Below are 112,503 nucleotides of genomic sequence, written 5' to 3'. Positions count from 1 at the left end.
TAGGAAGCCTCCTTTACTCCTTGGCCACCCTGTAGCTGTGGGTGACATGTTTCATCAGAATGTTTTGTTTGAATTTCTGTTTTTCTGTTATGGTGTGTAGCGCTCACCCCCGAAGGAGACGCTGATTAGTTTGGGATCGGCTTACTGAGTTACCTTCTTGACTTGGTCTAGGGGTGATTTCTGTGAGTGTGAATAAAGAGCAAGTCTCCAGACATCAATTCAGTTTTCAATGCTTTATTCCAAGGCCCAACACGGCCAACATCAACATGGCACACGACAGAAAAAGGTTGATGAGCGTAAAGAAACTTTAGTATCAGGCCTTGGATATGGAGAGAGAGCAAGCCTTTCTCTCAGCAATGATATAGCTCAATTCGTCGCCACCCCAATCAGGGTGGGTAAAGTGCCCCCGGACAGGCGGTTATCTCAGGCCTGGCAGCCGGAGCGTCACTTGCAGATCACTGGGAGGAAACAGACCTCTGCCACAGGCCTGACTCAGTGCCTCTCCCACAGGCCGGACAACTTGGAATTTGTGAGATTAATTTGAGCAAATCCTCCCAGTTAGTTCAATCAGTGTCACCCACTGACAGCTTGAGCATACCTGTCATATGGTGTGGTGACTGGATCCCCGATGGTTCGTCTAGGCCTCCTGGACAACCTCTAGTTCTAGGTTCCCCCGAGCCAATCCCCCATCGCACAGCCTCCAGCTTAGGATCCTCTCAACAGAAGGTTGGGACCCAGTTCAATGTCAGGATAAGGCTCTGCATGGTGCACAACCTCAGCAAAGCAGGCCACGGTGGCGGGGGCCCATGGATGCGCGCATCCTGAAGGTGGGTACCGCACCTGAAACTCGGGCCCCGCATAGCACAACCCGCCAAATACGGCTGCCCCAGATATACCCCCCTCCCAGCATGCCTAACGAGGGAAGAACTCCTCTGATTGGCTGCTGGGAGAAGGTGGGTCTGTCAGAACCCCTTTAGCACCAACTGCCGCCCAGGGGTGACAACATACCCCTGGAGCGCAGACTGACCTACAGGACTGATTCTGAAGTGGGCAGCAGCCTGAGTTTCCATAAATCACGAATGGAAGTAAAACTAACCCTTCCATTCCCCACTAACTTTAGTGTAGTGCCCGCACTGAAAGCAAGGTTTCGTTAGCAAAAACCCAGTTGCTATAAGCAGATTGGTTCATGTGTTGATGCATCTCCTCAATGAATCGTTCCTGTACGTAGGTAATCATAGGACATTTTTCTTTCTTGCTCATTGAGAGACATAGGATTGAGAGACAATTGGATTATTCTGCAAACTACAGGAGGATTTGGGCACCATTGTCTCTGAATTCTGTGTCCATTGTTAAACTCCAGGAAACGTATTTTACGGTCAGTATAAAAGTAAAATTTTTGTGTATGTGTGCATTTTTCATACGACCTAATGGATATTGCAAACACTGTTTACATAATTTTCCATTACTACCTTGTATAAAGGACCAAAGTTCTGTCATGTTCGTGTGTGCTTTAAAAATGTCAACATTTCAGCAGAGAAGAATTACTTGATTTTGTTTGCTCTGAAATACTGTATCCTGCCAATAACCACATGGAGAGAACTTCCTTCTTGAAAAGGAAATGTTACACTTTATAATTGTTCACTCTAACCTTTCCCTCTTATTCCTATAGCTGCTACAATAACTCCACAAGCCTTAGAAGTAATTTAGCCTTATAACAATTTTTGTTTTCATTGTAAATATGGAATTTCGTTTTGTTCACCAGCAAAACTGTTTCAAATCAAACCAAACTATGGGTTGATTTTTCTAATTTGAAAGCATAGTTTCTTCCAAAGCTGCTACGTTGTCATCGTGGAAAGCAGTTTACCTAAAATCGCAAATGCTTCTGTGTTGAAAACCTTTTATTGTGTACACACTGTGTACGAAAACTGTGCAACTCAAAGACTGTTTTTTTATTTGAAATGATTTGGCATCTTGAGTTCTGTTTCCAAAAATTACCAACTGTACCCACAAATAAAATATATTTGTGATGATAACATGTCTCTGTTTATCTAGTTCTGTTATTTTCTGCAATTTTGGATTTTTTTCCCTTGGCCAGAACATGGGAAACCCTTTCAGTGAGACAATACTCTTTAGGCTTGGTTCACACTCTTGATGTAGAGCAACTTTGGATGTGGTTAGTATATTCTATGGAGGCAAATCGCACCAAAGTAGCACAGGAACCTTTTTCAAAACCACTCAGCACTCCGTCACATTGAGGTGAATTGGCAATGTTGAAAATAATAAATGGTTCCCTTGTCATGTGATTCTGTGTGACTCACTTAGCATCAGAAAACACACCAGTGTCAACCAGCACTAAATCCATCCAGCCCATAAATGTTAGTAATTTATAAAAAATTTAAGGAAAAACATGGGCAAAAGTAGAGGAGTTATCCATTATGGCAGGCCTCGACAAAATCCGGGCGCCAGGTCACAATTGCGACAAGAAATTGTGACCTGGCGCCTGGGTAAGCTTAGGGCTGCAGATGGCCGCAAAGCCACGGCCTCAATTACCGGCCAGCGCAGGGTGCGATCGTGGCGGGCCTGCGCCCTGTCGGTAATTGAGGCCTCCGGCTTTGCGGCCTTCACAGAAGGAAGCAGAAGACTGCAAAGCCGCAGCCTCAATTACCGGCCGGCGCGGGCAGGCCGGTAATTGAGGCCACGGCTTTGCAAGGCTTCACAGAAGGAAGCTGAGGCCTGCAGAAGGAATCTAGGAGTGGCCATCTTGTGGTGGCCATTGGCATTACAGGTTACATTACATTACAAGTCCAAAAAACTGCAGTTCTAATGTGTTTTTTTCACTGCCATCTCCTTCCCTCTAATTAGAACCCCCAAACATTATATATATTTTTTATTTTAACACCCTAGAGAATAAAATGACGGTCGTTGCAATACTTTCTGTCACACCGTATTTGCGCAGCGGTCTTACAAGTGCACTTTTTTTGGGAAAAAATACACTTTTTTAAATAAAAAAATAAGACAACAGTAAAGTTGGCCCAATTCTTTTTTTATATTGTGAAAGATAATGTTACACTGAGTAAATTGATACTCAACATGTTACGCTTCAAAATTGCGTCCGCTCGTGGAATGGCGACAAACTTTTACCCTTTAAAATCTCCATAGACGACGTTTAAAAAATTCTACAGGTTGCATGTTTTGAGTTACAGAGGAGGTCTAGGGCTAGAATTATTGCTCACGCTCTACCAATCACGGCGATACCTCACATGTGTGGTTTGAATACCGTTTACATATGCGGGCGCTACTCACGTATGCGTTCGCTTCTGCGCGCAAGCTTGGCGGGACGGGGTGTGTTTTTTGGCTCCTAACTTTTTAAGCTGGCTCCTAGATTCCAAGCAAATTTGTCAAACCCTGCATGATGGTATGTGATAATCTTTGGTTTACCCTCTTACAGAATAAAATATGAAACCTATTCTACAATTCTCATAAATAGGCCTCATCGGCTTGGAAATCATACAAGAGGTGCCTTATCAAAATTAAAGCCCGACTTCTTTGTTCCCTTTCCCTATCACTTAAAAACCAGGCCTTTTCTGGCACTTCAGTATTTTTTGCTAGGAAATTTCTCAGAGCCCCCAAACCATAATATATATTTTTTTTTAAGTAGAGGCCCTAGAGAATACATTGGTGTTTTTCTTAATTTATTATGTTACACTGTATTTGCACAGGGGATTTTCAAACACTTTTTTGTAAAATATAAAAGATGATGTTACACTGAGTAAATAGTTCCCAAACATGTCACGCGCGGCTGTGCATTGGTGTCAAACAGTGTAGTCTTTACTATCCATAGGCAATGTTTTAAAAAGCCTTTACAAGTAGCCAGATTTAAACGAGATCTGGTGCTAGAATTACTGCCCAGGATCTGACGTTTGCTTTGATACCTCACATGCGTGAGACGATCACTGTTTGCGTATGCACGGGACCAACGAGTGTCTTTTCCTTTGCATGGGGGATGGGAACACATTTTTTTTTATGATTTATTATGTTTTTACCCTGTGACTAATCACTTTTCTTGCTCTCACAAGGAATGTAAACATCTTTTGTGACAGCAATAGGCATGTTACATGTACTCTTCCTGTAATTAATTAAAAACTGTTTGGCTTGCGTTACACCTCAATTAGTGTGTCTGTTACCTAAAATCTATTTAAAGCTTTATGTCCATCTAAGACTACCCTGTCTACAGGGTGATGATGCTGCAGTGCAATTTTAATGCAGAATAGACAGCACTGTCACCCTTTTACATACAGTGCCTTGAAAAAGTGTTCACACCCCTTGAGATTTTCCACATTTTGTCATGTTGCAACCAAAAACTTAAATGTATTTTACTGGGATTTTATGTGATAGACCAACACAATTTGGCACATAATTGTGAAGTGGAAGGAAAATGATAAATGGTTTTCCATTTTTTTTTTACAAATAAATATCTGAAAAGTGTGACGTGCATTTGTATTCAGCCCCCTTTACTCTGATACCCCTAACTACAATCTAGTGGAACCAATTGCCTTCAGATGTCACCTGATTAGTAAATAGAGTCCACCTGTGTGTTATTTTAATCAATATAAATAACAGCTGTTCTGTGAATCCCTCAGACTTTGTTAGAGAACCTTAGTGAACAAACAGCATCATGAAGGCCAAGGAACACACCTGATAGGTCAGGGGTACAGTTGTGGAGAAGTTTAAAGCAGGGTAAGGTTATAAAAAAAATTCCCAAGCTTTGAACATCTCACAGAGTTCTGTTGAATCCATCATCTGAAAATGGAAAGAGTATGGCACAACTGCAACTGCAAACCTACCAAGACATGACCGTCCACCTAAACTGACAGGTCAGGCAAGGAGAGCATTAATCGGAGAAGCAGCCAAGAGACCCATGGTAACTTCGGAGGAGCTGCAGAGATCCACAACTCAGGTGGGAGAATCTGTCCACAGGACAACTATTAGGCATGCACTCCACAAATCTGGCCTTTATGGAAGAGTGGTAAGAAAAAAGCCATAAGAAGTCCTGTTTGCAGTTTGTGTGAATCCATGTGGGGGACACAGCAAACGTGTAAGAAGGATCTCGGGTTAGATGAGACCAAAATTTTTTTTTGCCTAAAAGAAAAGCACTATGTGGCAGAAAACACAACACTGCACATCACCCTGAACACACCATTTCCAGCCTGAAACATGGTGGTGGCAACATCATGTTGTGGGGATGCTTTATTCAGCAGGGACAGGGAAGCTGGTCAGATTTGATGGGAAGATGGATGGAGCCAAATACAGGGCAATTTTAAATGAAAACCTGTTAGAGTCTGCAAAATACTTGAGACTGGGGCGGAGGTTCACCTTCAAGACCCTAAACATACAGCCAGAGCTACAATGGAATGGTTTAGATCAGGGGTTTCCAAACATTTCAAACAAAGGGCCACTTTATTGTCCTTAAGCCTTTAGAAAGGGCCGGATTGTGGCCAGTGGGTGCAGAAAATGTCCTGGGCCCAGCACCAGTAAGAATAAATGTGGCCTCAGGGTTGGTGGTCAGTAGGAGGAGGAGTAGGGCCCCTATCAGTAGGAGGAATAGTATCCCATCATTGATATCAGCAGAATAAATAGTGCCCCCTTGTTGGTGTCAGTGGTAGGAATAGTGTCTCATATCAGTTGGAGAAATAGTGCCCCAAGGGCCGCATAAAGGCTAACAAAGGGCCACATCTGGCCCTTGGGCCGCAGTTTGGAGACCCCTGGTTTAGATCAAAGCATGTTCATGTGTTAGAATGGCCCAGTCAAAGTCCAGACCTAAATCCAATTGAGAATCTGTGACAAGACTTGAAAATTGCTGTTCAGATGCTCTCCATCCAATCTGACAGATCTTGAAATGTTTTGAAAAGAAGAATTGGCAAAAAGTTCACTCTCTAGATGTGCAAAGCTGGTAGCAACATACCCAAAAAGTATTGACTCAGTGGGGCTAAATACAAATGCACGCCACACTTTTTTTACATATTTATTTGTAAAAAATCTTGAAAACCATTTATCATTTTCCTTTCACTTCACAAATATGGGATGGGGTATGCAGAAACAAAAGCTGTTATGTTCATGCTAATGACAGACTGCGTTATACAGTATAACTTTTTTTTATTTTATCCATAATTCCACTTTATTTTCTTGAAGAGATAAACTTTTCAGAAAAGTTGGTGTGAAGAGGCCTGCCCATGCACTGCTTACTAAAGATTAGGATATCTGAAATGTATAATAAAACATAAACTAATACAGTTTAATCAAATCGTATATCATTTAACAGCAAAGCCTTGAGTATAAGCTTACATCTTAACAGCCATGTGATGGAACGCTGGATTTTAAACTTTTCTACAACTAATTCACATTATATGAAACAAACAACATCATAAATATAATATTAAAACTGAATTGTACCCCTTTGTGGAAGACACAAATAATATTGTACAAAAGTATTGGATATGTGACATTCATGTGTTTCTGAACTGATAAATAATAGAATTTTTAGGTTTAGGAATACGTTTTAGTGATGATTGCAGTACCACTAAATTCAAAAGCATGTGAGGAACAAATGGTATGGGTCAATGAACAGTTATGAAATGCTTGCAATTTGTTCTTATTAATGCTTTCCTCTCTATAGATTTGTACTAAAGTGTAACTAAAGGCAAAAAAAGATTTGCTTTTAGTTACACTTTAATATCATACTGGCATTTGTAAACGTTCAATAGTAAAATTCAGAACAGTGTTAAATCCATCTCTGATACCCACTAAAAAAGCATTTTTAGGAGGAGGCCAGTAATGGCACACCATATATTTCTCTGTAGACAAGCTTAACCACTTCAGCCCCGGAAGATTTGGCTGCTCAATGACCAGGCCATTTTTTGCGATATGGCTCTGTGTCGTTTTAACAGACAATTGCACGGTCGTGCGACACTTTACCCAAACAAAATTGACGTCCTTTTTTTCCCACAAATAGAGCTTTCTTTTGGTGGTATTTGATCATCTCTGTGGTTTTTATTTTTTGCCCTATAAACAAAAAAAGCCACCATTTTGAAAAAAACACAATATTTTGTACTTTTTGCTATAATAAATATCCCCAATTTTTTAAAAAAAAAACATTTTTTTTCCTTAGTTTAGGCCAATATGTATTCTTCTACATATTTTTGGTAATAAAAATCGCAATATAGCGACCGCCCGTCACGAGCATCGGCACTCCCGCAGTGTCAGGGAACCTGTAGCTCCAGCGGCCGATTTGCGCTATGGCGCGTGCCCGTGCGTGGCGTGCACATGTGTGCCTCTGCGTTCCAGCGTGGTTCCGTTCTACGGCGCGTGCGCGCATCCACGCGCGCGCCCACCAATCAAGGCTCAGCCCGGCCTATTTAAACCAGCCCCAAGCCTATGGTGGATTGCTGGTTTGTTGTCAGCTTATCCTGTTGAAGTATCTTGAAAACCTGAAAACTTGACCTATTTTTGACCCGGATTGGACCTGACTTCTCTACGCCTTCTCCTGTACTTGACCCTCGGCTTGTTTCATCGGATCTGCTGCTGTCTATACCCCTTTGACCTCTGGCTTGTATCTTGGACTTCCTACCTTCTCTAATCCCTGACCATTTGGCTTGTATCCCGGATCTGCTTATAGTCCTGATTTGAACTGGCTCTCAGTTTCCTGAACTGTGTTTGCACCTGAATCACTGCCAACACCTGCCACAGCCTTGCTTTGTGTCTACGAACCAAGTCTTCAGTGATCTACCATCAAACCATCATCCATTGCTGGTAGCCGGTGCCTCTTTGTGCCCTTCCTCGCTGTCTCCACCTCCAGGGGGTGAAGTGCACAGAGTCGCAAAGGTAGCCGGCCTCGGTGAGTACTTATCCTGACAGTCCTGACACGCAGTGTGGCGGCGCGCGCCTGTTATCCCGCTTGAAGGAGCCAACGTACAGCTATGTCGGCTCGCGGTATCGTGCCGACCTGCTGCGATTAACCTTTTGTAGACCATGCCTTTTCTGACACTTTTTGTTTACAAAAAAATTGCTAGAAAATTACTTAGAGCCCCAAACATTATTATTTTTTAAAATAATAATAGGGAATCAAATGGCCAGTGTAGCACATTTTTATATCACACAGTGTTTGCATGGCGTTTTTTTTAAATGCAATTTTTTGGGAATATATATATATATATATATATATATTTTTTTTTTATATATCTATATATATATATATATATATATATTGTTTTATTGCACAAAAACACAATATAATACCTAATTGTTTGGTAAAATATAAAAGATGAGGTTACACTGAGTAAATAGATACCAAACATGTCACGCTTGTTGCCCACACCTATGGAATGGTGACAAGCTACATACATTTTATTATTCATAGGTGACACTTTAAAAGCCTTTTACAGGTTACTTATCCTGGAGGTTTGGTGCTAGAATTACGGTCCTCAATCTTAGGTTCACAGTGATATCTCACATGTGTGTTGCTGTTTGCGCATGTGCAGGACTGACACATGCATTCACCTTTGTGCACCAGGGCGGGGACACTTTAAAATGTTGTTTTTATATTTATACTGTTGCTTTTAAATGTTTTGATCATGGGGTAATATACAGTGCCTTGGAAAAGTATTCAAACCCCTTGAAATTGTTAAAACCAATAACGTAAATGTATTTTATTGGGATTTTATGTGATAGACCAACACAAAGTTGCACATAATTGTGAAGTAGAAGGAAAATGATAAATCTTCCTCCAAAGCCCTAAGTCCCGTGGTTTTCTGCTGCTCCATTATGTTATCAGCATGATAACTTCTGACAAGTTCTTTGACACGTGATTTGTGTCAGGGCGGGTGCTATAAATAGATTATCAGACAGCTGGTCAATTCACAGCACAGCTTTGCAAGTCTCTGCTTATGAGGAGAGGGGGTGTGTGCCTTTCCTCCAATCCGCTGTCTCACAGTGTATGGCAAGACTCCCCTCCCCCTGCTGGAACAGGAAGAGAAAATTCTAACAGGATGTGTACTTTCTAAACAGTATATAAATCGGAAGACAGCAGATATACATGTAAATGTTATGTAGGGAGATTTGTTTCATCTCTGTGTATCATCTGAGGCTGTTCGCTTCACTGGGTATATGTGAGGGTTTACATCCACTTTAATCTAGTTTTATTGTGTAGCAGAATATCTGCGCTAAACCCAAGAAAAAGTGAATGAAAGCCTGAATATTCAGCTAATAGATATGTGTAACAGATAAAGTGCACAACCAAAAATTTATAAAAACTCTCTGCATATGTAAAAATGCAAACATGTGCTATAATCATACAAGTGCAATATTACACATTATAGTCCATAAAGTGTTTCAATCGGTGCAAATAACAAATAGCAGACTTTTCATGAGAGCAATCAATTGTTCTGTTCATCAAACAACAAAGCAAACAGCGCCGCGTACCAGAATTGATGGATTTCAATTATAGAGATCAAACGGACACCTTCAGAAGGGATCACTCGGCAGAAAAAAGCATATCCACAAGCTCATCCGATAGCGGGATCCTTCCTCATATAGCGAACTCTCCATTGATGCGATATTCCTCACTGATGAGTCAGAAAACCTTCCTCCAGGTAGACTCCAAAAGTGGGATATTTTATAAATGAAAAGAAGAGGCTTCATGGTGCAGTAATCCACTTAAAAGGTTTTATTCAAAACTCGTAGGGACTGACATCCAACAAGCGGCATTCAATTTATTCAAAACGGCCGTGGCTCAAGCCAGCCAGCTGATGCGTGGTGACGTCAAGACTTCTAGCTCCACCCAGCGCGTTTCCCCATACAAGGCATCGACTGGGAACACGTTGGGTGGAGCTATAGGTCTTAACGTCACCATGCAAAACTACCCCCTATATTAAAAAAAATAAATGAGAGATGTTCTGTAATGCTAACAATGTGTCTCCCTGGGATAGCAAGTGTATTACCCGTAGGGTCAAAAGGTAAAAATGCCAAAAAAATGTAATACAGACACAACATCTACAGACTAGTACTCTGTAATATAATATATTTTTGTTCTTAGGTTTGGACTTTATAATGCATACTAACAAAAACATTTAATTTAATTAATTTTAACAATTAATTTAACTAAATTCAGAGAGGATAAGCAATTTAATGAAGACATTTTAAATAATATACAGTGGAGCTTCTACAAGCATTTATATCTATGTATGCAAAAGTTATTTTAAGCCCTTGGTGCCGGCCGCATGCAAATATACAGCCTCTCAGCAGGTGGGCCTTAGTGCCGACCGGTCGTATATTTGCACAAATTAGTGTAAATAGAGCTGTGCTGAGAGCGCGCACCCTGTGCGCTCCCGATACAGTTACCGGTGGCTAACGGAAAGGATCTTTCCGATCATGGCAACCGCCAATCATGGTGGTCACATGATTATAAACCCCGGCCTGCTTCCTGGCATCGGAGACCTCTTAAAAGGGCCAGGAGGCACTGGTTAAAGTATAACTAAAGGTAAAACTTTTGACACTGTACCATGCAGAATACTATCTGTTCTGTCTATGGAATTACAAGAAAGAAAGTCTGGATAAGTTAAACTATGTTTGGCAGCTTTGACTAAATTATGGCATTACTATAGGTGTAGGCCATTTACATACCTTCAGAAACTGGATAGAATACGCCCAAGAAGATGTTATGACCTTGCTTAGTGAGGCCTAGTCATTACTGCTCGCCTCCTCCATCACAGAAGTGATTTTTTTCTCCAATTTAAACCCCCTCACATGCTTTTTCTCTCCCCTGATGCAGTAGCACTGAGCTCAGCATCTGAGAGCTTACTCCTGTGATAGAGGAGGTGAGCAGTAATGACTAGGCCTCTCCTTACAACATCCTAAAAGTATTCCAGTCTGGCTTCAGGAATTATGTAAATGGCCTACACCTATGGCAAGGGTGATATTAAACATTATTCAGAGCTGCACAGTTAGTTTTTATCTATAGACGTCCCTTATCTGTATAGGGAGTTTTTTGGTAAAGGTGAACTAACCCTTTATGAAAACTGAAGCATATTTCAGTGAGCACGTTTTGTTACCGTTAACATTTTTAATGTAATTTTAGGTGTAACTTGCAAATTTTTCTATGATTGCTGTACATTTTACCATTTCATTACAAATTTAATTTTGTAAATTCTCACTCTAGAAGCTTCCTGTATGAGAACAATCACTTGGTCTTCCTAATCAATAACTGTGGACATATGCAGCGCACTGTCTAAAATAAATACACACCTGAGAGGAATATAAAGCACAACCATTGTACAGCACTCAGCAGTACGCACAGCTGATGCACAGTATAAGGAAATGTGGCTACCCATGTACATATATATATATATATATATATATATATATATATATATATATATATATATATATACACAAACTATAAACAGAAACAATGTTTTAAAAAAAAAAAACATACATGAACATATTTACATTAAGCTAATCGTATTTCTAGTTGAATTCTGTGTTATAGAAACCAGTCTATGAAAAGTATGCCATTTAGATGTGGTGACTTTTTAATAAGCCATTAAAACAATGGTTCTCAACCTCTCTAGTGCCGTGACCCCTTGATAAATGTCTCAAGGTGTGGGGACCCCTAACGGTAAAATTATTTTCTTATCGTGAGTTGTCGGCACCCAAGACAAGACCTAACCTACGGACATTTAGCGCTCCCTGAGTCCCTTCCACTCAGTATTAAAACCCCTTATAGTACATTTTAGGATGTACCACTCTCTCTCTCTGTGTTCCTCTTTTCTTTCCCTTTTATCTGTCTCTATCCTAATTTCTTGTTTGTTATCCCCATCCCACTCTAGACGTCTTTCTTGTTCTTTCTCATAGGCCCCGTACACACGACCAGTTTCCTCGGCAGAATTCAGCTTCCGACCGAGTTTCTGGCTGAATTCTGCCGAGAAACCCGGCCGTGTGTACACTTTCGGCCGAGGAAGCCGACGAGGACCTCGGCGAGGAAATAGAGAACATGTTCTCTATTTCCTCGTTGTTCTATGGGAGAACTCGGCCCGCCGAGGTCCTCGGCGGCTCCAGGACTGAACTGGCCGAGGAACTCGATGTGTTTGGCACGTCGAGTTCCTCGGCCGTGTGTACGAGGCCTTATTCTTTCTCTACCTTTTTCTTTGTTCCTACCCCTCTTTTCCTCTCCCTTCCATGTAGTCTCTATTTTTATTCCTTCTCCTACTCCCTGGTGGGGAGTTGGGATCAGTGGCAGTGCTGGTGGGGAGTTGGGATCAGCCAACTTAGGTGCTCTTGATCAAGGTCATCTGCTGATCTGAGAACTGTAGTGGGGACTTTTAAGGGCAACTATAATCACAGGCAGTTTTACTCACTGTGTCTCCGACTTTGTGGTTTCTCGTAGCAGTGATACCTATGCTGAAATCAGCAGATAGGGTCTCCTCCAGCCCCTCCCACTTCACATTCCTCACCAGTCAGCTGACCTCTAGTCCCTGTCCCCCAGCTATGCCGTGAACTGAAGGGGCGGCTGTGAGGAGGCTGAGTGGGTGGCTGCAGGCTTCAGGAACAGCCCAGGTTTTGGGGACCCCTGGCAAATCCTGATTTGACCCCCAAGGGGGTCCCGACCCCCAGGTTGAGAACCACTGCATTAAAATGATTTGTTACCCATGCCTCGGTTGTGTGGATTTGTGTAACTCATGCACATATTTTATCCATTAGAACTTTAAAGGCCTGGTTTTTACATTTTGTACTATAGATAAGACTGTCCACAGCAGACCATGTAATCTGAGGCAGGAGTAGGCCTAGCCAGATACAGAAATCTGGTGCTAAAACATGGGGTTTACCACTTCAGCCTTGGAAGGATTTACCCTCTTAATGATCAGGCCATTTTTTGTGATACAGCACTGCATCGCTTTAACTGACAATTGTGAGATCATGCGATGCTGTGCACAAACAAAATTTGATGTTATTTTTTCCCCACAAATAGAGCTGTTTTTATTTTTTGCGCTATAAACAAAAAAAAAAAAACAATTTTGAAAAAAAATATATATTTTTAACTTTTTGCTATAATAAATATCCCCAATTTTGTTTTATAATTAATAGTGGTGATTTACGGTTTATAGCAGGACTGCGACATTGCGGCGGACAGTTCGGACACTTTTGACACTTTTTTGAGACCAGTGACATTATTACAGTGATCAGAGCTAAAAATAGCCACTGATTACTGTATAAATGGCTCTGACAGGGAAGGGCCTAGGGTGCGATCAAGTAGTTAAGTGTTCCCTAGGGAGGTGTTTCTAACTGTAGGGGGAGTGTACTGACAGGGAGCACAGAGAGACTGCTGTTCCTGATCACTAGGAACAGGCAATCTATCTCTACTCCCCTGTCTGTTTACACTGACAGATCCCTGTTTTGACTCTCTGTGGAGAGATCGCGGGAGGCCGGCGGACAACGTAGCCGCTGGCCACGGGTAACCAATGAACTAGCTTTTTTCCAGCAGAAGAGGTTAGCAATGGACACCTTTGTTTCTATTGTAAGGGTATTCCTTTAATTAACATTGATTAATTTGAATTCTTACGCTGCTGGCAGTACAAAGGTAAGAAATGTATTGTTTTATTGTTATTTTTTGTTAATTTCTTCAGTTACTTCCTGGTTTCCAGGACTGGGCAAATGATGTCATAATCCCAGGAGTATTCAGGAGGGGAGGAGAGGATTTTCCACCTAAGTCCACCCTTCTGCCTACATACTTTGCTAAGGGCAGATGGATTCCAGGAACTAAATGCTTTATGAATCTTCTGCCTTTACTCAAGATGGCCACAGACAGAAATGCTAAGAGGCTGTTTTTAAAAGGGATTTCTAAGCAAAAAAAAGCATGGAGACATGAATGAATGGTTGAGTTTGCTTTGAATATCAACCACTTCCCACCCGGCCTATAGCAGATTGATGGCCGGGACGGTTCTGTTATCCTGACTGGGCATCATATGACGTCCAGCAGAATAACATGCCGGCGCGTGCCCAGAGAGGCATGCAGCACAGTGATTGCTAGTGCTAGTCACTCTGACACTCCAATCCTGGTAAGGAGCCTCTGACAGAGGCTTCTTACCAAGTGATCAGCTGTGACCAATCGGTAAACGAAATTCCTTGGTTTGCGCTGACAGGGAGAGCCGATTGGCAGCTCTCCCTGTCAGAGGGGGGGTCTGTGCTGATGATCAGCACATTTATTATCAGCACAGCCCCCATCAGATGTGCCCATCAGCTGCCAAACAGCTGCCAGCAGTGCCGCATCAATAAAGTCTGTCAGTGCCCACCACAGTGCCAATCGGAGCCCACCACAGTGCCCAGCAGTAACACCGGTCAGTACCTCATCATCAGTGATTCCATCTATTAGTGTCCATCAGTGCCATCTGTCAGTGCCAATCAGTGCTGCATATCAGTGCCGCCTATCGTTGCACCTATCAGTGCCCATCAGTTCCGCCTGTCAGTGCCCATCAATGCCACCTATCAGTGCCGCCTATCAGTGCCCATCAATTCTACATATCAGTGCCACCTTATTAGTGCCAACTTATCAGTGCCCATCAGTGAAGGAGAAAACAACATTTTATAACCAAAACTAAGAAAAACTTTTTTTTTTTCAAAAATGTCGGTCTTTTTTAGTTTGTTTAGCAAAAAATAAACACCCCAGAGGTGATCAAATACCACCAAAAAAAGCTTTATTTGTGGGAAGAAAATAATAAAAATTTAGTTTGGGTACAGTGTTGCATGACCGCGCAATTGTCATTCAAAGTGCGACAGCACTGAAAGCTCAAAATTGTCCTGGACAGGAAGGGGTGAATGTGCCTGGTATTGAAGTGGTTAAAAATCAATTAAATAGCTTTTGGTTTGTGATGCTCAGATGCATTGTAGTTCTGCTTAAAGACAAATTACTCTTTACGGTTGATGTTATCCTGAATGGAGTCTCCCTTTAGAGAATAATACATCTTAATCAGGCATATTTTAAATACTTAAAAATAATCAGGAGTACTATGGTATAAGGGTTGTTAAATAAACCTTTTCTGTTATATAGTAATACATCATATAAAAAGCAAACAGTAGTATTAACATCAATATATGGTAGATCACAGACTTGAGAAGGGTGCCATGATCAATTGTTCAGATTTCTTGTGATCAAAAAAAAAGCATCAAAGACTCTTTAAAGTAAAACTTCCTCAAAGTCATCCATGTCAAATTTGATCAGATCATTCTGTGATAAGTCTTTGGAAACTGTAGAGTATTGTACAGGGAATCTTGATGCCATTGGCTTTTCATGAAAGCTGAGGGATGATTGTTCCTGAAACTTTTTTATAGACTTTCTTGGTGGGACAGGTGGAGGATGTTTAACTAGTTCAGCCATTGTTAGTTCTTGATCAACAAATTTAACTGGTTTTAATAATGACATCACATGTTTAAGATTAACCACAGGAGCATCATCTTCATTACTTGCCCGTGCAGCCAAGTTTGATGTAAGGGGATCAGAATTTGTTGTATCACTTTTGTTCAATTCTTTATGACTCCATTCATCAATATTATCTGATGTATTGTTTGATTTTTTATATGAGGTTAAAATTACATTTTTATTTTTGCTGGGATTCTTGAAAGCATATGAAAAATTGCGTTTATAACGTTTATTATGTAACTTACTTTTAGGTTGGCTGAAAGAATGGCTGATCGGTTGATATTTATCAAAATTATCTGTTTGTTTTTCATTATATCTAGTGCTTTCTGAGAAAAATGGCTTCCACGTTGGCTCTTCAGGCACTACAGAGTCTGGGGCCATTATATTTATTGGTTTAAGCAAAGATGTTACATTTTTCAGATTTACTGTAGGATAGGCTATCTCAGTGCTTGCCCATTCTGTTAATGTTGGTTTAGCCAATATAGAACTCATTATATTTTCATTTGAATTCTCATGTTCTGAATCAGTAGAATCTTTTGAATTTTCATCAGATGAACTGTTGTCAAAGTGTTTTTCAGCAGTAACCTTGTTTTTCTTCTTTGAACTCTTAAGCGTCTCTGAATAGTGAGCTACATCTGGAACTTTGATCCGAATAGGTTTTACCAATGATGTCAAATGTTTTAAATTCACTGTGGGATAAACATAACTCTGTCTTTCCTGTTCTGTTCTCCTTTCCATATTTTCCACAGAGCCTTCATGATCAGAATCTGCAAAATAAATTGAATGTTCATTGGGTAGGCTGATATTATTAACTGTTTTTGAAGTAACCTCTGTATTCTTATTTGAAGCCATGGGTGTGTCTTCATACAGGTTTGATTCTGGGACTTTTTCTGTTGGTGTCAGTTTGGGCAAAGAAGAACTCTTTATCACAGATTTGTCTGGATATTCATGTTCTGAATCAGCAGAACTATTATCATGTGAGCTATTATACTTTTCCTGGGTAATCTGCATGGTTTTCTTTGGAGGATCTAAATGATAGGCTGAGTCCTGAATTTGGATTTTAATGGGTTTTAATAAAGATATTATATGTCTGAAATTCACCGTAGGACTGAGGTTCTCATTTCTTGCCCATTCTGTTGGTGTTGGCTTAGGTAAAGTAGAATGCTGAACTAATAGAATGCCTTTATGTGAATCTTTAAGCATTGACTCTTCATCATCAGTTGAATCGTCATTAGTTGAACTGTTATTGCGCATCCTGTGGTTAGTTACCCCATATGAGCCTTCATGTCCTGATTCAGCAGAACTTTCGTCAGATGAACTGTTTTTATATAGCTCCTTGGATACGTCTACAGCCTTCATGGGTATTATTAATGACTCTGAATAATTTGTTGAATGTGGAAGTTTAATAGAAATGGGTTTAAATGAGGAGATTACATTCTTGAGATTCACCGTAGTATAGACCTTCTCATTGCTTGGTAATTTTGTTGGCACTGTTTCAGGTAAGGTTGAAATGATCACATCTTCTATACCTTTACTGTCTGAATTATCAGAATCATTTGGAATTGCATCTGGTAAAATGTCCACATACAGCTTTTGTATAACTTCTGTATCTGTATTTGGGTTCATAGAAGTACCTAAATATTTGGTTGAATTTGCAACTGTGATATCAAGTGGTTTAAAAGTAGACATTAAATGCCTCAGGTTCACTGTAAAATTAAGATTTTCATTACTTGCCCATGTTGGAATACTTTTGGGTATATTAGTGGTTCTATTAATATCCTCATCTGAACTTTCATGCTCAGAATCAACAGAACCATTTGAACTTTCATCAGACGGACTGTAGTCAGGTAGCTTCTGTGTAGTAGTCTCTATATTCTCCTTAGGACTTGTGACAATATCTAGATAGCATGTTGCTTCTGGAACATTGATTTGTATGGGGTTTAATAAAGATATTACATGCTTTAAGTTCACTGTAGGACAGACATTCTCATTGCTTTCTTGTCCTGTCTGTATTGGTTTAGGCAATGGAAAAATCATCAAATGTTCACTTGAACATTCATGTTCCAAATCAGCAGAATCATTTGAACTTTCATCAGATGAACTATTGTCATATAGCTTTGGGGTAACCACTGTAGTCTTCTTGTAGGAATCTGCAACTACAATGCAAATTGGTTTAAATGAAGCTATTACATGTTCAAGGTTTACTGTAGGCATATGGTTCTTGTCGTTTACCCAGTCTGTTGGTGGTTCAAGCAAAGCTGGACTCATTATTACCTCTTCATCTGAACCCTTATACCTTGAATGTGAAGAATCATTTGACAGTTTATCAAATGAAATATTGTTGTATGAACTTTGGGTAACCTCCTCTATATTTTTCTTTGAATGCACAAGAGTATCTGAATAATGGGTTGAATCTGAAACAGCAAAACACATGGGCTTTAATGAAGATATTACATGCTTGAGGTTTATTGTAGCATACACATTCTCATCGTTCACTGCTTCTTTCAAGGTTGGAATATGCAAAATGACACTCCTCATTTCTCCATCTGAACCTTCACATTCTAAGTCAGATGATTCATTTGAATCTTCATCAGATGAACTGCTGCCATAGAGATTTGGAGTCATTTCTGCTGCGTCTGCTACATAAGATCCATTCAAGATATCTTCACTTGAACTCATGATACCTTCACTTGAACTAACAGAATTGTTTGAGCCTTCATCAGATAAAGTACTGTCACACAGTGGGTGGTTATCCTTTGTATTTATATTTGTTTGGAAAGGAAAAATTGGATAATGGTCGGTGTCTGGAACTTTGATACAAATTGGTTTTAATGAAGACATTATCTGTTTGAGGTTTACTGTAGGAGGAAGATCTTCACTGCTCACCCATTCTGTTCCTGTTGTTACAAGCAAAGCAGGAGTCTTTGTCACCTCTTCATCTGAACTTTCATACTTTGAATCAAAAGGATCATTTGAGCTTTCATCGGATGAAGTGCTGTCAAACTGTTTTTGGGTAGCATCTATATTTTTCTTTGGAAACACTTGAGGATCTGAATAATTGCTTGAGTCTGGAACATTGACATGAAAGGGCTTTAATGAAGATATAACATGTTTGAGGTCCACTATAGCCGTAGGATAGTCATGGTTTTTCCACTCTGTTGTTGCTTCAGGAAAAATAATACTATGTTTAACTTCTTCTTCTGAACCTTCATGTTCTGATTCAGTAGAATCATCAGAACTATCAGATGCTGTAGTATCAGATATACTAACGTCATACAGCTTTTGGGCAACATCTGTATCCTTCTTAACAAGAATATCTAAACTACATGTTGTATCAGGAATGTAAATATGAATTGGTTTTAATGAAGACATTATCTGTTTAAGGTTTACTGTAGGAGAAAGATCCTCACTGCTAGCCCATCCTGTTCCTGTTGTTACAAGCAAAGCAGGAGCCTTAACCACCTCTTCATCTGAACTTTCATATTTTGAATCAAAAGGATCATTTGAGCTCTCATCTGAGGAAGTGCTGTCAAACAATTTCTGGGTAGCCTCTATAATTTTCTTTGGACACACTTGAGGATCTGAATAATTGGTTGAGTCTGGAATGTTGATACGAAAGGGCTTTAATGAAGATATTGCATGTTTGAGGTTCACTGTGGCAGTAGGATAGTAATTTGTTTTCCATTCTGTTGTTCCTTCAGGCAAAATAATACTCTGTTTATCTTCTTCATCTGAACCTTCATGTTCTGATTCAGTAGAATCATCAGAACTATCAGATTCTGTAGTATCAGAGATACTAACGTCATACAGCTTTTGGGCAACATCTGTATCCTTCTTAACAAGAATATCTGAATTACATGTTGTATCAGGAATGTAAATATGAATTGGTTTTAATGAAGACATTATCTGTTTAAGATTTACTGTAGTAGGAAGATCCTCACTACTAGCCCATCCTGTTCCTGTTGTTACAAGCAAAGCAGGAGTCTTAACCACCTCTTCATCTGAAGTTTCATATTTTGAATCAAAAGGATCATTGGAGCTCTCATCGGAGGAAGTGCTGTCAAACAATTTCTGGGTAGCCTCTATATTTTTCTTTGGACACACTTGAGGATCTGAATAATTGATTGAGTCTGGAATGTTGATATGAAAGGGTTTTAATGAAGATATTGCATGTTTGAGGTTCACTGTGGCAGTAGGATAGTCATGTTTTTTCCATTCTGTTGTTGCTTCAGGCAAAATAATACTCTGTTTAACTTCTTCATCTGAATCTTCAGCAGAATCATCAGAACTTTCAGACGCTGTAGTATCAGAGATACTAAAGTCATACAGCTTTTGGGAAACATCTGTATCTTTCTTAACAAGAATATCTGAATTACATGTTGTTTCAGGAATGTTAATATGAATTGGTTTTAATGAAGACATTATCTGCTTCAGGTTTATTGTAAGAGGAAGATCCTCAATGCTTGCCCATTCTGTTCCTGTTGGAAGCAAAGCAGGAGTCCTTACCACCTCTTCATCTGAACTTTCATACCTTGAATCAAAAGGATCATTTGAGCTCTCATCAGAAGAAGTGCTGTCAAACAGTTTCTGGGTAACTTCTATATTTTTCTTTGGAAACACTGGAGGATCTGAATAATTGGTTGAGTCTGGTACGTTAATATGAAAGGGCTTTATTGATGATATTAGATGTTTTAGGTTTACTGTAGGATAAACATTCATACTCTTTTCCCAGTCTGCTGGCATTTCTGTAGTCAAGTTAAGTTGAAATATGACATCTTCTGTTGAACCATCTTTTTCTGAATCCACTGAATCATTTGAACTTTCATTTGATATTGGTTTTGGTAAACTATGGCCCCATATCACATTTTTGTAGGAATCTTCATTTTCGAAATCATCCAAATCACTAAATTCTTCATCAGATGAACTTCTGTCATACAACTTAACTTCGTTATTCTTATCTGAGCTCACAAGAAGATCGGTTGTGTCTGGATATTTGATATTCATAGGTTTTAATGATGAAATTATATATTTGAGGTTTACCACTGGAGTAAGATCCTCATGATTTTTCAGTTCTGTTGCCATTGGTTCAGAAACTTTAGGACTTATTATGACCTCTTCATCAAAACTTTCATGTTCTGAGTCAGCAGAATCGTTACAACGTTCAGATAAACTTTCATCATACGGGTTCTGGGTAACCTCTGTATTCATCTTAAGAGTTACTAAATTATCTGAATAATAGGTTAAATCTGGAATGTTGATATGAATAGGTTTTAATGAAGATAATATATTTTTGAGGTTCACACTATAATAAACCATTTCACTGTCTGCCTTTTTTCTTGGTGCTGGTACAGGGAAAGTCTTAGTCACAAATTCAAATGTACTGTCGTGGTCAGAATCAACAGAGTCATTTGAAAGTTCATCAGATGAACTGTAATAATACAGCTTCTCTGAAGTAACCTCAAAATCCTCCTTAGGACTCACGAGTGTTTCTGGATAATGACAAGCATCTGGAACTTTGATTTTAATGGGTTTTAAAGTAGATATTATTTGTCTGAGGTTCACTGTAGGATATATATTCTCATTGCTTACCCATTTTCTTGGTAATGGTTTAGTCAGAACAGAACTTATAGCTTGATCTGAATCATCGGTATCGTTTGAACTATCCTCAGATAAACTACTGTCATATGCTGGCCTGGTAACCTCTATGGAGTTCTTTGAATCTGAATATTGATTTCTAGGATCTGTGCTTTGTAAATAACATTCACTTCGCTCCACTGGTATACTGTTGTCCTTATCATGATTATCAGAAGAAATGTCAGCATTTTCCATTTCTGGATATCTAGAAATACTAATTGGAAACAACTTCTGTTGTGTAGAAGTCCCAATGACTGTAGGTATAGTAGAATCTGGAATTGTGATCTTAATGGGCCTTAATAAGGATATCAAATGTTTAAGGTTTACTGTAGCACTAAGAGTCTCATTGGCCAACTGTGTTTGGCTTTTTAGGAAATTATAGCCAATAAATGCATCTTCAGCTGAAAAATAGTTTTCTGAATTGACAGAAATGTTTGACTCTTCATCAGAGGAACTGCTATCATTTAGTGCAGTTGTATCATTTATTCTAGATATATTAGACAACTGAGATTCACACTGATCATTTGTTATTTGTTTGTCTTGATCATGAATATAAGGAAAATGTTCCAAATTCTCCATTCTGTTTTCTGGATATTCAGGCACAGTTAATGGGAAAAACTGCGTTTGTTTAGGACTCTTTACTATTTGGGTTGTGGTTGACTCTGGAACTATGATATTAATTGGCTTTAACAAAGACATAACATATTTAAGGTTCACTGTAGGACTGACATTGCTTTTCTTTGTTTCCAGTACATTAACATTTAGTATTTCGTCTTCGTCTGAAAGTTCATTATCCGAATCAAATGCGTAAATATAACTTTCATCAGATGAATTTGTATCATATAATGTCCTGAAAGTATCTTTATTTTGTTTGGGACTTTTTGATATTACAGGAACGGTAGAGTCAGGAACTATGATGTGAATAGGTTTTAATAAAGATATTAAACGTTTGAGGTTAATTGTTGGACTTGCATTGTCAGTACAATCCTGTCCACCTTGTTTTGTCTCCTGCAAAACTTCATTTACTATGCTATCATTATCTGAAACGTCATAATCTGAACCCAAAGAAAAACTTGAACCTTCATCAGAAGAACAGCTGTCATCTGACATCTTGGTAGTGTCTTCGTTGTTTGTGTGGCCACTAATGTGATTAAAGTCCTCAGCAATTGTGTTATTTGATTGATGATCATATGCCATATCTGGCATCGAAGAGTCTAAAACTATGAAATTAATAGGTTTAATTAAAGACATGAAATATTTAAGGTTCACGTTTGTACTAAAGTCTTCATTGCTGGCCCACTTTACTTGTTTTGTTCTAGGCAGTCTATTAGCAGGCTCATTTATGTCTTCACCTATTTCCTGAACAGCATTATGTGTGGGGAATTCTACATCTATAGCACGCTCCTGTCTTTGTGTAATATTTTCTGTTTCCAGTTCGTAATTATCATTCATTTCATAAGATTGTCTTGTCTTGTGTGGTGGTAAACTACTCACATTACTCTTCGCACCATGTTTTCTTGTTATAAAGTCTGGCGTAAATCCTTCATTTTCATAAACTTCATCTGAATGTTGTGCTTCTGCATTTTTTGACTCGCACCACTTTCTCCATAAACTCTCCAGGTATGGTCTTATGAATACACCCAGAAAAAAGGCAATCAGGAATGTTACTACAACTGAAAGGGAAACCGCTAAATCAAAGTTTTGTTGAGTTTGCATTCGAACATTCCTCAACTGTAGATCTCTTGGACTCCTCCTTATACTTTTTAGGTTATTTACCTGTATGCCCACCTGATATGCAATCCTTGCAGCATTTGTAAGGCAAAGATACAGACCTTCATCAGAATCATCAGGCTGTTTTATTATTAGACTATTTGTGTTGCTGAGGTAATAATTGCTATTTTGTCTTTCACTTGAAATAATACCATGTGGAGTCCACCAGAGTATATCCTTATTTCCTGCAAAATTGACAAATAATAAACACATGAAAATTAATATTAACTTTTAGATCATAACATTTGTATTTATGTTTCTGTATTAGGGGTCTATTCATAAGGATATGCTCTGCAATTCACACAGTGAATGTCTGCAGAGGCGTTGCTAGGCGGGTGCAGGGGGTGCGGGCCACACCCGGGTGACACCCTCCAGAGGGGTGACACCCGTGTGTAGCAGCACGCACCTCTAACAGCACCCCTGCCCTGATTAGCTGTGCCTCTGCTCGTGCCGCTGTGTACTTCAGCGGCGTGGACTGAAGCTGCCTCCTCCTCTGTTTACATCTACAAAGGAGGAGGAGCCTGCGCTTAAGGGACAGACACACAGTGTGTGTAGCTCAGCGCTGTTCTGAGGTATGTAAGGAGGGGCGTCTATACTGCTGGGGGGGGTCTGTACTACTAAGGGGGGAGGGGTCTGTACTGAGGGGGGTCTGTAATGCTGGGGGGTCTGCACTAGGGGGGTGTCTGTACTGAGAGGGGTCTGTAATGCTGGGGGGTATGCACTAGGGAGAATTTCTGTACTGACGGGGGTCTGCACTGCTGGGGGCTGTCTGTACTGATGGGGGTCTGCACTGAGGGGAGGTGTCTGTACTGAGGGTGGTCTGTACTAAGGGGGGTGTCTGTAATGCTGGGGGGGTCTGCACTGAGGTGGGGTGTCTGTACTGATGGGGGGGTCTGCACTTGGATGGGGTGTCTGCACTTAGTTGGGGGTGTCTGTACTGATGGGGGTCTGCACTTAGGTGGGGGTGTCTGTACTGATGGGGGTCTGCACTTAGGTGGGGGTGTCTGTACTGATGGGGGTCTGCACTTGGGTGGGGGTGTCTGTACTGATAGGGGTCTGCACTTGGCTGGGGGTGTCTGTACTGATGGGGGGTCTTTAGTTAGTGGAGGGGGGTCTGTACTATGGGAGGGGGTATTTAGTTAGTGGAGGGGGGCCTGTACTGCGGTAGGGGGGTCTGTAGTTAGTGGAGGGGGTCTGTAGTTAGTGGAGGGGTTCTGTAGTTAGTGGAGGGGGGTTTGTACTGCGAGAGGGGGGTCTGTAGTTAGTGGAGGGGGGGCTGTACTGAGGGGGGACTATAGTTGGTGGGGGGGTGACACCAATTTTTTTTCACACCGGGTGACACCAACCCTAGTGACGCCACTGAATGTCTGATGGACATTCGTGTATCTGCATTTTTATGCATTTGGCTACCCTTTTCAACAATTTTGAAAGAGGATTAATACATCAACTTACAAACATAATAGAGGGATTCCATATTTAAGGTTCGCCACTTGCATTTAAAATCAAACAAAAATTCACCCACTAACCTTAGCATGCAAGATAATAGAGAGTTTTCAATTACAAACAAGATACAGCTATCACATGAAGCACTTCAGCACTTCAAACACACAAGCACTTTAGAAGCATTGTATAGGTGTATTAAAGTTTCAGGCATTTTTGTTTTAGCCAATGGAAAGCACTAGGGAGACCAGTTCTTATAGGCTTAAAACCATTTGATCTAAAGTGGAACTTCACTCTGTCAATCAGTAGTGACTATGTTTAATCCTTGTGCTGCTAGCATTCGTAAATAGATAGTAAAGTATAACATTTCTTGATCATACATCATGGGACACAGAGCCTTAATTATTTAATGGGTTATGTAGTCACCACAGGTGATTGGACACTGGCAAACCCAATTCAAATTGAGTTCCTCCCCTATATAACAGTTAGGGGGTGTCTGTACTGATGGGGGTTTGCACTTAGGTGGGGGTGTCTGTACTGATAAGGGGTCTGCACTTGGGTGGGGGCATCTGTAATGATGGGGGGTCTGCACTTGGGTGGGGGTGTCTGTACTGATGGGGGGTCTGCACTTGGGTGGGGGTGTCTGTACTGATGGGGGGTCTGCACTTGGGTGGGGGTGTCTGTACTGATGGGGGGGTCTGCACTGATGGAGGGGTCTATACTGAGGAGGGAGGGGGTCTATATTGATGGAGGGGTCTGTAATTAGTGGGGGGGGTCTGTACTGAGGGAGGGGGTCTGTACTTGGTGGGGGGGGGGTCTGTACTGAGGGAGGGGGTCTGTACTGTGGGAGGGGGTTTGTAGTTAGTGGAGGGGGTCTGTAGTTAGTGGAGGGGGGTCTCTACTGCGGGAAGAGGGTCTTTAGTTAGTGGAGGGGGTCTGTACTGCGGGAGAGGGGGTATGTAGTTAATGGAGGGGGGTTTCTCCACTAACTACAGACCCCTTTCATTTAAAATCAAACAAAAATTCACCCATTATACTTAGCATGCAAGATAATAGAGAGTTTTCAATTACAAACAAGATACAGCTATCACATGAAGCATTCAGCACTTCAAACACACAAGCACTTTAGAAGCATTGTATAGGTGTATTAAAGCTTCAGGCATTTTTGTTTTAGCCAATGGAAAGCACTAGGGAGACCAGTTCTTACAGGCTTAAAACCATTTGATATAAAGTGGAACTTCACTCTGTCAATCAGTAGTGACTATTTTTAATCCTCGTGCTGCTAGCATTTGTAAATAGACAGGAAAGTATAACATTTCTTGATCATACATCATGGGACACAGAGCCTTAATTACTTAATGGGTTATGTAGTCACCACAGGTGATTGGTGTTCCTCCCCTATATAACCCCTCCCAAATGGAGAGTACCTCAGTTTTTTCACAAGTGTTAATGTGGTTGGTCACGTTCAACATGTGCTAAGAAGAAAAATGCTCTTTTGATGGTCTGGCTGCAGAGACCAAGAAGCTATAACTGGATCCATTCCTCGGGCTGATATCAAAGGCCTAAGATGGTTGGTACCCTGGCCTTGTGTAAGAAGAAACGAGGTTTGCCTGTAATGTCTCTCTGTGGAGGTCTGGGCTCTGGGATCCAGACTTTGGTGTACTAATACATCTGTGGCATGAAAAGTTTCTGGCAGAGTCTTCTACAGGTCCAGGTATGAGGTTTTCTCGAATTAAACCCTTGGTAAACCTGAAGGTTGGCACAACTTGCCCGCCGTGATGGGTGAAAGCTGGAACTACTTTAAGCAGCCTTTCCTGCGACATGGATCAGGTAAGAAGAGGATCATTTTATTTATGTATTATCTTCTTTGGAGTAGGATGTCGTTCCTGGTTCTCACCACTGGAGGGAGTAAGTGCAAACCTGGTATTTTCTTACATAGCCTCCAGGATACATGCTCAGTGAAGTTGGTCAAATATAACACCACTCACCTCCTTCCGCTGCAGGCTCTGCCACAATACGCATATGCCCAGCATACAGGGGTCCACAAGATGCCCCCCAGTAAACTCTCCCCACTATCCCGTGCTGGGAGCGCGCTTAACTGTCTGAATAGAGACATGGATAGGGGGAGGGCCAAAGCGGTTGCTTGTAATCCGTGCGCAATGAAGGACACCTGTGAGCAGGCGCCAAGAGGTTGGATCAAAAGCCCAGCACGCCAGAGCCTTCTGTAAGGGGCATGGACACAGAGCTGTGGGCTGTAAGCATCCCTGTGAATTTAACCAGGCAAACCTAAGACTCCTACTCGGCATCAGGTTGTGCAGTGAGCTGATATTTTTGTGTATTGTAAGACTATAGCACAACAGTGATTGCATTTATATTTGTGGATAGTACCTTTGCGTTGCAGTAAGGACTATGTCCCAGAGAAGAGGGTCTAGGGCAAGTAAAAGAGGCACCAGATCTCTGCCGACTTCTCCTATCCTCTGTTCTACTTCCCCTTTTTCTTTTTTTCTGGACTCTTTTCCTTTTTTCTCTCTCCAAATTCCTGGAGGAGAGAGAGATAGTTTTGTTTGTGTATTATTGAAGGTATTCGACAATGTTTAAGTTAGTAGATGTAGTAAATATGATCCCCTTTGAAGGTTTGGGATTCCAGGGGATGCTACAATTTTTGGCTCTCGTATTTGCTTGATTCTAGGCATTTGATTAGGGACAGGGTTTAGTGATGGTTCTCCGGGCTAAGTGATGTAAATGTCTTTTTTTTTTTCTTCCCTTTTTGGAATACTTGTGCTGCATTGTCATACCTTTTGACTGTTATAATTATTTTGTATTATTTTTGGAAAAATGTCTTAATAAAAATGATTGTTAAAAAAAAAGAGAGGCACCAGAAAATCCCCACGTACGGCTAAGGATTCTGAGCTAGCCTGCAGTTTACCATCCCCCTCTGTCAGCCTGATATCAGCCTCACAGGATAAGCCCCTGTCTGGTTTTGCAGCTTCCCCTATGGTAGCTCCTGTATACGTCACGGAGGATGCTTTAAAAGTTACTTTGGATGGCTTGGAAGTAGGGTTGTCACGATACCGATACTAGTATCGGTATCGGGACCGATACTGAGCATTTGCGCGAGTACTTGTACTCGCGCAAATGCTCCCGATGCTTCCCCCGATACTTTTTTTTTCCTCCTGAGTGGGGGCGGAGAGGGGGCGGGGAGCGGTCGGAGAGGAGACCGAGTGGAGACTGAGGAGGCGGGATCAGAAGGCGGAGAGGAGGCGTGATCGGAAGGCGGAGAGGAGGCGGGATCGGAAGGCGGAGAGGAGGCGGGATCAGAAGGTGGAGAGCAGAGCAGTCCTCGGGTATGTATAACATACCACTGGAGGAGAGCTGCTGCCGCTGCCGCCGTCTAGTTGTTCGGCGCTCAGTAAACATAACAGCTTTCATTTGAATAGCTGTGTGTTCCCCGCCGCGCGTCGTCATAGCCCCTCCCCAGGATTGGACGGGTGATCTGTCTATTAAAGTGCCTGGACAAGGGGGAGGGGCTATATATGACGCTATTCAAATGAAAGCTGTTATGTTCCCTGAGTGCCGAACTAGACGGCGGGGGGGATGAGACCTACACAAGGCTGCATTTGGGGGGGAGACACAGACAAAGCTGAATTTGGGAGACACAAAGCTGCATTTGGGAGACGCAAAGCTGCATTTGGGGGAGACACAAGGCTGCATTTGGGGGAGACACAAGGCTGCATTTAAAAAAAAGTATCAATAATTGGTAACGACGAGTACATGAAAAAAGTATCGGTAATTTTACTCAGTCCTAAAAAAGTGGTATCAGGACAACCCTAGGAAGTATTGCTAATACTGTCGCAACCTCCTTGAGAGATAGCAGAAAACGGGGTAGATCCCCATCATCTGCTCTGACTCTCTTTTCAGATGAGCCTTCTGAGGGTGAAAAATCCCTCACTGGAGATGAGGATCATGTGAAGTCTGAGGACTCAGAGGATGAGAGGTTTCCTGCGACTTCCCAGTCGCTAAAGATGCAGGTGCAATATTATGCAGAGATGATGCATGCCACTTAAGAATTGCCTCCTGTTGAAGCTTCTAGGCCCTCTGTTTCCTCTTTGGGATCCCGGAAATCCCCACAGGCTGCATGCGCCTTTCCAGTTCATCCCTTGCTGGATAAACTGATGTATGATGACTGGGTTCACCCAGACAAACTGTTTTCTCCTCCTAAGCAATTTTCCCTCCTTTATCCTATGGAGGAAGGTTTCGCCAAGAAATGGGGGTTACCTGCTATTGATGCAGCTATTTCTTGTGCAAACAAAAACCTGACCTGTCCTTTAGTCAACGTGCAGGGTTTTAAGGATCCAACTGATAAAAAGCTGGAGTCCCTATTAAAAGCCTCCTCTGCCGTGGCTAGGGCTGTAGTACAACCTGCAGTTACAGCCATTGGTTTATGTCAGTTCCTCGAGGAACAAATGAAGCAGATGATTAACCTCTTCCCTACAGAGGAGATTGCGGTTAATGAGGACCTTCCTTAGGCCTTGTGCTTTGCGATTGATGTGATTATGGACTCTGTTCAACAAGCATCTCGCTTGAATCTCCTGCAGGTACACATGCGCAGGTCCCTTTGGTTAAAACATTGGGAGGCCGAGGCTTCCTGCAAGAAATACTTGGCAGCGTTCCCCTTTGGGGGAGAACACCTGTTTGGGGATGACCTGGATAAATACATCCAAAAGATTACCGGAGGCAAGTCTACTCTATTGCTGGTTAAGAAAAAGAGTAAGCGTCCCTCATTTAAACATACTCTTTCTCCAGCCCCTGGAAACTCAGGCACAGATTCTCGTAGGGAGCGCATATTTGTTTGCAGGCGTAGTGTATCGTATTTACGCTACGCCTCCGCAACTTTGACAGGCAAGTGCAGTATTCACAAAGCACTTGTTCCGTAAGTTGCGGCGGCGTAGCGTAAATTGGCCGGCGTAAGCCCGCCTAATTCAAATGTGGAAGATGTGGGCGTGTTTTATGTAAATTTATTGTGACCCCACGTAAATGGCGCTTTTATCGAACGGCGCATGCTCAGTATCACGTCGAATTTTCAAATTAAATTGCGCCCGCTCAATGCCTAGTCGACATGAACGTAACTTACGTCCAGCCCCATTCACTGACGACTTACGCAAACGACGTAAAACATGAAAAATTTTACGCTGTTCCGACGTCCATACCTAACATTGGTACGCCTCATAGAGCAGGGGTAACTATACGCCGAAAAAAGCCTTACCCAAACGACGTAAAAAAATGCGCCGGCCGCACGTACGTTTGAGAATCGGCGTATCTAGCTCATTGCCATATTCGACGCGTAAACCGACGAAAGCGCCACCTAGCGGCCAGCGTAAATATGCAACTTAGATACGACGGCGTAAGAGACTTACGCCAGTCGGAGCTAATACAAATCTATGCGTAACTGATTCTAAGAATCATGTGCATAGATACGACACCTCAAACTCAAACTCAGAGTTACGACGGCGTAACTGGTACAAGAATCTGGGCCTCAGTCTCCAGGCAGTGGCCACCCCAGTCTAACACTAGGGAAAAAGCCCAGAGCCAAGCCCAAGAGCAGAAAAGAACTTGGGGTTCAAGGTCTAAACAGTCCCCCAAAACTTTCCAATGAAGGGATGCCCCCGCTCGGCCGAGTGGGGGGAAGGCTGCTGCATTTTGAAAATGCCTGGCGGAATGAGGTTCAGGATAAGTGGGTCATCGCCACAGTGTCCTCAGGCTACAAGCTAGAGTTCAGAGAACTTCCGCCACCCCGTTTTCTGAGATCAAGAGTTGCCAAAGATCCAGAAAAAAGAAGGCCTTTACTGTTGGCCTTGGAACACCTGTTGTCTTAAGGGGTAATCGTGGAGTTAGCCCCATAGGATAAGGGGTCAGGATTCTATTCAAACCTGTTTACGGTTCCAAAACCAAACGGGGATGTCAGACCTATCCTAGATCTGAAAAGTCTGAATCAGTTTCTGAACATTCGCTCCTTCCACATGGAGTCTGCCCGTTCAGTTGTTTCCACCCTTCAGGGAGGAGAATTCCTGGCATCAATAGACATCGGAGATGCATATCTACATGTGCTAATATTTCCTGCTCACCAAAGATTTCTAAGGTTTGCGGTGGATCAGCGCCACTTTGTGGCCCTTCCTTTCGGGCTGGCTACAGCACCTCGAGTGTTCACAAAAATACTGGCCCCCGGCCCTAGCAAGGCTAAGGGCACGATGCATAGCAGTAACAGCCTACCTGGACGATCTGTTGATCATAGATCAGTGTGCCGCACGCTTAGGCCACAATGTGCACAGCACAGTGGAATATTTAGAGTACCTAGGCTGGGTCCTCAATCTGAAGAAATCTTCCTTGCAGCCTCAAAAAAGGCTAGAGTACTTGAGCATGATTATAGACATGTCCCTAAGCAAGGTATTACTTCCCAAGCCGAAAGCAAAAGCCATTGGAGACATGGTCCGAGTGGTAAAGGCGAAAAGAAGGCCTTCCATCCGTCTATTCATGAGATTATTGGGAAAGATGGTAGCTTCATTCTAGCCTGTCCCTTACGCCCAGTTTCACTCAAGACCATTACAGGGTGGAATTCTGTCAGCTTGGAACAAAGATGTTCAGGCCCTGGATCTTCCTATGATCTTATCACCAGGGGTTCGCCAGAGCCTCAATTGGTTGCTCCCCCAAAATTAGGAAGGAAAATCCTTCATTCTAGTTACCCGGAAAGTGGTGACCACAGATGCCAGCCTTCTGGGCTGGGGGGCAGTGCTAGAAGAAGCATCTGCTCAGGGGAAGTGGTCCGGGCCAAAAAGCTCCTACCCATCAATATTCTGGAGATTCGGGCAATTCGTTTGGCCCTCAAAGTTTGGTCTTACAGACTGCAAGGCTGGCCTGTTCGGGTTCAGTCCGACAATGCTACGGCCGTGGCCTATATCAATCACCAAGGAGGCACCAGAAGTGTGGATGCCCAAAAAGAGGTGAATCACATCTTGGCCTGGGCAGAATGGCATATTCCTTCGCCTATCTGCGGTCTTCATTCAAGGGGTAGAAAATTGGCAGGCGGATTTTTTAAGCTGCCAGCAACTGAGTCCAGGAGAATGGTCTCTACACCCTGACATGTTTCAAATCATATGTCAGAAATGAGGAACCCCAGATGTGGACCTGTTGGCTTCCAGGTTCCACGCAAAACTAGACAGCTTTGTGTCAAGAACAAGAGATCCCTATGCTCAAGGATGAGATGCCCTGACAATCTCATGGGATCAGTATTCCCTGATTTATGCGTTCCCTCCAGTTCCGCTTCTCCCACGATTCCTTCAGAGAGTCAAGAAGGAAGGAAAGTCTGTGATTTTGGTCACCCTGGCTTTGCCTAGGAGACCCTGGTACGCAGAAGTTGTAAGGCTGGCAGTAGGAAGACCTTGGGTTTTTCCATTACGCCCATACCTACTGTCGCAGGGTCAAATATTCCACCCTGCCTTACAAAGTCTAAATTTGACGGTTTGGCTGTTGAGACCCACATTCTGAGAAAACGTGGGCTCTCAGGGCCAGTCCTATCCACTCTGGTTAATGCTAGGAATCCGGCCTCCAGACTCATCTACTACAGAATCTGGAAGCCATATGTTTCCTGGTGTGAACCCAGAAAGTGGCATCCTAGAAAGTTTGCCATTAACAGGATTCTTGCCTTTCTTCAGTTGGGCTTAAATATGAAGTTGGCCTCGAGCACTATCAAGGGCCAAATCTCGGTGTTGTCTGTATTTTTTCAAAGACCGCTTGCCTCTCCTTCCCTAGTCAGGGCCTTTGTTCAGGGTGCACTGTATTTGAATCCACCGATTAAGTCTTTTGTGTGCCCATGGGATTTGAATTTGGTGTTATCTGTTTTACAGAAGCTATCTTTTGAACCTTTACACCAGGTTTCTCTAAGTCTGTTGACACAGAAACAGTTTTTTCTTGTAGCCATATCCTCAGCTAGGAGGGTATCGAAATTGGCGGCTCTTTCGTGTAAAGAATCGTATATGATTATTCATGAAGACAGGTTGGTGCTGCGGCCTCACCCAAATTTATTACCTAAGGTGGTTTCAGGTTTTCATCTGAACCAATTAGTCCTACCGTCTTTTTTTCCAGATCCGCAGTCTGCGGAGGAAGAGAGTCTACACTCTCTAGATGTAAGAGCGGTAAAGGTTTATCTGCAAGCTACGGCTCAGATAAGGAAGACGGATTTTCTATTCATTCTGCCACAAGGCCCAAAGAAGGGCCAGGCAGCGTCAAAATCCACAATTGCAAAGTGAATCGACAAGTCATTATTCAGGCCTATGGTTTAGAAAAGAAGATCCCTCCTTTTCAGATGAAAGCGCACTTGACTAGAGCAGTTGGTGCTTCATGGGCAGTGCATCACCAAGCCTCCATGGCTCAGATCTGTAAGGCTGCTACTTGGTCTTCGGTCCATATATTTACAAAATTCTACCAGGTAGATGTGAAAGGTTACGAGGATGCAGCCTTTGGGTGTAGTGTGCGGCAGGCTGCAGTATAGATCCTCTGGCTCGATGGCCTTCTTATTCTGATCTGTGTCTCCCTCCCCTTAAATTTTAGCATTGCTATGGGATATCCCATGAAGTAATTAAGGCTCTGTGTCCCGTGATGTATGATCAAGAAAATAGGAATTTTTAATACAGCTTACCTGTAAAATCCTTTTCTTGGGAATCACAGGACACAGAGCTCTCACCCCTCTTCGGAGTTAACGTGGAATGCTTATTGCTTTGCTACAAAACTGAGGTACTCTCAATTTGGGAGGGGTTATATAGGGGAGGAACTCAATTTTAATTGAGTTTGTCAGTGTCCAATCACCTGTGGTGACTACATAACCCATTAAGTAATTAAGGCTCTGTGTCCCGTGATGTATTCCCAAGAAAAGGATTTTACAGGTAAGCTGTATTAAAAAATCCTATAATTTACTTGTTTTGACCTTTTTTGTTTTTTTACATTTCTACTGTTCCTAGTTTTTGGCGTAGGCAAATGATGTCATACATATTAGGAGTCTTCAGGAAGGGAAGAGGGGTTTACTCAGATGGCAGATGGATTCCAGGAAGTAAATGCTACATGAATCATCTGCCCTTACTCAAGATGGCTGCAGTCACAAATGCTATGGGAGTGTTTTTCTAAAGTGATTTCTTAGCGAAATAAAGTACCATATCATCCCTTTAAAACCAAACACATATTAATTACACAGGTTCTGAGGCTAATTGTATACAGGTAAGGCACTAAGTTAATTTAATTACCACCTTGATCAGCCACAGAACCAGTGTAATTCATATGTGTTTGGTTTTAAAGGGATGAGGTGGCAATGCTAGCATAGAGACTTGGATGGATGGGTGAGTTTGCTTTGGATATACCGTATTTATCGGCGTATACCGCGCACTTTTTTGCCCTGAAAATCAGGGCAAAATCGTGGGTGCGCGGTATATGCCGATACCCGCTTTCCAGCGCCGAGTTTGAAAACTGCGCCGACATATACCGAGCGCAGTACACTCGGGTATAGTCGGCAAGTCTCGGCTCCTTCCGCGCTCACGCCCTGGACGTGCAGGACGTCAGCGCGAGAGTTGCCGAGCCTGCCCGACAATACACGAGTGTACTGCGCTCTGTATATGTCGGCGCAGTGTTCAAACTCGGCGCGGGAAACGAGCGGCGAGGACGCCGCAGAAGGATGCAGGACCCGACGAAGAGGACACCCGAAGCCGCAGACGGACCCCGGACCCGACGAAGAGGACACCCGAAGCCGCAGAAGGACGCCGGACCCGACGGAGAGGACACCCGAAGCCGCAGACGGACACCGGACCTGACGAGGCCGCCGATGGACGCCGCGCAAGACACCAAAACTGTTAGTACAAAAAAACGTATTTTTCACAGGATTCGGGGCTACTTTAGGGGTGCGCGGTATACGCGGGAGCGCGTTATACCGCGATAAATACGGTACTCATCAGCATACAACATAATAGGTCCCAATTACAAAAATATTTTCCACTGACCCAAGAAAGATGTAGCCGTCAGTGCCTGGTATAAGCCTGCTCTGCAGCCACCAGAAAGGATTGGGGGATCTCCTGCCTGCAGGCGTTGGGTCCTCCTGGAAGAGGACCTCCCTCCCCCCACCCAGCACGCGCGCGGGAATTAATCTACCTATAAAGTGGAGGAGGGGGAGACGATCCTAGGACGTCGGGGGGGAATGGCTTAGCGGCCGAAGTGCACGAGGGACACTGTGCACGGCACAAGTGCAGGGCCCACTCCCTTATAAACTGTTCACTCTGCAATCTGGTGGCTGGTGGAAAAGAGGACACAGAGCACATGTGGCGCACGTAAACTGTATGAGCAGTTCTTTTTTTTTTTTTACTTGGAAAAAAACAGCTTTATTGATATAAAGCACATGTAACAAGTCATTCAGGTACATTTAACAATAAAAGAACCTTTACAAACGCTGGTCAGTGTAAGGAAATATGCAAGTATGTTATGTACAGTCACATTAACACAAGTGCCCTGAGTCTGTTGGCTGCTTAATCAAACATACATTTACAAGCGTGCCACAGGTACATATGCATTCCTCACTGGGTATGGGCCAATTACACACAGGTTTCCCCATCCTCCAACCATCTATCCCAAATCTTGGAATATTTTTGCGTAGACCCTCTATGCGTATAAATCAGCTTCTTGAAGGGGAATGTATCATTAACTGCTTTTTTCCATAACTGTAATGTGGGGGGCACATTTTGCATCCATCTCTGGGCTATCACTTTCCAGGCTAGAAATAGTGGGGTAGATTCAGGTAGCAATTACGCCTGCGTATCCATAGATACGCAGCGTAATTGCTAAGTAGCGCCGGCGTATCAACTTTCTGTATTCAGAAAGCTCGATACGCCGACTGTAGCCTAAGATACGACTGGCATAAGGCTCTTATGCCGTCGTATCTTAGGCTGCATTCTGACGCTGGCCGCTAGGTGGCGTTCCTGTAGTTGTCAGCGTAGAGTATGCAAATTGCATACTCACGCCGATTCACAAACGTACGCGCGCCCGGCGGTCGTGTTTTACGTCGTTTGCGTTCGTCGCTTTCGTCGTAAGGCTGCTCCTGCTATTAGGAGGGGCAGCCAATGGTAAGTATAGACGTCGTTCCCGCGTCGCGATTTTCGAAATTTACGTTGTTTGCGTAAGTGGATCGTGAATGGCGCTGGACGCCATTTACGTTCACGTTGAAGCAAATGACGTCCTTGCGACGTCATTTACCGCAATGCACGTCGGGAAATTTTCCCGACGGAGCATGCGCAGTACGTTCGGCGCGGGAACGTGCCTACGGGATCATTTAAATTACGCGCGCTTACGCCGGCCCCTTTTACGAAACGCCGCAGCAAATTACGGAGCAAATGCTTTGTGAATGAAGCGTAGCTCCAGTAATTTATGGAGGCGTAGCGTAAAAACGGTACGCTGCGCCGCCGTAGCAGTGCGCGCCCCTACCTGAATTTACCCCACTGTCTCAAAAATGAAGATTTTGTGATATTTGTCCACCTCTACGTCTGGCAGTAGCCCCAAAACACACAGCCTGGGGTCCAGTACCACCGGGGATCCCATGTTATCGTGGAGGAAGCGGACAACCTGTGTCCAATATGCCTGGACACACGGGCAGCTCCACATGAGATGGTAAAACGAGCCTGGGTCAGCTCTACATAATCGACACAACGGGTCTGGTGCGTGTTGAAATTTTGCCAATCTGATCGGCGTCAGATATGCTTTGTGTATAATATACAGTTGAGTCAGTCTGACAACTTGGGGGACACTGTCTTGGCTCCCTCTAGAATCTCATCCCAGTCAGCATTATCTATGGGACCTAAGTCCGTCTCCCACGCAGTTTTGGCCCTGTGAGTGATAGCAACTGCCTCCCGTTGTCTGATCGTGCAATATAGGTGTGATATAAGCCTAGAGGGGTCATCTCCCAGAACTATATCCAACACAGGGGGGGTCCATCCCTATATCCAGGCTTGGCAGCTGGGTTCTGAGTGCGTGCCGGAGCTGCAGGTATTTGAAGGCTAATTGGTGTGGCAGAGAGAATTCCTCTTTAAGGGCCTGAAACTGCTTAAGCCCGGAACCAGACAGAACCTGGTGCAGATACAGTATTCCATACCTAGCCCAGACTACCGAATCAGGAATTGTTCCCAGTTCCGGCATATGCTTGTTAAGCCAAAGTGGGGTGTGGGAGTGAAAAATACCCACATTCTGTTTTTTGAGAGATATTTCCCATACCGTTTGGTGGTGTGCCAGCATGCCCGAGTTATACCATGCGGCGTGACCGGGTGTGCTTTTCCCGTGAAAGATGGCCTGGGCTGGTGTGTAAGCCGGATGTCCCGGTTTGTCACAAACCAACGCTCTGTATAGCTGCATTTCCGACATGTGGAAGTGGTATATGTGGGACAGCTGCGAGGCTAGGTAGTAGTCCTGAAGGTTCGGGAGGGCAGCGCCCCCCATATCCGTGTTTTTTTTTTAGGATTTGCCATGCTAGTTTGTGTCTACCATTACCCCAGCCAAATAAACTTAAGATGGCTTCCATCTGCTTAAAGAGTTTTAAGAGAATGTATAAAGGGGCATGCCACACCATGTATAGAATCTTGGGTAGTATGATCATTTTTAATAAATTTATGCGCCCCATCACCCCTAAGGGTAACCTGGACCATATCTGTGTTTTGCCTTTAAGTAATTCAAACAGAGGGGTTACATTCAAGAGTGTATAGTCAACCAGATCCCTAGTTACTTCCACTCCCAGGTACTGTAAGGGCTTACCTTGTGTGGAGTCCATTTTGCAGGTTTGTATGCTCACCCTTACAAATACATACAGCCCACAGTAATAAGGTAAGACACTACCTGAACTGTGAATCTGTGCACGGGGGCTTGATAGGGATTTGCCAAGGATAGTCGAAGTATAGCTGTGGTCCAGGATTCCAGAGAGAGTCAGGTAATAACTGACGGAAAGTTCAGGGTTGCAGACAGGAAGCAAAGACAAGTCCGGGGCACAAGCCGTGGGTCAAGGGCTGGAGAAGGCAGGGAAAATCCAAAAGTACAGGCCGGGGTCAAAGGGCAGGAAACAGCAGCATTTCAGGGTACATAAGCCAAAAGGGTCAGAAGCCGGGGTCAGTCTTGTAGGCTGCAGAACACCACAGGAACACAGGATCCGTTGGCACAGACAGGACCATCAGAGAACAATGAACTGACCCCTCCCTCATAGTGAGGCAGGGCTTTATACCCTGGTTGATTAGGAAACCTGCCTCAGCTGGACCAGGATAACCAAGTGCAGATTGTAGGTAGATCCAGAGACAGGCAATCAGCACATAGTTCAGAACCAGGCTCCGACGGACAGCAAGCAGCATATCAACTTGAGAAGTGGCTCAGAGGCAAAGACCTGGAGCAGCAATGGAGAAGTCCTGGGTTCAATCCCACCCAGAGCCACTTGGGGCGTGACCACGCCTCGCTGTCTGTTTGGCACGGTAGCGATCGTGACAGGTACTTAATCTTGGATACTTTAGCTAATGGCAATGGGGGGTTGTGAAAGGGGGGGGGAATACATTGATTGGAAGAATTTAGGACTTATCCCAGTTTATACGCAGACCCGAGTATCCCCCAATTTGTTCTATGAGTTGTAAAGCAGCTTGTAGTGAAGGACCCTGGTCCGCCAGATATAATATGGTGTCATCGGCATACATTCCTATTTTGTCAACCGTGGGGCCTTGGCGCAAACCCTGAATATCTGGGTGTGCTCTGATGGCAATGGCTAACGGCTCTGCAGCCAGCGCATACAGTAAGGGGGAGAGGGGACACCCTTGTCGGGTACCCCTCTCCAATGGAAACTGCTCCGAGAGCCATCCATTCACAAAGATTCTCGCCTTTGGCATCTGATATAGGAGCTGTACCCATTTTATGAAACGCGGCCCGAATCCATAGTTATCTAGACATTCCCATAAAAATAGCCATTCTACTGAATCAAAGGCTTTAGCTGTATGGGAACACTTAGCCCCCTGATCAATCCCTAGGGTGGCCAGGGGGGAAGGGGTTAAATGTGTAGCCTAGTGAGTTTTCTAACTGTAAGGGGAGGGGGGTGACTGGGGGAGGTGACCGATCTGTGTCCCTATGTACAAGGGACACAGCATCGGTCTCCTCTCCCTGACAGGACGCGGATCTCTGTGTTTACACACAGAGATCCACGGTCCTGCTCAGTTACTGGGCAATCGCGGGTGCCCAGCGGCCATCGCGGCCACGCGCATTGTGTTCCCAGTAACGCAGCGGGTGCGCGCGCCCCCTATCGGCTTTAAAAGATGAGGACATAATATGACGTCCTGTCAGAACAATTGAGCTACCTTGCCGCCGTCAATTGACGGCGGTTGGTAGCTGAGTGGTTAAAGGGGACGTACAGGTACGTGTCTATGCCTGTCTGTGACATTCTGCCGACGTATATGTGCGGTTGGCGCTCCTTAAGCGGTTAAAAAACAAACAAGACTTTACAATCACTTTAACATTCCCTAAGCTGAAGGGTGCTTTGTAAAACCGTGGCCCAGATTCAAGAAGCACTTGCGCCCGCGCAACCATAGGTTGCGTGGCGCAAGGGCTTACTTGCTCCGGTGTAACGAGTGCTCCTGATTCAGGAACCTCGTTACACCGACTGCAGCCTAGGATGTGACAGACATAAGCCTCCTTATGCCTTCACATCCCAGGCTGCATTCTTGCGTTGGCCGCTAGGGGGCGCGGCCTTTGTGATCGGCGTATAGTATGCAAATTGCATACTACCACCGATTCACAAAAGTTGCGCGGGCCCTGCGCACGCAAGGTACGGAGTTTCCGTACGGCCACTTTAGCATAAGGCTGCTCCTGTTAATAGCAGGCGCAACCAATGCTAAAGTATAGCTGCGCTTCCCGCTCGCGACGTTCAAATTTTACGTCGTTTACGTAAGTGAACCGTGAATGGCGCTGGACGCCATTCACGTTCACTTAGAAGCAAATGACGTCCTTGCGACGTCATTTGCCGCAATGCACGTCGGGAAAGTTTCCCGACGGAGCATGCGCTGTTCGCTCGGCGCGGGAGCGCGCCTAATTTAAATGATTCCCGCCCCCGGCGGGATCATTTACATTAGGCAGCCTTACGCACGGCTGATTAACATATCGCCCGCGCAATTTACGGAGCAATTGCTCCGTGAATCGCGGTCAAAGCGCAATATTTGCGTGGGCGCAGAGAAAAATTTTTGCTCTTTGCCCACGCAAATATTGCGCGATTCTACCTGAATCTGGGCCCTTGTATATACTGCCCTTCAACTAAAGCCTGTGTGTACAAGGCCTTAAAGTGAATTGTAAATCTGATTTTAAATTGTAAAGATTGTGATTACATCTGAATTATAAAGCTAATTAAAATAAGAATAACTAACTGTAGATATGAGATCTAGGTTTGTTTGTGGCATTCAAGTAGAACTAAAAACAAAACTATTTTTCATTTTGGAGTAAGGAAGGGTTAAAAATTTGTCAGATTTTTGTTGTGCCATCTGTGTCCCATTGGGGAAATTTTCTTTTACTTCCTGTCCCATAGCCAAAACAGGAAGTAAGAGGAAATCCTGGGGTGTCACTAGAACTAGTGCCCTTATTATTGGTAGATTTCCCCTCAGTTCCTGTTCTGGTGTCAACCCAAAATGTGAGATTTTCTTTTACTTTAATTTTCAATGATAACTGTAAACAGGACACACATAGAGAGAATGAATCTCCTTAACAGGGGCACAGATAACAATACAAATGGACAGGTGTTATAATCCCTCTCCACTCTATAAAAATAAAATAAATTCAGGCATCACTTTAATTACGGTAGTTAAAATGCACTTACTCTATATAAACAAGCTTCAGTACATGTAAACCACTTCCTGAAACGACCTACGCTGGTCAGACCGGAAGTATGAAAGCGGAAGTGATGTAGTAAGCCCCATCCAACATGTTTCGTCACATTGATATCATCAGGAAAAAATAAATATGTTATATTACTTACTCAACTGGTTGAAAGATTCACAGTCCAAAGTCGCCTCCTCTCCAGCAGTGATTAATAGTGTCTTGTCATAGACATGGCTGTAATCAGACGTCTGGCAGGATTTGCTGATTTCTACAGAAAGGATGAGCTGTCCTGCTTTAGAGAAGGGTGTACGACATGTAGCATTCCATGGTTTCCTCACTCCAGGAGATAGAGATGAAATTAAATATTTTAAAGGCTGAAGACTGCAATCACAAACCCATGGATTGTCTGATAAATCAATATCTGCTTTCAGGATGTGTTTGAATAAAAATACCAGGGGTGAGAGGCTCAAAAGAGTATTGCTATTTAGCTTCAGAACCTGTAAAAAAAATTACGATAATTACATATTTAAACAATATTTTTGATTCTGCTTTTTAACTTGGGTTATTTATTTTGTCTACCAAAACCCCTTCTTTATCCAGCCTAAAAGATTCACCTTTTTGTGATCTTATTACAGCAAGCTAAAATCTATTTGTATAAATTTATTTTACTGTGCAAAAAAAAAAAAAAAAAACTATTCTAAAAACCCTTTCACACTGAACTCGCAGGGCGTCGGCAGTAAAGCGCTGCTAGTTTTAGCGACGCTTTACTGTTGTTTTTTAGAGGTGATTTTCGCCCGCTAGCTGGGGCTCTTTTAACCCCCGCTTGTGGCAGAATAAAGGGTTAAAATCGCCGCTGCCGAGGTGCTTTGCAGGAGCTTCAGCCCATTGATTTCAATGGGAAGGGGCGCTTTAGAAGCGATGTATACACCGCTCCTAAAGCACCTCAAAGAAGCTGCTTGCAGGACTTTTTTTGATGTTCTGCCAGCGCAGCGCCCCAGTGTGAAAGCACTCGGGCTTTCACACTGGGATTGCAGATGAGGCATTTTACAGGCGCTGTTTTTAGCACTAAAGCGCCTAAAAAACGCCTTCAGTGTAAAAGGGGTGTTAATGATATCTGCTACAGTATATAACTTGCATACATAAGAAAACTGTTCTCATGGATAATAAATGAACAAGCAGGAGCCAGTGTTCAAGCCATGATTTCCCTAATAACCTGTTTTTGCTTTTCTAATTCGTTAGATTTGATTTTAAATAACCCAAATAAAGCAAGTCACCTGTAGATTTCTGAGATCCCGAAATGAATCTGGATGTATGTTGCTGATCCTGTTCTCCCCCAGATCTATGTGCTGGAGATTTGTGCAGTTTGCAAAGTCATCTCTATGAACATACAGAATTCTGTTGGCTGATAAGCTAAGAGTCTGTAAAGATTTCAGTTTGCACAGTCCTGTATGGGAAAAGTATAGTGTAAGTAAACACAATGTTATCCGATATAGGTGGTACTATTTTTTTACACACTGACTGCTTTGAAAATGTAGTTTAATTTGGTGGATGCATCTTATTGATTGGTGGGCAAAACCCATATAACCCATATAACTCAAACACTGCCAGACTCTCTATTAGAGCCTGGCAGCGCACACTGTACCTTTCTTATAGAAAAACAAGCGTTGTAAAAACTGATTTAGAGCTGTCTTCGGGCCGGTCACATGACTCGCGGCCGCTGTACAGCTCCGATGGATGGATACTGGAGGAAGGGCCATAATCTACCTCTGACGTCAGCCGGGGAGATCCCATAGCTACTCAGCCTCTGCTGCAGTAGCCACGGAAATCGGCCAAGACTCTGTATTTACAGCGCTCGTTTTCTAAAAGAATAATGAAATGTGCCCTGCCAGGATATGCAAGAGTTGCTGGCAGTGAGCAAAAAACATTTTACATTTTACTAGAAGTAGAGACGGAGGCACAGACACGAGCCGACAAGCAATTAGACTACGGTGATCAGGGCAGAGCTTCCCTGATTTTTGTGGTCTGTTTAGAGAGGGGATACAGGAAGTGCCACGTTCAGGTTTTTTGATAGTTTAGAGGGGGGCAGATTACACAGCACAAGCACTGTGCTGTTTAATATGCTTTAAGGTACCAGGAAATCTATTATTATTTGGGGTTAACAAATGCTTTAAGTCCTCTGACCACTGGAAGCACCTTTTTTCATCACATACAGGGGGCTTTCACATTAGCATGTTGCAGTAACGTGCAGTAATATGCACCTTGTAACGGGAGGGCCCGTGGGACCCAGAGGCTCTTGCAGGGTGTGGGGTACTTCTGTTTCAGCTTCACTGATGACTCTTGTGTCTAAAGTCATCCTATGTCCACTAGGGGCATAGGATGACTGAGAAATGATATCTTGGACTACATGAGATGGGGCAGTAATATAATCCACAATATATTCAAGAATGTCTGGAAGAACTAATTACAGGTTGTTGATTCTGAACCCAACAGGTCAACAGAAGAGTGACTCATTCATGTGGGAACACAGACTGTTAAGGGGGTAATTAAGTCTGCTACTGTCATGTAAACTAACCTTAGTCTGGCTTCTAAAGACCTTTTCATTGTGTGATGATAATTGACACTGTATTGTGTGAATTTCTATTGATGATAAATGTGTATTGTATAGCAGGTGAGAAGAGCCGGAGTCATGATGTCTGACTTGTCAGCTGTAGCTAATTAGCTCATGTGGAATGTGTCAAACCTGGTGCCAGAAAGTCTACCCAAGATGTGTATTGGAGGCTCGTTAGGAAGCATTGTATAATGTTGTGGGTGGAGTTGAGTCATTGTTCATATTTGGTTGCTGACTGTATATAAAGAGCCTGAGTTTACCAATAAAGGATCTATTCGTTTTGAACCAGAGAACAGAGCTGTGTGTGTTTCGTTTCTGGGGGAAATCTGTATGGGCCATGTTCGTCTGTTGGATTGTGGAGTGGCGATAAGCTGTCGTGGGTGGGTGGAATGGAATATCGTAAACGGCGTTAACCCCTGACCGTTACAATTGTTGGCTAGTAGTGGGATGATTCCATCGCCAGAAGAACAGCTACAAGAGGACACAGGACAATGGAGACACAGTCTGAACGGCTGAAGCTCTCTTCCCTCAATCCCTCAAGGACTTACTGGAGAGCCGGGGCAGACCGGCCAACAACTGTAAGAAAAAGGACATTATCGCATAAACTAAGACTGGCACAGTATGGTCCTAACTAAGGTTGTCCCGATACCGATACTAGTATCGGTATCGGGACCGATACCAAGCATTTCCCCGAGTACTTGTACTCGGGGAAAATGCTCCGATACTTTACCAATAGCTGACTTTCCCTGTATCCTCCTCCAGTTCCCCCATCCGTTCTGCTCTCTCTTTCCATGCTCCTGTGTCCCCCCTCAGTGCCGCTGCCGTTCTGCTCTCCCCCTCAGTGCCGCTACCGTTATGCTCTCCCCCTCAGTGCCGCTGCCGTTCTGCTCTCCCCCTCCGTGCCGCTGCCGTTCTGCTCTCCCCCTCCGTGCCACTGCCGTTCTGCTCTCCCCCTCTGTGCCACTGCCGTCCTGCTCTCCCCCTCCGTGCCGCTGCCATCCTTCTTTCGGCTCTCCCCCCTCCGTGCCGCTGCCGTCCTCTGTTCTGCTCTCCCACCTCCGTGCTGCTGCCGTCCTCCAATCTGCTCTCCCCCTCCGTGCCGCTGCCATCCTCCGTTCTGCTCTCCCCCCTCAATGCTCTGTGTCCCCCCTTCATGTCCTCCCCTGCCCCCTCTGTCAGGATGGAGAGCGGCGGTAGGAGCCGCTAAACCCAGCTCCTACCTTTTCTGAATGAACAGTGATCACTAACTCTGTCCATTCATATGACTGAGCATCGTAAACTGTGTTTACGATGCTTCAGTTTGTGAATGGATAGGAGCCTCTGTCTCCTGTCCATTCATTTCCAGTGCAGCTGAGAAAGGGACTGAGAAAGGGACTGGGGAATCTGTGTCCTTAGTCCCTTTCTCTGTCTCAAAAGTGAGATGTCAGAGGTCTGTTATGACCCCTGATATCTCACCAAAGCCCCCCAACAGGGCTAAGAAAAAAAATGGCAATAAATAATAAAAAATAATTAATTGTAAAAAATAATACGTATTAAAATAAAAAAACACACAGACACATCCACCCCTCCCCCCCAAGAAAGCATCGTAAAAAAAAAAAAAGTGAAAAATTAAAACTGTAAAATAAAAAAAAATACTGACACATGACAAAAAAAAAGAATCGGTATCGGCGAGTACTTGAAAAAAAGTATCGGTACTTGTACTCGGTCTTAAAAAAGTGGTATCGGGACAACCCTGGTCCTAACCCTCCACTGGAAATCATAGACCTGGTTATAGCGGCTGTGGATGCAACTTGGCTACATCAAAGAGGTGCTGCAGCAGCAGAAGTCACAGCAGCACCAACTGAAGAGAGAGGAGAGGTACAGATACCAGTCGCCATGGAAGAGGAATTCAGAAGGAGGTTACAAGAGATGCGGATACAGCATAGAGGACCAGTATCAGAGGAGGTGTGGCTGGGATGGTCTGATTTGATCCGTTGCCAACTCTGGAAGGAAGCGCTAGCTCTTGAGCAGCAACACCAGGGAAAGGTTCTCCTCTCCATCCATGTAAGGTACTGGCCGCTGTATGACGTACGAATGCTGTTGTTGGGGGAACAACCGAAGCAGGAGTGGACAGCCGAGTTAAGCAGGCTGATCCGGGCAGAGATGCGGTTGGACGAGAGCTACAGAGCCCTCCGGTGGTATGTAGCCCAAGAGTGCCCATGGTCAGCGGATGAGAGCCCCACGGAAGGCTATGACTATGATGGCCTGGGATTGTTGTATTGGAGGATATCCAGTGATCCTGACTTTGGGAGTGACTGGGAGTGGCGCACAAAGACGTCCTTTTTTTCCCACAAATAGAGCTTTCTTTTGGTGGTATTTGATCACCTCTTTTATTTTTTACGCTATAAACAAAAGAAGAGCGACAATTTTGAAAAAAACACAATGGGCCAGATTCAGAAAGAAGCGCCTATCTTTAGGCGGGCGTAGCGTATCTCAGATACACTACGCCGCCGTAACTTAGAGCGGCAGGTCCAGTATTCAGAAAGAACTTGCGCTCTAAGTTACGGCGGCGTAGTGTAAATGGGACGGCCTAAGCCCGCCTAATTCAAACTAGGCTGGTAGTGGGCGTGTTGTATGTAAATTATTTGTGACCCCACGTAAATGACGCGCTTTACGAACGGCGCATGCGCGCGCATGTTCAGTATCACGTCAAATTTTCTCCCTAAGATATGTCGGCTCAATGTTTAGGCGACGTGAACGTAACCTACGCCCATCCCCATTCACGGACGACTTACGCAAACGACGTAAAATACGACGCTGTTCCGACGTTTCCAACATCCATACCTAACATGACTTACCCCTGCTTTATGAGGGGTAAAGTTACGCCGGACCGACGCCTTACGTAAACGGCGTATATGGATGCGCCGGACGGAACTATGTTTGTTAATTGGCGTATCTAGGTCATTTGCATATTCGACGCGGAAATCAACGGAAGCGCCACCTAGCGGCCAGCGTAAATATGCACCCCAAGATACGGCGGCGTAGGAGACTTACGCCGCTCATATCTTGGCAACCGTGAGGCGTATCTGATCCTTAAATCAGGCGCCAAGATACGACGGCACACACTCAGACTTACGACGGCGTATCTGGAGATACGCCGTCGTAAGTTGTTTCTGAATCTGGCCCAATATTTTTAACTTTTTGCTATAATAAATATCCCAATTTTTTTTTTAAAAACTATTTTTTCCTCAGTTTAGGCCGATACATATTCTTCTACATATTTTTGGTAAAAAAAAATCGCAATAAGTGTATGGTGATTGGTTTGCGCAAAAGTTATGGCGTCTACAAAATAGGGGACAGAATTATGACATTTTTTTTATTATTTTTTTTTTAATTATTAATGGCGGCGATCTGTGACTTTTATTGGGACTGCGACATTATGGCAGACACACACAGATCCACATCCTTGTCTGTGTAACCACCGATCGCGGGTACCTGGCGGACATTGCGGCCGCCAGGCACGGGCATCGGCACCTCAGTGATGCGGCGGGCACGCGCGCGCCCCCCAGTGGCCGGAGGAGCCGATGATGTCAATAGACATCCTCCTGGAATTGTAGAGCCACCTTGTGGCCGTCAAAGTACAATGGCCTGGATACCAAGTGGTTAAGGAGCGGGCTGGAAAGTTGTCTGCCACATCCTTGACAACCGATGAGTCATTAGCTGCCATTCTGGTATGGATTCTAATTTTTTTTTTTTAAATGACAAACCAGACCCTTATCCAAGCATGCAGCCTGTGAGGTCAGGAACGAGAGGGGATGAGCGAGCTCCCCCCTCTCCTAAATCATACCAGGCCACATGTTGCATGTCTGTGGGGATTTGTGTTGATTCAGCCCAAAAAACACTTGTGAGGATTTGTTTGGAGATGTTAGAAATGTTCTGTTTATACAATTTGCATGTGCGCCAAAAATGACAGGTTTTGACAAATTAAGTACTCATCTGTCCAAATTGATCGGCTCAGCTTTTCTGATCTACCTCATACAAAAATTTGTATAAATCCAAAACTGGTTTGTAGGCGCTCACGTGTCTTGAAAAAGATGGAGTGAGCTTCATCGAAACGTTGACAATAAAAACACTGCTGTTTTTGATCTTCCTCCTCTGAAAGACCTGTGAGTGTGGGTGAGCACCTGGGCATTTACTTCAAACATATAGTGCCATGGCTACCCTTGGCACTGTCACACAAAGTTTCTGATAGGCCATTAATATAATTTTCATCTTGGGCATGCTTGGATCTTACAGTGGACCTGAACAGGGTTATATCATTTGCTGCAGTTATTTCTTACCTTTGGGAATAGCAATCAGCCTGTTTCCATTTAGAACAAGTCTCTGTAATGAAGTCAGGAATGCACCTTTCTCATTCATTGACATCTTGTAGATCTGGTTATTTGTGAGGTTTAAGGTTTCCAGAGATGTAAACTTGTAGAAGACATTTAGATGTAATGCTGACATCATATTATAACTAAGATCAATGTGTGTGGTGGTCCGTATGCATCTTTGGAAATGGTTTGTCTGATTCAGGAAGAAGTGATCTCCAAGAGTGGTAATTCCTGTGGATCTGCAGTTCAGAAAATGGACATTGTTCCACTGACATCCAGAATAACGAGAGGCGACTTCATGGCATCTGACAGAGCCAGCAAGAAGGCAAGCAATCACCATGAATAAGCAGTGACCTTCCATAATTGTTACTGTGTAAAGGAAAAACAAACCTCTGACATTAAAACAAACTTGGCATCAACCAAAATACAGAATTTATGTTACTTTTCCCAAAAACCCACTCACATATTAAATTTTTTTTTGTGTTTAATATCACTTTAAAGCGGGGGTTCACGCTTCCCGAAAATAGCCGAAATAGGACTTGGCTCTTCATGGCGCCTGCGCAGTCAGCTCCTAGTCTGTGCGCAAGCGCCGTATAGCGCCGCAAAGAGCCAAGTCCTACTCCAGGTATTTTCGGGAAGCGTGACGCGCCATAGCCGGCCGTCAATCATGTTCCCTCTGCATAGGAACGCCCATTCCCCGCGGGGAGTCTGAAACTTAACTACGGGATTAAACTGTGAGTACGGCGCAAAAAAATAAAATAAAGGCATACTGTAGCTCATGCTAGTATGCTCGATTTCATGGTAGAAACTTGTTTTTTAGGGTGAACCACCGCTTTAAGCAAAACTGATGGAGTGACATCATTGCGGCTTGGCCAGTCAAGCGGTCGCAACTTGCAAACTTGTAAGGAACACCGGGTGAAGATGGAAGCCTCTGCAACGGTGACAGCGCAATGCTGGAGGACTTTGTTCCAAGGTAAAGCCACGTACACACGACCATTTTTCATGTCATGGAAAAAAACGTAGTTTTTCTCGATGTGATTCGTATCAAGCCTGCCTTGCATACACACGATCATGAAAACAAAAAAATGCTCGAGCAAAGCGCGGTGACGTACAACACGTACGACGGCACTATAAAGGGGAAGTTCCATTCGATTGGCACCACCCTTTGGGCTGATTATGCAAATTTCCCTTCTCATAACTTGCTTCTGAGTATGCGCGTTTTATTCCCCGTCGTTAAAGCGTACACACGATCTTTTTTCACGACGTGAAAAATGTAGAGAAAAATTCTCTGGAGCCTACACATCATCGTTTTTAATGACCAATTTAAAAAATTGCATTTTCACGTTATGAAAAACGGTCGTGTGTACGCGGCATAAGTCTTTCATAATGTCCTAGTATGGCTTCACCTTGCACGATGCAATTTTTTTTTTTCTGTTCATGTTTACTAAATTACTACCACTTTAAGTAGGTTTGAAAATGTACAGCCCCCATTCCAAAAGAGTTGGGAGGCTGTTTAGAATCTACATACAAACAGAATGCAATGATTTGTGAATTTTATAACCCCATATTTTTTAACCATAGAAAATAGAAAACATATCAAATGTTTAAACTGGGAAAATGTAAGAAACATTTTTTTTTTAAATCGATGACAGCAACATGTCTCAAAAAAAGTTGGGACAGAGCAACAAAAAGCTGGCAAAGTATGTTGGATTAACAAGGAATAGCTAGAATAACATTTTGAAACTAATTAGGTTAATTGGCAACAGGTCAATAAGATGATTGGGTAAAAAGAGCATCTTAGAGAGTGCCTCAGAAGTAAAGATGGGCAGAGGTTCAACAATCTGTGAAAAGATTGTCAAGCAGTTGCAGACTAATATTCCTCAACTTTAATTGCAAAGACTTTAGATACAGTATACCATCATCTACAGTATATAATATCATCAAATGAGTCTGAGAATCTGGAGAAATCTCTGTACACAAGGGACAGGGCTGAAACGCAATATTGGATACCCGTGATCTCCGGGCCCTCAGGTGGCACTAGCATGATTATGTGATGGACATCACTGAATGGGCTCAGGAATACTTCCAAAAATCAATGTCCGTGAACACAGTTCGCTGTGCATTTTTTTCCTTTCGATTTGTTATTAATACATTAGGTTTTAACCACTTCAGCCTCCGGACCGTATTGTTGGTCAATGACCGGGCCACTTTTTGCGATTCGGCACTGCATCGCTTTAACTGACAATTGCGTGGTCGTGCGACGTGACTCCCAAACAAAATTGGCGTCGTTTTTTCCCCACAAATATAGCTTTCTTTTGGTGGTATTTGGTGGTATTTGATCACCTCTGCGGTTTTTATTTTTTGCGCTATGAACAAAAATAGAGCGACAATTTTTTTTGTAATAAATATCCCCAAAAATATATAAAAAACAATTTTTTTTCCTCAGTTTAGGCCGATACGTATTCTTCTACATATTTTCCGTAAAAAAAAACGCAATGAGCATTTATTGATTGGTTTGCGCAAAAGTTATAGCGTCTACAAAATAGGGCACAGTTTTATGGCATTTTTATTTAATATTTTTTTTTTACTAGTAATGGCGGCGATCAGCGATTTTTATCAGTTCTGCGACCTTATGGGCGGACACTTCGGACACTTTTGACAAATTTTTGGGACTATTGACACGCGCCCGCCCCCCGCTCGCCCCTGGTCCCGATGCGCGTACCTGGCGATGCGCGCAGGCGGGCCCCTATTGGCTGAATCGCGAGATGACGTAGATCTACGTGATCACGCGCAGGGAAGTCGACCTGCCGCCGTATAACTGCGGCGGCTTGTCGGCAAGTAGTTAACTGTAATAATACTATTTATGCTATATATATTACTGCCCCAGCTATATGTAATTTATATTTACAACAGAAATATCACAGAATTATATTGTAGTAATTTTCCAACAATTGGGTAGCTGTTGAATTCAATATTAGGTAAAACAGGGCATACTTTACAAAACATACCATGAATCCAGTGTGAGATTAGGCTATCCTAGGTATAGCATGATAACAAAGTCATACTACCATCTCAATTCTATTAGGACCCCACAACAAGTTCCTGTGTTAGAAGACTTAGCACTAAAATTCCCTAGAAAACGACCAAAGCACATGGATGACTGTGAAAGCTTGTGGATGTATAGTTTAAAGCAGAATAGGCCCCAGAATCAGTGACACCCTTCTGTATCAGTGTATTGTGAGAATGGATTTGCATGTTCCAAAACAAATCAACTTGAAATCTATAAGTTAGAAAGCAAGGGAGGAATACCTGTAGATTGTAGCCTCTGTCCTCCTCTGGATCAACCAGGTCCTTAGAACTTCTCACATTGTTTACATCCAGATATTCAATTTTTTTTTACATCTGCTATAAACCAAGACTCAAACCTTGAACTAAAAACAAAAAAGCATAAGCACTTCATTAGTCCTTTAGTCAATGGCTTGCTGCGCTAAGAATCTCAACATCTCTAGACTAAGAACGGTGTTATGGGTGTGCAGCTGACCACACTTCCCAGTCTTGCTCATTTTATTACTGTACAAAGTCTACAGAATTTATTACTTGGGATACACATAGTGAATGCGCAATCATTCGCATAGTTGTACCTAATAAACTCAGAGATGATGACAGGTAATTATTAGCCAATATGCCCATGAACCAAATGAGGCCACAACATACTCGCTAATATGCAAGAGGCACCAATAAATATGGCTTTAACCACTTGATCTCCGAAAAGGTTTTACCCCCTCCATAACTAGGGCATTTTTTGCTATTCAGCATTGTGCTAATTTACCTGGCAATTGCGTGGTCATGCAACACTGTACCCAAATTACATTTTTACTATTTGTTTCACATAAATAGCATTTTCTTTCGGTGGTATTTGATTACTACTGGGTTGTTTTTTACATACCGTTATAAAACATATCCAATGGAAAATAAAAAATCGAATTTCTTTATAAATCTAGGCCAAAATGTATTCTACTACATGTCTTTGGTACAAGAAAATCCCAATAAGTGTATATTAATTGGCTTGTGCGAAAGCTATAGCGTCTACAAACTATGGTGTATATACTGAAATTTACGCAGTTATATAAGCTATACTGTAATGGCGGTGATCAGCAACTTATAGTGGGACTGTGATAGGGTGGTGGGCAATCTGCCGCTAACAGACACTGACTTTGCTAGTGACACTAATACAGTGATAATACTGTACAATGACACTGTACTGAAGATACTGGCTGGGAAGGGGCTAACATCTAGGGGCAATCAAGGGGTTATCTGTGTTGCTAACAACGTGTAACGTGTGCTGCTTTTAATTTCTGATCTGGCTGTTTTTTTCTCTCTGCTTTTCACGGAGAAGGAAAAGCCAGATCGCTGTTCCCTGTACACAGAGTTCTATGTTTTTGTAAACACAGAACGCTAGGTTTGTTTGGACACAGCCGATCAGCAGGTTTCACTGGCTGAAATCTGCTGGCATATTTGTGCTGTGCCCAATCATAGCATGGGTCAGCAGTGGGCACACACATGCATTGTGCTGCGCTGCTTTTCTTTGCAGTTCCTAACTGCAGGCAAAACGGGTCAACACAAACTATTTTTGTCAAACGCTGCATTTTTAATTCGAATACAGCATTTGACAAAAATGAGAGTCAACATGAACCTTAGGTATCGCTAGTAGGAGAAACATTTTGATTTTACAGTAACCAATCAGACTCCTGCTGTCTGTCATAGATTTGTCAGTTTTAAGCTGCTAGAGGAGTTGTGTGATGGACCGCCTGGCCCCCCGCCTGCGCGCCTCTGCCAAGATATAGCTTCCGCCACTCTGAAACCAGTAACCAGGTATTATAGCTGTACCAAGAAACTAGACAGTTTAAACAGTAGCTTTGGTGCAAACTGGAACTCTTCATTGTAAGTTCACACAGAATTTATACTACACAAAATCAGATAAGAGCTTGATCACATTATCTTAAACAATTCAAATGTTAAACAGTAATATATATCATCAATACATCTAACGGTACATCTAATGAACAGCTAGCAGCTAACAGTAATCAAATCAATTAGCAATCCAATCAATAGCAAACTAATTAACCAGTAAGCTAATTAACAGCTAGGCCCCTAGACAAGCCTTGATCAGTCAGGGAATGCCCACCCCAGACTGTCCGGCAACAGATCTCATTAACCAACCCTATTTTCACATCCATCTTCTCACTGAGTTTCAAGTTGGCAGAAACAATCATGGCTTCCTTGACTGTTAAATGTGGTAATAACATGCCATCTTGCATTATATAACAGTACAGAGTCACACGTGGTAATTTTTATTTAATCGTTGTAAGATGGGCATGCAAGGCCAGAAAAACTGATTACCGTTGGGGTCTCATTCTTTTACAGTTTCCTGCCAATCAAGTCAAAGACTACAGGCCAAAGTCTTACAGGAAATTGTCAGCATTCCTAATCTGAGTTATATATTTCCATGAAAAAAAATGTAAAATGCATCCATGACATAAACTAAACAGGCACTTGTAGGGCACATAGATGGTTATTGTCCAGTCCTGATGGTTTCCTGGTATGATTAGTAGCTTTATGGCGCATACTAGACATGTGCATTCGTTTTCATCCGAATGCATTTTCGTTTTGAATGTTTAGGTATTTTCGTTATCGTTTTAGCAAACTAAAACGAACGCTCAGAATCCGAAATCCGAAAGATCCGACATAAAAAAATGCTTTATTTTCGTTGCTACAACAGTTCGATATAGATAGGAGATTCGACATGACGCTTACAATAGTGATCTGTGTCTATCGAATCTGTGGTCGAATATGCCTAACCTTAACTCTATTAGTCCAAGATTATTGTACATAGAGAGGAAAGATTCGACATAGAGAGAAAAGATTCAACATTATAGAGACAGTGTTGGGGTAAACCATTTGGCATGAACGACGAAGATTCGACGAAGCAGCAAAAAACATACAAACGTCAAATCTGTCATTGAAGGCTTATGGTGTCTGTTGAAAGTTGAAACCATACCTGAACAACATTTAGTTTGCTAAAGCACTGTGTATCATAAACAACTACTGTTTCTTTGAAAACTAAATACAGTACATGTTTTCACCCTTTTTCCAATCGTTTCTTGCAAAATCCTTTGTTGTCTACAGGCACACCAGCTATGGCTGTATGTCACATCTCAAGGTGAATTTCCAGTTGGCTACTACAGTGAGCCATACCAGCATTAGGTGTGACAATGCAGGAAAACACATGGGGCCGGATTCACGTACATCGGCGCATATATAGACCGGCGTAACACATCTCATGTACGTTACGCCGGCTCAATTTAGAGAAGCAAGTAGCGTATCCACAGAGTATTTGCGTCCAAATATGCGCCGGCGTAACGTAAATTACGAGGCGTAAGGCGGGGTAATTGAAAGTGGGAAGGAAGTGGGCGTGCTCCATTGAAATAAGCCGTGACCCCATGCAAATGAAGGGCCGGCCGCACTGCGCATGCGCGCATGACGCCGACTATGTTCAGCGCCTCACTGCGCATGCTCAGAACTCGGCCCGGCGTAATTAGTGAGATACGCCCAGTGCATAAATAGGCCCAGACATACGCCCTTCCATTGCAAAAGTACATCCATTTGTTTCCCTTCCTGAAGCAAGGTGCATTTGTTCTGTTCTCTGTGGCTGTTTGTTGGTTTGTGTCGGAGTGTTATTGGAGAGTGATATTGGAGATTGTATTTGCTGTTTGTTTTTGGTGTTTGTTTTTGGTGTCTGTTTTTGGTGTCTGTTTTTGGTGTTTGTTTTTGGTGTTTGTTTTTGGTGTCTGTTTTTGGTGTTTGTTTTTGGTGTTTGTTTTTGGTGTTTGTTTTTGGTGTCTGTTTTTGGTGATTGTTTATTGCAGAGATGGCAACAAGGAAGAGGAAGTTGAACTTCTCTCTGCGGGAGAAGGAGATTCTTACCAGGGCCATTACCCAATTTGGTCGGTATCTGCATGGCCCTGAGAGTCGGGACACCACCCCGGCCAGGAGGAAGCAGATCCTGCAGGTGAGACCCGGACCCGCAGTGGGATCCAAAAAAAGATAAATGACCTCTGCCGTGTGGTCCGTGGGAAGCTGGCCAAGATTACAGCACATGCCAGGGGCACTGGAGGGGGACCACCTTGCAATATTAGGCTGACTGCTGAGGAGCATGCGGTGGCCCAGTGCTTCCACAGGCAGCAAGTGGAGGGCCTGCCTGGCTTTGACTCCATTGAGGATGCCGTGAGGACAGGTACGTTTTTTTTTTTGCTATCTGGTGTGTAGCATGTGTGGGGGGGGGAGGGAATATGTGACAAGTGTGTATATCCTCCAACCTGTGAATGTTTTGTGTCATCCACAGATGTGCAGGAGGGTGCTGGGCCATCTGGCCAGTCCGCAGCCTCCACCGGACATCAGTCTGAGGAAGACACCCAGGCAAGCCCGGAGTCCTCTGAGGAGGGGAGTGCCCACAGCTCACCTCATGAGGAGGATGAGGAGGTTGAGGGGGAGGAGGTTGAGGAGGAGGTCACCAGTGCCAATGAGGTACTTCTCCATTTGGACGAGGCTCCCCCTGTGGCTGGCAGCAGTCAGGCCTCCATCAGGGCTAGCCCCTCCCACTCCTCCCCCAACAGGGCTTCCCCCAAGGGTCTCCCCTGCTCCCAGGCCACAAGCCTCATCTGGAGGCAGGAAGGCGACCCACAAGACCAGGGGGTGGCAGACGTTCTGCCGGCAAATCTGCGGAGGGACCAGGCCCTTCAGACCCGCCATCTGGGTCAGGTCACCCAGACTTTGGGCCGGATGGAGGAGAGCCTGGCCTCCATCAAGGAGTCAGTTGGGGACATGGGCTGCAACTCACTGGCTCTCATAAACTGCCTCAACGACCTGCAGACCGCCACAGCAGGCGTGGGTCAGGAGGTGCGTGGCCTGACCCAGGCAGTCCAGGCCAATACGGCAGCCTTCAATGTTGGCCTCAACAGAATTGCCGTGGCCTTGGAGGGCAGAGACCAGGGGATGCTCCTCCTTCCCCTCATTCCCACCCCCCCATGAGTCTCCCCTGCGGAGCCGGGGCCGTGGCCGTGGCCGGCCCAGGCGTGGGTCACGCCAACAACATTAAGTTTTTGTGTTTTTTTGTTTTCAGTGTTTTATTTATTTATTTATTTACTGTGATTATGATTTGTTTTATGTTTGTGAATGATGTATGATTGTGGGGGTGACATTCCTGCCGGAAAAGGGGTGTCACCCTCAGTTGTGGTGGAGAAGGGTTCCCCAGGACCAGGGAGAAGTGATCCCCAGGTCTGTGTGAATGGTGTATGAATGTACAGTGACATAATTGGAGCCTTGGCGTGGCGTTGCTGCTCCCGAGCCTGCATGGTGGGCTTGTGCTAATCCAATTCGATGAGGATGTGATGTGTCTGTGCTAGGGACCACAGTGGTGTGCATGCGTGCATTCTCATTGTGCCATGATTAATGTGTGTGTTTAACGTGCAAAGATGCCTTCTGCGCGCATCTAAAGCCAGTAGTATAGCTATGACCATGGATGCCCCTGGCATGTTGGCATACAGATTGTTGTCCTGCAAGTGTGTGTGCTCAGCTCGTCACTAACGCTGTTGCTGATGTGCACACGTCTGGTGCAAAGTTAAAGCTGCTTTTATGAGGGGTAACTTTAGACCGGACGTACAGCTGATGCCCACAGGGCGTAGCCTGCGCCAGACAAACGTACTTTTGTGGATCGCCGTATCTCCCTCATTTGCATAGCAAAACAATGGTGCGTCTAGCGTATATTTGCGCCTAGGATGCGCCGGTGTAAAAAGATTACGTCGGTCGGAAAAATCTGGTTTTCAGGCGTATCTTGTTTTGGGGATACGGCGCATAGATACGCCGGCGCATATTTACACTTACGCCGCGCATCTCGAGATACGCTGGCGTAAGTGCTCTGTGAATCTGGCCCATGGTAGGCAGGTAGAGAGTGTAGTCACCTTATTAGAAGTGTCTGATCAAGGACCTTCTTGGCAGAATCACCAAATATTGTTTGAATGATGCAGATTCTAAAATATTAAAATTACTTTTGAAATTAAATAACATGTTAAAGCTTGTGTGAAATTTTAGTGATTGTGTGTACATATACTTTAGCCCAACAGCTGGTAGTATTGTTAAATGCTTTTATCTGGGTTCAGGAAAAAAGATATACAATGAAATAATAGGAGGTTATCTCAAATGTGTTGTATGCAGGCGTAACAGCCATGCCACCTTATCAAATTCCTTACATTGCTTAGTGATAAGCATTCATGATTAGTAATGATTAATTTTTTTCTAAATATACTGACATTGAGTCATGGATACTACAAGTGGGTTCCCTAGCTGTCCATTAGAAGAGAAGTATGGTCAAAGTTTTTTTTTGCCATACTACTCTTTTAGGTCACAGGGGTACACTGATTGATGCACTCCTGTGACCCAGATTCATCCAACAAGTGGGCTAAAGGCTGCTGGCATCATAGAGCCAGTCCAGGCTCTGGAAGGATCCGACTTCTAACGTCAGGCATATGCCTGACCGGCAGCTGTTTCAGCACTCGGCTTGCTGCTGCTGAGCACCTGAGCCAGCCACTCCCGCCCCCTCCACAGTTCAGTCCAATGACGGAGCGATCACTTGTAAACAAACCGGCGTCATGTGATGACGCCGGTTCCTCCCTCCCCTCTCTGTACCGAACGGTACAGTGTGAGAGAAGAGGGGAGAGAGCAGAGGCAGCAGCAGTGCTGTGGGCTGGATCTGTGAAAAATGCAGTCACAGATCCAGCTATCCATCCCTGCTCAGCCATCCCTGCCCAATACTCACAATACCCTGCAATACTCTGCCCCATACTGTGCAATCCCTGCAATACTCTGAAATCCCTGCAATACTCTGCAATACCCCACAATACTCTGCAATACCCCACAATACTCTGCAATACCCTGCAATGCCCCGCAATACCCCGTAATACTCTGCAATACTCTGCAATACTCTGCAATACCCCGCAATACTCTGCAATACCCCGCGATACTCTGCAATACCCCGCGATACTCTGCAATACCCTGCAATACGCCCCCTCTCCCTGCTTCTACCGACTCAACGCTACGATCAAAGCAGGATTGTTTTTTTTTCAGGCTTCCCAGCCTAGAGGTGAGATGTGGGATCTTATTGACCCCATATCTCACTGTAAAGAGGACCTATCATGCCATATTCCTATTACAAGGGATGTTTACATTCCTTGTAATAGGAATAAAAGTGATCAAAATGTTTTATTTTTTACGGAAAAACGTGTCAAACTAAAATGAAGTAAAGTAAAGTGAACAATAAAATATATATTTTTTTTAAAGCGCCCCTGTCCCCGCATGCAGAAGCGAACGCACACGTAAGTCCCGCCCACATATCAAAATGGTGTTCAAGCCACACATGTGAGGTATGGCTGCGAACGTTAGAGTGAGAGCAATAATAATTTTAGACCTCCCCTGTAACTAAAAACATATAACCAGTAAAAATATTTAAAGCGTCGCCTATGGGGATTTTTAAGTAGCAAAGTTTGGCGCCATTCCACGAGCGTGTGCAATTTTGAAGGGTGACATGTTAGGTATCTATTTACTCGGCGTAACTTCATCTTTCACATTATGCAAAAACATTGGGCTAACTTTACTGATTTGTTTTTTTTAAGCACAAAACTGTTTTTTTTGTAAAAAACACGTTAGAAAAATTGCTGCGCAAATACAGTGCGAGATAAAAAGTTGCAACGACCGCCATTGTATTCTCTAAGGTCTTTGCTAAAAAAACATATATAATGTTTTGGGGTTCTATGTAATTTTCTTGCAAATAAATGATGATTTTTAAATGTAGGAGAGAAATGTCAGAATTGGCCTGGGTGCTCCAGAACGCCTGAAGGTGCTCCCTGCATGTTGGGCCTCTGTATGTGGCCACTCGGGAGGAATAGCAGAATGTGTTGTGGGGTATAATTTGTGCTATGCATATGCTGTGTGTGAGAAATAACCTGCTAATATGAAAATTTTGTGAAAAAAAAAGAAAAGAAAAAAAAATCTTGATTTTGCAAAGAATTGTGGGAAAAAATGACAACTTCAAAAAACTCACAATGCCTCTTTCTAAATACCTTGGAATGTCTTCTTTCCAAAAAGGGGTCATTTGGGGGGTATTTGTACTTTTAGCTACTTCTCTGGCATGTTAAGGTCTCAGTACTTCAGGTGTGATCAATTTTCAGATATTGGCACCATAGCTTGTGGACTCTATAACTTTCACAAAAACCAAATAATATGCACCAATGTGTACTTATTTTTACCAAAGATGTGTAGCAGTATAAATTGTGGTCAAAATTTATGAAGAAAAAATACTAATTTGCTAAATTTTATAACAGAAACAAAGAAAAAATCTTTTTTTTACAGAATTTTTAGTCTTTTCTCTCTTATAGCGCAAAAAATAAAAAACCCAACTGTGATTAAATACCACCAAAAGAAAGCTCTATTTGTGTGAAAAAAAGGACGAAAATTTCATTTGGGTACAGTGTTGTATGACTGAGTAATTGTCATTTAAATTGTGAGAGCACCGAAAGCTGAAAATTGGTCTGGTTATTAAGGGGGTTTAAGTGCCCAGTGGTCAAGTGGTTAATCACCACTGGGTTTTTAATTTTTTGCAATATAAAAAAAAAAAAGACCGAAAGTTTTTTTTTTAAAAATGCCCTATTTTTTACTTTCTGTTACAAAACATATCGAATAAAACAATAAAAATAAATACAAATTTCTTCATACATTTTGGCCAAAATATATTCTGCTACATGTCTGATAAAAAAAACAATAATTGTATATTGATTGGTTTGCGTGAAAGTTATAGCGTCTACAAACTATGATATATATACTATACTTTTTTTTATACTACTAATGGCTGTGATTAGCATCTTATAATGGGGACTACGATAGGGTAATAGGGCAATCTTTAACTAACTGATGCTGGGGGGAACTGACTAACCGCCACTGACATCACCAGTGACACTAATACAGTGATCAGTGATAATACTATACACTGTCACTGTACTAATTACACTGGCTGGGAGGGGTTAACATTTAGGGCAATCAAGGGGTTAAATGTGTGCCTAACAATGTGTAACGTGTGCTGCTTTTTACTACAGATCTGTTTCTTATCCCTGCTTTGAGAGATCGTTCCCCCTGTATAGAGCTCTGTTTTGATTGTCAATACAGGGCTCTGGGCTGTGATTGCACACAGCTGATCAGCAGGTCCCCTGGCCATGAATCATTGGCCGGGAGTTGCTGACAGACTCCTGCTGTGTACAATCACAGTGGGTGTTGGCGAGGGGGCACGCATGTGCACGTCCTAAACCTGGAAGCAGGGAGTGACGTATGGGCCAGCTGTCCACAGTACATTGGGGGCAGCCGGTCCACAAGTGGTTAAATGAAAATGTGCTTTATTATTTCTGGGTGAATCATTCATTTTTTGCTTGCACCTTTTTTTTTTTACATCTGGTGCACAGAACTTCTCTTCACGTGATTCCTCAAAGTGTTACTAAACCCACAACAGTAAAATCAATTTTTATATGCAGTAAAGCATGTTTGTTATACTCTATGTGGAACCTAAGGGGTTAATTTTCCCCAATTGTGTAAAAAAGGCTGTTTAAACCTGTTTTTTCTGATCCTCCCCTTCTTTTACTGTCCCCAATCCATCTGCTGATAGAACAGAGCCTTGGAGGCACTCTGCACATGCTCAGTTTGATGTGTATTGCTAGAGTTTTTTTGGGTAGGGTGCATGTGATCAGTCCAGGGCCAATCAGCACTGTCAGGACAGAGGGTCATGCAGCCTCATAGAACAGTCAGAGGACAATTAAAACTCCTCCTACAAGCTTTAACCAGATACTGATAGAAGTCACAAGACTGCTATATACTGCTGATGATAAAAGGTATTTAGCAGTTTATAATAACTACCTTATTTGATGGCGTATACGACTACCTTTTACACTTATAAAAACTGGCCAAAAAGCAGGGGTCGTCTTATACGCCGGGTCAGCTGCTCGGATGCACGGTATTACTGTATGTAGCTTTGGCGTAGCGATGTATTCAAATTAATACAGAGCCTGCTCGAATTGGAGTTACAACCTCTGCCAATCCGAGCAGGCTACATACTCTATGTAGCCTGCTTGGATTGGCTTTGAGAGTCAGAGAGGCGTGGGCTGATTGTGTTACAGCCTCTGCCAATCAAAGCAGGCTTTGTATTCATTAATAGAATACATTGCTCGCCGTGATTGGCTCCAGCTCCAGCAAGAAGGAAGAAGAATATGGCTCCAGCAAGAGCGAAGAAGGATATTGCTCCAGAAGGAAGAAATATGAAGCTTCGGAAGCCTCGGAAGGGGGGTCGTCTTATACGGTGAGTGGAGGCAAAAAATCTTTAAAAAATGTAAAATTAAGGGGTCGTCTTATATGCCTGGTCGCCTTATACACAGGGAAATCCGAGTAAAAGAATTGCATTTCCATGTTCTGTGTACTGTGGGAGACCAGATATTGTGAATGCAGGGTCCTGGGTTTAGTAACACTTGGGGTTGTAAAGGTAAAAAAAAATTCTCTAAATAGCTTCCTTTACCTTAGTGCAGTCCTCCTTCACTTACCTCACCCGTCGATTTTGCTTTTAAATGTCTTTATTCCTTCTGAGAAATCCTCACTTCCTGTTCTTGTCTGTAACTACACACAGTAATGTGAGGCTTTCTCCCTGGTGTGGAGTGTCATGCTCGCCCCCTCCCTTGGACTACAGGAGAGTCAGGACGCCCACTAACACACAGCAACTTTCTCTATCTGCAACGTAGAGAGCGTCCTGACTCTCCCGTAGTCCAAGGGAGGGGGCGAGCGCGACACTCCACACCAGGAAGAAAGCCTTGCATTACTGTGTGGAGTTACAGACAGAAGAACAGGAAATGAGGATTTCTTATAAGAAATAAGGACATTTAAAAGCAAAATTGAAGGATGAGGTAAGTGAAGGAGGACTGCACTAAGGTAAAGGAAGCTATTTAGGGAAAAAAATGGTACCTTTACAATCCCTTTAACTTTTGAAGGATTTTCTCCAGCTTCCTGTTTGGCTATGGGACATGAAGTGAAGGGAAATCTCCACAATGAGACACAGATGGCAAAAAAAAGGACAGGGGTTGTAACCCTTCCTTACTATGTCCAAAAAAGCAAAAAAAAAAATGCCTTTAGTTCTATTTTAATTTCTGTTAATGAGCTATTTAATAAACTATGAACCAACGCGGTAAACAAAAATAGCATACAATACAAAGATACAATAACAGAATCAGTGTAACACTTCTGTTTTATTTGTTGATCCATAACAATAGAAAAATGGAAACGTACACGCTGACATATGCAGGCATACATTTTATACTTTAGTAACTGCAGAACAGACATTTGTATTTATTATTGTACTGGGTTTGACAGGTCTCATATAAAAATATACAAATCGCTTTAGTAGAGTTTTTAACACGATACCAAAAATAAACAATATTATAGCTTTTTTTTTTATGTAACTGAAGAATGCAGGTTAATGTATTTTTTTTAGCATACATGAAAACTTATATATCTGACGTTTGGCTAAAATACAAATCTTTGTAGCTATAGTGACATAACTTACCTGGGATGTTCACTGCAGCTTCACAGAAGACTTGGAAATATTACCTTCCTCAGTGCTGAAGGTTCAGCATCAAGAAGAGGTCAGGACATTCCTACACAGAAGGTTTCTACAGGATCCAGCTGCCCGCACAAACATAAGATAATACTTTATTACAGGTTTAGTTAGGTCACTTAAACTTTAGCGAAGATTTTTTTTGGGGGGGATAAACTTCAGCTTTAATTTTAAGACCCATATGTGTAGAGGAAAATGAAGGATATGCCATTAACTACCTACCCCAAGTTGGGTGAATGCATGGTTATAATGCCCCCAATTCTTAGATCTGAAATGTCCCTGACATTTTGAGAATATGTGTGTAACACAGCATTATATTTTCCTTTTGGACAAAGACTCTTTGAGCTACACTTTCCAAAGTATAAGCATTGAGTATGTGAGAAATAAGTGTAAATTACAATTTATACAAAACATACCACCCAGCTTAGGCAACATATCTTACATCTCTAGTGTAAGGCTTTGTTTTACTTATAGGCATGTGTGTAACCCGGTCACTTACAATAACAGGAAACCATATTTCTTTGGGTCACATGATGTATGTGTTTATGCATTCAATATTTTACATAGAAACACGTGACAAAGGATTCCCAGAGCACAATGAGTTATTTAGCAAGAGTACCACACCACAAGTACTTATCTTACAGGTGTGTTGGCTCTCAATGTAACCTAAGGGGCAGATCCACAAAGATCTATCCCGGCGCAGCGTATCAGAGATACGCTATGCCGCCGTAACTTACTTGTGTTAACTTTGAATCCTTAAAGATTTTGCGCCGTAAGTTACGGCGGCTTAGTCTATCTCTGGCGGCGGAATTCAAATCAGTTATTAGGGGGCGTGTTTCATTTAAATGAAGCGCGTCCCCGCGCCGAATGAACTGCGCATGCGCCGTCCCTAAATTTCCTGCCGTACATTGCGCTAAATGACGTTGCTAGGATGTCAATTTTTTTAACATGGACGTGAATTACGTCCATCCCGATTTACGGACGACTTACGCAAAAAAATAAATAAATTCCAATTAAATGCGCGAACGACGGCCATACTTAACATGGCAAGTCTAACTATACGCCGCAAAACACCAGCTTTAACTATACGCCGGAAAAAGCCGACTAGAGACGACGTAAGAGAATGCGACGGCCGCGCCTACGTTCGAGGATCGTCGGAAATAGCTAATTTGCATACCCGACGCGGAAAACGATGCGAACTCCACCCAGCGGACGCCGATGTATTGCATCTAAGATCCGAAGGCGTACGAAGCCGTACGCCTGTCGGATCTAACCCAGATGCCGTCGTATCTTGGCTTGAGGATTCAAACTAAAGATACGACGCGGGAAATTTGAAAGTACGCCGGCGTATCAGTAGATACGCCGGCGTACTCTCTCTGTGGAGCTGCCCCTAAGATGATATGATGAGATAAGTCACTGCTCTGACCCAATCACTGATGTTTGTACATTTCAGCTTGAACCACTGACCTCTGTGGTAAATTGATAAGGATGTACAATAAATAGTTCTATTCCCATAAGCGAGGAATACTGCTGTCCAATGTGTTTTAATGCATTAGCTGCAGTAGTCATCCAGTATAGAATTTATCTAAGTAGGACACACAGCCTGATGGAGAAACAAGAGTTGTCCTGCATTCAAGATCTATATAAATAAATAGTAAAATAATAAAATTTGTATTATAATTGTGCAGAAATGTTTGTGGGCGCATTGCTCAGGTCTAACAATAAATAAAATGATTTGACAAAGACACAGGGGTCTGCTGTGTCTTTACCAGGGATGACCTAGATAAACTCTAATTACTAACACTGTGATAATGATTTCAAGGAAGGTTTGTGACTGACAGATGCCATTTTAGAGCTGTTTTTGTACTGGGGTTGGAATCCCAGCTTTAATCAGCCCAAATAATCTAGAGAACCTAAATGCAAAAAGTGTCTGTGCAACAAAATACATTTATTCTAGTGAGTGTCAAAAAACAGCTAACACACTCTGGGTATCACCTCACAGATGTTGTGCAGCGCTAATACCTTAAAGTGAACTTATAAAATATACCATTCAGAACTTTCAGAACATAGTGAACAATAGGCATTCATAATGCTTAAAGTGGTTGTAAACCTCAGACATGAAATATGTACAAAGCTTATCACTCTATAATATGTGCTTGTCTCAATCCAGAGCACTGTCAAGTGTCATTTCTTGTCTGCTGCCTTGTTCCTCTGCTATCAGAGTCACTTCTGACAAGTTTCCTGACACCAAGAGAACAAAGGTGACAGGGGAGGGCAGGGATGGACTGGCCATTGGGACTACAGGGAGTTTCCCGGTGGGCCGATGGCTCAGTGGGCCAGCTTCAGTGACAGCGGAATGCCGCGCCCCTCCGCTCCTCTGTCTCCCTCCCCGCAGCGCTCACCTGGGGGGAATAAAGAAGCAGGGGGAGGATCAGAGGAGCAGGGGGGACGACAGAGGAGCATGGGGGAGGGGAACAGACAGCTGACTCAACAGCTATGGCCTGGGAGTTTCTAATTTCTGCCTAATCTTGTCCCATAAGGGGGGCACCGAACTGATTCTTTGCCCCGGGTGAAATAATGTCTAGCTTTCCCACTGGTACTGCCTATAAGAGTACCAGTACCAGCCGTTCTACTCTAATAAAGTAGAACGGCTAGTGAAGGGGGAGAGGGGGTTTGGGTGGCCAGGGGGGGGGTGTGGGAGTTGTCGCCATGGGAGAGACCTGTCAAAGTGGGCCAGTCTGGATGAAGTCCAGGGCCAAATTTATGTGCCATTCAGCCCTTGGGGAGGGCACAGCCTATGATTGACAGCCTCAGTTCTGTTCCTGTGAGCTATGTGAAGAGGGGGTGTCCCTTCCCTCCAATTAGCTCTCAAAGTTCTCCTCATTGAAGTAACTTCAGCGCCCACCCCTGCTTTTCAGAGCTGAGAGATCCTGTGTAAGTTCTGCAATTTGAATGGATGTAGACTGCTGTAGATAAACAGGCACAACTTATGTAGGAGGATTTGTTTAACCTCTGTGTATCATATGAGGTTATTCACTTCACTGGGTGTATGTGAGAGATGACAACCACTTTAAGTGAAATATAAGAAAGTCCTTTCTCTTCAATCAAAAATGAACAGTGTAGTGACAAATCCTCTATATAAGCAAAACGCCAGAATTTGTACTTTGCTGGATCAATGCCAATCATCCAAATTGTTTTCTATTTGCCCTGTTCACACCACCACACTGGTGTGGTACAATGCAGATATGCAGTACATTGTGCTGCTGTACAGAGACCTGAATGGAGTGTATACTTTGTCCACTTCCAACAAAGTAAAAAAAATGTAAACAGTGCAAAGCACTGAAACAACGAACCATATCGATTGGCAAACTGACCTCAACTTGCATACTAAAATAGAGCATTACTGTAACAATATGGAAAATACATATACTATCCATATCAATTGAATTTATGTGCTGTGTTACTGGGTGAGACCGCTAACATGTTGCTCCAGTATACAGTATATATTTATTGTATGGTCAGCTCTCTTGTTCACTGTGCAGTCTGTAAACCTTTATTGAACACAGTATTTGCCACATAAGCCACATGCAGACTAGTACTTAAGACAACAGCATGGCATTTGCTACCTAAAAACTTTGAATTGCATTGTCTGTCCACTCTTAGAGATTTGTGTGCAACTCCTGGAAATAAAAAGGGGGGCACAAGGTGATGGACCCGCTGAGAGAATTTACTTTCTAAAGTTCAATGTTCAAGTTCTTTAGTGCTGGACTGTACAATCCAGTAGTAGTTCTATATATAAGGCAGATGGCATGACAACACTAATATCCCATCCTGGTTGTAAATTTTACCATACAAATCATGTAACATTGTTAGCGACAAATAGTGTGCAACCTTATGACTTTTAATTGTACTGAGAGGTAAAGGCAAGGACTGCCATACCAATTTGCTGTGGGACTTACTTTTTATCCCAAGATTGTTCATATGTATCTATAACCATTTCTAACCAGTCCTAAGTCACCACCAGCTCATGGCTTCTGAATGTAAACAAGCACACTGTAGATATATAAAGGCCTGGAGCAAGAAGACTGACCATCATATGATTACTGTGATAGCCAATCAAGGCTTGATCTAGGTCAGTGTTAATGTCAGTGTTAGCATTAGTGTCAGTAGAAAAAAATAGTTTTATATTTAGTGTAAGTGTGTTAAAGTAGCCTGCGCTCTACTACGGGTGCAAACAACATATAATGTACATGTATGTGGTATCCCCAGGCACATCAGGTGTAGATGAATTTATTTTTGGTGGTAGGGTGGAAAAAATATATCTACAGTTTAAAAAATGATATTTGTTTACAATTTAGAGACCGTTTTCCTTTGCAGAGAAAAATACAAATTTACCACTAAATAATGGCACAATTTTCCTGAGGTGCTTTCAGATAAGAGTGTTTGACTGAAAAAAGGTTGAAAATGCTGCTGTAAAGTACAACTCTGCTAAAATATGACCACAATAACCAGCAATTTAAACCCGGTAAATAATCTAGTTCCAAAAAAAGTTTTGCACAGGAAAAGGCAAATAAATACTGATGACGTCACACATGTTCCGGTTTATTGAAGTTGACAATCAATGTGACAGTTCTTGCCTATGAGACTTTCCAACCAACGGCTTGCTCTTAGAGATTGGCTTACTTGTAGAGATAAAAAAAATAAGTTTTGGCTGAATTTCCACTATAATTATGTCAGAAAATCTAATTACGAAACAGTATGATACATATGAAATACCTGTGTGCTATGCAAAACTTGCAGGTAGATGTCTAATCTGTATTTTGACAGTGACAGATATGGCTTTGCTAGGACACACATGTAAGCTAATTCATAACAATGAATGAGAAAGCAAACTTGCTAAGTGAGTGCCAGCAAAGAAAAATAAACTAGCGTTAATTAGACCATATAACCTGAAACCAGTTGCTGCAATGTAAACCTGAAACCAGTTGCTGCAATGTAAATGTAAACTGAATGTAAACAGGCACACTGTAAATATACAAAGGCCTGGTGTGCTACAGGAGTATAGAAAAAATGATCTGACTGCTCAGGGTTTCCTTGTAAATGGGAGTGTTCATCTACTTCAGGGATATGCAATTAGCGGACCTCCAGCTGTTGCAGAACTACAATTCCCATGAGGCATAGCAAGATTTTGACAGCCACAAGTATGACACCCAGAGTCAGAGGCATGATGGGACTTGTAGTTTTGCAACAGCTGGAGGTCCGCTAATTGCAGATCCCTGATCTACTTAGTCAACAGTCATCTACTGGTGCTAATGTCAGTACCTGATACACCCTTCTTCCCAGCATGTATTCCTCCCTATCACTAGTGCAATAATCACCCGGCCCTATCAGCTAGGAGAATGGTTGTAAAGATAGAGACAGCAGAGATATATCAGAGTCCGTGTCACTAGGCTTTGGGTTTATGTGCAAACGTAGTTTGTGTTTGGCATTCCTTTGAGACGCTTCTGAGATCATTCAGAAAATATTGACAGATTCATTTTACCTGACTGACACACTTCAAGCTGCTTTTGCCCTCCCCTAAACTTGATCAAAGAATGAAGCAGCTTTGATGTCAGTAAAAAGCCCACTGACACAGACACAGACATAGATCCAATGTGCATGTAAGCAAAGCGCAAACTGTTGGCGCCATATAAATCCTGTATAATAATGATAATAATAATAATAATAGAGTATGGGCATGCTGCACAGGCAGTCATGTAGCAGTCATTCCTAGAAAATAAATAGTTAATACTGCAAAACATTTTTAGAAAGCATTATCACAAAAACCTCACACATTTAAACAAACATAAATAAGGGTAAATATATAACACTGATGTAATTGCAGGTGATGTGATATTACTTAATATACTGAGCTACAAGGATTAACAGAGGTTAAGCATCCCATATTGCGGCTCTCCACTAGTACCCGAAATAAAGTCCCATCTGCACACATGCACAGCTTGTAGCGTTCTGTTCCGTCATCATACATCAGCTCTCCCGTAGCTGTAGGTAATCGAGAAGGTGTGACCACCACACTGCCATTTAGAATAATACTGTTCTCCTATGGAAGGAAAAGCATATGGGGTTAAAGAACTTGGGGGTGATTCAGTGCTTTCAGAATATAAGCCAAGAGCAACTTGTTCATTTGTACCTAACGTTGTAATTACTGCAGAATAACACAGGCGCCAATTCATGTAAAAAGTTCCTATTTACTTACTCCATGGCCTAATTCCATAAACAACCTTGGTATCCTAATTTTATTCATATGACAACACTAAACTGAAACCAGACTACAAGCTGTATATCATTAGCCCTCTCTGTGATGTACTTCTGCATAGTAATGGTACAGCAGCTCATGGGGTTGATTTACTAAAGGCAAATTTTCTGTTCACTTTGCAAGAGAATTGCTCCTCAAAAAAAAAAAAGTTTTTTTTATCCTTGCATGTGATTGGATATTATTTTTAAAGTGAAATTTCACCACATTCACTAAGCTCTGGGGAAAATTCACTTTCAAAGTGAACAGCAAAACCAACTTCATTCTATATATCAAGATTATTAACGCGAAAATCGACTACAATTAATGCAGAAAGACAAGCAAAAGGATATAAGGTAAACATTTTACTGTATACAAAGGTGATTAAAGTGGTTGTACAACCTGTACAGCCATTTTTACTTACAGGCAGTGGTGTATTTAGGTTTTGTGCTGCCCTATGCCTGACTAAACTTGTGCACCCCTAATTTAAATATGAACCACCCCCTTCCTGTCAAGGCCACACCCCTTTCTGTTTAAGATCCACCCTGAAATTTTCGAGTGGGGACACTAGTTCTCAATGCCTGGGTGGGGGGAATGGATTCCCTTAACCTCCCTGGCGGTATGATTCTTCCAGAAAAAAGGTGCTGAAAGCGGTACCATTATTTGCAAGGAAATTTGGCGTTTTATACTGTAGGTCTGTAATTCTTAGGAATAACTAATTTAAATCTGACCAAACAAGAGTCTAGTAGGCATCCCGGGTATGACATTTTTAAAAAAAACTAAATTATAAATTATAATATAATAAATAATTATAACAAGTAATAATATAATTATAATAAAAAATATTCAATAATGTAATCAACTCAAAATCACTGAAATTTGCTCAGTTGCAGAATTGTCGCTGTCATTACTTTTATTTTTTTATGACGAATTTCCCCACAAATCGCTATCGCACAATTCTGCAAGTGATTATAATTTATTATCGCTGTTTTCTAGCTGCTCTAAAACCATTTTTGACATAAAGGGACACTTTTGGTTGCTATGGACAATCTACAGTTTGCAGGGAGAAAGAACCGTTTTTATTATATAAAAGTACATGTAGGGCACTGGGCAGACCACTAGGGACAAGGGGGGGGGGTGTATTTTTTACATACAGTACTGTAATCTATAAGATTACAGTATACTGTATGTAATGTGTTTGTTTACGTTTTTGAATTTGGCGCCGTTCTCCACTCCCGTGAGTCGTAACGTCGCAGGGAACGGAGATCGGCGGCACAGGAGGACACTGTGTGAATCGAGTGAGGTCCCGCTCGCTCACACAGCGCGGTGGCATCGCTGGATCCAGGGACAAGGTAAGTAACTTTGTCTGCTGCTGCAGCGAGGCGAGCCCGAGTCTGACTCGGGTTTACCGCTTTTGGTATAAAAATCTCACCCCGAGTCAGACTCGGGAATACCGCTAGGAGGGTTAATTCGCACAATTTCCTATCACTTCCTGTTTAGCTATGGGGCAGAAAGTGAAGAGAAATATCTGCAATCGGACAGGGATGGTAAAAAAAAATAAACTGACAGGGGCTATAACCCAGCACTAGTCAGCAGCTTTGGCTGTCGCATTCATTATATTTTTCATTCATTTTTTATTTATTCACCCAATTTTCCACCAAGCAGGTATGACCAGAAATCACATTCTATACGAATACTACTGAATTCTATACGAATACTACTGAATTCTATACGAATACTACTGAATTCAGGCACCCCAGTATAATAGCAATACAGGTGCACATCTGGTCCCTGGTATCTAATTACACGGATGGTGAGGGATTATCACACAGTTAAGTTTAGGACAATATTACGGGTAACCCTTTTAGGTTCCTGTAGGTATTGTGTCCTGGTTAGGCAGCGCCACCACCCCCCACTCACCTTTTTCCTAAAACCCATCAGGGTTTACTTCCTCTTTAAAGTGTGAGTCTAACAAAAATGATGCTGTTTTTAATAGAGTGGGGAATGAGAAGCTCTGTCTGGCCTCTATTTTTGGCTCTATTTGGGAGCTTTTTCCGCACACTTTTTGACCACCTGACAATGGTTTCTATCAGACAGAAAGTGAGGGGGGGGGGGGGGGGGGAATTTGCAACAGGGACACAGAAAGAAGTGCAAATCTGAAGGGGTTTCTAACTTTCCCCTACTCTACTAAAGAAAAACATTTTTATTTCTGCCTGTGTTGCTTTTGTGGACTTTCCCTCACTTCCTGTGTGGTAAAACATTGTCAGCAGGACAGGAAGTGGGGGTAAATCTTTCAAATGGAGCCCAGGATAGAAGTAAATACTTAACAGGGGTTATAATGCTTTCCCACTCTATCCAAAACCAAGGAAGAAAGTTTCAGCTGGACATACATTTTAATTTCCTACCCTGTCATGTAATATTACAGTTGCATAAAGCTTGAGTAATTACACAACTTGGAAAAAGAAACTGAGTTATTTTTAAAACTGGAAGTATCTAGATATCAGTGCTTGGGGAAATTACAGTGACAAAGTACTTTATCTTTCTATGACTTCACCTTTAATACCTAATTGATAAACGACATTCTCCTGAACAGTGCTTCAGCTACTTTGAGTATATATTATAGATATTTTTAAGAAAAATAAAATGTAAACATTCTGCTAGAAAATGATTTGCTTTAGTTGTTAACTAATATAATTTTGATCTCTTGGAGGACTGGGGTCTTTTGCTTTTCAGAACAAGAATTTCCCTACTGCCAGAATGTAGAAAAGAACAAAACGAAAAATACCAAGCAAAACAGAATGACAATTAACCAGAACTTACTGCTTTTAGCACAATATTTCCACCTGTTCGAAAATCTATGGTCTTTCCCATGATGAAAACTCCTTCATTACCACGCACAGTGATATGCCCATCCACATTGATTTTAAGATCGCTGCTTGCACTGCTTGTGATCTAAAAAAATAAAGATAACAACAACTATTTCCACTGAGAGATTGAAGTCTGAAATAAAGCCAAAAACTTGCATATAGATAATTTTTTTTCACTGTAAGCATCTTATATATTAAAACTATAGCTGGCCATACTCTAGTAAGTAGAATTTTGTTTAAAGTTTTTTGTTTTAAAAACATTCATTTGATTTTCTAACAAGCAGGAATCGTGTATGGCCTGCCTTTTTTTTAAGTCTATAATACTGAAAGTCTAATGGCCCGTACACATGATCCAAATATCGTACGACAGATTGTACAACTTTTTTTGCTTAATAGTCAGTCGCAAGTAGAAATTGAATAGGTTTCTAAAGTCACGAAAAATCTTGTACGACAGAAAAAAAAAAAATTGAAAGTGATGTCATTTGTTGTAATGTATTCGTATTGTATTTTCGGACGACAACTGTACTGACTAAATGAATATTGTACGATCTGGTATTGTACAAGCACAATTTTCCTGCTTTTCCGATCGAATAATATCGGATAAACTGTCGCGATCAACTCTCGAAAGTAGTGTGCACACGATCCAAAAATCGTACGATTCTTCCTCGGACAACAGTTTTTGTCCGATATTCGGATCCATGAACAGATTTCCTGCTGAATAATATCAGAACAGAACACTTGCTTTTGTGACATCCATGTCCATTCATTTTTTTGGTGCATGTAAATAATGAAGCTTTCTCGACTCATATTAGATTTATGGGAGGACATTTACATTCAAATACCTTCAGTCTATCACATTTAGGTCAGAAGATATAGAAAGGAAATAAACCTTTCCCATCTTTTTTGGACCTAGACAGACTTGGAAGTAATTGGATGGAAACAGGCACAAGCCTGCTTATATCCAGCCACCCGAAGACAAACATGAAGCTTCTGATCAGGTCCACCTGAAAAACTGACAGGCAACTCTGATCGGATCACCAGTGTGAAAGGGGCCTAGAAGAATAGTGTTAACCCCAAATAATATGTTCTGCTTTAGATCAATAGTTCTCATTCTTTCTATGTCAGACAACACTAGAAAATGACATTCAAGCTGCAAATGTGTTTATTAAAGCTGAACTCCAGGCAAACTCCTAAATACCAGGGCTGTGGAGTCAGTAGATAAATGTTCCGACTCCGACTCCTCAGTTTTATGTACTTCCGACTCCGACTCCTCAGTTTTATGTACTCCCGACTCCGACTCCCCGACTCCGACTCCTCTGTATTAATATGCAAATGTATTTTATACATTCCTTGAGGGAAAGAAACGCAACCTACCACAGGACTACTGGCTGGGAAGCCAACAGTCTACTGTATTGCACAGTTTAAGCAAAAGACAAACACAATGAAAACAAAGTTTTATTAATTTTTTTTTCCCATAGTCATGTTTAAAGTTTAAGCTAACAATCGAAGTTTACAAGTTTTTATAGCCTTAGCTAAATGACAGCAGTTTTTCCAATGGTTTACAGCTTCAGTCTTGAACTATTGGCCCTCCATTCCCTTCACTTATACAAGTGTCTCACTCTCTAGTCCTGCAAAAAACATATTTATTTATTCCCTTATCAGTGAGAGGCTAGGTTACACATGGACGCTGCGTTCCCTGTAAAAGCAGAACACAACACTATGGAAAGTATAAGTATTGCAGCTCCTAATTGTGCGTTGCGTGCCATATAGTGAAGCACATGAAAAGCATGCTTCTTCACGGTCACTTAACGTGTTCGTTTTGCGGTTACGTGAGGCAATGCATGCATTGGTCTTTATTCTTACAGTAGAGAAGTCATTAATTATAACTTTTTGTGAATTGGGACATTTAAACTTGCTTTTTTTTTTTTATTCCAATCAAAATTTAGTAGGAGTCGGAGTCGGTGCATGGTTTGCCGACTCCGACTCCAGGTACCCAAAATTTCCCCCGACTCCGACTCTGACTCCACAGCCCTGCTAAATACACAACTAAACATACACTAAATAGAAGCATGTCATTTAAATCTGCAGCTTGAAGAACAAGCAAGATATTTTCTTGAATTAAAAAAAAAAAAGACTTGAGAGACACATAATCCTTGAGAAGAGACAATCAAAGGTCGGATATGGTCACTGTATAAAATACATAAATGGTCCTTATAGTAAACTTGGAGGAAAGCTGTTCACTGTAAGATCATTGCAAAAGACAGTGCAACTCATTGTGCCTGGGGAGCCTAAGGCCCCTTTCACACTGAGGCAGTTTGCAGGCGCCACCGCACCTCCCGCCCCAGTGTGAAAGGGGCCTTACACTCTGCAAAAAGAAAAGTTCCTTCATACTGTACATGGGCTCCATTTCAGAAGATTACATAAAAAAGACTAGCTTTAGAACTATGTTACTAGTAGTGTTGTCCCGATACCACTTTAAGACCGAGTACAAGTACCGATACTTTTCTTCAAGTTCTCGCCGATACTTTTTTTTTAATGTCATGTGTCAGTATTTTATTTTATTTTACAATTTCATATTTTTTTTTTTACAATGCTTTCTTATGGGGGGGAGTGGATGGTGTCGGTGTGCGTTTTATTTTTATTATTTTTCACAATTATTTTTATTATTTATTGCAATATTTTTTTTTCTTAATCCCTTTCTCAGCTGCTCTGAAAATGAATGGACAGGAGACAGAGGTTCGTCTCCATTCATAAACTGATCAAGCATCGTAAGCACAGGTTACGGTGTTTCCCGGTGTTTCAGTTATATGAATGTTATATGTTCATTCGGAAAAGGTAGGAGCCGGGTTTAGCGGCTCCTACCGCTGCTCTCTATTCTGACAGAGGGGGCGAAGGAGGATATGGAGGGTGACACGGAGCACAGAGGGGGGCATGGAGGGTGACACAATGCATGGAGGGGGAGAGCAGCAGCACAGAGAGGGGACACAGAGCATGGAAGGTGAGAGCAGAACGGAGGAGGACAGCAGGAGCACGGAGGGGGGACACAGAGGGGGAAGGGGGAGAGAAGCAGGACAGAGGGGGGACACGAAGCATGGAGGGGGAGAGCAGAACGGAGGAGGACAGCAGCAGCACGGAGGGGGGACACAGAGGGGGAAGGGGGAGAGAAGCAGGACGGAGGGGGGACACGAAGCGTGGAGGGGGAGAGCAGAAGAACGGAGAAGGACAGCAGCAGCACAGAGGGGGACACAAAGCGCGGACGGGGAAAGCAGCATGGATGGGGGAACTGGAGGAGGATACAGGGACAGTCGGGTATCGGGTGAAGCATCGGAGCATTTCCCCGAGTACAAGTACTCGGGGAAATGCTTGGTATCGGTACCGATACCGATAATAATATCGGGACAAACCTAGTTACTAGCCAAAGCATTTGGAAATCTGGTCAATCTGTCTAGTGATCCAGACATCCCTGCTAATTAGCAGAGCCAGGACCTGTACCCTCTAAGACCACTCTGCAGACAACATATACAGTAGCTAAACAATAGAGCCTGGACCTGGATCTGGTCCTGCCCTATCTGTGGGAAATGAAAGGGTTGCCCGACATTGATGAGATTGTGTTTCTGCTTTTTCCTCCTGTCAGGAAACTCTCAGATGAATAGCAATATGCAATACAATAAATCCTGACTACCTGCTGTGCTGCTCCTCCCTTTCACTAAGAATGCTGCTATCAGTAGAATGATATCAAGAGAGAGAGAGACAGAGACAGAGACACAAACAGAGATTCAGGTACTTTTAATGGCTGTATTTAACAATACATTTGTCATATTTTTATTGAACCCATTGATTTTATCATGGCCTTTTGTCTGAAGTTCAATTTATTGTAATAATTAATTGTAAATATTGTAATTGTTGATTTGGGTAAAATACACAATACATTTATATTAAAAACACAAATATAATGTATGAGTGAATGAATGAATGAGTTATACAGAAATTATTTGTTTCAGGGAATAACAATTTCACCTGTCCCTTAATAGTATGACACACTAAGGAAGGACAAACATTATGGGTTGAAGGGAAAAAAATTGCTTGAATCCCTCCTGCAGCGAGATTGTGTTCTGCTGGCGAGGATCATGGGGAGCCTTCCCTAACTGCAGAATACAATGATCACTCCTGGTCGCTATAGCTGCTGGCAGTGATTGCAAGAAAAACTCTGACAGGATAGTTGTATTGAAGTTAATTGGTGGATAGACTTCAGTATAACCAGCCTGCCCTTAGATGGATCGAAATTTGAATAGAAATTCATGCTGAACTGTTTTAATTTTGATCTAAAGCCAGCCATACATTATTCTTTTTTTTTCATTCAGCCAGTGTTAAAAGAGAAGAAATTACCAGATTCCTGCATTCACACATTTATATCCTCCCTGCTGAGCTATTGTTTTTTGACAGCGAGGAGACTTCCCCACCATCAGTATACATGGTGTAGCCGGTAGCACTGGTTGTACAAAAGTTGATTGGTAGATCGACTTCTGTACAACCACCCTGCCCTATATATGGATCAAAATTCGGCCAGTCCCTGTTGAACTGAATGAATTTCGATCCATGCATGGCCGGCTTAAATATGAAGAATTCTGGCGATGGGGTGCAAAGGCAGATGGAAGAATGCAACAAGTTATTAAACCTTTAAATACATCAAATGGGTGAATAAGGTTCAGAGGGCAGTTTGTTATATATGAAACCAAAATCAAGAACACGGGGACATGACCTCAAACTAACTGGAGGAAAGTTCAAGACTAATCTTACAAAGTATTATTTTACTAAAAGGATAGTAGATGCTTGGAAATAAACTTCCAGCAGAGTTAGTGAGCCAGTCAACAGTAAATGGCTTCAAACATGCTTGGGACAAACAGATCTATACACAGACAAAAACAATTATGAACCCCCCCCCCCCAATATACAAAACATGTATATAAAAATGGACAGACTCGATGGACTACTCTGTCTTTTTTCTGCCTTCACTTTTCTATGTCTCTATTTCCTATGCAAGCTCTACAAGGGAAACTACAGGAAAATAATATAAACTTTACATTTATTAGGTGATTCCAAGGGATCTGGTACACAAATGTAACTTGTCTTACAAAGCAGGTCTAAAATTTTACAATGAACACTTCCCAAGGAAAAGGAGGCCGACCTCCTTCTAAAAGCGGCGTCCGGAGGCCTGCCAGTTGAACCCAGAGGAGCGCACAAAAAAAGTAGGACAGCTTTGTGTCCAGGGCGGAACAGATCTGCAGATTGTATGTGCATATCTACAGTACAGGGGGTCCCCTAGTTACAAACATCCAACTTACAAATGACTCCTACTTACAAACGGAGGGAGACCACAGGAAGTGAGAGGAAATCTACCCCTAGGAAAGGGAAATTCTCTTCTGTAAGAGTTATTTTGGGAAAAAGGTGTCTCTACTGAAGCTTTATCACCAAGGCTTGTTTCCACAACAACCCAACATTTTCCAAATCCAATTGTCACTGGGACAGAAAGTGAGGTGAAATCTTCTGAACAGGGGCACAGACAGCAAAACAAATATTACAGGGGTGATAACCCTTCCCTATGCTATCCGAAAAGCTTAAAAATATTTTTGTTGGGCTGGAGCTACACTTAAAACGTGTACCTTAAGAACAAACCTACCTATCTTGGGCCAGATCCACTAAGCGCGGCGCTTCTATCTGTGCGGCGTAGCGTATGTCTGATACACTACTCCGCCGTAACTTACAGCTTTTTTTTTGTATCCTTAAAGAATTTGCGCCGTAAGTTACGGCAGCGTAGTGTAACTTTGGCGGCATAAGGGCGCGCAATTCAAATGGATGTGATGGGGGCGTGTTTTATGCAAATACGTCTTGACCCGACGTAAATGACGTTTTTTTTAAACTGCGCATGCGCCGTCCGTGGGGGTATCCCAATTGCGCATGCTCGAAATTAACCCGCAACAAGCCAATGCTTACGACGTGAACGTCATTCTACGCAAAGCCCTATTCGCGAACGACTTACGCAAACAACGTAAAATTTTCAAATTTCGACGCGGGAATGATGGCCATACTTAACATAGGATACGCCTCATATAGCAGGGGTAACTATACGCCAAAAAAAGCCTTACGGAAAGGACGTAAAAAAATGCGCCGGCCGGACGTACGTTTGTGGATTTGCGTATCTAGCTAATTTGCATACTCGACGCGGAAATCGACGGAAACGCCACCTAGCGGCCAGCGTAAAAATGCACCTTAGATCCGACGGCGTACTAAGACGTACGCCAGTCGGATCTAGCACAGCTTCAGGCGTATCTTGTTTTGTGGATACAAAACAAAGATACGCTGGAGCAAAATAGAAGTTACGCGGCGTATCAATAGATACGCCAGCGTAACTTATTTGAGGATCTGGCCCCTTGTTTGTAACCCCGGGACCCCCTGTATACACATTCATGTAAAAAGTGTCAAAATGCTGTCTAAATGTGAGTACTTAAGCCCCTGTATTTTACGTGGAATCTTCTGCCAGCGAGAACCCGCTTTTATACAGAAAATATGCATATGCCCATGTGAATGGCCCCTAAATCACTCATCCTAAACAAATAGGCAAATCAGTAAGTTCAGAATGAAATCAGAATTCATTATGTGCATTCTCATTCTAGGTTAGTGGCTAAAAATACTAAAGCATGATGGACAACTATAATTTGCAGAAGGAGAATTAAAAACTTGCCATCCAACATATGTTTCACAGTAAAGAGGGTGAGATTTACCGTATTTTTTTAAAATAAACCACTTGGAAGCAAAATAATCGTATCTGAGTGTGACGGTATCGGTATGATATCCCCGTCAAGCATTCCCTCCTCTCCATACAAGAACATCACAGGATTCCCCACACATGAGTCAAGACTGGATGCTGGAACCAAGACTGATTTATTGACACAAAAACTCAGCTTATATGTGGTTACAGCCTGTTAGGAACGCCCCCCTCACACAGTGGGGTTTCCCATACAGATTATAGGAGACAAGTCGGAGCCGACCATGCAGACACATTTCTTTAGATAAAGACATCAGGGGAGTTAATTAATACACTGAAGCAATCAGAATAATTAACATACTACTTCTCTAATCATTTAGCCTGATGATACAATACACATCTTTTAAGGGTAAACACAGATCTTCTTTACACAACACAATAGATCAATTAACGTTTAGAATAGTGAGGGGACATTAGCACGTCAATAACCTGTCAGAGGAATGAATCACACATGAAATTCCTTTCTACCTCTACCCATGGCTAGCAGGGAGCAGTACACTGAGACATATAGGCAAATGTATCACAATGGCCCCCCTTTTGCTCCCTGCTCCGGCAAATCCGGTTGGACCTTCTCTGGTCCAGTAGGGTTGACGGGTTCAGAGCTTTTAGTCTGAGGTTAACTCCGTTTGGCATGACTGACCTCCCTTGACAACTGCTTCAGACTCAGGTATGTCACCGGGTCGTCAGATCACACGCCGGTCAGTCCCCAAGTCTTTGTGCGATCTGCAAATGGGTCTGTGCGCCGCCGTCTAGGTGTCCCGCTATGGGAGGGGGCAGGTTATGGCTCTGAAGTGACAATCACAGGAGATTCATAAAAAGGAAAAGTTATATTTGTTGTAGCACTGGTGCACTGGTGCTCAGAGTCCGGGGGGGGGGGAGAGAGGGGACTCAGAGCCCCATAAGGTCAGCCACCCCCTGCTCCCTCCGCAGCCGCCGGTTCTCCTCTTGGAGCTTCTCCAGCTCCATCTCCAGTTCATGGAGCCTGGGGGGGTCAGCCCGCTGTGACCTCAGGTGGTTGTTCTCCTCCTCCATGCGGCTTATGCACTCCTCCAGCTCCATGTACTCACGGATCAGCTCCTGCTTGCTCATGTCCTGCAGGCTCTCCACGTGGTCCTTCATCATCAGGAACTGGGTGGTGGTGTAAGGGGCCACCGGTGGGCCCTTGGCGAACATCTCGGCCCGCATCTGGGACGCCCGCTGCGACTCCCTCTCCTCCAGTCGCTTCTTCTCCTCCCAGGTCAGCTTGTTATACGGCTTCCAGGACCTCTTCTTCTTGAAGGGTGGCCGGCGGTGCCTCTTTCTGCCCAGCTCCCTCCAGGGCCCCTCCGGCTCAGGGCTGGAGCCCATGACCAGCTGACAATGGTGTTCCCTGTTGTCCGTAATAGCAGATTGTACCATGAGGGCTTCGTAAGGGGTGCCCAATGGTTCTTCCCGACCCCGCTCCTGGGGATCCCAAGCCGAGTCTACACAATGGGCTGCTGCTGGTGGGCGGTACCCAGGTTGAGACCAATTTGACCTGGTGTTGTCATTCATGGGGCAATTCTGCTTGAAGTGACCCAACTGTTTGAACCGGAAGCAGCGTTGTTCGTTGTCCTCCTGGCGTGGATAGCGAGGGCTAGATGTCACCGGTCTGTTAGGAGGTTGGTATCTAGCGGCTGGTGGGTGTGAGGGCGCCGTTGGTCGTGGCGGTTGTACCCGTGGTGTGACCTGGTTCGTCTTGCGAGTATCTGCATATTCATCCGCCAACTTAGCGGCCTCTGGTAGAGTCATGGGCCTGCGATCTCTCACCCAATCTTTGACATCCGTCTGGATGTGATTGTAAAATTGCTCCAGGAGCATTAGTTGCAAAATGTCCTCTGCGGTGGTGGCCTGGCTGCTGTTAACCCAGTTAGAGGCCGACAGGGACAGCTGGCATGCCCATTCTGCGTAAGAGTCTTTTGTGGTTTTGCGTGAGTCCCTGAACTTCTGTCGGTGGGACTCTGGGGTTACTGCATAACGAGCCAGGAGCACTTCTTTAACCCGGGCGTAGCTATGGATATCCTGATCTGGCGCGGTCCGGAAAGCATCAGAAGCTTTGCCTGACAGTTTGCCTGACAATATTGCAACCCACTCTCTTCTAGCTATTCGGTGCAGGTTACATTGTCGCTCAAAATCCGCCAGGTAGTTATCAATTTCACAGTCCTTTTCATCAAAAGCTTTAAAAGCGCTAAACGGAATCTTCCTTGCGCCTGCTGTGCTGTACTCACTGTTCGGAGAAGGTGCGGCTGCTTATTGGACTGCTGCCAGTTTTAACTGTAGTTCTGCGTCCCTTATTTCTTTAGCCTCCTGTAGCTCTGCGTCTCTTATTTGTTTGTCTCTTATTTGTTTAGCCTCCTCCGCTAACAGGTCCATCACTTTCAGCACCACATCCGGCGTTGGGTTCGGGCCGAACCACGCTAGCTTCTCTCTCATTAGCTTGTTGGCTGGCGATTCCTCCTCCTGAATCACTGGTGTATCCATCTCTTGTACTGCTGGCGTTGCTGCAATCCCGTCCTCCTGGTCTATCTCCATTGATTCCGCTATGATGACCCGCTTGGTTTTGTTGCTAGCAATCCTTCCAGTAGTTCTTCCAGTGTCTGCTTGGAATCCGGGTGTGAAGGAGAGTAGAAGGGAATATCCCGCTGCTGCCAACCAATTTGTGACGGTATCGGTATGATATCCCCGTCAAGCATTCCCTCCTCTCCATACAAGAACATCACAGGATTCCCCACACATGAGTCAAGACTGGATGCTGGAACCAAGACTGATTTATTGACACAAAAACTCAGCTTATATGTGGTTACAGCCTGTTAGGAACGCCCCCCTCACACAGTGGGGTTTCCCATACAGATTATAGGAGACAAGTCGGAGCCGACCATGCAGACACATTTCTTTAGATAAAGACATCAGGGGAGTTAATTAATACACTGAAGCAATCAGAATAATTAACATACTACTTATCTAATCATTTAGCCTGATGATACAATACACATATTTTAAGGGTAAACACAGATCTTCTTTACACAACACAATAGATCAATTAACGTTTAGAATAGTGAGGGGACATTAGCACGTCAATAACCTGTCAGAGGAATGAATCACACATGAAATTCCTTTCTACCTCTACCCATGGCTAGCAGGGAGCAGTACACTGAGACATATAGGCAAATGTATCACACTGAGCATCAATGCAGCCTGATCTGTGCCCATCTGCAGCCTCAATGCAGCCAGATCTGTGTCCATCTGCAGCTTCAGTGCAGCCTGATCTGTGCTCATCTGCAGCATTGATCTTCAATGCAGTTTGATTAGTGCCCATCTGCAGCCTATAAATTTATCAAAATGCTCTGCCTGTTCAGTGCCAATCTGCAGTTTTTACCTTTCAATGTTAGATCATCTCTGTTGTCTCCGAGGGAAGAGGGGGAGCGAGAGCGCCACTGAATTACATAGAGCCGCAATCTCCTTCTTGTGTACCCAGCGCTCCGTCACTCACAGCCACGCCTCCTGCCCCTGCTCATATAATAGACAGTACAGTAGTCCAAATCCCCTGATTTTAAGGGGAAAAAAGAGCGTGTTATACGCCGATAAATGAGGTAATACCCACAGACCACACTTTGTCTGTACCAGTGGTCCAGAACCACAAGCTTCTTTGTTAATATATACCCATGTGGCCACTGTTATGATTGACTGCTGTGATCACATGATCAGGAACCAGAGAATTTGAGATTGAGCTGCCAGTGACAGCATGGTCTCTGCAGGCTCCTGGTGCCAAAAGGAAATTTACATTGGATTTATGTTGCCTTAGCATAAAGCATTATGCTTCAAGTTACCTTAAGGTTCTGAGCAGAAAGTGAATAATATATTAGAAAGAAAATGCATTACCCTTTCTGTAGATGCTTTCTGAACATTTAAGGTCTTCACGCCCTTGGGTAAATGAAATTCATGTTTCTCATAATCTGTGCTGAACAAAATGTTCTGGGTTCTTGGGTCCACAAATTCCATGCCTAAGTCGCTGGTAATGGAAGTCTTGCTTTTTCCCACACTAAGTTTTGTCGAACCTTGTTGAAGAATCACCTGCAATCAGAAAATGGACAATTGCATATGTGCACCCAATTTCTGCATTGCTTTTTGGTATTGAGTTCAATAATAAAGAAATCATAATTCATAATTAAACATTACCTATATAGTTAAGTTCTTATATATTATTTTACTATAAAAAACTGTTTTTTAAAGGACACTTTTGCCTTCTAGGGAAGTTAACAAAACAACAATTTGCGCAATTATGTAAAACTAACTAGTGAGAGCAAGCTGATGCTGACACAGTGATATCATCCGTCCCTTTAAAATAATCTGTAACATCAGCTTACTGATTTTCCTGTGGATGATGGCGTACATCTGCAGTATGAATGCCTACTGTACTGACAGAGAGAGTAAGCAAGACGTAGGCTTCACACTACAGCTGTCCCCTAATCTGTAAGCATCTACCATAAGCAACTTTATACTAAATCACTGAGATTGTAGCCATATTAGTGCACTTATAACAAAAACAATTGCTTGGAGCTTGAAGAGGGTACATTCTGAAAGCTTGTCCTGAAAATCTGGATGTTAATGCAAATAATGTAATCATTGTTTATATAGCAAAAAATAAAAACCGCAGAGGTGATCAAATACCACCAAAAGAAAGCTCTATTTGTGGGGAAAAAGGGACATCAATTTTGTTTGGGAGCCACGTCGCACGACCGCGCAATTGTCATTCAAAGCGTGACAGTGCTGAAAGCTGAAATTTCGCTTGGGCAGGAAGGGGGTATATGTGCCCAGTAAGCAAGTGGTTAAGAGGAAAGTTTCAGGAAAAAAACTTTCCACAGCCCCCTGCGTATAACACGCAGGCACAGTTTACCTTCTATTTTCAGGGTAAAAAAGTGAGCGTTATACGCCAATAAATACAGTAATTAAAAAACAGCTCTCCTTCAACTTACAGGCTGGTTGTTGCCAGTGATCACAAGATCTTCATTGCGCCGTCCTCCCACAGTACTCTTGTATAAAGGATGGATGATTCCCATATCTGAGACTTGTTTAAATCGGAGCAAACCGCTGTCACGAAATTCCATGCTCTCACAGCCATTCGGACCAATACGAATTACAACCCAAATAACCAATGTAATCTAGTCAAAAAGAGAACTGGTTTATTGCATGTATTAATAAAATGTGTAATATTTCTCATATACTTCTCCATTATATATTCAATCAAACAATTCCAAGCTTAGTGTAGAATTTGGGAAGAGATAAGTGAGCATATACTCTATAAACTTACTGTAAAGTAAAATAGTGTTTTTGTCATTTAAAGAACTATCATTAAAATTTTGTTTCACTGGCCTGTCCCCCAATGGACAAAGTACATTTACTACATTGTCCCAAGTTGCCAAATGCTTCCTAAATTTGAGTAACACCCACCCCAATCTGCCACCGTATGGCCTTCCAATAACATAGCTAGGAAGAAAATGGCCGCTTTTTAACGGCTGCTTGTCTTGGCTCTGAGCACTTTTTCCGGCAACAGAAATGCAGAAGGAAGGGAGGCTAAAGCCTCGTACACACGATAGGTTAACCAGAGGACAACGGTCTGAAGGACCGTTGTCATAGGTTAACCGATGAAGCTGACTGATGGTCCGTCGTGCCTACACACTATAGGTTAAATAACCGATCGTGTCAGAACGCGGTGACGTAAAACACAACGATGTGCTGAAAAAAACGAAGTTTAATGCTTCCAAGCATGCGTCAACTTGATTCTGAGCATGCATGGATTTTTAACCGATGGTTGTGCCTACTAACGATCGGTTTTGACCTATCGGTTAGGAATCCATAGATTAATTTTAAAGCAAGTTGGCCTTTTTTTTTAACCTATGGTTAAATAACCTATGGGGCCTACACACGATCGGTTTTGACCGATGAAAACGGTCCTTCAGACCGTTGTCCTCTGGTTAACCTATCGTGTGTATAAGGCCTAACACACCACCTCTCCCTCTGCATTACTCTTGCCGCTGTTTGAAGCCAAGACAATCAGGCACTAGCTTAATATTTTGTCAGATGACCACAGGGGGAGAGGTGAGGCGAAAATTCTGACCCTATAGCAAGGGTTGGGAAGCATGTAGCAACATGGGACAAAGTACTACATGTACTGGTCTCATGGGGAACAGAACAGTGAAAAAAAAATATGATAGGGCAGCACAGTGGCTGAGTGGTTAGCAGTTCCTCCTTGCAGCACAAGGGTCGTTGGTTCGAATCACAACCACAGCACTGCCTTCACTGAGTTTGCATATTCTTTCTGTGCCTGCGTGGGTTTCCTTCTAGTATTTTGTTTTCCTGTGATTGGTGTGCTGCTCAGGCTCATATAATGAGTAATGTAAATGGTTCATAAGTCCGCTGCTATGGGAGTGTCGATGAGGGAGTGGAGCTCATCTCTGCTCCTGTAGCCACTAGAAATAGGAAGAAAGGAATCCCTGGTGCCACACGTCCACAGTGTAGTGCAGGGATATGCAATTAGTGGACCTCCAGCTGTTGCAAAACTACAAGTCCCATCATGCCTCTGAGTGTCATGCTTGTGGCTGTCAGAGTCTTGCTATGCCTCATGGGACTTGTAGTTCTGCAACAGCTGGAGATCCGCTAATTGCACATCCCTGTTTAAGTGTAATAGTGCTAGAGACAACCTCAGCTTGGGCTTCCGCCAGGCCATGCCCTAATACGTTTTACTCTGCCCCCTGGAGCTTAGTCATGGGGATACTTTGGTTTCCTCCCACACTCTAAAGACATGCCGGTAGGTTATTTGGCTTGTGTCTAAATTGGACCCAGTATGTGTAAAGGCATGTCAGGTAGGGACCTTAGATTTTAAGCTCTTTGAGGGCAGGGACTGATGTGAATGAATAGTAAAATATGTAAAGTGCTGCGTAAATTGATAGCACTATGTAGGTACCTGTAATAAATAAATAAATAATGAAAATATTTCTAGGTCATGTGAGTGAATGTTACAGTAAAGACAGAAATATGTTTCTGATACCTAATGAGTCATGGATACTGTACAATCATGAAGTCAGCGAAATCTCAGGAGGACCCCTGTCCTGTAGCAAGGGTGTGCCTGATTTTCTATTAAGCGCACAGCTAGCTATTGAAGAAAAAAATAATTTGCACCAGATTTTTCAACTTTCCCCATGCTTGGGGAAGCCATTACCTATCCCCACAAATGCTGTACATGCTGGTGCCAATATCCAGGCACCCTACCATGTGAGTGCAACTATTTATTTGTTTTTAATGCCAGATTTATAATAAAATACTAAGCTATGATGCTCTTTAACATGTCTTCTACTGGGTCCCTTCACCTCTGATGGACAATCATTTGGAGGAACACACTGGAGATAAAGATTAGGAGAATATCTGCCTAAGGGGGGCAAACAGCGCATTATGACCTACCTGTAAAAAGGGGTCAGACACTTATGGTGAGTTTACATTCACACTTTTGGGCACAAGAGGTGAAGAAACAAGAATTTGATGTTGAAGAAATCACAGTGTTGGGAATTTGTCACTTATGGACTTCTAATTATTATTTTTTCCAACTATTATACCTGTATCAACTTTTTTTTATGTATTTTCATTTGTATCTTGAATTACGTTCATTCACATAACAAGTTTTTGTTGTTTTTCAATGTCATAATGTGCCAGTATGCATCGCATACTAGCACATTATAGGAACTTACCTTAGAATGAAGCCCTCTAGCACCGCACTGTCACCCCTGAGAGGGCTGACATCTTATCCTGGTCTTCCTTCTGGGTTTGCAGCCTCCGGGTACATGGATGAGTGGATGGGGGTGCAAAGACGTCACTCTCGCACATGTGCGTGAGAGTTGCCGTTTACAGCACGGGCTCTGAAGGTCCTGCAGGGTAAGCCGGACCTTCAGAACGCACGCGCCGGTCCACACCCTTGGACCCAGTACAGCACCCTGCCAGGACATTCTTTGGTTTAGGTATGTGACCAAGGAGCCGGATCTCAGGATCCAGCCCTCAGCAGGCTTATCTTTGCCAGTGTCCAAATCCTCCAGTAGATCACAGTATAACCCAAATGTCTAGGAATCCTGTGTCATTTAATAAAACAGAAAGGAATATTTTGTTGTTCAGTGGCCACACCTACAGTCTGCAATGTCTGCTTGCCTATGAGCAACGAATATTTTGCGCAGTTAAGCCTGTTTCACACGATCAGATTATCGGACGAATAATCCTGTTTTTTTTTGCATGCTAGTCTCATATTGAAAAAGTGAAGAGGTTACTCAACTTACAAAAATTCTCGTTCGACAGAATACAACTTTGGAAGTGATGTAATGTGTTGAATTGTTTTGTAATGTATTCTTTCGTTTATGAGCATGCGTAGTCTTGCTCTTACATTTTTTTTCAGATAAAAACTGTACTAATAAACCAAAAATCGGACGTTGTGTTCATGTAAGTTAAAATTCTTATAGCATGCAGCTTCAGGTTTTGTCATCCGAAAAGTCGTAATCAGCTGTCCAAGTACTATACTAACGATCAGATAATCGGCCAATCGTTCGTCATACAAAATTTTACTTTCGATTTTCTTATCGTGTGTACGGACTTTTAGTCACAAATCTTCCGCAACTTATTGTACTTACAATTAAGTTGATCACAGCCAAGATAAATAAGAGAACAATCACACAGATGGCTAAGTTGCCTTTTCTGCCTCTCAGGCCAGTTTTATGGAGGCGATCCTCATCAATGGGAACATATCCTGCCTTGAAATTACTGTTGTGCTCTTTATTCACACTTCTACGCTCCACGGCTTTCTCTCTCATTGACTTCTTGACAGGTCCATTTGAGCTCTGGAAAAAATGCAGAAGAGATTTATGTCTGCCGATTATGTGAGACACCCTTGTTTTCCTATTTACGGTAGTTGCTAAAGCATGAATAAAGCTGCCCTGAGATATAAAGTAATAAACTCTGGATCAAGTCTTTCTTTAGGGATGGACTGCAAGTTCTAACTTCTAAGGGGTTAGGCAGAACACTCATGTATCATACTAGAAATACTGGGCCAGATTCACAAAAGAGATACGACGGCGTATCTCCTGATACACCGTTGTATCTCTGTTTCTAGCTATGCGACTGATTCATAGAATCAGTTACGCATAGATATCCATAAGATCCGACAGGTGTAATTGTTTTACACTGTCGGCTCTTAGGATGCAGTACCGCGGCCACCGCTGGGGGGAGTTTGCGTCGTAAACCAGCGTCGGGTATGCAAATTAGGAGTTACGGCGATCCACGACGGATTTTCGCGTTCGCTACGTCGCCGGTAGTCTAGTTTCCTGTCGCAAATTTAGTCGTCGTTTTGGGTGCCCTAACTTTAGTCAGCAATCGTATTGCTGTCTAAAGTATGGCCGTCGTTCCCGCGTTAAAATTTAACGTCGTTTGTGTAACACGTCCAGGGAATACAGAAATACGCTACGCGCGTCGCCGCTCTAAAAAATGACGTCACGGCGCGCAAAGCACGACGGGAATTGCGAAACGGAGCATGCGCAGTAAGTCCGGCGTGGGAGCGCGCCTAATTTAAATGGCACATGATACGATACGTTACGCCGCCGCGATTCTACGTGAATCTGGCCCACTGTTCCGATCTTACTGTCACCCGCCTAGATAAGTGATACTGGCACTGTCTTCATGCCTCTCTCCTCCTGTCCTGCCTCTCTGCATACGCATACTGTAACACATGGCCAGATAATGTATGTTTACCTCTGTGTCTATGGATGCAATTAATCCAGTTTTCCATCACTAGTACTGAATGAGACAAGTACAGTGCAGGTACAGGCAGCAGGAGTCAGGAGGGAACATGTTAAACATAGTTTGGCAGGAATTTTAGATTAAGACTCTTAACCAGAGACGTTCTTGAGCATCCCCTAAACTCGTCTCGAGACAAATGTGCACTTATTTTTACTCCACTGAGCAGTGGGCTGAGTCAATCCCACACCGCGGTCTGCCTCTTAGTTTAGGTGAGCTGTGGGGTGAGAGTGACTTGGCCCGCTGGCTATTGTATTCTTACAGCTGAGGGAGCAACATTTGTCTGAAGGACCCAACAAGGTCATCCACGGCTCGAATTTCAGCCGATACCAGACAGAATTTGAGTGATGTTTGGCAGACCTAAAGAGATAATTTATATCACAAGATATTTCAGTTTTTCAGTCCACCAAGCACTTGCTACTGTTCAGACCAGTTCAGCCGTTGCTAAGCAGTTTGTTGGGTCAATTACCACTCCCTTTCCCGTCCAAAACACAGTTAGAAAGTAGATGGATTTGTGACTGACAGCTGGTCTTTGGCAGGAGGGGCCACTCTGGAGACCAATTCTGTCATTCACAACAGAGCCGCAGAGCTGTGCCTATCTGGCTCCTTGTAAACATACACCAACCCGACAGATGAAACACACTGTACTGAGTGATCTTTTTTTATGGTAGAATGATAAACACTGTGAGGACCGGTATAACACAGCGCCGCTGGGCTAATAGCAATTAGGCTTTAAATCCAAAATGGGGCCAACAATCAGAACTTGGTCCCTGAGGTGATTCAGTAAAAGTTTCACCCTTTTATGAGAGTTCTTCTGTAAGTGTAAAGGCTTATCACACCAGAAAGCATGTAATGTGTGTTGAGTAAAGTGGTACAGTACAAATTGCTGTACAGCAATGCATGGCAGCGCATTGTAGATGTGCATTGCAATGTCAACTGAACCCTAATACACATTAACAATGCACTATAATGCACCTGTGTAAAGTGCTCTGCAACGCACAAGTACATGTCATCTGTAAACTGCTCTTAAAAAACTAATTGCAGCGTTTCTTATAGGAGAAGTATGGCCAAAGTTTTTTTTAGATGTACTTCTCCTATGGGTTACATGAGTATAGTTAGTTCTGCACTCCTGTGACCTGTTCTGAGCTGACAGCAGGATAAAGCCCGCTGTCGGTTGATGTCACAGACCCAGTCCAGGCTCTGAAAAGATCCCTACCATATGGTCAAGATCCGTCCAGAAGCCTGAAATGGCAGCTGGATCAGCCTCTTAGGCTGGCCATACATCAGGCAGGCCCTTGCACTACATAGTTGCAGGTAAATCTAAAGGAAATTGAATAAGAAAATTGTATAATGTATGGCCAGCCTTGGCGATCTGCTCCGCCTACCCCCTCCACAGCTCAGCACTCCAGTTAGCGCTGGAGGGGAGAGCAAAGAGCCGCTGTCACCAGGTCTCTGCAGGTTGAAGGCTGAGAACTGAGTGATCAGCAGTGTTTGATCTCTAAGTTCTCAGTTTAGATGTGGTGGAGGGCAGCTGGGATCGGTGCTGCAGCCATTTTTTAAGAGTACTGACACCCCACTCACACTAAATACACTGCTTAACGTCAATCATGCATTACGGCACACTGTGTTCTGGTGTAATTGTGCCCTTAGCCTGGAGAAGGAGAGGGAGTTGTGCTGAGCAATACTAAAAAGTGCAGTTTTGCTTTAAAACAACACTGTGGGGTTGATTTACTAATAGTGGAGCACTCAGAATCGGGTGCAGCTATGCATGGTAGCCAATCAGCTTCTAACTTCAGCTTGTTCAAATTCCCCCCTATGGCTCCTACACTGTACTGATCACCTCCTGACTTCTACATTGGAATATAGTGGGAAGGGGTCATAGCTGGGTTAGGCATTTAACCCCCTTGCCACCAAATGTACACATATATGCGGCCTCGCGGAAGTGGTCCCCTTTCCGTAGGGCCGCATATATGCATATCTCTCTTTCTGCCGCGCTCCCAGCACAGAGAGCGGGGTCTCACTGAGAGCCCTGGGTCTCGTACTAATGATCAAAACCCAGGACTCCCGATTCCAGGTTACCGGATCGCTGTCATAGCCTATGATTGGCTATCACAATGATTAGTCACTGTAAGCCCGCCCCTGTGTTTACTTCCTTTTCTGAAGGGAGAGGTCCTTGTGGGAGATGAAAAATTCAAAATAAAGAAACATTTTTTTTAAGGTTTGCCAGTGCTAGGGTCAAGGTCGGGCTCATGGTCAGTATAATTTAGGTAGAATAAATTTTTTTTTTTTAAATCTCACCCCCCTTCCCTGGGGAATCTGACAGTTTAATTCCCATTATAGTAGAGATGCACAATTAATCGTTAAAAAATCGTGATCTCGATTCAACCCCCCTGACGATCTCTAATGCAGAGTTTGCAGATTCTTTCATATAACAAGTAGAGAGACTTATCCTCTCACTCCGCTGTCAAAAGAAAATATCTGGGCAGTCTGCCAAGTTTTTAACAAGAAACATTGTAACTAATGCTTCCTTCTTCCTTTAAATTAACCGTGACCCAATGTAAATGAGGGCCGTTGGTACGGCGCATGCGTGCGCATTCTCAGAACCACGGCGCAAATACTCATTGCTTTTGACGTGAATGTAACATACGCCCAGCCCCATTCACGTACGCTTACGCAAACGACGTAAAATACGACGGCTGTTCTGTCGTCCATACCTTGCATGGGCTGCACCATCTTTTTGGTGGTTTATCTTTACGCCGGAAAAACGCCTTACGTAAACAGCATATCGGGCGCAAGTACGTTCGTAAATCGGCGTACCTAGGTCATTTGCATATTCGACGCATAAATCCATGTACTAGCCCCTAGCAGCCAGCGTAAATATGCACATAAGATACGACGGCGTAGGAGACTTACGCCGGTCGTATCTTGGCCAAATTTAAGCGTATCTGGTTTCCAGAATACGCTTAAATATACGACGGCGCGCATTCGGACTTACGACGGCGTATCTACTGATACGCCGTCGTAAGTCTTTTTGAATCCGGCTATATATCTTTTTCTGACACTTGTTTCTGAAGTTAAAATCAATATTTGTTGCTAGAAAATTACTTGGAACCCCCAAACATTATATATATTTTAGTAGAGACCCTAGGGAATAAAATGGAAATTGCTGCAATATTTTATGTCACACTGTATTTGCCCAGCGGTCTTTCAAATGGAATTTTTTGGGGAAAAAAATACACTTCAATGAATATAAAAAAAAAAAAACAGTAAAGTTAGCCCAATTTTTTGGGGGTTTTAATATGAAAGATGATGTTACGCCACGAGAATCGTGATCTATCTTCTAAACAAAAAAAAATGTGATTCTCATTTTAGCTAGAATCGTGCAGCTCTACATTATAGTGGAGTCTATATTGGACATGGTCTTATGCAACTTACTGAATATGTTCTCCACATACACTCACACACCTTTGTATGTCTGCCCTTCCCCCGAGGACCCCACGCATTGATATCCTGTCTACTTGGAATGCCTAACTAGAAGTATGTTTGCTTTTTTCTTTTTTGTACCATATCTTGTATTTTTTTTTTTTGTAAAACATTTTGTAAAACACTAATAAAGATGGAATGCATTAAAAAAAAACATTTTTTTAATTAGTATTAGTGTCAGTGTGTTTTAGGTAGGACAAAAGAAATGCAAAAAAATTTTTTGTGGTAGATTATGGTAGTAACGAGAAATATGCAGCTAAATAAAAAAAAAAGTTTTTTTTTTTTACTATTTTAGGCCAGTTTTCCTTTGATAATAAAAAAATATCATGAGATATCTGTTACCAATTAGCACTAGGGATGAGCTCCGGCGTGTTCCCACAATCCACGTGCAGAGCTCACCAGGAAGTCGGCACGGCGCTGCGCTAATCACAGGCAGAGAGACATTGTCCCGATGCGTGGCTGCAGAGATCGGGAAACGTCTCACTGCTTGTGATTAGCGTAGCGCAGTGCCGACTTCCTGGCGGGCTCTGCACGTGGATTGTGCGAACACGCCACGTGCAGAGCCCCCGCCAGGAAGGCGCCACTGCACGTGGATTGTGCGAACACGCCGGAGCTCATCCCTATTTAGCACCAAGTGAAAGCCCAATTTGTCCTGAAAAAACACTAAAAATAGATAGAGGCGCTTTACCGCCACCGCACCTCTCGCCCCAGTTTAAAGGGGCCTTAGGTGGGAAGGGGTTAATTTTCCCAAGGGGCCACACATGATACTGAGGCCAAACCAAAATGTATATATTCTCTTCACTGTTATACAACCCTAGCACAAGATAAGACTGACTAGTGAGGGGTGTAGGCTCCGCCCCTTACCTGTGGGGCGGAGAGCGGACCTGACAACACCTTCCTGCATATCCTTGTTGCCCATCTCCCATGGTCTGCCCCAGTTGCCCGAGGGGTGCCGCCACCCTTCCCACATTGCTGAAGCCGATTGGAAAGTGTGAGAGTGCAACCGTCACCATCTTGGTGAATGGTGGGCCAATGAGAGTGGAAGAGAAGCCCCCACCATCCTGTTGACTGGTCAGCCTGCATCCAGGGATTTATATATCCTGATGGACCTCACACAGGCCAGACATGACTCCCAGGCTTTAAATGCCCAGGTCTGGGTCACATCCGCTCCTTTGGCTGCCCCTTTATGGATAATGCCCAGGTCTGGATCACATCCGCTCCTTTGGCTGCCCCTTTATGGATAATGCCCAGGTCTGGGTCACATGCGCCCCTTGGCTGTCCCTTTATGGATAATACCCAGGTCTGGGTCACATCCGCTCCTTTGGCTGTCCCTTTATGGATAATACCCAGGTCTGGGTCACATCCGCTCCTTTGGCTGTCCCTTTATGAATAATGCCCAGGTCTGGGTCACATCCGCTCCTTTGGCTGTCCCTTTATGAATAATGCCCAGGTCTGGGTCACATCCGCTCCTTTGGCTGCCCCTTTATGGATAATGCCCAGGTCTGGGTCACATCCGCTCCTTTGGCTGCCCCTTTATGGATAATGCCCAGGTCTGGGTCACATCCGCCCCTTGGCTGTCCCTTTATGGATAATGCCCAGGTATGGGTCACATCCGCCCCTTGGCTGTCCCTTTATGGATAATACCCAGGTCTGGGTCACATCCGCCCCTTGGCTGTCCCTTTATGGATAATGCCCAGGTCTGGGTCACATCCGCCCCTTGGCTGTCCCTTTATGGATAATGCCCAGGTCTGGGTCAAATCCGCCCCTTGGCTTTCCCTTTATGGATAATACCCAGGTCTGGGTCACATTCGCCCCTTTGGCTGTCCCTTTATGGATAATACCCAGGTCTGGGTCACATCCGCTCCTTTGGCTGTCCCTTTATGGATAAAAAAATACCCAGGTCTGGGTCACATCCGCTCCTTTGGCTGTCCCTTTATGGATAATACCCAGGTCTGGGTCACATCCGCCCCTTGGCTGTCCCTTTATGGATAATGCCCAGGTCTGGGTCACATCCGCCCCTTGGCTGTCCCTTTATGGATAATGCCCAGGTCTGGGTCACATCCGCCCCTTGGCTTTCCCTTTATGGATAATACCCAGGTCTGGGTCACATCCGCCCCTTTGGCTGTCCCTTTATGGATACATAAAGCAGTTGTGATGATGTGTACAGTTTTAGTAACACGTCAAAGTTGCAAAATTGTGCTCAGGCATTAATATTTGTTTTATCCTTAGACGGGAAGGGGTTTATTTTTCCAAGGGGCTGCACATGATACTGGGACTGTTGTGGGAAGGCGAACCAACATTTATATATTCTCTCCACTGTTATACAAGCCCTTTAGCACAAAATAAGGCCGACTAGCAGGGGGTGTAGGCTCCACCCCTTACCTGTGTGGTGAAGAGCAGGGCCTGAGATCACCTCCCCACACCCCATATCCTTGTTGCCCACCTCCCATGGTCTGTCCCAGTTGCTCGAGGGGTGCCGCTGACCTTTCTACATGCCGTTTGGAAAAGGTGGGAGTGCAACCACCACCATCTTGGTGACCGATGGGTCAATGAGGGTGGAGTAGCCCCCACCACCACGTTGAGTGGTCAGCCTACATCCAGGGATTTCTAATTCCTTACTGACCTCACACAGGCCAGACAGAGACAGTCAAAGAGCCGGCATGGCACGCAGGGTGTAAAATGCCCAGGTCTCCGTCTGGCCTGTGTGAGGTCAGTCAAGAATTAGAAATCCCTGGATGTATGCCAACCACTCAACTGGATGGTAGGGGCTGGTCTTCCACCCTCATTGGCCTATCGGTCACCAACAGCTTCAGCCATGTCCAAGGGTCTGACAGGAAGAGAAGAGAAATCTCCTCATTGGGGACACACAGGAGTCCCTCCCCCACTGTATACAAAGTAAAGAAAGGGAAGTTTCCTCTTCATACACCTTTATTTCTCCATTTCGTCATGCAGAAATGTTACAGAAGCCGTGACACGGGGAGGTTGTGTTACTTCTTCCTTACAGACTGAGTGACACCAGCACGAGGGTTATGTTAGGAGGGGTGACACCGTGCAGCCCATGGGGGACACACAGTGACAGACATAGAGGTGTATTGTTAGTGATGACACAGAGCACAGTGTAATGTATACAATTCATTCCCCCACAGCTCCTCTCTGCATGCTCTAACAAAGCCCCTTTTATTGCCTCTGAATGTCCCCCCACATTCCTCCCCGCAATCCTGTAATCCCGGGAGATTCACACCGGCATGCAGGCAGTCCATCACTGACCTGCTCGGCCGCCGCCATCTTCCCTCCGCCCAGACTGACAGCACAAGCACAGGAGGCCGGAGCTCCGAGCGTACCATGTGCACCCAGATGGGGGGCGCCCACATCTACATCACACCGTTATCTCTGGTCTATACCAACATATCCCGGGTGACTTTGCCGCTTAAACACACTTCGTGTAATGTGAAAAACTAAAACAGTCTAAGGCGCTGTGAAAAGAAAAATAGTTTGTTATATAAATGCAGAGCTCCCCTCATAGCGGCATGGTTCCGTCCTGAGGTGCTGGGAATGTGGTGGGAGCTCCCCAATTCCAGCTATTCCTGTCACACTTCTAATCCCCGCTATAAATATAGCATTGTCCGACCTCCTTCTACATGTGTGTATATATAGATATGTACATATGTACAACACACACCTTCTACATATGAAACTGTACAACCTTTTATTAAACCCTGCTTACACTAGAATGTATTTTACTGTGTATGTGACGAGTAGACCAAACTTTATTTTAGCATTGTATACAGTAGAGTAGAGATGGGTTATAACTCCCTGTCAGCTTATTTGTTACTGTCTGTGTACCATATGGGAAATTTCTCCTCACTTCCTGTCCCAGAGACATAACAGAAAGATAGAGGAAATCTGAGGAAGTGAGGGGATGTCTCTTCTTACCTTTGGGCCAGATTCACAGAAGAAGTACGCCGGAGTATCTACTGATACACCGGCGTACTTTCAAATTTGCCGCGTCGTATCTTTAGTTTGAATCCTCAAACCAAGATACGACGGCTTCTGGCTTCGATCCGACAGGCGTACGGCTTCGTACGCCTTCGGATCGTAGGTGCAATACTTCGGCGCCCGCTGGGTGGAGTTCGCGTAGTTTTCCGCGTCGGGTATGCTAATTATTTTTTTCCGGCGATTCACGAAGGTACGCGCGGCCGTCGCATTCTCTTACGTCGTCGCTAGTCGGCTTTTCCCGGCGTATAGTTAAAGCTGCTATTTTGTGGCCTAAAGTTAGACTTGCCATGTTAACCACTTCCCGACGGCCGTACAAATATTGACGGCCGCAGGGTGGTTCTAATTCTCGGAGGCGCCGTCAATTGACGTCCGCCCCTTTGCTCGTTCCCCGCGCGCGCTCCCGAGCGCGCAGCGGGGAACTGCTGTGCTGGCCGTGTCCCTTGGACAAAGCCAATCACAGATCGCCGTGAACGGCCAATCGGAGTGGCCGTTTCCTAGGCGATCTGTGCGGCCAATGAGAGATGATCTCATATGTTTACATATGAGATTATTTCTCATTGCCGGCTCTCGCAGACAGCGGTGCTGTGACTGCTGTCAGGGAGAGAAGAGACCAATCTGTGTCTCTTGTACATAGGGACACAGATCGGTCACCTCCCCCAGTCACCCCCCTTCCCCCACAGTTAGAACACTAATTAGGGTACACATTTAACCCCTTCCTCACCCCCTAGTGTTAACCCCTTCCCTGCCAGTCACATTTATACAGTAATTAGTGCATATTTAGAGCACTGATTGCAGTATAAATGTGAATGGTGCCAAAAATGTGTCCGATGTGTCCGCCATAATGTCGCAGTCGCAATAAAATTCGCAGATCGCCGCCATTACTAGTAAAAAAAATAATAAAAAAAAAAAATTCTGTCCCTTATTTTGTAGGCGCTATAACTTTTGCGCAAACCAGTCGCTTATTGAGATTTTTTTTTACTAAAAATATGTAGAATACGTATTGGCCTAGACTGAGGAGAAAAAAAAAAATAAAAAAATAAAATTGAGCTATTTATTATAGCAACAATTAAAAAAAATATTTTTTTTCAAAATTGTCGCTCTATTTTTGTTTATAGCGCAAAAAATAAAAACCGCAGAGGTGATCAAATACCACCAAAAGAAAGCTCTATTTGTGGGGAAAAAAGGACGTAAATTTTGTTTCGGAGCCACGTCGCACGACCGCGCAATTGTCAGTTAAAGCGACGCAGTGCCGAATCGCAAAAAGTCCTCTGGGCAGGAAGGGGGTTTAAGTGCCCAGTAAGGAAGTGGTTAAAGTATGGCCGTCGTTCCCGCGTCGATTTAAATTTTTTTTTTTTTTTTGCGTAAGTCGTCCGTGAATAGGAAAGGACGTAACTCACGTCTACGTTCAAAAAATGACGTCGGTGCGACGTCATTTCGCGCAAAGCACGGCGGGAAATTTTTAAACGGAGCATGCGCAGTAGGTTCAGGGCAGGAACGAGCCTAATTTAAATGATCCACGCCCCATTTGAATTAGGCGGGCTTGCGCCGGAGGGATTTACGATACGCCGCCGCAACGTTACAGGCAAGTGCTTTGTGAATCAAGCACTTGCCCGTAAAACTTGCGGCGGTGTAACGTAAATGCGATACGTTACGCCGCCGCAGATGTCTCTGAATCTGGCCCTTTGTTTTTAAAGTTGGAGGGAAGTAGTACCATCACTAGAGTTTGGCGAACAGTTTGAGCCAATCATCACGCATAGTTGCCAACATTGTAAAAAAATGTATAGGGACACTTTTTTGTCTGTGGGAGGAGTCTTCTTAAAAATCAGGGGGCAGGGCATTCGTTTTTTAGGCATGTTGTAGTGGGGGGAAATGGGCGTAGTTTAAGCTTAATATTGGGTGTGGCTTAAATGGGTGTGGTTAGAGTCTGAGATGATCGAGGGATGGAGGGAGAAAGAGAGAGAAGGAAGGAAAGAAAGAGGGATTGAGCAGGCCCAGATCCTACACCACAATAGAAATATGTGTATTCCAGAAAATGTAACAATCAGTAGATAAAGATACTCCAAACACCTGATGTTAGCGCTTCAATCACTCCGGTACCATGGTTGTTATGGCGTCAGGATGCTTGAAGCACATTGTTTCTATTATTACATTGTAATGTAAAATGAAATAGTTCAAATCACCAAAATGCAGAATCAGTGGGAGCCCTGAGTGTGTCACTTGTCACTGTCACCTGCCACCAGATGCCATTAGATGTCCCCAGCGGAATTCCCTCCTTACATCAGCCATCTCCAGCGGAGTCCCTCCTTACATCAGGTGTCCCCAACAGAGTCCCTCCTTACATCAGGTGTCCCCAGCAGAGTCCCTTTTTACATCAGGTGTCCCCAGCGGAGCCCCTCGTTACATCAGGTGTCCCCAGCGGAGCCCCTCCTTACATCAGGTGTCCCCAGCGGAGTCCCTTCTTATATCAGATGTCCCCAGCGATGCCCCTCCTTACATCAGATGTCCCCAGCAGAGTCCCTCCTTACATCAGATGTCCCCAGCTGGGTCCCTCTTTACATCAGATGTCCCCAGCGGAGCCCCTCCTTACATCAGTTGTCCTCAGCGGAGTCCCTCCTTACATCAGATGTCCCCAGCGGAGCCCCTCCTTACATCAGATGTCCCCAGCAGAGTCCCTCCTTACATCAGATGTCCCCAGCGGAGTCCCTCCTTACATCAGATGTCCCCAGCGGAGCCCCTCCTTACATCAGATGTCCCCAGCAGAGTCCCTCCTTACATCAGATGTCCCCAGCGGAGTCCCTCCTTACATCAGATGTCCCCAGCTGGGTCCCTCCTTACATCAGATGTCCCCAGCTGGGTCCCTCCTTACATCAGATGTCCCCAGCGATGCTCCTCCTTACATCAGATGTCCCCAGCAGAGTCCCTCCTTACATCAGATGTCCCCAACGGAGCCCCTCCTTACATCAGATGTCCCCAACGGAGCCCCTCCTTACATCAGATGTCCCCAGCGGAGGCCCTCCTTACATCAGATGTCCCCAGCGATGCTCCTCCTTACATCAGATGTCCCTCTAGCGGCGTGGAAAAATCGTGAAAACCCGGATTTCTCGGGACTCCACTGGGGACATGAGAAACAATTGGTCACATTGGAGAGTAATTTGTCCAATACTCAGAGCCTTCTACAGCTACATGTAACCGGTAAGGATTAGCTAATTTGCTAGCACTGTAATTACAGGCTTGTAACATAGTGCACTGCCACTGGGCTTCTAACTTCTGACACTTGGCTACTACTTCATAAACCATTTTCTACTGGAGAATATAATGTGGAAATCATACCAGGCATTTAAAAATTTTTTTTTACGTCAACCATAAAGTGGCATTGCTAAAAGTAAAGCATCCATTTCCCACAAATGCTACCAAGGGCATGCGGCCAATCAGGGCCAGGTGGGGCCAGGGTGTCTATATCATAGCTCCCAACTGTCCCTGATTTGGGCGTCCCTCTGTCTCTCTTTCCTCCTTATTTGTCCCCCATTTTGGTCTGATCTATATAGTTGTATATAATATGCACTATTTATCTTTCAAAAAGTGTTTCACAGTGATAAACCTTTCATCCAATTTCTAAATTGCTGCATTTGTAAATATCAAAAGCCAGAATAAAGGAATAGTGGTTAAAAAAAAAGCACTTGTGGGTTTAACTAAGACTTTTTGTATAAATCTCCTTTAGCCCTGGTTCACACTGGGTACGATTTGGAACGATTTGAGATGCGATTTGACATGTCAAATCGCATCTCAAATCGGCGGCAATTGTCGGCAATGGCACTGTCCTAATCAGTGCGACGCCGCATCTGCGATTTCAAAAAGTAGTTCCTGTACTACTTTTTGCGATTTCGGGCCGCGATTTACATTAAATTGCGGCCGAAATCGCGGCAAAATCGCAGCCGCGAAATCGCGGTAAAATCGCGCATTTTACCGCGATTTTGAATTCGCAGCAGTGTGAACCTAGGCTTAGGCACTGTTCCAAACGGTGCGACACCGATTTTGCGGTGCCGCACCGATTTTCAAAAGTAGTTCCTGCACTACTTTTGCCGATTTCAGGTGTGATTTCTATAGACATCTGTGTATGAAGCCACACAAATGTCTATCAAGTAGCACCTGAAATCGCGCTGACCTTGCTACTTTGAAATCGCGCTACTTGAAGTAAAGTGGCACGATTTCAAAGTAGCATCAATGTGAACCAGGGCTTAACCTCCCTGATGATATGATTATGTCAGGTTTTTGATGCTGAAAGTGGTACAATTGTTTGGCATGGAAATTTGGCATTTTATATTGTAGGCCTGTAATTCTTAGAAATAACTAAAATCTGTCCAACCAAGAGTCTAGTAGACGTCCCTGGTATGATAAAGTTTAAAACACAAAATCATAAATTATATTATAATAAATAACTATAAATAATTATAACAAATAATAATATAATAATAATAAAAATTATTCAATAATGTAATCAAATCAAGAACACTGAAATTTGCTCAGTTGCAGAATTGTCGCTGTCATTACTTTCAGTGTATGATGACGAATTTCCCCACAAATCACTATCGCTCAATTCTGCAAGTGATTATAATTTATTATCACTGTTTTCTAGCTGATCTAAAAGCACTTTTGACATAAAGGGACACTTTTGGTTGCTATGGACAATCTCCAGTTTCCAGGCAGAAAGAACAGTATTTATTATACAAAAGTACATGCAGGACACTGGACAGACCACTAGGGACAAAGGGGGCGTGTAATAATTTTATTCAGTACTGTAATCTGTAAGATTACAGTATACTGTATGTGTATTGTGTTTTTATTTTTTTGAATTTGGCGCCGATCTCCGCCCCCGTTCGTCGTAACGTCGCAGGGAACGGAGCTCGGCGGCACTCGGATGTGAATCGAGCGAAAAGACAGCTCGCTCACACAGCGGGGAGACATTACAGGATCCAGGGGACAAGGTAAGTAACTCCCTACCTGGATACTGCAATGTGATCCTAAGTCTGGCTCGGGGATACTGCTAATGGTACTGAAATTTCACCCCGAGCCACACTCGGGATTACCACCAGGGAGGTTAAGGGGGCGTGGCAGGGTGTGTGTCCTATGCCTACATACTTTTGCTATTAGATGTCCCTCATTCCCTTCTCAAAAAGTTGGGAGGTATGTCTTTATCGAACACTCCATCCTCCTCACTGCAGCTCAGTAACATCGGGCGGCATTACTTACCTGATTGCTAGGAAGCTAGCGGCGCCTGCACATAACAACCAATAACAACCAATGGCTCTGGGAGGCTCAGGTGCCACCATATGAGAGAAATTAATTGATTCCCCCGAGGAATGTCATTTGTATTCAGCAGTAACTGCTGGTTCTCTGATTGGAGGCAAGTGCAGTTCAGCAAAAAGGTTTGAAAAATCAACTTTTGTCAAGTGAAAGAGGTGGGGTCACCACAGATCAAATTTTGGCAAATTCAGTAGAAATAAGCCAGAATTCTAAAATTGTATGGCCAGCTTTACTGTGTGGACATGAAGCACAATGCTAAATAAAAATATGTTATAAATATATATTTTCCCTTTTTTATAAGTGATCATATTCCCGCTTTTTTGAGCTGCATAAGAGCTGGGGGAGGAGTAGCAGCAGTACACTGAGCTTCCCAGTGAATTGCTGTGCAGCAGGGGTGTGTCAAGTCTGATCATTGTATGAGAGTACACTGAGTTCCCAGTATAGCTAGAGAACTGATCACGTTATGTGTTCTCCTGCTTAGTGTGGTCAGTTTTTAATAGAAAAAGAAGAAGGACTGGCAGGGATACAAAGGAAGCAATACAAAGAGAACAGAATAAGTACATGGTACAGAAGGAACTTATCAGGAATATGAAGTGTTGGGGTAAAAAAGGTTTTACGGTAATACTATCAGGCTGATATCTCTCCTTCTAGCAGACTTTTGTGTTGCAGCTTATAGGGGACACATTGAAGCCACCATTGGATAAATATAAATTCATGGTGGAACCCCAATGTCCCACACAGCCCCAGCTGAGAAACCCTACTCTAAGTATTAGGCGCCATAAAGTGGAAAACGATATGTTATACGGTAATGTCCTATAATGTCAAAGGGCTGAATAGCCCGGAGAAACGATCAAAACTAATGGCAGAATTATGGAGATCGAAGGCACAAATAGTGTTTCTCCAAGAGACTCACTTTAAAAAAAACAAAACGCCAAAGCTAGAAAATTACAGATTCCCAAAGGTGTATCATAGTTCCTCATCTCTAACAAAAACAAAGGGAGTATCAATCTTGTTCTCAAAAAAGATCTCATGGAAAGAATTAAGTGTAATACAGGAAGAGGAAGGACGGCTCCTTATTGTGAAAGGATACATTAACGACCAGAAGGTGACCCTGGTAAATGTATACTTGCCCAATGAGGGTCAAGTTGCTGCATTAGAGAGATACACAAACAGGGTACAACAGAATGTGGAGGGGATTTTAATAATGGCAGGAGACCTAAACATCGCCCTGGATCCGATTTTAGATACATCAAGGGGAACCTCACACCTGGCATATAGTAAACTAAGCAAAGCAAATAGACTCCTGCAAGAGATACAGGTAGCAGACTGCTGGAGAACCAATCATCCCCATGAGAAAGACTACACTTTCTTTTCAGCTAAATATAGAACCTATTCTAGAATAGACTATATATTCATATCACAAAATTCCTTACAAAGTATAGAAGAGGCTTCCATTGGGTCCTTCTCAATATCAGACCACGCACAGACAAAATGTATACTAAAATGGGGGGGCGCCGAAAGCGCGGGAATGGCAATGGAAAATCAATGAGTCCCTTATAAAAGACCCAGAATATGAAGGAAAGATAATCCAGGAGATGAAGATGTTCTTCTCCAACAATGTGGCAGGAGAGGTGTCCCCAATGTGTATCTGGGAAACACACAAGTGTTATGTCAGAGGAATCCTGATATCCCTGGGGTCCCATAGGAAACGTAAGACAGAAGCACAGATGAAAACTTTGCTAGGAGAAATTCGAAGATTAGAAAAAACACATAAAAAATCATTAGCTATACAGGTAGAGGAGAAGCTGAGGAAGGCACGAGAGGAACTGAACTTACTGCTAACGGATAAAGCAAAAGCATCGCTGAGAAGGTGCAGACAAGCTTTTTATGAATTTGGCAATAAACCAAGTAAAATGTTAGCAAGAGCTTTAGGAGAGGTAAGAGCGCAAAACCATATAGAGGGCATAAAAACATCAGGAGACAGGATAACGAAATCCCCACAGGAAATCGCGGAAATATTCAGGAACTATTATGTGAGTTTGTATCAGTTGAAGGGGGAGCAGGATTTGGAAAAAACTGGAGAGAGGGAGAGAAAAGTAAAAGAGTACATAGAGAAGTCGGAAATGCCAAAGCTATCAGAAGAAATAGGAAGAAGTTTAGAAAGCCCAATAACAGCAGAAGAATTTAAAAATACGCTAAAGCAGTTAAAACCAGGTAAAGCACCAGGACCAGACGGCTTTAATCTCCTGTACTATAAGACATATGTAGACGAGTTGCTGCCAACATTTTTAGATGTATTCAACTCGATACGGGAGGGACAGGAGATGCCAGAGGAAACTCTTATGGCACACATAGCGGTCATAAAGAAAGAGGGGAAAGACCCAGCGCAATGTGCCAATTATCGCCCAATATCATTGCTGAATGTCGATCTGAAAATTTTCGCAAAGATCCTAGCAAATAGAATACTGCCACATATTCCTGGCCTGGTACACCAAGATCAGGTGGGTTTCACGCCAGGAAGAGAAGGTAGGGAAAATACCCAACGAGTAATAAATGCTATCCACCTCTCGCAGACATATAAAAGGCCACTAGTATTAGTATCTACTGATGCTGAAAAAGCATTCGATAGGGTAGATTGGAAGTTCTTGAAAGCAATTATTCAACATATAGGCCTGCGAGAGGGGATGCAAAGATGGATCATGAGTCTATACTCCAGACCTAAAGCGAAAATTAAGATAAACAGTATGATGTCAAAACCCTTCGAAATACGAAACGGGACGCGGCAGGGCTGCCCCTTGTCACCACTGATTTTTATTTTGACGTTAGAGCCTTTTTTGAGGACAATAAGATTAAGTACAGATATCAGAGGTATAAAAGCTAAGGGGGGAGAACAGAAATTAGCGGCATTTGCTGATGACTTAATGTTCTTTATTTCGGAACCAGTGATATCTCTACCCCCACTGCTGGCTGAGATAGATAAGTATGGTAAACTTTCAAATTTTAGAGTAAACTATAATAAATCGGAGGCAATGGGGTAGAGATGAGCATTATACAACAACAACAATTGACTAGCTTCTTTTCATTCAGATGGACAAACTCGCATATAGGTTATCTGGGGACTAAAATTCCGAAGAAACTAAGCAGAATACATGAGTTAAACCTAGCACCTCTGGCAAGACAATTGAAAAAAGATTTACAGAAATGGGATAAGGAGGTGTTCACCTGGTTTGGTAGGATTAATATTATTAAGCTGAATGCAATGCCGAGAGTGCTGTATTTATTACAGACACTACCAACAAAAATACCTCAGGGAGTCCTGAAAGAAATCAGAGCGAAGTTCGCAGGATTCATATGGGCCGGAAAACCGGCTAGAGTAAGAAGAGATATCTTACACTACCTAAGGAGAAGGGGGGGGGGTAGGATTCCCGGACCCGCTAGCCTATTACGAGGCAGTGCACCTATCGAGAGTGCTGGACTGGTGTGTAATGCCAAAAAACAAACCTTGGATCCTATTAGAACAAGCAATGACGGAGATTCCACTGGAGGGACTAATATGGCTCTCGAAATCGGCGATACCTCAGACAGTCAAAAGACACCCGACGATAGGGACGACAATTAACATTGTTAAAAAAATATTTAAAAACTTAGAAGACGAAAATGGAGCGAACCCGATGACACCAATCATGGGGAACCCAGCGTTCGCTCCGGGATTGAGGGACCCAGGGTTCGTGAATTAAAAAAATAGCGGACAAACTAGACTGATACATTTTCAGAGAGAGAATCGGGTAATGACAAATGAAGAAATAGAAAGGGATTTATCAGAGTATTTAGACCCCTACAGGAGGAGACAGTTAGGGGGATTTATCCGATCTATACGGGGACACATTAGGGTGAGAGAAACACCATCAGAGTTCGAGAAAATGTGTCTTAGGAGAGAGCCGGTGAGACACTCACTCTCTATGTTCTACTCCTTGATAAATGAAATGAAAGCACCGCGGGAGATAGGCTTTATTCAGAAGTGGGAAGCAGACCTAGGGGTTAGATTTACGGAAACTCAGAAGAAAAAAATCTTCCAATTTAACCATAAAGCATCAATAGCATCCAAATTTCAAGAAGGAGGATATAAGATACTGAGCCGATGGTATAGGACACCGGAGGTATTAAATCAGATTTACCCTCAGGTGTCAAATATCTGTTGGCGATGTCAAAAAGAAGAGGGAACACTCTTACATATTTTTTGGAATTGTGAGGGGGTTAAAGATTTCTGGAAAATGGTATCTGAAGTGATAGAAGAAATAACGGAGATAGCACTAGGAGAGGAACCGCTGACCTATTTGCTATTAGATATACCTATGTCAATGGAGAAATACAAAAGATCCCTTGTGAGACATTTAGTGGTCACAGCTAGATCATGTATCCCGGGGCTTTGGAAGAGCACATGTTATCCAAGTAAAGCACAATGGCTAGCTAAAATCAAGGAAATGCAATGCATGGAGAACCTTACGGCATTCCTGGGGGAGAGGGAGGAGATGGTGAGGGAGACGTGGGAGCCCTATGTGGGATGGGAGACGCGGGGGGGGGGAGGACGGGGGGAAGACTAGGGAGAGATGCCGAAGTGTGAATGTTTTTTTTTTTTTTTCTCCGTGCCCGGAAGAAGGGCTCGGAGGTAAGGGGGGGAGGGGGGGCTGTAGTGCCTTGAACCAGGGAAGATCACGCTCAAGGGGAAGATATGATAGGATGAAGAGGGACAGAAAGGAATAACAGTGTCTAGAAATGTAAGAAATACAGTAATAGAAAACTGTTTATATTGTTTGATGTGATACTAAACTGAGCTCAAGGCAATGTAAGATGTTGAAAAATGTAAAATAAAGAATGTATAAAAAAAAAAAAAAGAAAACGATATGTTGATAAATAAAAAATATCCAGGCACTAGCATATTGTTACAATGATCTAATTGACTTATATCCCAGTGCAAAAAAATAAAAGTACAAACATTAATCAACACATTTTCTTAGGTGGTTTATAGAGTTCCTGATTATTGCCAGTCCGTATCTATGCAATAAAGTGAGTCAGAGAGTATCACAGGCAACACCACCTCCACCTACAGTACCTCGAACTTTATCAAGAGGGGTAAGGTTCAAGTCACATCAACATACACCATGAATCAAGCTTTGTCATTTTTATGGTATTGGCTACTGGAGATGCCAGTTTCAGGGTTGTCATGTGACAATCTCTCTTTACGAATGACTCATGAACAACACAATGAGGACACTGCCAGCGAAAGGCGATCGGGTCTTTTTTTATTTTTATTTATTTTTTACCCAACACTATTCATCTCTAGTGAACCAAATTGAGATTGTACGGCACCCTATATTACTGCTTAATAGACAGTGATGGTGTAATAGATTCATTAATTTCCTGACACAATTTCAGGATTAAACCCATTCTGCCGCTTGTCCAAATTATAAAGTGAGAGCATGCAAACCAAAGAGAGATTTCACATCCTCACCTTTCAGCTTCTCAGCCCAATAAGAGAGCTCGCTGGAGCCTGCTGGCTCTTTTATTAAAACCACAGAATCGCAAATACATGCATTTGATTGGTTAGCTTACACATTATAGATCCACACTGACCCTCCCCCTCCTTGTGACATCTGTAGCACATGGCACGCATTGCTAAAGTCCAGGAGCAAAGGGCAAGGAATGAAAGTCCTTATTTGGAAAACAGTTCTTCTGGTCAGATGAACACAGGAAGAGGGGGAAGGGTTGAACACGTTTGAAACATAATGAAGAGGAAATGGCATCTGCTCCCATCTTCAGTTCTTTATCCTTCATATTTTCAATGCTGAGTTCATTACTTTTAAAATTTAATTTCATATCTGACAAATCTTATCAAGGAAAATAAACACTTATTGTGACATATACTTTTCACACATGCATATATAAAAAGAAATATAAAAAAAAACAACAATATAGAAACAATATAAAAGAGATTAAACATTTTAGTGGTTCTAATAAAATAATTCAAAATATAAATTTTACCCTAATCCATCACAATGGAGAGACTACCAAGTGGCGTACTTAGCATAGGTCACACCCAGACCCACCACGCCCACCTCAAACTTCAAATTTGCAGCACTTTTGCAGTAATCATGAAAATAAATGAATACTAATAATTATCAAAACTTTATGTATATATTTGTTTTAAAAATTAATCATGTCGGTTAAAAAAATTAAATTCATGGTTACACATAGTGGAGTGGTGAAACATGAAGATAATAGTGGCGTGCTTTGACAGTAACAGGCCTACAAGGAACTAAATTACAGTAATATGATCCTCTAAAACCATATATGCCCCCCCCCCCCATACAATACACAGGCAACATTCAGGCAAACTGTTACCATAGTCAGGTGGGCATTATTTACTAATGTAGGCTGAAAACTGTAAATTGTGACAATATGCTGACAACAATTAGGCAATCGTGAAAATTAGGCAATTGTGACTATATTAAAAAAACAAATCTGCAATTGTGACAACATACAAGCAATCTTGACAATATGTTGGCAACAAATAGGCAATTATGAAAATACATGGACATCAAACGGGCAATTGTGACAATAGCCGTACAACAAACGTCCATTAGTGGAAAATGAATGGGCAATTCTGACCATATACTGTATTGTCGTGTACACACGATCAGTTTTTACGATGAAAAAAGTCCGGTGGACTTTTTCCATCGGAAAAAAACAATCGTGTGTAGGCCCCATCTGACTTTTTTCCATCGGTGTAAAAAAATAGAACATGTTTTTAATTTTTCCAATGGAAAAAAAAACACGATAGGAAATTCCGATCGTCTGTGTGGAATTCCATCGGAGAAAAATCCAGGCATGGTCAGAATCAAGTCGACGCATTCTCGGAAGCATTGAACTTCATTTTTCTCGGCTCGTCGTAGTGTTTTACATCACCGCGTTTTGGTCGGAATTTAGTCTGATAGGGCCAGATTCAGAGAGACGGGCGCATCTTTAGTTAGGCGTAGCGCATCTCAAATGTGCTACGCCGACGTAACATTGAGAGGCAAGTACTGTATTCACAAAGCACTTGCTCCCATATGTACGCCGGCGTAACGTAAATGGGCCGGCGTAAGCCCACGTAATTCAAAGTAGCAAGACAGTGGGCGTGTTGTATTCAAATGAATCGTGACCCCATGTGAATGCATGGCCGAACGAACGGCGCATGCTCAAAATCACGTCGCAAATACTCCCTACGATACGACGTCACAATGCGTACGACGTGAAACCTCACTTACGCCTAGCCCCATTCACCTACGACTTACGTAAACGACGTAAAAGCCGACGGCAGTTCCGACGTCCATACCTTGCATGGGCTGCGCCACCTATAGAGGTTTTTTATCTTTACGCCAGCGTATGTCTTACGTAAACGGCGTAGCTTACTGCGACGGGCGTACGTACGTTCGTGAATCTGCGTATCTAGCTCATTTACATATTCGACGCGTAAATCAACGGAAGCGCCCCTTGCGGCCAGCGTAAATATGCACCCAAGATACAACGGCGTAGGAGACTTACGTCGGTTGTATCTTGGCCAAATTCCGGCGTATCTGGTTTCCAGAATGCGCTTAAAGATACAACAGCGCACATTTGGGCTTACGACAGCGTATCTACTGATACGCCGTCGTAAGTCTCTGTGAATCTGGCCCATAGTGTGTAGGCAAGACTGATGAAAGTCAGCTTCATCAGAATTCCGACGAAAAATTCCATCTGATTTTTTTCCAATCGAAATCCGAACGTGTGTATGCGGTATATGGCTTAAAAATTCCTCCTCCCTCCAGGCAAAAAAAAACCCCTCTTTGATCTCCCTACTCCACCCCCAACAAAAACCTTTCCTAGAAACAATGATCCTCCCCCAAGAGGTAACTTCCCTCCGCCAGCAAAACTCCCACCAAAACTTGCACTCTCTTTCACCATCTCCAGAAAAATCCCCCACTCCTTCGGGAAAGGCCCCCACTAGAAAGAAAATCTCTCACGCTTCAAAACCCCAACTAGCTAACCCCCCCCCCCCCCAAATCCTATTTCCGCAAATGTCGTAGTCACCGGCCTCTATTGAAACACTTAGGTGACCATAGATGTTGGAGCGAAAGTCCCCCCTTCGGCTGTGTCATAGGGGGTTATTTACGACAGGCAAATCCACTTTGCACTACAAGTGCAAAGTGCAATTGGAATTACACTTGGAGGTGGAGTCACTGTAAATCTGAGGGGTAGATCTAAAATGAGGGGAAGCTCTGCTGATTTTATTATCCAATCATGTGCAAGCTAAAATGCTGTTTTTTATTTTCCTTGCATGTCCCCGATCTTATCTACAGCGACTGCACTTTCAGTGTACTTTGCACTTGTAGTGCAAAGTGGATTTGCCTTTCGTAAATAACCCCCATAGTGTCATATGACATATCATGGCTTTTTCACTCAATGTAGGCTGGGAGCTGTCTTCTTCTGGGTCATCATCCATGGCAGACCCTGGTTCCTCCTCTGGACATATAACTGTAGAGGAACCCAGTAAGATTTCATCGGCTTTTTGCCCCTTGCTCTTAGGTCAGACAGGACTGCTAGGGGTGGTCCTGCAGAGCTTTGGGCTGCATGGTAATGTGCAGTGGGTGCAGTCTTAGAGTACCCCCAACTTGGCTGTACTTGAGGAGGACCACTCCCCAATATGCCACTCAGACCACCTATATGATAGGCAAACAGAAGTCTGGTTGCTCAGGCTACACCTACAACTCTCACACACATTGAACAGCAGTGGGTTAGCTGGGTTCCACCAGAGAAACCAAAATAGCTCCCCAGTCGCCTGCTATTTTATCAACATCTAAATCTAAATCGTAACTGGACAACATTGAGTTTTCGAAAGCATTCTTTATCATGAAACAATAGCCATGTTTTTCTTAAATACTTAACCTATATACGTCGGCAGAATGGCACGGCTGGGAACAGGCACGTACAGGTACGTTGCCCTTTAAGTGCCCAGTCGTGGGTCGAGCTCGCGCCGTCAGCGGTGTCCCGCGATCGGGTCACAGGAGCTATAGAACGGGGAGAGGTGAGTGTAAACAAACCTTCCCCGTTCTTCTCTGTGGCTTGTCACTAATCGTCTGTTCCCTGTTATAGGGAACGACGATCAGTGACGTCACACGTCCAGCCACGCTCCCCTACAGTAAGAATCACTCCCTTAGGGCACACTTAACCCCTTAGTGCCCCCTAGTGGTTAACCCCTTCACTGCCATTGCCATTTTCACAGTAATCAGTGCATTTTTATAGCACTTTTCACTATGAAAATGACAATGGTCCCAAAAATGTGTCAAAAGTGTCCAATGTGTCCGCCATAATGTTGTAGTCACGAAAAAAAACGCTGATCGCCGCCATTACTAGTAAAAAAAAAAATATTAATAAAAATGCCATAAAACTATCCCCTATTTTGTAAACGCTATAACTTTTGTGCAAACCAATCAATAAACGCTTATTGCAATTTTTTTTACCAAAAATAAGTAGAAGAATACGTATCGGCCTAAACTGAGGGGAAAAAAATGTATATATATTTTTGGGAGATATTTATTATAGCAAACAGTAAAAAAATATAGATTTTTTTTCAAAATTGTCGCTCTATTTTTGTTTATAGCAATCAAATACCACCAAAAGAAAGCTCTATTTGTGGGAAAAAGGGACACCAATTTTGTTTGGGAGCCATGTCGCACGACTAAAGCGATGCAGTACCGAATCGCAAAAAGGGGCCAGGTCCTTTACCTGCATAATGGTCCGGGGCTTAAGTGGTTAACTACTGTTTTCAGCCTTTTTTTTTCATCTTTCTTTACATATCTGTGCTGTTGATCTCCTCCAGCCTCTTTCAGCCCCTTTCATTCTACTTGCACTTACTGTACTCCAGTATTAGCTCAATATCATTGTTCTAGACCGTCTACCTGATAAGGACAATGATGGAACTTGTGTACACAATGTGTGTTGGCATGGCCACCTGTAGTCTTTTCCAAGAATGTATGTGACAGGGTGACAATAAAGGTGCAAAGGTAGAAAAGAGCTGTCACTCCATATCAGAAAGTGCCTGAGAATCCTTATGGAAGAATCTTTCAGTTTCATTTACTGAAATCTCCATATTTAAATAGATTGAAAACAATTTTGAAATCACATTAACATGGTAAACCTTATATAAGATTTTATTGATTTAATGGTTTTGGATCTACTTTAAAGAGGAAGTAAACCCTGATGGCACTTACCTGTAAACGAAAAATGCGCTGTCCCCGCTGGAGGCCACATCCATGTTTGCCCCTTTCCTTCCCGGGCCATGGGCTCTGTGACTGTCCGGAGTCACGTGACGTCACTCCTGCACATGCGCATGGGAGCTTATAGTCACGGCACTCTCTAGTGAAGAAACGGCACAACATCATCGCCGTAGTACAAATTAAATATCTCCTAAACGCCACACGTTTAGAAGATATTTACTGTACCTGTAGATAAGTCTTATTATAGGCATACATAGGTACAACTTGGAAATTGGGGTTTACAACCTCGTCCAATTTTCCCTGAATGTCTGAATCGAAATAATGGTGCACATCTTGAGTTCTTGAACTGATGGAAATAGAAGCTAGTGGTAAACTAAGTTACCATGATCTGAGTGTCCGGAGGTTGTCCGCCCATTAAAGTGGAGTTCCACCCAAAAATGGAACTTCCACTTTTTCGAACTCTCCCCCCTCTGGTGTCACATTTGGCACCTTTCAGGGGGAGGGGGGGAGCAGATACCTGTCTAATAAAGGTATTTGCTCCCACTTCCTGGCACAGATCACCTCAGTGATCTACGCCACTTCCGGTGCCTACTCTGTACCCCCGCTGACTTCTGGGAGACACAGCTCCCAGGACATAGCGGGGACCAGTGAAGACACGCAGCGCGGCTCGCGCATGTGCAGTAGGGAACTGGGAAGTGAAGCCGCAACGCTTAATTTCCTGATTCCCTCACCGAGGATGGCGGCGGGGGCAGCCGAGAGCCGAGCGGTTGTTCGGCTTCGGCTGCCGACATTGCGGGCACCATGGGCAGGTATATGTCCATATATTAACCTCCCTGGCGGTATGATTCTTTCCGATTTTTGGTGCTGAAAGCTGTACCATTATTTTGCATGGAAATTTGGCGTTTGAGTATTTCATTTCATTTCTGGGTGGCATCCTTTAAAGTCTTTTTCATACATCAAATTATTGGTTATATGAAAATGGTATGGTAGTCTACAAATGCCTATACTATCCTATACTATACTATAATAGCAAAATAGATCTCATCTGCCTGTTTTACCCATTTAAGTGAAACAAAACACATTTGGAGTATTGGTATTTCTGTTAGGTTGACACATTCCCATGTCAGTGAGTGACCAGTTAACTTAGGGCCCACCAACCAACACATGATTGTTACCTGGACTGGGCAAGAGCCATCTCATGTCTATGGGTTCCCTTAGAAAGAACAAGTTGGTGTTAACCTTTGAGATCCTGCCTGGTGAGCAGAACCTCTGTATGTCAACAGGGAAAGTGAAAAAGATTCCATAAGCATGTGACACTATGTGCTTCAACCAAATTAAAGTTGAACTTCGGGCCAAACATTATTTTTATACAATTGCACAGTAAAAAATAATTACCACTAATGAAGTGTGCCCCATCTCTAGCTGCTGCAGCATTGGTTACAGTGGAACTTTAATGAAAAATAAATTCCACCAAGTCGTTTTATTTTTAATGCAGAAGAGAAATACAGTACTATAAGGAGGATTTACTAAAACATGTGCACTCAGAATCTGGTGCAGCTGTGCATGGTGGCCAATCAGCTTTAAACATCAGCTTGTTCAGTAAGTGTCAGTTCACACAGGGGCTACCCGACTTACAGCGCGACTTTGCAAGGCGATTTGGAGAGGACCTCAGTGCGACTTCAGCGTGACTTTGAGC

The 112,503-nt window shown here is 43.2% G+C and overlaps 2 protein-coding genes across 2 annotated transcripts; both read right to left on the bottom strand.

Moving 5' to 3' along the window:
* Positions 1–15,059: 15,059 nt before the first annotated feature.
* LRRC66 (leucine rich repeat containing 66) lies at positions 15,060–50,711 on the bottom strand. Its single transcript, XM_040334904.1, has 5 exons — positions 50,474–50,711; positions 47,132–47,533; positions 41,479–41,648; positions 40,362–40,701; positions 15,060–23,052 (listed from the first exon to the last, which is right to left on the bottom strand). The coding sequence occupies exons 2-5, from the start codon at positions 47,523–47,525 to the stop codon at positions 15,221–15,223; spliced, it is 8,736 nt and encodes a 2,911-aa protein (XP_040190838.1). The 5' UTR covers positions 47,526–47,533; positions 50,474–50,711; the 3' UTR covers positions 15,060–15,220.
* A 17,058-nt stretch (positions 50,712–67,769) lies between these two features.
* On the bottom strand, positions 67,770–94,574 carry SGCB (sarcoglycan beta). Its single transcript, XM_040334903.1, has 6 exons — positions 94,486–94,574; positions 86,577–86,783; positions 82,887–83,072; positions 81,793–81,984; positions 71,026–71,157; positions 67,770–68,013 (listed from the first exon to the last, which is right to left on the bottom strand). Exons 1-6 carry the CDS (start codon positions 94,501–94,503, stop codon positions 67,813–67,815), a joined length of 936 nt encoding a protein of 311 aa, XP_040190837.1. The 5' UTR covers positions 94,504–94,574; the 3' UTR covers positions 67,770–67,812.
* Positions 94,575–112,503: the final 17,929 nt, after the last annotated feature.

The sequence above is a fragment of the Rana temporaria genome, chromosome 1 (assembly GCF_905171775.1).
Source record: "Rana temporaria chromosome 1, aRanTem1.1, whole genome shotgun sequence".
NCBI lineage: Eukaryota > Metazoa > Chordata > Amphibia > Anura > Ranidae > Rana > Rana temporaria.
This window is presented reverse-complemented; position numbering and strand designations above follow the sequence as displayed.

Bases quoted from the DNA above. Each gene is read 5' to 3' on its own strand.
- SGCB (XM_040334903.1), bottom strand. The intron at 83,073-86,576 runs GTAAGTACAATA...CTTTTTGACTAG, and splicing joins TGGCTGTGATCAACTTAATT to ATTACATTGGTTATTTGGGT. The intron at 71,158-81,792 runs GTAATGCATTTT...TTATTTTTTTAG, and splicing joins AGAAAGCATCTACAGAAAGG to ATCACAAGCAGTGCAAGCAG.
- LRRC66 (XM_040334904.1), bottom strand. From the start codon at position 47,525: ATGGAAGGTCACTGCTTATTCATGGTGATTGCTTGCCTTCTTGCTGGC. The intron at 41,649-47,131 runs GTAAGAAATAAC...TTTCCCATACAG, and splicing joins GCTGATTGCTATTCCCAAAG to GACTGTGCAAACTGAAATCT. The intron at 40,702-41,478 runs GTGACTTGCTTT...TTTTTTTTACAG, and splicing joins GGGATCTCAGAAATCTACAG to GTTCTGAAGCTAAATAGCAA.